The sequence below is a fragment of the Phlebotomus papatasi genome, chromosome 3 (assembly GCF_024763615.1).
Source record: "Phlebotomus papatasi isolate M1 chromosome 3, Ppap_2.1, whole genome shotgun sequence".
NCBI classification, from domain to species: domain Eukaryota; kingdom Metazoa; phylum Arthropoda; class Insecta; order Diptera; family Psychodidae; genus Phlebotomus; species Phlebotomus papatasi.
Window position 1 is genome coordinate 58,572,495 of NC_077224.1, and position 143,486 is coordinate 58,715,980.

Sequence of the window (143,486 nt, forward strand, 5' to 3'; positions counted from 1 at the left end):
AAATTTTTTTTGGACCCTTATAGCTGGGGTCAGGGGGGTCGGGGGACCTTAAGTTTGGTATTGATGGAAAGCTCTAAGGCCCAGCTATAACATACTAAAATTTGAGTCCGCTGAATGCCATAGGGGCGGAGCTATTGAGAAAACAAAAAAAGGGGGGTCTTCAAAATGGCGGAAGGAGGGGTGGGGGGTGGGGGGTCTATGCACCAAGTTGTAATTTTCACCCGATATATAACCTTTGCCGAAAACCGCAAGTCGATATCTTTTTTAGTTTAGGAGCTATTAAGCTCCAAAGAGCGGCCGGCCGGCCGGGAACGTAAATTAGCCACATATATATTCGTGATCAGGAAGTGCTGAAACACATTTTGGCCAAATTTGAGGTCGATCGGACGACATGAAATTTTGTTAGGATTATAGTAGGTGAGATTGTTAAGAATCTCACCTAATACTACTAAGTAATCGAATAAATAATAAAATAAATAAATAATTAAAAAATTTATAAACAAATAAATAAATAAATAGTAAATGATTAAGGAATAAGGGTGTATATGGCTCTATTCACACATGTGACTGTGACATGCAACAATTAAAATTTCCTCTCAAAAAAGTAGGAAGACAGTTAACATGTATAAAAACAGTATTTATTGACTATTATTCCTGTAATAAACAACGAATTGTGTTTTTTATTTACGTTATATTAAATTGAGAATTTCGATATATTTCAACTTTCCAAAAAATTGAGGTTATCTTTATGAAACAATTTCGTATACAAGAAGAAAAAATAAATTTTATTAGTTAATTAAAGCCAATTAAATAAAACAAGGATTTTTATTTCACGTAGCTTTTGCATTCAAATCATATCGGAAATATTTTAGGTTAGGCCTAACATAACCTCAATTTCTATTAGAACTTTTTAATGAAAATGAACAAGTATGATTACAGTAAACTCTCTCTCAATCGGGCATATGGGGCAAAATGTCATCCGGTTTAGCGATAGAATTTAGCGTCAAGGCCTTTGTAAATTCCACAAAAAGCGCTCAATTATAAAGAATCACGATAAAATAGGAAGAACTACAGCGAATTTGAGCAAATTAGCTTCATAATAGATTGAAAACTGTCAACAAAATTTGTCGCCCGATTGAAAAAGAGCCGATTGAGTGAGAGTCTACTGTAGTTTTAAAGAAATTTACCTTATTGCAAATGGGACTAAAAACAAAGTTTATAGAAGAAATTACATACGATTTACAATCTTTAGAATTTATGAAGCAAAATAGTGAAAATTAAAAAATACGTAAAATGAAAATCGATCAGACAGAACAGTTCAACCTTTGGAAACTCCTTTAAAAATCATAGAAACCTGGGTGCTTTTTTCTTACTGCAATTTTTGCATAATAAAACAAAAAATTAAAAACTTTTTCTCCGCTTTTCCGGCCTGTTCTAAGTTTTCTTGCAGTCTTTCCAGAATAACAGTTTTTCATTTTAAAATTGAAAAATGCAACTGCCACGTACAGAGCCATCTATGGTGCAAATTATTGATATCCATCCACCAATATAAAATCCCATAAGCTGTCTATCTATCGAGTCACCGCATCTGAGACTCCGATTTTCTGTGAAAGTTCTTGAAAAATACATCTAAAATTATCAATTTCTGGTGAGTTTTGTGCAATTAAGTGTCCCTTTGAGTGAAATTCGGTGGAAATTCGTGAAAAAGTTCATGAATTGGGGTAGAAAAGACCTGAGAAAAAGTGACCCAAAGACGAAGCTCAGTGGAACAAAAGACACCTTTTTTCATTATAGAAAATTTTCCGCAATTCCCAGAATTTGGTGAATTTTCCGGGGTAAAGGTGTTGCGAGATACCTGAGAAAGTAATTTAGATAGAAAAAGTGATTTTTCCTCCGGAGGAAAGATTGATTTTGGGGCTGAAGTGTTGAGGTGAAATGTCCCGAGTCAAAATGGCCGCTTGTCTCCCTTTTTTTAAATTGATGAGTAGGCTTTTGTGGTTTGGTGGAAAGCTTGTTTTAGCAGGATTTTCGCTGGATTATTGCAAAATTGGGGCTGAAATGGGATTCTGGGTGGCTAAGGCTGAAGGGCATGTTGAAATTTGCATGGGTTCCCATATTGGAATCTTAAGAAAATTGAGGGCGAAAGTAGTCCTCTCTCACACACAAACTCTCATCCAGACACTCAAAAGAAAAAAAAAATCAGGGAATGGCCACCAAATGTCTCCGTGTTGCAACAAAGAATCCGAAATTTACGGAAATGCCCCGATTACTCGGGGATCATTCACCCCTGGGGCTCTCATTTGGCCCCCAAATTATTCCCCCAAATATTCCCGGTTTCAGCTCAATTCTCTCACTTCCGCAATCCGGACACTAAACACTGTTCTCTACAGAAAGATGGCCTTTAAAAATTTCAGGAATTTCTATTCTATGTCCTTGATAATTTTATTCTAATACGTGCAATAAATCCTTCAGGTTAAAACCCAGTTGGCTTTGCACTTAAGGCGTCCACAGACCAGTGGTTTAGCCGCTAGGTTTACCTTTAATAATTTCAAAACAGAGGTAATATTCTTAGAGAAATTCAGTCACAGAATGATAGAAAGAGGACAAATAATCCTTCAGGCTTTTAAAATTACGTGGTCATACTTGCTCTTTAGAAATTGGGAACTTTCAGGAACTTTAGTTTGAAAACTCCGTAGAGTCTCGATAGATCTATGACTTAAGCCGAGACTCACAAAACATTATATTTACTAAAGTTGATGTCTGATATTTGTGATGAGAGTACCTTACCGGTCCTTTGCACTAACCCACAGGGCTCTACTTAAGTCCATTATGAGTCCCCAATCAGAAACCACTTTTTCATAAAGCCCTTTCTTTTGGGCACACTCCATTGAACGACGGCTTAGGGGAAACTGGGGCAGTAGTAAACACGGGGTGGTTACAAACAGTGATTTTTTAATGTCTACATCACTTGGACTTATGTGGACCATTTTTTAAACAGACAAGGACCCCTATGTACTAGAAGGGGTATCTGATGGCCGGACTATTCCCGAAGTCACGCACTCAGTTGGTCTTGTCCTAATGAATGCATACTAGAGCCTATAACATGGCAGTGTCACGGTCCGAAATCAGCTCATAGAGCTTATGACCTGCGGATTCTGGAGGGAAAGGAAAAGGAGTCCTATGCCTATAGCAATCTATGAATTCATATACAGTGCCCGGCAAAAGTGACCCAATGTTTTGCAGTTCTGTATAAAAATTAAATATTTCATGTTCTAATTCCTACACTGAGAAAAAAAGAGGGTGCGATTAACTTTTTTTCCTCAAAACTATAACACTTTTTAGCTGTAAAAATATATCAACATTTTTTAATGTTAATTTTACACCTTTTAAGGGTAAAATTAACATGAAAAAAGGGTAACTTTAACCCCAAATACACCTAAAAAGGGTAATATTTACACTGATTTCGGATCAATAATGCAGGGTAAAATTAACATTTCCGGAATGTTATCTTAACTTTTTCGGATTTCTCTCAGTGTACATCTTCAACTTTTTTTTTCCTTGAAAGCTCTATTCTAAAGCTATTAAATGTGCCTTATAAGGACTTTTTGAGGAAATAAGAAGTATTTTTTTAGAGCCTTTATAAAAGAAGATGCATTGGGTTACATTTGCCGGTATTGTTCAAATGCCACTTTTTGAACAATTTCCGGTGTTTTCCCATATATAACCACAATAAAGACAATTTTCAACCCAAAAGCATGTATAGAGAAAGTAAACAAAAAATACATTTTGCTTTACAAAATAAAATGGCTACAAACATGGCGTAGGCCATATAACCAGTGACTAGACTGCACATCCGTGCTTCATCTTGCTATAAACTTAAGCAATTGAGAAATTATTCCAAGTTCATTACTAAGTATAACGGCGTTATCACACTTGCACATTAAAATTTTAATGTGATTCACATTAATTGTCGCTTGTGAGCGTTCAAATATGTTATTTGTGTCTTTGAGTCACTTAATATTTGGGGTTTTTCTATTTTTTGATAAATAAGTGGACTTGGCCTGAAAAAATAAGTTTAAATTTACCTAAAGCATAAATATTTTTCACATTAAAAACTTAATGAGAAAATCACATTAATTTTTCGCATTAATGCTATAAATCAATTTATATCAAATTTTGCGGGCCAAGTCTACCTTTTATCAACAAATAGATCAAATTTTGAATGTAAAATGATTCAAAAACACAAATTACACATTTGGACTCTCACCAGCGACAATTAATGTGAATCATATTAAAATTTTAATGTGCAAGTGTGATAACACAGTAAGTTGAGTCTGGTCGAAAAATTGACTATTAGCGAGGTATACACAGTTGCTTAACCTATGAAATCGCTCAAAACCGGTTTTATATCTTATTTTAAAAAAGAATGGTAATGTTTACAACTACCCAATATTTACTACTGCTCCAGTTCCCCCTATCCCTTAATCGGGGGGGGGGGGGGTCATCTCTATCACCCGTAGAGAAAGAAATGTTTTCTGACTTATCTAAAGGTTTTTCCCTCAAAATATTTTAAAAAATCTTTTTGGGTCACCGGTGACTCGGGGTTATGCTCTAGACACACTTACAACATAAGTCGAGAGACGACTTAACCCTTTAAGGACGAGAGGGTCAAAAATCGGGGGTCAGTAAAAATCACCATTTTTGATTTTTTCGAGCAATACACAACTTTAGATGATCGTAGGAAAAAAATCATTTTTGGGTCACAGGTGACCCAATCGTCCTTAAAGGGTTAATGGAAAATGATAGAAATGAAGTTTAACCATTATGTTGAATAAAATCATGCTAAGCCGTCTCTCGGCTAATCCTTAGGTCTGTCAAGGCCCTTAGACTTGACAAGTTCTCATTATACAACATCCTTTATCAGCTGCACTTTTTGTTGCTACATGAACTAGGGCTATGTAACATGAGCGACTGCCTTAGTTTCACTCCATCCTTTGCACATTTATATTGCATATTCAATATTTGATATTCAAATTAATTCGCTATATATCATTGTACTAGAAGTCTTATCTTGACGAAAATTTTGATCCGAAATAAATCTTATGTAAATTTTACCAACAAAAAAAATTGAAACTTATAATCCCAAATATAATAATAATTTCTTCCCTGAACTTACTCAAAACCTATTTTTTCGAACGCAGGGAAAACTTTTATAAAATTTTAAAACCCATTAAATTTCTTATAATTTTTATGCCTGGGCATCATCATTTAAATAAAATAATGCAAATAATTATTTTTATCATTAGATTTTAGTAAAAAAAATCGTACCCTCCCGTCTCCCTTTGGTCTCGACGGCGAAATTCGCGTCACAGAAAACGGGCAGTAACCAGTCAAAATTTTGACTGGATACTTTCGTGAATTGCCCCTCAGAGAGTTTACTTCTCAGTCGATTACGTTATGATTAGGGTGGAATCACCACTTCTCGCCAGTGCCCCACCTTTCGCCATTTGTATTGAAATCGCGATTTTTCCATTATTTGTGAAATAAATTAGCCATAAAACTATTTGTATCTATACTGCTGTTATTTATAGAGTCGAAAAACACTATTTTTTTGTTTTGAATTTAAATGTTTGAGCACTTTTAGAGGAATATTTTAAGCAAATGCATCGAATCCAATATTTCTTACCAAATATAGTAAGTGTCATGAAACTTTTATCGAACAAAATTTACGATTTTGAATAAATAATTTGTCTATTGAACATTTAATTACATTCGGCGAATACATAAAATTTATATTTAGTTAATGTTTCATTTTATATTATTTTTATGTAAAAATGAACCATGGCGGAAAGTGGCAATATTCTAAAATTGATTCACCACCTGTCGCCATTGCTTTTCAATAGGCGACGCTAACTTCACTTCACTTCATAGATTCTCAGTTGTCAAATCTGAGGGCAAATTATTGAAATAAAAATAATTAGTTTAATAATTGAAACAAAAATATTTAGTTTTAGTTGAAATTTTAGTTGAAAGGTATTGAAATTTCCAAAATAACTAGACTGATCCCAATCGGTAATGAATCGGTAAAATTCTTATAATACCTTTTTTAATGTAACTCAGTATCATCCAGAGGTGGATTTTTCCTCTACTTCTTGTGAGCTCGAGCATTCTGTAAAGCTTTTATGCTTTTCCACATAAAATTTACAAATATTTTCTACAAAGTCTGCTAGTCATTAATTGGCCCACTGTGATTCTTAGGAGTATTTCTTTGTCTTTATTGGCAGAGTAGAGGCCACAATTTGTTTAAGTTTCCGGGAATCTTGTCCGAGAGAATAAAGCCCAAGATTATGTCCACAACGGCTGGATCAAGCAGCGGCGGAGGTGCCGGAGGTGGACGTGGCCGTAGCGGAGCAGCTAGTAGCAATGGAGCAGCACCAGCTGCAGATCCCCGAAATGATGCCAAGGATGCCAAACCTAATCCTAAGATCTCCAAGGCACTCGGCACTTCGGCCAAACGCATCCAGAAGGAACTGGCTGAGATCACACTCGATCCGCCGCCCAATTGCAGTGCTGGACCTAAAGGAGATAATCTCTATGAATGGGTATCGACAATTCTAGGACCTCCGGGATCGGTCTATGAAGGTGGTGTCTTCTTCCTGGATATTCACTTCTCTCCCGAGTACCCCTTCAAACCTCCCAAGGTAAGCAAATGACCCCCAATTGATAATCCCAGGGCAGAGTGATTGAAGGAAAATTGTGATTGTCTGTCCAGGTGACCTTCCGCACTAGGATATACCACTGTAACATCAATAGCCAAGGTGTCATCTGCCTGGACATCCTGAAAGACAACTGGTCGCCAGCACTGACTATATCAAAAGTCCTACTATCAATTTGTTCACTACTGACAGACTGCAATCCGGGTAAGTCTAATTAATTTCTGCTTCACTTCCGAAAGGGTTTTTTTTTCCTTGGAAATTTTTCTTGTCAATAAAAAATCGAAAAGCTAAATTCAGCCCACATTTTATTGCTGTAACAATTTAGTTGCACGAGCAGATGCTGAAATAAATTAAGAAGAAGTGCGATAACATTTATTACAGGATTCTATCGCATTGAGATTCTACGTTTTGTCACTTGAATTTATCAAGAAAATTGAGTCAGAATGTATTTTAGACGTCATTAGTAATATAGGGGAATGGGAGATTATTTCAGTTACTTGCAAAAATATAAATTTTAGATGAGAGTGAAATAAACATTTTTTCGAATTGAATATAGGGGAATCTGGGGCAAATTGGGCGAGCTAAATATTTTAAGATTCAATATTGAATTGAATATCTTAAAAAATAAAAAGAAAAATTACTAGTAAAATTTACTATGACCAGCTATTAGAAAATAACTTGAAAAGCACTTTTCCTTTTTTTTCCTTTTTAATGGCCTCTGTACCGTCAAAAATTTTTGTCTCAATGGCACATTTTGACGCATTTTGATACAATTTACTTCACAATGTTCCATTTTGACAAAAAATACTTACAACGTGTAGATATCCTAAAAGAATAACTTTCAACTTAACAGATTATTTTTTTATTTATGAAAATTCACGGTAATAGAAGCAAATCAAAGTATTTATATTAGCCATTGCATTTTTAAACTCTTCACAAACAAAAACAGTTGTAAGAAACTGTGACAAATTATTTTTGAGTGGAAATTTACTACAAGAGTGAGCTGAATTTGGTCTTTCGACAGCTTAAAAAATATTCTTTTTGCAACATTTTGCCCGATGATTCCCTCCCGAATAATACATTAAGTACTTATTAAGTAATAAGATCTGATTTAAAATTAAGGAGTTGTTTTAAAAAAAGGCTTCTTCACACACTAATCTTCTTGCAATAAATCAATACATTGCTCTAAACTCGGTTGAACCGGACTTACACCATGTTTGAGGTAGCTTTCACTGGTGCCGGATGAGCTCTTGAAATACCTCTGCAGAAATTTCAGTCGTGTCTGGAAGAAGAATTGGCTGAGAAAAAATTTAAAACAAAATTTAAAGACACTTGTGAGCAAATTTCTGCTAGAAATGCAAACAAAAATTCTGCTAGAATTAAATGGTGGGCTATCAGATAAACTTACCAAATCAAAATTGACTTCGTATATTCCACAAATTTTCACTTTTAATGCAAATACAATTAAGGAATATCTGCCAATATTTGACATATTGAAGAAATTATCACCGTTAGAAATTTTCTTCTTCAATACGCCAAAGATTGAAGAAAACTTCTTAGTGTGTGGAAACATTTGGAACAATTTTCATCAAAAATTCTTTTTTTTTTTTAAATAAATTGTCTGCTGCAGGAAATGTCAAAATTCTGTCAAAATGAAGCATTTTGAAGTAAATCGCGTCAAAATGCTCCATTTTGACAAAAAAAATCACAAGTTGTTGAAGCTATAATACAGATAGTACATTAGCATTAAAATATAAATTGGTTTCTAAATTATGAAACATTTTTAAGTCAAGCAGTATGTTTTATTTTTAATGTTTCTTACTGAAGGTAATATGATACAGTCGAGTCCCTCAAATTTGAGTGACGGTTGCATTCAAAGTTTGCATGGAGTCTGAATTAGAAATATTTTTCTCTGGTGTTTCCTAAATATTGTCGTATGTATTATATTAAGTTCCTCAACAAATTTCACCTATTTAACAAAAAAAATCAATTGATAAAATTCTCTAAAGATATTTTCCTTAATTTAGGAAAGGTGAATTTTACATGAATTCCGTTACGTTTTTGACAATACTGTTCAAATTTGAGGAGTAAGAAATGTCATCTATAGGGTAGAGTAAGCCCTTTTCGCCACCTTAAGGTTTTGTACTCTTGTAATTCTTACAATTTTTGTCGAAATAAAAAGAAATTTTCTGTACAAGTGCTTTGAAGCATTGTCTCTCTAATGAACCAGGAGACTTTCCGGGAATTTTTGGGCATCTAGTTGAAAAAATACATTTCCTGCAACAATACATGTTTCAGTACTTTTCGCCACTTTGTAAACACTTTTTCGCCACTGTGTAAGCACTTTTTCGCCACTTGTTTTCAATCGATTTTTAAGAAACAGCACCTTTCGAAAACCCGCAAAAGTACATTGCATAGTACTTTTCTTATTTAACACCTATATTAGACAATTATTAGAGTATTTCGAATGATTTTTTGTACATTTTTTGTTTGCGACAAAAATCAATTGACAATTACGTCTGTTTCAACTGAATTCCGCGAGGTGCGCCACTTGTAAAATGCTTGGAAAAATGAGTGGCGAAAAGTACTTACACAACCGAAAAAAGTAAGCCCTATTTCACCACATCCGTATTTCTTTATTTTTTTGGAAAACATTATTAAATAATTATATTAGAGCGAAGCTTAGTTAATAACAAAGTGACTTTCAGTGAAAAAATATCAAATACTGTACTGCAAAAACATAAAATATTGCAAGACAATTTGTCTGAGCGTTGACAAGTTTATTAAGAACTCCATATTTTTTTGGTGACTGTTCACCTTGTCGACAATTTCTTCAATTAACTTGCAAATAATCTAGTCGGTGGAGCACCAGTTAATGGTTTTCTGATCCGTTGGACTAGAGGTTACGAAGTAATAGTCATTTCGTAGTTTCATGAGCTCATAATTCCCTGAAAAAGTGATTTTATTTGTAGGTGGCGAAAAAGTGCTTACTGGCGAAAAAGTACTGACTCTACCCTACCCCCCAAATGTTCAAATTTGAGGAACTCTACTGTATATAGGTAATATCGATCGCTCATAATAAGAAACGAATAACTCGTGGTTGGCAAATTGTACAGGAAAGCGATTTGAAGCTGAGATATTACATGTAGAGTATAGGATTTTTCAGATTTAAAATCTCTATAACTTTGAAGATAATTAACTTTCAAATTCACGGGGAAAATAGATAGAATTATCCAAAAAGCGAATAAAACGAATTTTGTAAAAAATCGAATTGTTCGACTTATATTCTGAGTCTTCTGAGTATATGATGAGAGTAATTGGATGACAGGAATTTTTATGGCGTTAAAGGTGTTCAAATTGCATCCAGTGAGTTTCACTGCACTTGATTCCACGGGGCATGGGACTGACAACCCCATCTCTGTGTAAGAAAAAAATTATAATGGATGTCCCGAACCCCCCTTTGCGAGAAGCCCTAAGTTCCTCTATGGAATACAGTAGACTCTCTCTCAATTCGGCATTTGAGACGAAATGTCATCCGGTTTATCGATAGATTTGGGTGTCAAAGACTTTGTAAATTCTACAAAAAGCGCTCAATTATAAAGAATCACGATAAAATAGGAAGAACTACAGCGAATTTGAGCAAATTAGCTTCATAATTGAACTAACAATTGTCAACAAAATTTTTCGTCCGATTGAGCGAAAGTATACTGTATTGCCATTATTATTATTTATTTATTTATATATATTTTTTAATTCAATTGATCCTGATAATGTCTTTATTTGTGTTTAATTTATGTCTTTAATTAATATTATGTTCGTTTTACATAAAACGTTCTCATATGTCAAATTCATTTTTGTAAATATTTAAGTTTCTTTTTAACTAAAACTCAATAGCTTACTGCAAAAACTCTTATAAACTTTAAATTTTCGTTCAAAATTGTTCAAATTAATATTCCAAGAAAACATATAGTTAGTAACCCCGCTCTCCCCTAATAGATTTCATTACTGTTTACAGTGTACAAAATTAGGTTACAAAGATGTAATTACGCATTGAGGTATTACTTCTTTTAATAATTTTGTCGACCTTCTGAAATATATTGAAAATATTGTTAATATAGTTCCTCAGATTTGTTGAATGCATTGCGCGACATCAATAATATTAACATGTTTAGCACTTATATACGTCCGTGGTATTGCAAAATATTTGAGGCATTCGAAGAAATTATTATCAATAGTCACCAATAAATCATATTTGAAACACACCTTCTATTCTAGGATATAAAAACCAGTGATTAAGGTTATAAATTGGGATTCTTGACGGGTATGACCTTGAATGTTTCAAGGTCAAATTTTATTCAGAAAAACGTATTTCTTAATCGATTTGAACAGAAACGGATTCCATTGAAAGGTTTTTGAATCCCAAATCACTTTTTGTTTTACATTTTTTATATCATTGTTAAGAATAACAATTTTCAGTAATCTTATTCTTAATATCTAAATTGAGGTCAATCGATCAACTATTTAAAATCTTTTTTGAAGTATTTTATTGAAAGCGCTTTATTCCATTAAGGTGTCTACACATTGAGCACAATTTTCGTCAAAAATTGCTTTTTTGAAGGAAATTGGCTGCAGTGCTGTAGGCAGAAACGTCAAAATTCTGTCAAAAATGCAATTTTTGACAAAAATTGCTCCCAATGTGTAGAGGCCTTTACTGAAGATTTTCCTTGACAAGAATTAGACTGAAGAGAGTTGGGTTGTTTACTTTCAGCTGATCCACTTGTGGGAAGTATTGCTACGCAATATCTGCAAAATAGAGAAGAGCACGACAGAATTGCCAGACTGTGGACTAAGCGGTGAGTTTAAATTATTCCTCTTTTTTTTTTCAAATTACAGTGAAGTTTTTTTTTCATTGCCGTGGTACTTTTTGCAGATATGCTACGTGATTTCCCCGTCTTCGATGCATGTATTTTATATTTTTATTGACAAAATTGTCGTACTAATCATAGCAAAACCTCTTAGTAGTTAAAAAATATGGAGCTAAAGAAAAAGATTAAAAAAAATGACGGTAAAAAAAGCGAGAGGAATTATTATTAAAAAAAAAAAGAAAAGAAAATCCCATTGAGATGGCACGACTGGTTGTGTGTGTAAGAAGAAAAAAAAGGGATGAGAAGATAGATAAGTGAGAAATCCTACTGGATATAATTGTGAAAAAAATAATTTCCATAATCAATTGTTGTAACTACCCTTGTGAAGAAACCCCGCCCCATATACACACACACATAAGCAAAATTTAAAGTCAAAATCAATTTTGAAAACGCTGTCCAATTTAATGCAGTTGCTTTTTTTAAGAAGGTTTTTCATATATTTTTTTAATTTATTTATTTTCATCGTGTGTGGCCAATGGAAATAAAGCGTTATTGCGATTTTTGGAATAAAATAATTTTTATGAGCATATTGACTCAGGTTTCAATTTTTTTTAGTAGATTGACAGCTCTACAGAAGTTTCGGGTTTGAATCATTCTTTAGTCACCAGGAATTTTTATTGTATTAAAGGTATACTCGGAATTGCAGAGTTTGTTCACTGAGAAAAAAAGAGGGCGCGATTAACTTTTTTTCCTCAAAACTTTAACACTTTTAAGGTGTAAAAATATATCAACATTTTTTAATGTTAATTTTACACCTTTTTAAGGGTAAAATTAACATGAAAAAGGGTAACTTTAACCCCCAATACACCTAAAAAGGGTAATATTTACACTGATTTCGAATCAATAATGCAGGGTAAAATTAACATTTCCGGAATGTTATTTTAACTTTTTCGGATTTCTCTCAGTGTTAGGTCAAACGGTTTAAATTTCCATTTACAATTTTTGCAGGGGATAGGATTTCTAATGCGGTATATAACTGAGGTTCCGGAATTACAACTATTAATCCTGATTAAAGTTCTCATTAAGATGGGGGATCTTGGGATCCTGAAATACTAAAGTCCCTAAATATCGGAATCTCACTCAGGTTTTTGGTGATTCGAAAGATCTGAGATCTCAAGATATTCGGTATTCCAAGATTATGGAATTCAAGGATTTTGAGACCTTAGGATATTCGGAACCTTGGGATTTCAAGATCGCAGAATATCTGGAGTCCCGGAATATTCGGTCCCAAGATTTGGTGTCTCGAGATATTCAGGATTTCAAGATTTTTGGATCATGGGATTTTGAGATCTCAGCGAATTCGCGGGATTACAGGACTCTGAGATTCTCGAAGCTCCGAAATTTTCAGGGTACCCTTTTTTTATTCCAGGGATTTTGAAGGTCCCTGAAAGAATGCAAAAGGAAACTATCAAATCTTAAAAAATAAGCTAACTCCGTACCCAAAATTTTTAATGAGGGACAGTGAAAGACGGTATTTACCTTTGGCTCCTTTCTCCTTTTAATTTCTCAAGCCGACGTTTCGGAGGGGTTTTCCTCCTTCTTTAGGTATATAGAAATTTTGGGGAAAAAATTGGGAAACAAAGTCTTTGTTGGATGTTGATGGAGAAATTGTCTCTCGTGCAAAGTCCGAATTGTGCTCTCAATGTAACGATTTTTGTGACAATTTTTCCCCAAAATTTCTATACCTGAAGAAGGAGGAAAACCCCTGCGAAACGTCGGCTTGAGAAATTAAAAGGAGAAAGGAGCCAAAGCTAGTAGGGGAATTCTGTAATTTTCGTGGCATTGTCACGTGTGAGTTCGTTCGAAACTTGACAATGTCATTCGAGCTTTTTTCGTCATATCTTATGAGTTCGAAAATCCAATTCATTGAATTTTTAATGAAATCCCTTTAGTTAATGATTTTATGAAAATACAGTAAATCTTGGTTGATTTATTTAACAACATTCATTGTCATTTGAATTGCCAGAAATCTCAAATATGTGACTTCTGACAATGCCACGTGAGCTGAAATGGCAATGTCACGGCTACAGAATCGCATTTTCGAAAAAGCTCTTCTAAGATTCGAACTCAATTTGTCATATGGCATTGCCAGAGCATTACAGAATTCCCCTCCAGGCCACAAGTAACTGGAATGTCCGGTCACATTCATTGTGGCCGCAGAACATAGAGTACCTCCCATTAAGCGAGAGAGTCTCGTACGACATTTAAATTGCAACCGAATTGTCCAATTTTTGATATTCCACACAATATTGGAATGTCTGGACTCTTTCCGTACAGAAGTAGATCTTGAAAAATTCGAAAATCTATTTGAAGATCCAAAAAAGAGACTTTCTTACTTCATGATGATTCCACAAGGTGGCTGAGGTACATCCTGTTCGAATTTCGAAGTGCTCAAGTGTCAAAATGTGACGGTCTTCACATTGTTGTGAGGAAAAGAGAAAAACGACGTTTACTGTTCTTGTCCGATTACTTAATCACTCCATTATCACTGAGTAATTCTTTTGCCAGCTTTTTAGTGTGATATTTGATAAATTTTTCCACCTTTTTCGAAAATTTTGTATGAAAATTCGAAATTGAACTTGAATTTTTCGAATTTCAACGACTTTTTGTGCAAATAGAGTTCCATTTACATTTTACCCAAGACACTATTGGAGAATCAAAATCTACTTCTGTTTGGGCTCACTGTGGAACATTTCCAATACTTTGACTGTTGAGAGCCAAGTGTATATGGAACACAGTTGATCGTGTCCGATATCATCGGTTTTACTTAGATAGTTTACAAGTACACTCGATTTGCAATATTCCACATCACAATCTAATGTCCTACGGGAGTGCTTCGTTTGTGGAACTTTGTCAATCCTTCGGCCCTTGTGGACTAGGTTTTGGACATTTTCTAAGCGAGAAAATTTGACTTCCTATTTTGATTCTTGACGAAAAACACACAATTTTTAATATACAACAAAACGGTATAGGTTCCAACGGGTGTGTCATGTCTGTGGAACTTATTTAAAACTTAGATTCCTGAGGGTCCATTATAGAGCACCCATTAAATGATTCTGAGAGAATCCGCCAGTTAGATTGTAACGAGATTCCTCGATTTTATTGTCCTTTATCATGGGCTAAATTCTGACGAGAGTGTGGAACTTATTTATCATTTGGGCCCCAGTCCTGAGGATCAAGTTTAGAGTATCCACTAAATGAATCCGAGAGAAACCAGTAAATAGATTGTTACAAGACTTCTCGATTTTAAGCCTTCCGCGGTCGTTCCAAGTTTCGACTGTGGAACTTATTCAATACTTGAACCGTGGTAGCATAGACAGAAAACCTACGTGCATTTTTTTGACAAAAAATAATTAATGTGAAAATACTCTGTAAGGAAAGGTTCTTTCGTGAATTTGACAAAACTTTTTTCGTATTTTATGTGGCAGAACATTCTTTTGACAAACTTTTAACAAACAACGCCGTAGATCTTGTTTAAAATACTAATAAATATTGGTCACACATGGATAATTTTTTTTAATTTTGGAATTCTGACTTAAAAATTGTATTTAAAATTGTAATATCAAATTAAAAAGAAGTATAGAATGGCAGATGGTGTAAAAGGAATTTAATTAACGCGTAGAGAGATAATAGATATGGAGCAAGGAAACGGAACCACGGAAAAATATGAAGGCACATTTAGACACTTTTCTTGAGATAAAATAGAATATTTTGTGGGGTGATTTGTAAGCTTTTGAGATAATTAATAAGGACTTTAAAATGCAAAAGGGTCTAAAATTGTGTCACAACTGTTCTGTGGTTAAAAAAAAATAATAATAATTAAAGAAATGAAATGAAATCAGCAACATAAATATCGCCCTTTTCTCATTTTTAAATTAATGGAAGAAACAAAAAAAAATATAATAATAAAAGATAAAGATGTAATAAGATGTGATAGATAATTTTTACTATATTTAACATGGAGCAGAAAATGAAGGAAAGAGAAAAAAATGTGTGTGACTTGAGTTCTTTTGATCATTTGTACTGACAGTTTATTTCTTTCGCCTTTTTTTCTCTATAAGTTTTTTTTTTTATTAAATTAATTTTAGGCAGAAATTCTACATGTAATTTAATTTGTCATCATCACACTGCGTAGTTTCTAAGGAACTTAGGAGAGATATTCTAATTTATGTAAATTCGACTTATTATATTCCAAAATTTCTATAATAGATGATATTTTTGCTCATTTTAGGTGAAATTTTTGAATTTTTATTTTTCATTAAATAAATGGACTTTTTTAATGAAATTTTTTATCTTACGGATAAAATAAAGGTTGATTGTGTAATTTTTACACTTCATGACATTGATGATATTCTTCATCAATTTCTTCATTGGCGTGAAATGTAGCTTTATTTTCTTTTCTTTTAAAATAATAAATAGCAAAAAAAAGAAACTGACGAAATTGGCTTTATGCCCAACGCACAATAACTTTTGTTTGTAAACATGTTTTCAAAATTTTCTATAAGTGTGAGAGAGATGACTAGATCTAGATCTCACTCACTCTTATTGAAATGTCAAAAACATGTTTACTAAACAAAAGTTATTGTGCGTTGGGCATTGCTCAAACGCTTTCTTGCGGATGAGAAACTGGCCACAAAAGCACACAAATATTAGTTAGATTTCCATCGAGCGATTAAGCAAAGAAAAAAAATTAAAAAAAGACCATAAATAAATTTAAAGAAAAACTTGCATTGACTTTTGTGTAACGAAAATTCCAATGTGAATATTTAAAAAAAAAAAACGAATTTGTCTTTAAATTGATGATGAGTAAACATGAAGAACAAACATATAAACAATAATATCCCTTACATAGAAACTCTTTTAATATTTAAGCCAGATGATGAAGTCGATTGAATCGCATATAATTAAACTACCTTTATAAAAATACACAATTAATAAAAAAAAAAGAAGAAAAAATACTACAGAAAAATGTGGAATCAATGATATGAAAGAAGATGAAAAAGATTGATGAAAAAAAAATGTGAAAATCTACCAATTTTATCAGACATATTTTTTCGTATATTTCGGATTTAGAGAGAGAGAGAAAAAAATTTAGAAAATAGAGGAAAAGATGAATTACATAAAAAAATGATATATGTAATAATTAAATAGCTATTCTTAAGTTTATAGAGCGTATTTGAGAGTAAAAGAAAATATTTTAGTTGTACAATAATGATAAAGAAATTTCCCCTTTTTTTTAAATGAAAGAAAAAACAATTATTATAAAAATTGTGACGAAAGAGGATGAGAAAGAATAATTACAATAAATGTGTACTATCAAAACAGGATGAGAAATAGTTTAAATCGACAAATTTGAGTATTTTTAACAGATTTTCATTGGGGATAGCTAAAAATAGCAATGCTTCACACCAAGTGTTGGAACTTGAATCAGGGGGGCTTCGAGGTAGCGTGGCCGAGCGGTCTAAGGCGCTGGTTTAAGGCACCAGTCTCTTCGGGGGCGTGGGTTCGAATCCCACCGCTGCCACACTCTTTTGACTTTTTTTTCTGCTAAGGAATCCTCCATCAATCGTCTCGTAAAGGTTAGTTATAAAAAAAAACTTCAAATTAATTTTAATATATTCAAAAAATGTCGCTCTATCATTCTCTACTAACTTAATAAAAGAATGACTTACAAAACAGTATTGAAGCTTTTAAAGCTCGAAAACAAACACGCTGCATTATCTGATTTAGCAATTTTGTTTTTGTTTGCTGTATTTAGCATGCTTATGAAAATTGTTATTCAAAAATTATCAAAAAACTTGGTAGCTCTATCTATCAACGAAAGAATGCATTAAATTGCACATATTGCACAGAAAACCTTTCAACAGCTAAACTTTGCATTGAATTGGGTTTTCTATTACGACAATAAACCAAGTCAGTTTATAGAAGATGAGATTCTCATGCTTACCCCTCGAAAACACATTATGTAACGAATAAATAAAATAAAGTGGATAATAAATTAGCATTTTAGGCAATAGATTTTTCGTAAACCTATGGTCAGCCGCAGGCATGATTATTTTTGAATTCCCATGAAAAGTTTTTTTCAGAAGTTGTAAATATCAAGCCAGTGATAAGCCTAGATCAGCTTATAGAGGTGCGATTCCTTCATTGCAAATTTGGATTGTGGCAAACTCGAACGATATTTATACATAAATAATGCAAATTTCGTTTAATAATGCCCAACGTACAATAACTTTTGTTTGTAAACATGTTTTCAAAATTTTCCATGAGAATGAGCGAGATGACTAGATCTAGATCTCACTCACTCTCATTAAAATGTCAAAAACATGTTTACTAAACAAAAGTTATTGTGCGCTGGGCATAATTCTTAAACTGTATGTAACATTATTATCGTTATTAATAAGGAAAATTGGTTGAGAAATGCATGAAAGTGTCTGAAAATCTTTAAAGTCGATTATCTCGGAAACTATGAGAGATAGTGGCCTCAAACTTTACGTCCATTTAGAGCCCCTTTCAGGCTTGATATGTGCAAAATTTCACTTGAAAATGAAAAAAATTGGATGAGAAATGCATAAAAGTGTATGAAAATCTATATAGTCGATTATCTCGGAAACTATGAGAGATAGAGGCCTCAACTTTACATTCATTGATATATATAAAATACGCGACCCGCGAAAAATTACGCGCCCCGTGAAAATTCGCGAAAAAATTCGCGTCCCGCGAAAATTCGTGAAAAAATACTCGACCCGCGAAAAATTTCACGCCCTGCGAAAATCCTCGAAAAAATTCGCGCCCAGCGAAAATGCGCGAAAAAATTCGTGCCCCGCGAAAATTCGCGAAAAAATACGCGACCCGCGAAAATCTGCGAAAAACAAAACCTAATTCGGTGTTTTTTCTTACCTCTTTCAATTTGAACCTCTTTAATATCTGATAAATTCGTTAAAAAATAGAAAAAAAACAAATTGTGTGCAAATTGTTCACAAAAAATCATTTAGGGTTATTTATACCAAAATTTTATCAAAAACAGATTTATGTTCCCTATACTCTACCTACACATTATATAAAAATTATAAAGCATATAGCCTAAGGCATCCTACACACTATTATTTAAATTTATGTCTATATTTGGCATTATTGAAGAAATTTTGATAGTTTTGTTTAACGTACGTAGGCGTAAGCAATTCGCTTCAATTAAAGAAAGTTACTTTACAGTGTGTAGTGTACCTAAAATCACTCTATTTTTTACTCTCTCTTCTTCTTTTATTTTAAACATCACAACAAATTCACTTAATCGAATTTGTAGTGCGAAAAAAAATAGATAGCCATATGCAAAACGTGTGGGAAAGAAAAGGATATGAATTTTTATTCTAGAAATTTGCTTGATTTAAAAGGTGTTCCATGAGCCAACATAAATATTTGCAAAAAATGGGTTTAGTTTGGTTTTAATAATAAAATGTGGTTACAAGGGTTACAAGGTAAATGAAAAACATTCCCCCTCTTGGCAAAACTTGCTTGAAAATTTCACAACTAATTCTGTACGATTTGGAATATAAAATTATTTGAAGACTTTTTCAGAAAAAGGTAGATTGATGAAAAAAGCTCTTATTATTTGGATTTATTATACAATAAAGAAATTTTAATATTTTGACGAAAATGCCAACAAGAGTTTCCTGCCGAACAAGTGTTCCTTCGACTCTAATGCCGCTGGCGTGGCGCACACCTTTTCAATTGAGTGAAAATTCAATCGATTGAAATTTTACCTTTTACCTCTCACTCTTTCAAATTGAAATCAGATATAGCTGTTTCTTACTGCCAATTTGAAATTTAAAATGAAACTGAAATTTGAATTTTCATTTGACAGCAAGAAACAATTATATTATTTCAGTTTGAATGAAAGAGCAAAAGGTAAAAATTTCATTCGATTGAATTTCACTCAATTAAAAAGTGTGCCAACGGTATAATAATTAAATTTTGTTACTGGGCATTTTTGTAATGGCTTTAATTTAGAAAATTTGGGTTTTGACAACATCGGTGATTTAACGAACGTCTGTTGTTCGAAGAAGAAACACCATTTCACGATCCCTTTTATTATTGTCCAGGATGATAGAATTCTGAACAATTAGAAGAGGTTCCTGGGAGGGAATTCTGTAACTCGATGAACGCTTGACTAGTAAACGATTCTCTAGTGAAAGGTTCATGAGCTTCCCTTCACGACTGCTAGAAAAGTTATTCTGTACCTTTGCGTGAAGCAGAGAGGGGAAGTGTTTTGAAATTTTCATTAAATTTAAGATTTTCATCAATATTTGAACTAAATAACTATAGAAAAGACTAGAATTGAGTATTAGAAATGATATGGTCTTGTTTTTCAAGCTGAGTATGGAAAAAAATTTTACTGGCTTCACCGAGTGATAACATCATCTTCACCGAAAAATTGACAAGTGAAACACATAAACCTCAAAGTGATCCTTTCACGCCTTTCACGTGAAGCTATCGCCAGTTACAGAATCTCTTTTGCTATCACTTCAGTGAAGCGTTCACCATTTTTGACAGGTGATCACTTCACCAGAGTTACAGAATTCTCCCCCTGGTCATTTGAAGAGACCCTTAGGGCTTAAATAGACTCAGGCTGATCCTCGAGAATATTTAGCCTGTAAAATTGGCAGTAATTGATTAGGTATTAATTTAAGTAAAGGAAATTCATGCAAAGGACTTCAAATCGATGATCCTAAGTTTACAGTTTGGGATAAGTTTACTACCAAAATTTACAAGCTATATTTTCGAGGATCAGTAGCCTGAGTCTATTTGAGCACTTGAACTGGAAACACATTTCTCTTTTCTCTTAATTTGATAAAGTTTGAGCCAGATCAGAGAACATGAAAATTCGTGAGCATTACAGTAGGTGATATTATAGAAAATTCCTTTGAATACAAAATAAATAAATATCCAAATAATGTATTTTGCACATATTCTTTATTATTTAAGGATTTTGTTGCAATTTGTAAAATATATTTTGACTTGATTTAGGTGTACCGTGTACATCAAACTTTCAATTTTTGGAAAGCAATTGGTACAGTAGAGTCTCGCTATAGGCCATCGCTCTATAGTCCACAATTTATCGACCGTTGATTTCAAAACACTGATTTTAAGTTAGGTTATGTTTTTTAGTACGCGACATGCAATGTTGTCATCATTATTTTAATATTTTTGGCAAACTTAATTGAGTAGTTGTGATAATTGTGATCCACAATGAAGAGAGCAAGGACAAGTACCACAATCGCAAAGAAAGTGGAAGCCGTCGAGCAACTTCAATACTAAAAATCGTTGATCATTTTAAAAATTGACATGGACTGTGCGACCCAAGTGTCAAATTTGAAACCAAATACAGTAGACTCTCTCAAATTCGGGCATATGGGACCGAAATGTCAGCCGAATTAGACAGAAATTCGGGCGACAAAGTTTTTGAAATGCAACGATTTTTTTATTCATGTGCATATAGATATTGAGTTTACATACTCATATATAACGTAAATTGCATGAAAATTCCTTAATAATGCAAAATCACATCAAAACTAAGACAAACCATACCAAATTTGAGCATATTTGATTCATTTGATAATCATAATCAAACTTGAAAAATGACAACAAACTTTTTTCAAATGTAACCGCTGACCGAATTAAAAAGTAGCCCGATTTTAAAAGAGCCGAATTTGCGAGAGTCTACTGTATGGACTATAGCGAGACTCTACTGTATTCATAAACACTTTCTTTCGATAGGTTTATAGAGAATAACTTGATGAATTTCCGCTTATAGGGTAAGTGTGCCTAATTCCGGCCAGCTTGCAATTTCGGCCACCTCTTTTGTTCCTCGAATTTATATGAACTTTTAGATTTTACGTACTCTAAAGATTATACAATGCAAAAGAATAACAAAAAATGTAGCTACGACAAAAGAGATGACGTGAAAGACATTTGAAGAATTCCCGAAGGGCAAGGAACTATGAGAATGAAGGTGGCCGAAATAGGGCACCAAAGTTATGTCTATATTTTTATTCATTTTAAAATGTATTAAGAATGATTTTAGAGTACTTAAATAAAGACGGTAAACACTTTACAAGGTTCCATGCAACACTCTTACAAAAGAAAGAATAAAAAAATCATTTTGTATTAAAAATATTACATTTCAAACTTGAGACTTTGGCGCTTGCATGCAACTATGCCGAAATTTGGCACATTTACCCTAATTATTTATTCATACTACTGAAATTAAAATTATTGGGTATAGAAAAATAAACAAAAAGATGTGGCAGCGGTGGGATTCGAACCCACGCCCCCGAAGAGACTGGTGCCTTAAACCAGCGCCTTAGACCGCTCGGCCACGCTACCTTGTACCTCACATGGACAAAAAACCCTCGTCTCCCACCACAACTTTTGGGTCACTTATCACTCGGGTCGTGTCGCTTGCATTCGCCCGGCAATCGTGCCAAGAAAAGGTTGCACAACCCTGCGAGTTTTGGTTGGTGACAGCGTAAAAATGGCACTCAAAAACATGTCATTCGATCCGTGAAAAATACGCATTTTCTCCCTCAAATCATTGTGCAAGTGCGAAGAAAATCTCTGTGGAAATGCAGTGAAAGTGCCAAGGTGGATTGTTTAGGTGGAAATTGTGTAAAACCTTGCCATCTGTTTAGTTTTACGTTGAGAGTGCTTTGAGGCCCTGAGGGCAGTTTTCTGTGGGTGTTTTTTTTTGTCTGACCAGAGTGGCCACGACAAGTGACTTCCAGAGTGGATGATTAATGTGATAAGAAGGCTATTTGGCCAGTGAAAAGGTGTTTTTTTTTATCAGAGTTTGAGAATGGCAGGAAGGGGATGGTGGCATTTGACCTTTGCAGTGTTTGTGGGAGTTTTGCTGGTCAATCAGTGCTCCTCCCTCGTTGTTAGTGATGAGAACTGTCCACAGATTCTCAATTTCGTCTTCAAGGGTTACACGCCAATCGGTGAGTCATAGGTTAAGAATTTGGTGTTGGGAGCAGGAAAAAAAAGCAGCCACCTTTCTCCTCTCAGGGCTCAAGGCGGGAAACTTCAGTGAGCATTTGGGCGAGAAAACCTTGGATTCGTGTGTCCAAGCATGTTGTGATCATGGGGCAGGATGCAATAGTGCTTTTATGTTCAATGGGACATGCTACCATGTCAAATGCGCCAGTGATCAGCTGTGTCTGCCACTGAGACGCTACCCTAATAACACCAAGCTCTACATGGTTCTGGTGAATCCTGTGAGTGATGATCAGACATGGATGGATTTGCTGAAGCAGGCCAATCCTCAGGAATTTCAATTTCCTGCCGATGTCATTGACGATGCCAAGGTGCATCCGTACTTTCCGGACAAGTACGAACTTGTCGATAGTATCTTCAACAATGCGTATGGGGATGATGGAGGGAGTTATGGGCTAGAGAGGTATATGGGGGATGAGTCCCAGATGGACAAGGTTAAAGTGGCAATTTGTGAAGTTGGAGTGGACAGTCTCTGTGCGAAGAATGAACGTTGTCGGGTGGTTTCTCCAAAATCCAGGCAAGGATTCTGCGATTGCCTAGAGAATTTCGAGAGGAATGAGGATGGGCATTGTATTCCAATGAGGGTGGCTGCTGACAGGCAGTACTACGACAAATACTGGAATATCATGAATACTGAGGCTGGGAAGGTCACTTCTGCTGGACCAAGTGCTCCAAATGCAAAGCCTGTTACCTCTGAGGATACTACAGATGGCACTACAAAGCAAATCACAGTGTCTGTAGTGTCGAAGGATGTGAGGCTGCCAGAGAAGGAAGTAACTCTGTCTGCCTTTACCATTCCCGATGAACAATCCAGTGGGGACAAATACAAGTACCTCTGGACTCTGGTTTCCCGCCCAAGTGGCGATGACAATGGCACGATAACTGATCAGACAAAGGACAAAGTGAAGCTATCGAATCTGTCCACAGGACTCTATCAGTTCAAGGTCACAGTCACGGGGAATGCATCCTATGGGGAAGCCTATGCAAATGTCACAGTTCTCCCGGCTAAGAGGATCAATAAGGCTCCCGTGGTGGTAATAACACCCATTCAGCAGACAGTCAAACTGCCAAATAGTGGAGCAATCCTAGATGGCAGCACAAGCAAAGACGATGATGCTATAGTTTCTTGGCATTGGGACTTGGTTGAGGGCCCTATTGGGTATCAGCCCAAACTTCCGGATACAGCAACTCTTCAGCTGACTGATCTCACTGCCCCTGGGAATTATACCTTCAAGCTGACGGTCAGTGACTCCAATGGTGTTCAGAATTTCACCACAGCCAACATAACCGTTCTCAAGGGGATTGATTATCCGCCAGAAGCAAATGCAGGCCCTGACGTCATCCTCTATCTCCCCCATAACAATATCACACTCAACGGTTCCCTCAGTACCGATGACCGTGAAATTGTGGCATGGGAATGGACCAAAGATTCAACAGATGAATCCAAAGCCGTGGATATGCAGAACACCCGTACGCCCTTCCTGCAGCTCTCAAATCTCGAAGAGGGCATCTACAAATTCGTCCTCAAGGTCACCGATGCAAGTGGCCAGAGTAGTTCGGCAACAGTTCATGTCTTCGTGAAACCTCCCACAAATCTTCCGCCCATTGCAAATGCCGGGAAGAACATCACAATCAATCTCCCACAGAACTGGGCCGTCCTCAATGCCTCAGAATCCACGGATGACGTCAAGATCTCTTCGTACAGTTGGAAACAGATTTCGGGGCCCTCAACAGCCTCCATTGTTAATGCAAATGCAACGGTAAGCTCCCAAATACGATTCATTTAATTCCTCCGTCAATCGATATGAAACTTCTACTGGATTTTTGCACATTCTGCACTTTCACTTCAGCTCTCAATGGCGCATTTTATTGCTGAAGGACATGAGCTTTTTTTTTAGTTACTTCGAATTTAGTGGGACTGACAAAACCAATTTAGGGTTTAACTTTAGTAGCTGGCTATTTGAACAGCTGTTTGCTCATTTGGTGGAAAAATTTTCGTGTCTCACAGCATTTTGATGCTATTTTTTTTATAAAAAAATACAAGACGCACTTGACCTGGAATATTTTCTTGCAATTCTAAAAACAATTAATCCCAAATTTTTAATGTAATTTGTAGAAAAAAAGAGCAAAAAAAACATGTGTGAATTGATACCGTTTAATTAAAATATTTGCAGATGATAGAGGCAATTTTTATGCTGCACTGAAAAGTTTTACACACGAATTTGCTTATCTTTCGTGTTCTGGAATATTTTTTTTTGATAAGCCTCTAAAGAAACGATGAAGACCATGAAGGTGGTAAATTAAATGTGGTTTTCCCCACTTTATCACAAAGGATGTGGTTGTAAAATGAATCGTGTATAGTAAATCCCACAATTCACAAACGAGTTGTTTTTGCAAAATTCCATAATTAAGTGGTTAGGGGAGAGAAGTAGAAAAAATCAGAAATATAAAATTTGACATTATGGGCTTTGCACAGATTTTTCGGTTAACCATTTACCGCAAAGAATTTCTAAAGTGAGTTACTGAAAAGACGATCCTTTCCTGTTGCGTTCTGTTGTAAAGCAAAAGAAAAAGATAATTTCTTACAGAATAATTATCTCTAAAAATTAATTATAGGTCAAAATCTCCTCTTTATAATACAGGTTTCAGACTGAAAGTTTAATCCCATTTTGAACGTTTTCTAAACAACAATCAGGACAACTGAATTTTAAGAGTTCTTGTAGGATTAATTGTATTTTTTCTACTTTCCTAAGTAAATATTTCTCCAAGATTTAAAATTTAAAATTTAAATAAATATGCTGCTGGCATATATTTTTTGTAATTCAGTGAAATTCAAGCTATTGAAATTGTGCGTCTTGCTGTGTTGCCTCAACGAAAGGTTTGCTTATCTTGTTCTACACTGCTCGCAATAATCATAGCTCCACTTTTTCATACTGGAAAAACTTTGAAAAAAAATTTTTTTTGGAAAAAAATAAAAAAAATTATTTGAAGGTATTTTCAAACCGATATGAAAAATTTCCATTCAAATTTCATACCGTTAGAACTGTGAGTACTGTAATAGAATCTTTATCAAAATGGCGATTTTCGGGTGGCAATAATTATAGCTCCACTCAATAAATTTGTCTCCAGGGTATTTATTTTCAATCAGTGAAGGTCAGTATCTTTTAGTAATTTAATTAATAACTTTGTTAATCTAACTAGAATCATTTTTATAAAGTTTTTCATGAATTTTGCCGAAATTTTGTAAGGAAAATGTTTAATGAACAAAAATAAGGGATTAATAAAGTTCTTGAAAGAGATGGAAATTGACAACCAAAAAATTTTTATAAAAATGACAAGATCCTATCACCTTTCATCCGAATTTGTCCATATAGCCGACATATATGCATTTTACACCACTCTCCCAGGGCTAAAAATCTTCTTTTGTTAGAGGCAAAAGTGTGCAAATTTCCGTGTTACAGTTGAAAAAACAAGTTTTCTATCGAAATTTGATGTAAAACAATGCTGACTGCTCAGTCTTATCGTGTCCTGTTGATTCTGCCCCAAACCAGAATCCCAAGTGACTAAGGTGGTCTACAGAATACTGAAATAAAAAATTGTCAAAAAGAAGCTTATTGCAATTTGATGAATAGAAGGTGTTTTACGTCATTTAAGTGGTACAAATTTTTTTTTTAAATAAAAAAATTGATAGGTCTTGTCTTAACTTGTTTTCTGTCTGAAAAAAAATAATTTTAAATAATAATTGAATATTTAATAATATCACTTAAAAATATTGAGGAAAGATTGTTAGTAATTCACCACAGCTAAATAAGACTCAAGTAAACACGAAGTTCTGTCCGTAAGCAATTGCTTACACTGAATTTTCAACAAAGCAACTCAAATCATTCAAAATTTAACGTATTTAGTTTTAAAACCTTCTAAAAAGAACATATATTAAGATAGAATTCATTATTCATCAAATATTGGAATAAAAATCCATCATTTTAATCAATTTATTTTTAGTGTCCATTTTTACACTCAAAGTGTCCAAATTTAGAAACTGTCCAAAATTATGTGTCTTGCCCCTACGAGTTTCACTTGTTGAAATTCGCAAGCTTGAAAAAGAAGCATTAGTATTAAAATTAAAGATTTCTAATTCTGTTAAAGCTCATATTGTTTGTTTTAAAGTTCAAAAGTGCCTCTTGCTCAACCTTAAAATGAAAGGAAAATTTAACATATCCGTTTTAGCACGTTTGCCGACCAATTTGATGTTTTTCATACTGGAGGGTTAGCCCAGTTCCTGAATGTCTTGAAAATCTAATTAACCAGCCATTTTAATAGTTTTTCAAAGTCTAATGGATAATTTTGCTCTTAATATCTAATTTTAGGTAAAAATTTTTCCAAAAATCTTGTCTGCAACAGATTTGTAAAAGTAATCCATATGGTTAAACCTTAGGTCTGAAGCCTGTATAAGACATTTAATCTTAAAGAATGATTTAAAATTTAAAGATTTAACGCTCAAAAATTTATTTCGAAATTACGGGGTTTAACTATATGGCTTTAAAGCGGTCTTCAGACTAGAAGTTTAGCACACTTCTCGTACAACTCAAAATTCTAAATAGAAATTAAAATTATTGCATTTTCCGAAATTAATAAATCATTTGCTCTTCATAGTTCAGTTCTAAATTAAATTTTTCCATAAAATCTTGCCTAATAAGAAATTAATGAAATTAAACCATATAGCTGAAATTAAACCATATGGGCTTGACCATATAGGTCAAGCCCGTATAAAGTGGTCTTCAGACTAGAAGTTTAGCTCAGTTCCCGAATTTCTCCAAATCCTAAATAACAAGTAATTTCATAGGTTTTTTAGGCTTATTATCATCCAATCTTAAGTCAAAATTTGTCAAAAAATGTTGACTAATTAAAATTTAGAGATGTTTACCCATATGACTAAACCTCAGGTCTGAAGTAAGTCTTCATATAGTACCTTAAACTGTTTTTATACCTAAGATTTATTTTTATGACTCAATTTTTAGAATTTCACTAAAGACATTTATTTTTGGAAAATTTTGATTTAGGGTGAAAGGAACGTCTATTGACACTTTAAAAGAACTCGTGTCAGCACCTATTGACACCCTACTTTGTACCATTTGGGATATGAAATTTGAACATCTCTGTTTATAGTAAAAGGTATATTACAGAAAAAATGTTATATTACTTATATTTTACTAGATACTAGATACATTAAATAATTTTCAGCATTTTGACAAAAGTGTAAATTCCCTGTCGAACAGACGTTCCTCTGAATGAAGAGTAAAATATAACAGATTTCGAAAAAAGCCTTAATTGCTTTATTAATTTAAAAAACGATATTTTTGTGGAATAAATAGGTTTCTAATCTAATCTGAAGACCGCTTAAGCCTCTACACTGAGAAAAAAAATGAGGGTGCGATTAACTTTTTTTCCTCATAACTTTAACACCTTTTAGGAGTAAAAATATATCAACATTTTTTAATGTTAATTTTACACCTTTTTAACGGTAAAATTAACATGAAAAAGGATAACTTTAACCCCTAATACACCTAAAAAGCATAATATTTACACCGATTTTGGATCAATATTGCAGGGTAAAATTAACATTTTCGGAATGTTATTTTAACTTTTTCGGATTTCTCTCAGTGTAAATCATTAAATTATAAATAATAATTGCAAGAGCCTTCAAAGCCTTTCCAAAACCGCGACAAATTCGAAAATCGATTAAACCGTTTTCACTTTTTTTACTGCTCGAATTTATATCTCTCATCAGTACAAATTTTCCTTATACGTAGGTTTATTAAAAGTTTTGAAATAGGTGTGGCTTATTAAGTAGGCTATTGCGTTTTTTAGACCTCTTGTTGTATGTATGTGGTATTTTTTTCTCGCAGATTTTATCCATAGAGTACCGTTATCTTACTATAATTGCTCTTTTAAAATAAAAAAATCTGATATTGTTGATTGTATTTTTTGATAGTGATCTCAAAACCAAATCTGGGCGGAGCCTAATGTTTGTAACTTTCAAAAAGCATCATGTCTTTTTTAATAATCAGAAATTGGTTTTCTTTTGTATAATTTGTAAAATTATTCACATCGAACTTTTGTTCTTTTTTTTTTTTTGAAGATAAAAGAATTTATGTTTAAAAAACTCAAATATTGAAAAATTCCTCTCAATAACAGATTGCCAATGCGACTGTCCTGACTCTCGGATCCTACGTGTTTGAGGTGACGATTGTGGATGAGAATGGAAATAATGCCACTGACCAGGTGACTGTGAAGGTGATCCAGGAGAAAAATAGTGCTCCTGTAGCCAATGGAGGTGGAGATCAGAACTTGGTTCTACCACAAACTGTTCTAGTGCTCAATGGGAGCAAGTCAACGGATGATTTGGGAATTGTCAACTATACGTGGAACCGGGAAGGTTCAAGTGTGGCTGTGGGAACAATAATTGGGAATACAGATCATGAGCCGGTGTTGATGGTGACAGATCTCGTGGCAGGACGCTATGTGTTCCGCCTGACAGTTACTGATGAACAGGGATTGTCCTCCAGTGATACGGTTAGTGTTATTGTCAGACCGGATCCACTTCTGCTGAATCTCGTGGAAGTCACTCTGCTAACAGAGGCCACGGTCTTGACGGAGAATGAGGTGAATAAAGAGATGAATTTTCTGGGTGTTTGGACTTTTATTTGAATGAGAAAATTTTGTAGTTGACAACAATCCGGCAGAAGCTGGAACTTCTTCTGGGTGACAATAGAAAGTTGCATGTCAAGGAGTTGAAGAAGGAACAAAAAACAGGGCAGGCTATTATGACATTCTTCGTGGAGAATACTGAAAATCGCGAAGGGAAGGTGAGTATTGTTCCTGGACTGGAAGTTGAGAAGATTCTCAAGGAGAAATTCTGGCGAGATGCCAGTATTTTGGGAGATTCCTTGTCTGACATTCGCACGTCCGTGTGCCAAAATCCCTGCTCTGACCATGGAGTCTGCAATACAGAAACACGATCTTGCACCTGTGAGACCTTCTGGATGCCAGATGTCTTTTACTTCTGGGGCATCAGCGATGCCAATTGTGGTAGGTGTTCTTTTTTACCATCGGCGCCTGGGATTTCTAGTCTGAAAGATTTTAACTGACTGGGGAATTCTTGCAGATTGGTCAATTTTGTACGTGATCATTGGCATCTTTGTGCTCTTCTTGATCCTCTCGGGTATTTGCTGGGGCATCACTTGCATGTGCCGAAAGACAAGAAGTCATTCGAGAACCAGGAATAAACCTACAAAGTATTCCCTTCTGGGAACACACGATGACGAATTGCCTCCATGTGAGTATTTTTAGATTTTCATTTTTTTAAAGTGGTGTTGGAAATTTACTTCAATCGTTTCCAAGGTTCTTTTGTCTGACATTTACTTATCGCGAACTTTGTGAATTCTCGGACAGGTCTTAAAAAAAGAACTTTGTTTTCCTTCTCTGGCTCTGGGTCTTTATAATGCTTCTTGGTTCTTTTTTGTGTTTCCTTGTCGTGCAATTATTATGAAAGGCACTAACAGCCGTCTCTACGATGAAGTGACAAACCATCTCGAACCATGGTGATCCTTGGGAACTGTAGTGATCGACATTTGGTCAGTCGACCAAACTGACACTTAAGCAGTTTCTCAAAAACAATTAGGTGGAAAATTTTAACATTTCAATGTTATACTTCAGTCGAGGTATTTGCTAATAGGAATGAAAGTCATTCAAATGGTGAAGTGACCCACTCAGGCGGTCTGGAACTTCATCGTAGAAACGAGTATCGTAGGAGGCCTGTGCAATACTTCTACACAAAGGCTGGACGTAGAGAAAAGCGTCAGAGAGGCGGTAATTTGATGTACATGGATGGTGCAAGTAAAGAGTGCATAAATTTGCTACACTATAAGTGGTGTACAAACAGAGTGGTACAACGATTGATTGCTGTACAAAGTGGCACACGATATGCTGTGCAAATGTGTTGATATACAAGCGATGATGCTGTACAAAAATGACAAGCGATGATGCTGTGTCAAGATGACAAGCGATGATGCTGTGCAAAATAATAATGGTACTAGCGATGATGCTGTACAAAGGTTTTGGCACACGATGATGCTGTGCAAAATGATTACAGCGATGATGCTGTGCAAAATGGTACCAGCGATGATGCTGTACAAAGTGAGCGCCGATGCTGTGTGTGTACACAAAATTAACCGAACCACGCTTTGTGTCCGTGGAACAAAATCGAAAAAGATTTAAGATCTCGAAAAATGTAAGAGTAATGAGAAACTACGATTTGAAGTGACTTTCGACCGCCTTTTTTTCTTATTTTACTTTTGATTAAGTTACGTGTGTCAAGTTTTCTGAAATTATCTCCCAAATTGTAAGTCAGTTCCAATAATTGGACTCAGTTCCAGCTTAGGCAGATTTCTTAAATTTGAAAAATCCAGAGAACAATTCAGGATCATGCATGTTATTAAAGATCAACCAACCTCAAAGAACACTGAAGAATGAAAATGATTCAAACATCATTGTACTTATTCTTAATACGGTTTTGCATATCATTACCTTTTTCTTTAGCATCTATTCTGTGATTTTCTGCAACAATTCTTTGTGAAATTTAGAGTTCTGGAAATCAAAGAAATACTGTCACTGCCATTTAGAAGATTAGAAAATTTAATTGATCAAGATGCAAAAGAGTTTACCTTAACACTTGGAAGATTACTCTATCATTCTGATAAAGATGGAAACATCGAATGGTTAGAAATCTTTAGATACAGTAACCAAGGAGATGAAATTTCTAATTCAGACACCAGAAAAGAATTGACTAAAGCTCCGAATGTTAAAATACAAGTAAAAAGGGACAGATAATCCTAACCGGCTTATGTAGGTGAGATTCTTAACGTGAGCTAACTCGGAGTGCATGCAAATTCGATTTAGAGCTGAAGTTGGGAGACGCCATTCAGTTATCTTGAATCAAATTCGTGAAATTATACAAATTTTGTATTTAAACCAAAATATCAAGGATTTGGATGAACTGACAGAAAAGTGTTATATGGGTGAAATGTAGACCAGAATGTACTCTATAATTTTCCCATAGAACATGATCTCATCGATTACTCAGAAGCCAAGATAATCGAGGTTTTTTGTTTCTTAACTCGTTTTTTCATCCAGAGTGCGCCAAGTAGTTATTTGTTGAACTTCAACTATATCAAAGAATTGTTGTATTTTGCGGGACTTTCCATATAAACCCCTATTTTAAGTGTCTTGGTGGAGTAGAGGCAGTCAAATTGGCATCTGAGTGATTTCAAAGCGTTATTATTGGAAAAATCAATTTTTTCACACTTAAACGGCAAAATCGGAGTGATAGCGTAGTCTGAGTGGAAAATGATGTATGGACGAAATGTAGAGACAAATGTGCTCTACAATTATGTTGAAGTAATCATCAAAATCGGTTCAGCGACAGTCGAGATAATTGAGGTTATGTGATATTGAAATTGGTTTTTCGACTGTGGCGCCCCTGGTGTTGGTCCCACGAAGTTCAAATATTCTAGAAAGTTGTATCATTTGGTGAGATCTTTCGTTTAAGCCCTCATTCATCAAAATCGGTCACATAGAACCGGAGATATGATTTTTTGAATTTCGTGAATTTTGACCCCTCATATCTCCGGTTCTATTGAAACCACAGTGCGCATACGCACCATTTTGGAAACGTCCTAGACTGGACTACAACATACTAAAATTTCATTAACTTGCACAATGCCGTTTGTGAGAAAAGTGACTTTGAATTTCGATGAATTTTGACGCTATCACAGCGCCACCTATGGTGACTTTTTGAACTTCCATCTGAAAGTGCTCATCGAGACGAAACCAAAAAGGTAAAATTTAGGTCGCTATGTTAATTAGAACCGGAGATAGAGGCCGGTCAATGTTCGAACTTTGACCCCTTATAGCTCGGGTCAGGGGTTTTAGATCGACTTAAGGTTTTTTTTGTTTGATAGGTATAATCAACGGCTACAACATACTAAATTTTCAGCCCGATGCACAATGGAATTTTTGAGTTATTTAACTTTTAAGATTTAAAAATTTTCTTTTTAAAAAAAGCGCCCCTAGCGGTGGTTTTATGAACTTGCGATGTTAGAAGGGGAAGTGGCATTTCACGAGAGCTTTCCAAAAAGCCCTCACTTTTTAAATTCTGACAATTAGAACCGGAGTTATGGCCATTTTAAGAAATTTTTTTTGGACCCTTATAGCTCGGGTCAGGGGGGTCGGGGGACCTTAAGTTTGGTATTGATGGAAAGCTCTAAGGCCCAGCTATAACATACTAAAATTTGAGTCCGCTGAATGCCATAGGGGCGGAGCTATTGAGAAAACAAAAAAGGGGGTCTTCAAAATGGCGGAAGGAGGGGTGGGGGTGGGGGGTCTATGCACCAAGTTGCAATTTTCACCCGATATATAACCTTTGCCGAAAACCGCAAGTCGATATCTTTTTTAGTTTAGGAGCTATTAAGCTCCAAAGAGCGGCCGGCCGGGAACGTAACTTAGCCACATATTCGGAATCAGGAAGTGGCGAAACACATTTTGTTAGGATTGAAATTTTGTTAGGATTATAGTAGGTGAGATTGTTAAGAATCTCACCTAATAGGGTGAAAGGAACGTCTATTGACACTTTAACTCTTTCGTCTCTTTTGGGACTCTGAGTACCCAAAGCCACATATGAATGTTCTGTGAAAAACAATGTTTTTTAATTATTCAGAATTGATAAAAATTCTATTCTTGTGGATGATTACAAACTATAAGGATGTCCAAATGTAAGATATTTTTTGTAGAACCTCAATTTATTCCTGAGCTTAGACATTTTTGATTAAAAAATTGTAAAATTGGCTTGCAGCATATGCTGCGGTCCGGAAAGAGTTAAGAATTCGTGTCAGCACCTATTGACACCCTACTCTGTACCATTCCGGATATGAAATTTGAACATCTCTGTTTATATTAAAAGGTATATTACAGAAAAAACATCATATTACTTATATTTTACTAGATACATTAAATAATTTTCAACATTTTGACAAAAGTGGCAATAGGGGTTCCCTGTCGAACAGACGTTCCTCCGACCCTATCAAAATATATTATAAAATCCGATAAATGGCAGTGGCTGCCACTTGGTCCCTCTGTGATACTTTTAGTTAGGATTCTACGAAGTGCTAAATTATCATCTTTTCGGCTTAGCATTTAGTGTTTGCTTGGAGGTTTAAAATCGCTGATAATAATCATAATAGATTTTTCATATATTGGATTTTTGTCTTTGTAATTCAGCGATTTTTTTTAATTGACGTCAAAATGTTGGATTTCCCTCTGTTTGGTCGCTTTATTTGATTGGTTTTAGAGTTAGGGGCTAAACGTATAAAGACCAGAGCCAGCGGTTTGAAGTCCTTGGAAAACTCAACCTAGATGATCTTAACTTCTCTTCTCACGGTAAAAAATTTCGGCACGTATTTGTTCCAAAAATTAGCTCGTCCACGGACACCATAATTTTTGGCATAATCTCGTTCATTTTATAAGACTCAAAAAGATACCCAATATTAGTAACGAATTTGTTCCAAATTGTAGCTCGTTCACGGACACCATAATTTTTGGAACAAATTTGTACCTTCTAGGAGGAACAAAAAGATACCCAATATTAGTAATGAATTGGTTCCAATAAATAGCTCGTCTAGAATAAAAGCGTATCCCTCCTCTCACACTCAGTCAACCGTCACCGAAATGAAGAGGACGCCAAATCTGTGGCAATTTTCGTGCTACATGGTTTCACTTTTTTAATTCGAGATTCTCTTTCCCTCTTGCTGCCAGCACTCGCATATGATTTCGTCATGCACGCGTCTGTATAAAACACTCTTAAGTTGATTCTTATTTGATGTTCCTTGTGAACTTTCGTCACCGAAATCCATCTCGACTGAAGTATAGGCCGTAACTGTAAGACGAAATCACTTACACGGATTTGTTCCCGACAATGGGAACAAAAAGATTCCCTATATGAGAAACAATTTGGTTCCAAAAATTACCTTGTCCACGGACATCGAAAATTTTTGGAACAAACATGTTACAGATGTAGGAATAATATTGTTATGAAAAATATGTACCAATTTGTTCCTGACAGTGGGAACAAAACAGCCGAGTGCAACAAATTCTGTTCCAAATTTCAGGAACAAATTTGTATAAAACGAAATCAACTCAAATTTGTAGACATTCCACTGTATCAAAACGGTTCCAAAGGAAAACTCTAGCAAAATTGTAACTGTATTTTGTAACGAAACTGTAAAGAAAACTTTTTGGAACAAACAAATATCTTCTCTAGGTACAAATTGATTCCAAAAAAAATTGTTAAAAGGAAAACTTGTTCCAATATTTTGGTCAGTGTCCAAAAGTTTTTACCGTGAGGCGTAGGGGCTTGAATAGGAGCTTCTATCCCACCCGCCGAATTGTTCAGATTTGGCACCAAGCGATTATCACCTTTTCAAGTTTTTGAAAAATTTTCTTGAGGGTACAAAACTGGCCTCAAGAAAGGCTTATAAAAATACCTTAGTCAAGTTTTTTTTTACCAGTAGGGACGACAATTTCTTTGATCGTAGAATTATGGAAATTCCCTTCAAAACGGACCAAAGTTATCAAACAATCGAACAATCGGATAATCTTAACTATATGTTAATTTCATTTTCAAAATAAAGCTTGAAGGGGCTGTCAGACTTTTTACTTGACCTTACATACTTACTTTGAATTTGAAAATGCCCTTGAATAATTCCTAATAAAGATATACCAAGGTCAAAGGATAAAAATACCTAGATAGAATGGAAAACAAACTAAAATTTGAAACTTACCATAAAATTACAGATTTCCATTGGCTAGAAATTATCCCAATTGCTAAAGAATTTTCTTGTTGGAAATACTTAGGGGAAGTGCTTATAATTTTGGACAGTCTGCATATAAGCATCGATATCCTAAGTTTGAAGTGCCATATTTTCAATACTAATTGACTTTTCTTGTTACTCTCTTTTCAGAAGGATTGTTTAGAAACTTGGCAAGCTATTTATCATCTCATTTTTACTAAAATTAGTTTTAATACGTTTAAAAATGAATTGATATGTAGAGGTGAATTTGACTCTTATTTTGGACAACTTGGTTATTAATTTTTACAACTTGTCTGTAAATTTGGACAGATAATCCGCCTCAACAGGATGCCCATTGTTCTTCATTTGATGAACCAATCTTACCAAGTCCTCTTCCTGTTCATGTAAGGGAAACGTGGAATGTCACAAGAAGCCCAGAAACTTTCCATATCATTCATTAAAGTGAGTTGACTTCGGTACTCCAAGTACGTGCGGATTCGCTCATTCCCTGCCCTTTCCGGGAGCCTTTCAAGGCATTTCTCACTGCATCTCTTTCGTAGAGATGATGCTCCTTTATTTCTCCAGGCATTTGTCCAACCTAGTCATCACAAAAGCTAAAACTTCACGAAATTTCGTGAGAAAAACACCTGTCCAAAATAAGAATCATCACCTCACTGGTGAATGTCTTAAAAAATTTCCCATTTTTCACACGAAAAATATAATTCACAAGGCAAATCTCACTTCAGGTCAAATGTACAAATCATCAGTAACGTGAATCAACACAATATTCAATGAATATTCAATAATATCACTCAAAAACAGCGAACAAACTTTGTTAGTACTTCACCAAAACTAAATAAGACTGAAGTAAGCCACGAAGTTCTGTCATATTTCTCGTAAGCAATTGCTCACACTGAATTTTCAACAAAGCAATTTCAACTCAAATCATATTCAAATTTTAACGTATTTAGTGTTAAAATATTCCAAAAAGAACAAATATTTAGATAGAATTCATTATTCATCAAATATTGGAATAAAAATCCATCATTTTAATCAATTTATTTTTAGTGTCCAATGTTATCCTCAAAGTGTCCAAAATAAGAAACTGGACAAAATTAGAAGCATTTCCCCTACCAATAAATCTCATGCTAATGGCATCATTTTGTCATTCTGCAGAGAAATATTGCTGCCAGCGGAAATGAGAAAATAACTATGTCACATCATTTTCCATTTTCTTCCATTGCAGCCCGCCGTGGAACTGTTCTTTCTGAAACAGATACAGATTCTGATGTCCTCTTCGAGACGCGATCCAAGCAGAATGGTTCAGCTCGTGTCAATGGAGATGCCAGAAATTCCTCAAACAAGTATTCGGTTACGCGATTGGGCAGGAGGGTTAAGACATAAGGTGATTTTGCTAAAGAGGTAATTTTAAAAACAAATTCTATCTAAAATATTTGTCCCAAAGTGAGAAAAAAAATGCTTCAAATTCTTGATTCCGGTTCAATGTTGTGAAACATTAAGTGAGAAATTTCTTCTCATTCAAATTGGCCTTAACATCGAAGAATTGTGGCATTTTGCTGCTTTCTTCCTATCTCAATTGAAAAGACATTTTATTAATTGCGCTTGGATGGATTCAAGTGAATTATGGGAAAATTTCACCCCCGGAAAGGAGTTTGGTTGAAGAGATAAAAGAGAAAAGTGACAAAAAACGTTGGCTGTAGATGAATTAAAAACGAAACGATTTAGAATATTCTATTTAGTGGGAATAAAATTAAATGAATTTTCACACAATGCATTCGTAGGAAAAGGAAAACGACGAGTGAAATGTTAATTTTGTGATTTAATTGTGTTATAACACCTATTTTAAGCTTTATTTTAGCGTTTGACAAAAAAAATGAAAGAATTCTTAGGATGATTGAAGGAATACCGTGAGAAATATTGATGCACAAAGTAAAAGAGCGTGAAAATCCAAGTGAGAAAATGCAAGAGAGACATTTAGTAGATATAATAGTATACTTATTCTTATTTTTTTCATTTTATTGAATTAAGTGTCATTGTATTCTAGTCGGTATTACCCAGAAAAAAGGAAAATTTTCAATAGGATAATTTGATTAGTTTTTATCGCATGAAACTCAAATTACCTTAAATAAACCTTGTGGAACTTTTACTTTTAAACATTTTCAGGATCGCTCACTAACCGTTATTCCCTAGACACACTTAGGACCAAGCGCCTGGCCAGTTAACCTTTTTATATAGAGCTATTTGAAGCCAATTCCTAAATTGATCTCGGACTCAGCTCACAGTGCTCCGAGGAAAAAATTTATTTATATAAAAATTTAGTATATTTATCCCTCCATACGGAAAGGTATCTTATAATACGGAAAAACTTCTCACTTTTTAAATTTTTAGCACAACGATCACGAGTGCAGAAAAATTCCCATACGCATTTGTATGTGAAAGTAAGAAATTGGCTTCAACTTTGAAGGCCACTCGCCGGGGACTAGCTTAGGACTTAATCCAAGAGACGGCTTAACGTAATTATAATCAAAATATTGCTTTTAATTTATTTCGATCAGTTTCCGACTAACTGAGCCGTTTCTTGGCTTAAGCCAAGGGACAGATTAATCAGAAACTGATTGAAATGTAATCTTATAATTATTTTTTTCACAATTTCGTTAAGTCGTCTCTCGTCTTAAGACGTAAGTGTGTCTAGGGCATTACCTAACCTTTCAATGTTAACGATAAAAACCCTTTAAGTCTCATCTTTCGCTTATTTGTTCCTCTATGTACAATTTGAAAATATCAAAATTAAATTGGTACAGATAGGTCAACTGTGCCAAATTTCGGACAGATTACATATCGGACACTTGTTTTGTTCCTTCAAATAATAAAAATATTTTATTGTCACTTTCTCAAAGGAATAGCCTCTATGAATGAGGGTCAATAGAAAAAAACTCTCAAAGATTCCTAAAAAAAAACAAAAAAAAAGACTTTGAGAAATGTGTCCGGTATTGAACACAATGGGCACTCAATGGATCAAATGGTAGAGCACACGCTCTATGATGCAAGTGTCCCGGGTTCGAATCCCCTTTAGGTCACCAGGAATTTTTCTGGCGTTAAAAGTGTTCGGATTGCATCCAGTGAGCTTCACTGCACTTGATTCCACGGGCATGGGACTGACAACCTCATTCAGTACAAGAAATAATAATAATGCATGTCTAGAAATCCCCTTGTGAGAAGGCCTAGTTCCTCTATGGAATGTTGTGCCAGCATTATTATCATTATTGAACACAATTCAATAACTAGAAATAGACCATACAGCACTTTGCAATAAGATTCTCACTTAATATGCATACCGATTTATTGATCCTTCACTGAGGGAAATCCGAAAAAGTTAAAATAACATTCCGGAAATGTTAATTTTACCCTGCAGTATTGATCCGAAAACGGTGTAAATATTACCTTTTTAGGTGTATTGGGGGTTAAAGTTACATTTATTCATGTTAACTTTACCCTTAATAAGGTGTAAAATTAACATTAAAAAATGTTGATATATTTTTACACCTAAAAAGTGTTAAAGTTATGAGGAAAAAAAGTTAATCGCACCCTCTTTTTTTTCTCAGTGTTAATACTTAATATATACGAACTATACGAGTATATTAGGGTAAAATTTGGAATTTCGGACAAGCCTTAAGAATTCGAACTTAGGTAGTCTAGCAAGAAGTTAGTAATTTATGCAATACTACAGGACTTTGAAGATTATTTAATTTAATTTAGATCAAGTTTTAAGTCGTACTCCGAATTGATTTAATTGGATTTCTGCTTTGTCCGAAATTCCAAATTTTAACCTTACATCAAGGTCGAGATTCAACAGAAAATTTTCTATTTTAATGTTGGTTGTCCCTGGCGTTTCCCAGTGAAAGTGGTGTTCACTGAAAAAGGAAAACACTTTTTCGGTTTTGAGCTTTCAGTACTGATGCAATATACTTTCTTCAGTGATCGACTAAATTGTATTTTCACACTTTGTCTAAAGGGTAAGTGTACCAAATTCCGGCCAGCTTGCAATTCCGGCAACATTTTTATTCCTAAAATTTCCATGAATTTTAATTTTTTTGCATATTATATACATTATACATTATTATATATATTGCATATATACTATGCAATAAAATAACAAAAATGTAACTTCTATAAACGAGAAGATGTTAAAAAGACTTTGGAAGGATTCCGGAAGGGCAAGGAACTATAAGAATGAAGATGGCTGAAATAGGCCACCAAAGCTATGTCTACATTTTTATTCATTTTAAAATGGATTTAAAATGATTTTGGAGAAAATGAAGACGATAAATTGTCTACAAGGTTCCAAGTTCCAAGTAACACTCCTTAAGAAAAATTAACAAAAAAATCAATTTATATGAAAAATATTACATTTTGAACTAGTGACTTTGGCGCTTGCATGCAACTATGCCGAAATTTGACACACTTACCCTACACATTGGGAACAATTTTCGTCAAAAATTGCTTTTCTGAAGTAAATCGATTGCACTGCTGTAGGTGAAAACGTCAAAATTCTGTCAAAAATACATTTGACAGAGGCCCAAAAGGATTGTGATCGTATAGGTTTTATTAGGAGAAGTGTACCAAATTTCGTCCAGCTTGCAATTTCGGCCACTTCTTTTGTTCATCTAATTTCCAAGAATTTTTATTTTTTCCATACTCACTAGAGATTATACAATGCAAAAAAACAAAAAATATCGCTCCTACAAACGAGATGATATAAAAAAAGACTTTGAAAGCATTCCGGAAGGGCAAGGAACTATGAGAATAAAGGTGTCCGAAATATTACAGAAAGCTATGTTCACATTTTTATATACTTTTAGAGTGATAAACTATCTACAAGGATTCGAGCAACATTCCTTGTGAAGAAGTAACAAAAATAATTAATTTATATTAAAAATATTACATTTCAAACTAATAAAACATTTTTGGATTATAAATTTTCTGAAGCGCATTTTTGCGCAAAAAATTACTTTTATTATCGCGGTATAATAGCAAATTAACAAATTATTGTTTTTCTTAATACTGCACGTATTCTTTTTTAAATCAAAAACTTATTCGATTTGATAATTTATTTTTTAAATTAAAATGACACGTGTTAATATTTTTTAAAAGAGAGATTTTAAATACATTTAAAGTCAGAAAAATATGCCAATTAGTTGGAAATCATTTTGCGTCGACTGTACCATTAAATTAAAATCATATAGGCTCTAAATTTCATATGTTCTTAGTCTTTTAGTATTTAAATTAGTTTCCGAAGCTTTTTCAATAATTCTCGATTTTAGAATTCATGAAATGTTCAAATATCTTGAAAATTCCCAAGAATCTCTTTCTTCTGAAATAAGCGAACAAGAATTCTTGGCAATGCAATTTTAATTTTGGTGTGTTATATATATATTCTTAGTAAATGGATTCATAATATTTATTTATTTTATTTTTGATAAAATTAAACAATACAAAAATTAAAATATTATTTTTTAAATTTTTTGGGAAATTTTTTAATGTCAAATGTGGTTATTGTAAGAATCATGAAATTGTAATAATGGAAAGGGTTTACATTTAGCTTCTACTCAATCCAGGCAACCTTAGCAAAGACAAAAACCAAGTTCATTAAAGTCTCTCACTCGATTGGAGAAAAAGAATAACTTTGACTAATTGCCGCTGCAATCACTAGTATCACTTCAAGGTTAGCAGAATTCAGCTGAAAATATATATTTTTTCAGATGATTTGAAAAGACTTAGCATTTGGTGCTCGCTGGGGTGCCAAATTTCGGCATAATTGCATGCAAGCGACAAAGCCTCAAGTTTAAAATGTAATATTTTTAATAAAAATTGATTTTTTATTACTTCTGTGTTGCTTGGAACCTTGTAGACAGTTTATTGTCTTTATTTTCTCTAAAATCATTTCTTACACATTTTAAAATGAATAGAAATAATAGTTTTGGTGTCCTATTTCGGCCACCTTCATTCTCAAAAAGATAGCAAGTGTTTTGTCTTACCTCTCTCTTGTTTCTCGCTCGAAAACTGACCGAATCACAGTTGGCACGCATGGAAAATTGCTCGAGTTGCCTGTAATACGATTCAGAAAGCAATTAATACGCACAGAGTAATATCTTACTCATCGTATTACTCAACTAGAGTGTACTCTTTCTAACACACGTGATATTCCATTTGGAATTTTGCATACTATATATTTCTCTTTCCGGCTTTTCTTAATATTAATATTAATTTTATAATGTGACATCGCGGTCATAGTTTCTTGGCTTTCCGAAATTCTTCCAATGTCCTTTTCAAATAATCTTGTTTGTCGAAGTCACATATTTTGTTATTTTTTCGCATTGTATAATCTCTAGAGTATGAAAATCTAAAATTTGATGGAAATTGGAGGAACAAAAAAGTGGCCGAAATTGCAAGCTGGCCGGAATTTGGTACACTTACCGTAAATAGTTGATTTTAGTTTATATCCACAATTGAGAATTTGCAGAATGATTTTGAGTTTCATGCGATAACTTCTATCAATGTTCCATTAAATTTTCCTTTGAGAAAATTCCATATTTTAATAAAAATCAATAGAAAATAGTTTTCTTTTTTTAAGACATTCCTATTTTTCAATATTTATGTAATAACTTATCAACAAAGTGCGCAAATTAATGGGAATTTAAAAAAAATCACACAAAATAAATAGATGTAATGCTAAAGTAATGTAAACAAAAAAAAAACACGGGTTGATCAATCAACTTTTAAATGTCTTATTTTGTTTAAAGAAATAAAACAAAATCGAATTAAAAGTAAATTGTTTTAATTTTTCCCTGGAAGTAGAAACTGAGGCAGAGGAGCTTAATGCGATCCAAGAAGGAAAATCCAAAATTAGCGGCAGATCATCACAGAAAGGTTTTTATTATTAATCTCATCAATTTTTCTTTTTAAATTATGAATTAGTGTCAAATACTTTTTTCTATTCTTTTCTTCATCAAAAAAAAAATCAATATTCTCTGCATTATTTCCATCATTGCATTTTGTGATTCGTGAGATTTATTTTATATTTATTATATTTTTTTCTTATTATTTTTTTTATGAGACAAAAAACATTAAGTGTCCAAGCATGTTTTGTTGTTTTTTTCTGTTTCAAAGTGAAGCCTTTTCTTTTTTTTAAAAATTCATCAAATGTTTTTCTGTGTTTAAACATCACATAAATTTTTTTAATATCATTTTTTTCCTTCCTTTTGTTGAAGAATTAGTGTGTCTTTGAGGCACTACACAGTGTGAATTCGTTATGCTCAAAAAGTGATTTTAAAAGTCAAATGAGTTTATTTTTTCTATGTCTTAATTTCCTGTTTTTCTTTTTTACATCATTTGTCTTTTTTTTTACCTTAAATATTTCCATTTAGACATAACATTTTGCATTGAAAAAATGCTCTGAACGTGAAGAAATAACGTGCAATAGAATTTATTAATTTACCTTTTTTGCCATTTATATTTCTTTCATTTATTAATATTTTTTTTTACAAATTATTTATGTGATATGGTCAAAAAATAATTAATATTACTTCAACATATTTGCTTCTTGTTTCATCATTCGTGTCATTAATTACAGCATTTATTTTTTTTGTCTATTTATTCCATTTAATTGAAAAAAGCGTCTTCTCTTTTAAGGAACTTAGAATAATATGTTTTTAATAAAGATCTTTTCTTTATTTTTTAATTGGTAATATTTTTTTTGAACATTTCTTTTCCTTGGAGTATTTTTCATTATTTTTTCTCACTATATTTTACTTAATTTTTAATTAATATTAAAATACTTCTTTTTTTCTTTGTTGGTTTTAAGATAGAGACTCATTTTAAATACTATTTATAATTTTATATAATTTTTCATTCTGTTTTTTTTAATAGATTGAATTAGTTATCTTTTTTTTGTTCATGTAGTATTTCTCTCCACTAATTTTTTTTAAATATCTCTAGCAAGAAACAGCTAAAAATGTATCAGCATTCAAAGAGTAAATTGTTTTTTTTTAGTAAAATCTTACCATTCTTATTCCTTTTTTTTATAACCTTAAAATTGAGAATGAGCACGCAAAATATCAACTATATTTCATGCAATCCCAATTGAAATCTTCAGCCTAATGGTGAACGCACAATTACTTTTGCTCTGAAAACATGTTTTGGAAACTACTTGGGAATGAGCGAGACAGCTACAATTAGATAACGCTCTTTCTCATAACATTCTCAAATACATATTTACAAATCAAAAGTTATTCCGTTTAGCTCATAAAGTTTCTAAACACTTTTTCAAAAACCTTTAGCCGAGAATTCGAATTGAAGATATTCAGAAATAATTCAATTTTCGAGATTTTATTTTGGTTTCAATGTAAAATGTCAACACAAAACGCAAACGATCTGTTAATTCCATTTCTTTCGTATTTTTTTATTAGTGCTATTCCATTAAAAAATGGAAAGGGAAAATCTTTCTCCTGAACATTTTTTTTAGTACATGACTGTTCTCATGTGCTCCGACTTTTCTTTGTGTTGGTTCCTGTCACGACTGTCACGAACAGGACCAGTCAGACAGTCATAATGCAGTGTAGTACTAAAAATCGAGCTTGTTCTAAATCAGGCTAGATTTTAGTACAAGCCAAACTAGACACAATTGAATAATGATGCTATTCCAATAAAAATAGAAACAGGAAATCATTCTTCACAATATTTTTTAGTACATGACTGTTCTTCTGTATACTTCGACTTTTATTTGCGTTGGTTCTTATCACGAGTCGCGACTGTTTGGAGAATTTCGAAAACGACGAGAATCGGGGAAGACAATCGAGACAGGAACCAAAACAAAGAAAAGTCGATAATGTAGAAAACCCTAATTAAAGCGGAGGATTATTAATTAAATCGCGACCGAATCACCAACGTGTATTCTAAAACTCGCGGGAGAATTAGTTACCCATTGGAGGGCTAACCTCAGCCCAAACCCAAACGCACTTTTTGACGATCGGCGAGAGATTGAATAGAATAGACATGCGCATAGCCTTCCTCAAGACGTCACACTTAAAGTGACGACTTCTGTCTTCTGTCCCAGCGAGCATAGATACGAAGGTGACTAAGATACTACTCTAGAGGGGACTAAATTCAAATTCAATTAACTCTTTCGCGTCCCACTTTTATTCAGCAGATGAATTCATGTAAAATTGAGTTTTTCCTAATGCTTTATGATCAAATATAATAGTTAAGAGAGGAAAAAAAAATTTCCATTGCGTGAAAACTCGGAAAAACCCCGGGTCTTATATGACCCTATTGTCCTCAAGGGAAGTGTACAGTACATACCATTTTCAAAATCTATATCACGGGCTTTTTAAGAGTTTTTTTTGCTTGAAGTTACTAATTTGGCCAAAACCATGTCAAACTGGATTGTCTTGATGAACACTGTACTCCTGATGTTCAAGGAATCTTCCTAGTAATCTCTTGAACAGTAACTGTCGCAATATTTTGAGTGGTATTTGGCAAAAATAAACTTATCCACATATTTTTCACACACAATACAATTGCACGATATGAGACACTTGCAGAATACTCTAAAATATTGCAAAATATGTTATAATTCCTCAGATATAAGATGAAATGTCCAGGAGCAAGATGTCCCACCTGCACTTCACAGAGAAAAACAATGTCCCAACTACATTTCGCTATAGGTTTGGGACGAAAACACTGTTACCCTTGGGGACAATAGGGTCATATATGACCCGGAAAATTCTACACGCTTTTCTGGAAAATTGAGAGTAGTTTATTATATCCAAATATGCAATATACAATCTTTAGATATTCTATTTTGTGTTTCTAAAGAACTGTGCTGAAAAAAAATTTTTATAAAAAATTTTGAAAAAGAAAAGTCATTTCACAAAGTTCGAAATTAGTGATTTCTGATCTCAAATATTTAATTTTCCTGAATATCTGGAGTCTTGAGGAAATTAGCCAAGAATCTTACATCCTTCTATTATGATGTCGTGCACAAACCGATAGATTTCAATTAATGTAAATAGTCAAAAAAATTGTTTTTCCCCGGGTCATATATGACCCTAATGACGCGAAAGAGTTAAATCCATTGAGCGCTGTTCTACATTAACGCGTAAGCTCATGAGAACAGTCATGTACTAAAAGTTCTCAGGAAAAAAATTTCCCCTGTTAATTTTACATTCGAATACACTCAGCTATTCGTTATCTCTTTCCGGACCACAACATATCCAGCGAACGAATTTCAGTAAAACTCACTTTATTCTAAGCTTAGTGGTCAAATATGATACTTTTGTAGAGAAAGAATTTTCTCCGCCTCTGGGAAATTGGAAAACTCATGGGTACTCTCGTCCCCAAAAGAACGAAAAGGAGACAAACTTCAATTTTCCAAAAGTCAATAATATCAATTTTGTGAATTATTTTTGCGTGTCAAATGACTCCTTTACAAGGTTGATCACTAAAACAAGAATTATTGACCAGGTAGGATGTCCAGGAAGTGGTCAAGAAGACACCAAATTTCTGCTTGTCAACAGATTCCTCAAAATATTTCACACAATAACACTTTAACACACATTTCTCTCAACACGATGTTATTGCAGACACATTAAGCTTTCTCAAGAGCCAAAGAAACACTTCCTGGACAATCAGAATTCACCAAAATCTGGAAGAATAGGAAAAACTTCCTCGAAAGCAATCTCCCTCGCTGCCAAATGTCAAAATTATCGGCCATATTGGCAAAAATTTCGCTCCCGCTTGGAATTTTCTTACAAGGTTGGTGTCAAAAAACAAATGGCGGGCATTGGAGGGATAACCTTACATTTGACCTCTAGATTTTTGGGGACGAAAGTACCCATAAAGTTTGAACAAGTTTTTTGAAAATTTAAGAAAATTTATTTTTCGAATTTATGTAATCTGTAATGGTTAGTTATCATACTTATTGGCCCCGAGAGGTTTTTCCTTATTCTTATCTAGAAATATCAAAAAAGTCACAATATCTACAAGGAAGCAGAAAATCGAAAATTCATGATTTTTGATCAAAAATATCTTAGCTCAGGAGTTAATTAGGATCCTGCAAAAAATATCCTAGATTTGGACATCCTTATAGTTTAGATAGTCTAAAAAAATTGTTGTTTCCATGGGTACCCAGAGTCCCAAAGGAGACGAAAGAGTTAAGGAGATTTACGATCATATTTTTGTTTTTTTACTGATCAAAATTACATGATTTTCTGTTTAAGGGCAGAATCACATTGACAGTAAAATGTTCACCGTATTTCGTTCGTATTTCCCAAAGTGAAAATAATAAAAGAAAATTGAAGAAACAAAACGAAAATTCGATAAACTGTGAGCAAAAAAGTTTATCGAATTTTCGTTTTATTTCTTCAATTTTCTTATATTATGTTCACCTAGTTTCAATGACTATGAGATAAGGTAATATGGTAATGGAAAATTTGCGTGAGAATTGCAATGAAAATGCGTAAATTAACGAAATACGGTGAGGCTACGGCGAGCATATTATTGTCAATGTGATTCTGCCCTAAAGCGAAACATTTTTTGCCAATTTATTTTGATTTTTCCACAGAAAAATATCGAGGTAAAAATAAAATTCAATACAATGGGGACGGTGAAATCATTCCAATACCTGCCGATTTTACTCGGAGGTTTTTTGAATTGTAACGGTATATTCTAGTACATTCAGAGAAAATCTGTAGATTTTCAGCAGAATATCTACGTAGAAAATCTGTAGATTTTCGGCAGAAATTCTTCCGAAAATCTAGAGATTCTCGGCAGAATATCTGCATTGGAAATCTGCATAGTCTCCATTGTCTCAACAAAAATATTGTTGATTTATCAAGAAACTGTAGAAGTTACAAAGAAAATAGTATGCTCTGCTTAACAAGCATTACCGATTAAACATTTTAGGTAAATAAAAAAATGCGAGCAAAAATACTAATTTCTTAAAAATCGCCAATCGAGTGATACGAAAACACGAAATTTTGGTCGACACTGTGTTTAAAGTTATCACTTTACTATTCTCTATTTATAACACGCCGTCGCAGAATTCTTTATTTTATATAAACACTGTGATATCCGTGATATCACCAAGAATAATTCTATTGAATTTTGCAAACTTCAGTGAAAAATATTCCATCTTTTCTGACACAACTGTCTGGAAAGTCTGGAATGTAGAAAAATCTACAGAAAATCGGCAAAATATCTACAGAAATTCGTCAGAAAATCTGCAAAAATTTCTGACAAATTTTGACCCAAGTCCAAATAAAATTCGAAGGAATATCTACAGATTTCTCGGCAGATTTTCTGCAAAGGTGTAGGTATTTTCTGCAGAAATCTTAAAGATATCTGACGAAATTATATGACGGGTCACCTTTCGAATCACAAAAAAATCATGAAATCAAAATTCACATCTCTTTCTTTCGCAGAAGTTTTGCATATGTCCATCTCACTCTCCGGCACTCTTCTTCTTCTCTTTACCATCACAACAAATTCAATTTCGTGCAGTCGAGTTTTAAGTGCGAAAGAGAGGGATATACGATTTACAAAACATTTGAAAAAGAAAGATATTGTGAATTTTGATTTCCAGAAATTCTGCTGATCTTGCATTTTGTTTAATTTTTCCTAAAATAAAATCTCGAAATTTGAAAGTACGTTATTACTAAATGAAATTAATTATAAATATTTATCTTATTTTTGTTTTTCAAATAGAAAATTCAACTCGATTTCTCACTCAATACATTTAATATAACTATATTGTTCTCACAAATATTAATAAATTGGGAAACGAGCAAAATAGGTGGCATAATTTTTACCATAAAAACTACATTATTTAAATTCTCTTACAAATATTAACGTAAAAGATCAAAACATTTTAATAAACACTGTGTAACTATGTAATTTGCAAAGGAACGTGACACTAAATCACAAAATATTGAATTAAAATCCTTTTAACAAATGGTCTTTAAAGCTTATTCATTTCATTTCATTGATTTATAGAGTAATGCTTTTCTCATTTTAATTTCTTAAAGTGTTCTTCTATAATTTCTTCTTTTTTTATATTCATGTAATTAGCACTTGAATTGGACTTTTCATCTTCTTAACATCACTCTTAAACATTTCCAGCTATTCCTCAATTGAATCTTTTGAAGGTTTTTTATCTCAACTTCAATCATTTTGTCAATTGAGATCATTTGAAACTCAAAAGTAAAATATTCTCTGAAAACTATTGAATTTAATGTATTTTTTCTTTAATTTTATTTTATGTCTATTTCTTTTTTTTCTCAAATACTATTTAGTATAACAGTTGATTTTTTTATCTCCAACATATCGTCATATTTTTAAGAATTTCTTTTTTTCTCTAAATAATTGAACTGCATTGTTTTTTTTCTATAAGAATTAAATGAGGATTCTCAATTGGAACTCAAGTCAACGATCTGGTGGTATTCGTATCGAACGCAATACTTTACTGGCCTAAAAGAATATTCAGAGAAAAAAGTTTTGGGATGCTACTTTGTAAAAAAAAATGCATCTACGAGACAGAAGAAGACAAAAGAAAAACTAGAAAAAGATGGAGAAAATGGCTCTTACCTGGTACTGTTCCTTGGTTTCGATTAAACCCATCACAGCGACTATTTGGTATCGTTGAGCCCTCATGGCGGTCGGACCTCGGCGAATCAGTCTCAGGGAATCCTGCGAAGAGCCCAGAGCTGCAACTTCTCGTGGCCCATGACTCGGATCCAGCACCAGGAGAGTCAGTCCTGAGGCTCTCTGCTCAATTCCAATGATGGTTCTCGAATGCCCTGATTGAAAACCATTTTAAATTTTCACTACATCACTGAGAGAAATCCGAAAAAAGTTAAAATAACATTCTGGAAATGTTAATTTTACCCTGCAATATTGATCCAAAATCGGTGTAAATTTTACTCTTTTTAGGTGTATTAAGGGTTAAAGTAACCCTTTTTCATGTTATTTTTACCCTTGAAAAGATGTAAAATTAACATTAAAAAATATTGATATATTTTTACACCTAAAAAGTGTTAAAGTTCTGAGGAAAAAAAGGTTAATCGCACCCTCTTTTCTTGCTCAGTGATAGAACCCAAGAAAACTTTTACATTTCTTCCATTTCTATTCAGAAATGTTGAATAAACCCCGCCCATGAAATATTTAAAACCACGCCCCTCAGTCTTCGTTAAGTAGCTCAGTGAAGTTATTTTGCGATCCAGATTATATTCATAGAGAAAAACTAAGTCACGCCCCCCTGTATAATGACTTCAATTAAATTCATTCTGATGGTTTTTAGAGCAATGCATGGTTTAAATTCATTTATTGTTTTCAGTAGCGGTTAGATTTTGGCATTTTGAATGCCATATTTTTGTCTTTCTATCCTCTGGCCCACCTTTTAGATCAGGAAAATTTCCTGTTATCGAAATTCACATCCCTTTCTTTCTCAAACAATGTGCATATGTCAATCTCACTCTCTCGAACTCTTCTTCTTCTTCTTTTGAACATCACACCAAATTAAATTTAGCTCAACTGAATTTAAAGTATGTAAGAATGAGATATAAATATGCAAAACGATTGAGAAAGAAAGGGATGGTAATTTTGATTTCATAAAATTTTCCCGATCTAAAAGGTGTGCCGCCGGAGACTTCAGTATCGAAATTACGATTTTTGAAGAGTTTAAAAAGCAGTTCCAACCGTTGCTTTTCGGTTATGTATTTTGCCGTAAATCTGCTTAAGTAAACAATGTACTTCAATTTTCCTTTCCAAGCTAAAGTAAAAAAAAAACGAAGCTTATGCTGTTTTTTCGGCATCAAACACGGTATTTTCCATGCAGTAAAAAACTTTAAAAAGAGAAGTTTACGTTACGGTGGAAATGACATAATGAGCCTAAACACAAGTAGATTTTGATTCTCCAATAGTGTCTTGGATAAAAGGTAAATTGAACTTTATTTGCACAAAAAGTCGTTGATGATCGAAGAATTCAAATTCAATTTCGAATTTTCGTACTAAATTTTCAAACAAAGTGGGGAAAATTTATCAAATATCACACTAAAAAGCTGGCAAAAGAGTTACTCAGTGATATTAAGTGATTAAATACTGGGACAAGAACAGTAAACGTCGTTGTCCTGTTTTTTTCCTCACAAAAATATGAAGATCGTCACATTTTGACACTTGAGCACTTCGAAATTCGAACAGGATGTAACTCGTCAGTTAAATCAGCATTTTTCGTAACTTCTTTTTGACAACTTTTCAGGAGACGAAATTTTCAGTTAAGCATTATTTTTCTTAACCCTCTAACGGGTAAGACCGCCTCCAGGAGGTCTTCACAAAAATCACATTTACAGTGACAATAAAGCTTTTATTTATTTAAAAGTGCTATAGGGGAGACTGGGGCACATGTAATCATTTTCGATACATGCGAATTTGAGGTGATTTTCCAAGGACACCGTGATTTTTTGGAAAATATTTCTTAGCTCATGTTTTACCCTTGGGTATAGGCAATTCGTCGAGGGTAATGCGGATGCTGGAAAACAATTGAGTTTTCCATAAAAATTAAATTTGTGTCCCTGTGCATTTTTCTCTTTTCACAAAATACCTGGGGTAGAAGTAACCACTTTCTGGGGAGGAAGTAAACACCTTTTTTCCCACCCTTGAAATTAACTTTGCACCACTTTCGATTATTTTAATTACTTAAGAGATATATAAAGACTGTATATTTTTCAAAAAATCCCGACACTTTTTACAAAGAATAATTAAAATAGCAAAAAAACTAAAAGCATGCATATCAAAGACATTTTTCAATGGATTTTCCCCATATTTTGACATCATGTGACTTTTTATTGAACACAGCGCCACCAATTTTTTTCGTAATCTATGAATTATAGATATTTCGCATGAAGGTCAATTTCCCGCTCTTTTACCTACTCATTTTGTGAAATTGAAATTGCTTGATTACATCTACCCCAAATGCTGTTTTCTGACCAATTATTAATTCTTTTGAAATAATGAGAATCTCAATTTCTCTAGTAAATGCATTAATATAATCCTAAAAGATGTAGGAAAGAACTGGTATTGCTACATTTCGATTATTTTACACAATTTTTAATTTCCAGGTGGAAATCCAAATGATCAAAATAATCGAAATATCAACATTTTCAGGAAAATGATTTTTATTTTTAAAGTATATTAGGATTTTATTGACCAATTTATCTGTGGACATACATCCCCATGGTATCTATGAATGCTTATGGGTTTTATCCTCTGGAGTCTTAAAATTAATGAAAAAAATCACAGTGGTTACAACTACCCCAGATTACTACTGCCCCAGTTCCCCCTAGTATCCTCGGTAATAGTCTTATAAACATCTCTTGAAAGTTTGAACTCATTTTGACTCTTCGTTTTGTTGCTATTCCCAGTTTTGTGTGGCAGATCAGAGAAATAGCAACAAAAAATATTAGTGCAAAAAAACTCATTTCCAATTTCCATAAAAATACCGATTTAAAGTTATCTGACTAAAATAAATTTATTTTTTACTGAAAGATATGTCATTCTACTTTGTATATTTTATTTAAAAAATTAAAAAAAAAAACTAAAAATGTGAATTTTAGAAGCAAAAAGAGTTTCAAAAAATTTTTATATTTTCTCACCTAGCGCCTAAACTAAAAGAGATAATGAAGAATGGATGGTTTTTTCGACTTTATTGGATCACAATTATCCTAGAAAACATTGTTTTAGAACTTTTTTCGCATATTAAAGAAAACACCGTTAAAGGGTTAAAAGTGAGCCCCGAATGCGATACTTTTGAGTCAAAATAATAAAAGTGGCACTAATAAACTGTAAGTTAACTCGAGGAAATCTTTATAAAATGATTTAAAAGCTGAGATATTGAGATATATGTCCGATGAAACACAATAAGATTTTATCGTAACTTCCATCGTTTATAAAGCCGTAATTTCCAATGTATGGAGATTTTGGAAGTTACGACAATTTTCAAAACTACATTTATATCAATTTCAATGACTCTAGTGAAAATAATCGCCTTTATTTGTCAATTAAACTCTTATCCCTGTCCCTAAAAGCTTTTATTTCGAAACATTTATTGAATAAATTTTGTGCGCCACGTCGCTTGTTTTGTTTTGAATTAATGACTGATGGGTAGGGATTTTTTATTACTTTTTTCTCACAAATATTGAATTAAAATGATTTAATATTGCATTATTCGCACTGTCTTTGGGTATTTGGAAGACTTTGTGAAAGTTTTAATGAGCAATATTATATTTTTGCTGCAAATTAAAAGCCACGCAAACGTGCAAAAGAAATTACGGAAAATGTTGATTAGAGAAAATGTATGAAAATTTATTCTGATAAATTTTTCTAAATTAATGGCCCTTACGATAATTTTTGTTTAAAATAATTTTTAATATGCTTATAAAAGTTTCTTTTCCTAAAGTGCGTTTAATAAACAAAATTGCACAGATTCCAAATAATCCCAAAATCGCAAAAATGGAGTTACGACAAATGCTGATTTAACTGACGAACTTCCGCCATATTGTGAAAGTATTAAGAAGTAAGAAAGTCTCTTTTTTGGATCTTCAAATAGATTTTCGATTTTTTCAAGATCTACTTTTGTACGGAAAGAGTGAGTTGAATTTCGAGGGTAAAGAATCGCGTGGAGCCAATTTGTATCCATTTCGACTGTCGAGAACGGTTTTCTCGAGCAATGCTTTATACTCCCAAAATTTGATTCAGAATTAAATTTTTCACGTATTATTTTTTCAACTTTATAGAGTTAAACCATTCTATAGGGCTTACTTCTCAACTGATTTTGTCAAAATTAGGCTTAATTGAAAGGTCTTGCAATTCTCAACACGACTTAATCGGTAGGTATGTTTCAAGACTAGAAGTAAAACGGTGAGAAATATCGACTTAAGGTTTTTAGCTCTTACACTCTGAGAAAAAAAGGTGGTGCTATTAACTCTTTTTGTCCATAACTTTAACACTTTTTAGGTGTAAAAATATATCAACATTTTTTATTGTTAATTTTACACATTTTTAAGTGTAAAATTAACATGAAAAAGGATAACTTTAACCCATAATACAAAAAAAGCATTATAGTTACACCTAAAAAGCATAATATTTACACCGATTTCGGATCAATAATGCAAGGTGAAATTAGTATTTCCGGAATATTATTTTAACCTTTTCGGATTTCTCTAAATGTACTTACCGATTCAACTCTCAAATTTTGTGCAAAAAATATTTAATAACAGGGAATCCTGCGAAGAGCCCAGAGCTGCAACTTCTCGTGGCCCATGACTCGGATCCAGCACCAGGAGAGTCAGTCCTGAGGCTCTCTGCTCAATTCCAATGATGGTTCTCGAATGCCCTGATTGAAAACCATTTTAAATTTTCACTACATCACTGAGAGAAATCCGAAAAAAGTTAAAATAACATTCTGGAAATGTTAATTTTACCCTGCAATATTGATCCAAAATCGGTGTAAATTTTACTCTTTTTAGGTGTATTAAGGGTTAAAGTAACCCTTTTTCATGTTATTTTTACCCTTGAAAAGATGTAAAATTAACATTAAAAAATATTGATATATTTTTACACCTAAAAAGTGTTAAAGTTCTGAGGAAAAAAAGGTTAATCGCACCCTCTTTTCTTGCTCAGTGATAGAACCCAAGAAAACTTTTACATTTCTTCCATTTCTATTCAGAAATGTTGAATAAACCCCGCCCATGAAATATTTAAAACCACGCCCCTCAGTCTTCGTTAAGTAGCTCAGTGAAGTTATTTTGCGATCCAGATTATATTCATAGAGAAAAACTAAGTCACGCCCCCCTGTATAATGACTTCAATTAAATTCATTCTGATGGTTTTTAGAGCAATGCATGGTTTAAATTCATTTATTGTTTTCAGTAGCGGTTAGATTTTGGCATTTTGAATGCCATATTTTTGTCTTTCTATCCTCTGGCCCACCTTTTAGATCAGGAAAATTTCCTGTTATCGAAATTCACATCCCTTTCTTTCTCAAACAATGTGCATATGTCAATCTCACTCTCTCGAACTCTTCTTCTTCTTCTTTTGAACATCACACCAAATTAAATTTAGCTCAACTGAATTTAAAGTATGTAAGAATGAGATATAAATATGCAAAACGATTGAGAAAGAAAGGGATGGTAATTTTGATTTCATAAAATTTTCCCGATCTAAAAGGTGTGCCGCCGGAGACTTCAGTATCGAAATTACGATTTTTGAAGAGTTTAAAAAGCAGTTCCAACCGTTGCTTTTCGGTTATGTATTTTGCCGTAAATCTGCTTAAGTAAACAATGTACTTCAATTTTCCTTTCCAAGCTAAAGTAAAAAAAAAACGAAGCTTATGCTGTTTTTTCGGCATCAAACACGGTATTTTCCATGCAGTAAAAAACTTTAAAAAGAGAAGTTTACGTTACGGTGGAAATGACATAATGAGCCTAAACACAAGTAGATTTTGATTCTCCAATAGTGTCTTGGATAAAAGGTAAATTGAACTTTATTTGCACAAAAAGTCGTTGATGATCGAAGAATTCAAATTCAATTTCGAATTTTCGTACTAAATTTTCAAACAAAGTGGGGAAAATTTATCAAATATCACACTAAAAAGCTGGCAAAAGAGTTACTCAGTGATATTAAGTGATTAAATACTGGGACAAGAACAGTAAACGTCGTTGTCCTGTTTTTTTCCTCACAAAAATATGAAGATCGTCACATTTTGACACTTGAGCACTTCGAAATTCGAACAGGATGTAACTCGTCAGTTAAATCAGCATTTTTCGTAACTTCTTTTTGACAACTTTTCAGGAGACGAAATTTTCAGTTAAGCATTATTTTTCTTAACCCTCTAACGGGTAAGACCGCCTCCAGGAGGTCTTCACAAAAATCACATTTACAGTGACAATAAAGCTTTTATTTATTTAAAAGTGCTATAGGGGAGACTGGGGCACATGTAATCATTTTCGATACATGCGAATTTGAGGTGATTTTCCAAGGACACCGTGATTTTTTGGAAAATATTTCTTAGCTCATGTTTTACCCTTGGGTATAGGCAATTCGTCGAGGGTAATGCGGATGCTGGAAAACAATTGAGTTTTCCATAAAAATTAAATTTGTGTCCCTGTGCATTTTTCTCTTTTCACAAAATACCTGGGGTAGAAGTAACCACTTTCTGGGGAGGAAGTAAACACCTTTTTTCCCACCCTTGAAATTAACTTTGCACCACTTTCGATTATTTTAATTACTTAAGAGATATATAAAGACTGTATATTTTTCAAAAAATCCCGACACTTTTTACAAAGAATAATTAAAATAGCAAAAAAACTAAAAGCATGCATATCAAAGACATTTTTCAATGGATTTTCCCCATATTTTGACATCATGTGACTTTTTATTGAACACAGCGCCACCAATTTTTTTCGTAATCTATGAATTATAGATATTTCGCATGAAGGTCAATTTCCCGCTCTTTTACCTACTCATTTTGTGAAATTGAAATTGCTTGATTACATCTACCCCAAATGCTGTTTTCTGACCAATTATTAATTCTTTTGAAATAATGAGAATCTCAATTTCTCTAGTAAATGCATTAATATAATCCTAAAAGATGTAGGAAAGAACTGGTATTGCTACATTTCGATTATTTTACACAATTTTTAATTTCCAGGTGGAAATCCAAATGATCAAAATAATCGAAATATCAACATTTTCAGGAAAATGATTTTTATTTTTAAAGTATATTAGGATTTTATTGACCAATTTATCTGTGGACATACATCCCCATGGTATCTATGAATGCTTATGGGTTTTATCCTCTGGAGTCTTAAAATTAATGAAAAAAATCACAGTGGTTACAACTACCCCAGATTACTACTGCCCCAGTTCCCCCTAGTATCCTCGGTAATAGTCTTATAAACATCTCTTGAAAGTTTGAACTCATTTTGACTCTTCGTTTTGTTGCTATTCCCAGTTTTGTGTGGCAGATCAGAGAAATAGCAACAAAAAATATTAGTGCAAAAAAACTCATTTCCAATTTCCATAAAAATACCGATTTAAAGTTATCTGACTAAAATAAATTTATTTTTTACTGAAAGATATGTCATTCTACTTTGTATATTTTATTTAAAAAATTAAAAAAAAAAACTAAAAATGTGAATTTTAGAAGCAAAAAGAGTTTCAAAAAATTTTTATATTTTCTCACCTAGCGCCTAAACTAAAAGAGATAATGAAGAATGGATGGTTTTTTCGACTTTATTGGATCACAATTATCCTAGAAAACATTGTTTTAGAACTTTTTTCGCATATTAAAGAAAACACCGTTAAAGGGTTAAAAGTGAGCCCCGAATGCGATACTTTTGAGTCAAAATAATAAAAGTGGCACTAATAAACTGTAAGTTAACTCGAGGAAATCTTTATAAAATGATTTAAAAGCTGAGATATTGAGATATATGTCCGATGAAACACAATAAGATTTTATCGTAACTTCCATCGTTTATAAAGCCGTAATTTCCAATGTATGGAGATTTTGGAAGTTACGACAATTTTCAAAACTACATTTATATCAATTTCAATGACTCTAGTGAAAATAATCGCCTTTATTTGTCAATTAAACTCTTATCCCTGTCCCTAAAAGCTTTTATTTCGAAACATTTATTGAATAAATTTTGTGCGCCACGTCGCTTGTTTTGTTTTGAATTAATGACTGATGGGTAGGGATTTTTTATTACTTTTTTCTCACAAATATTGAATTAAAATGATTTAATATTGCATTATTCGCACTGTCTTTGGGTATTTGGAAGACTTTGTGAAAGTTTTAATGAGCAATATTATATTTTTGCTGCAAATTAAAAGCCACGCAAACGTGCAAAAGAAATTACGGAAAATGTTGATTAGAGAAAATGTATGAAAATTTATTCTGATAAATTTTTCTAAATTAATGGCCCTTACGATAATTTTTGTTTAAAATAATTTTTAATATGCTTATAAAAGTTTCTTTTCCTAAAGTGCGTTTAATAAACAAAATTGCACAGATTCCAAATAATCCCAAAATCGCAAAAATGGAGTTACGACAAATGCTGATTTAACTGACGAACTTCCGCCATATTGTGAAAGTATTAAGAAGTAAGAAAGTCTCTTTTTTGGATCTTCAAATAGATTTTCGATTTTTTCAAGATCTACTTTTGTACGGAAAGAGTGAGTTGAATTTCGAGGGTAAAGAATCGCGTGGAGCCAATTTGTATCCATTTCGACTGTCGAGAACGGTTTTCTCGAGCAATGCTTTATACTCCCAAAATTTGATTCAGAATTAAATTTTTCACGTATTATTTTTTCAACTTTATAGAGTTAAACCATTCTATAGGGCTTACTTCTCAACTGATTTTGTCAAAATTAGGCTTAATTGAAAGGTCTTGCAATTCTCAACACGACTTAATCGGTAGGTATGTTTCAAGACTAGAAGTAAAACGGTGAGAAATATCGACTTAAGGTTTTTAGCTCTTACACTCTGAGAAAAAAAGGTGGTGCTATTAACTCTTTTTGTCCATAACTTTAACACTTTTTAGGTGTAAAAATATATCAACATTTTTTATTGTTAATTTTACACATTTTTAAGTGTAAAATTAACATGAAAAAGGATAACTTTAACCCATAATACAAAAAAAGCATTATAGTTACACCTAAAAAGCATAATATTTACACCGATTTCGGATCAATAATGCAAGGTGAAATTAGTATTTCCGGAATATTATTTTAACCTTTTCGGATTTCTCTAAATGTACTTACCGATTCAACTCTCAAATTTTGTGCAAAAAATATTTAATAAATGTGTAAACTTACCTTGATGCTGAAGGTAGAGCGGTGGTGTATGTACTCGTGGCTCTTCGAAGTACTTGAGCACCCAATTGAATAATTCGGGATGCCGTCCATCCGACGACGTTGGTCGATGGAAGTCCACAAAGTGGCAATTGATACGCAACCAAGACAACACTGTAAACACCTCCGTGGCCCCAATCCATTTTCTCGTATTCTGCAACTTGCATCCCAGTGATTCTGAGCCCTGCACATCAAATCCCTGATTCCAGGCTGCCTCCACCATTACCTGTAATCGTGAAATGCTAGGCATGGCCGTCCGGGAAGGTCCCTGATTACCCCATGCGGAGTATAAAGCTTCATTGTACGTTGTATTCTGCAAAAGGAAGTAGCTGAAAAAAAAGATGCAAAAAAAAGAAACCTCGGGCGGGGAATTACCTGAAGGAGTGACGAAAGGAGCATTTGAAGATTTCTATAGCCACATCCCCATCCCTTGTCCCCATAGCTCGAAGCATAGTGATCGACAGCTGAACACACGAGTGATTTTATGACGCCCGGAGACGATGATGAGAGCGAAAGAACTCTCGGAGCGACAGATTTCGTACAGGAAGTCCCATCGTCAATCCCATGAGATTCTGCTGCCCTCAATCCCACCTGCCTCTCATAGTAATCCGCTACGCTCATTTCACCAGCATAAACTGCCCTCTGCATCGCTGCGGCCGATTGCTCCCGGAAATTTCCCTGATCATCCATCCCATATTGTGCTCGTAGCATCTCAAATTCCCGCTGTTCCCGCAACTTCTGAGCCTGCTTCTCGAGATCCGACTCCGATGACGGAGCCAAAGGTGTCTTCACAAAGTGACTGTCAATGTGAACTTCCATCTCTTGTGTTTTCATATTTTCCAGGCTCATACTGCAGATGGGACAGAGATTTTCAGAATGACCATTACTTACGCCCTCCTTGGAGCCACAAGTCCCATTGGGATCAATCTTCCCAGGCGACAGGATATCCCTGTGCTCAATGTTGACATGAAGCTCAAGGTCAGACACCGATTGGAAGCTCCTGACGCATATTGGGCACTGCAGAGCACTCTGAGTGCTGCAATCAGTTCCACTGGAAGCTCCAGCCACGGCACTATTGACCGACGGACTGAGCGGATCGAAATGGGAGCGATTTATGTGCTCCTCCAGCACCGTGGAATTGTCTGAGGTGTAGGGACATAGAGGGCACTGCAGTGGACTGGCTTTGGTTGTGGCTGGAGTATGAGTTTTGAGCTTAAGACCAAGCTGAGATCTCAATGGAGATCCTTGGCCACCACCATTGGTCACATCGAGCCCATTGACCGCCTCTTTGGGCGCAACAGCACAAGCCCCATCTTCACTATCACAGTTCTTCCCTTTTCCACTCCCACCCTTCTCCCCAGAACTCCCCTTTGGCATAGCTCCATTCCCAGAATTCCTATTGTTATTCGTACCATTAGTCATATGATTCACCAGACCAGATTTTACAGAATTATTCCCTGAGGAACTGTAATTGCCAATGTGTCCACCATTTGACCATCGATTGGAGCCACCTGAAGTACTCCCAGACAGTCCATTTGTCGGAAGTTCAGCTGTTATCGACGGTGACAATCCCCGGCATTCAGACATAGAATCCGAATCCCCGTCGACACTGAAAAAGGAACTGTAGCAGCAATTTCTGGTGAAATCCCCCCGACAGAAACAAAAAAAAAACAACTGAGACATTTGGGAGGTTTCTAATCCTCACCTTGGACTCTGGTCATCAATGAAGCTCATGAGTTCATTTTCAGGAGTGAGGTAGTCCAGATGAGCCTGATTGACGTGTAGCAGCAATTCAGCTGCTGCAACACCACTCAGACCACAGAAAGGACACTGAGCACTGCCCTCCACGTGGCATGTTCTCGTGTGCTCCCTCATAACATCATCCGACAGTCCGCACATGCCGCAAATCTCACAGGAGTGCTCTTGCTGGGGATACAGCCCACGAGCCCCCTCCTTGTCTGTCATTCTTGCAGCAGCTCAAACTGCCGGTGAGGCCTTGAGCTAGATGTGGGGACCCCAAAGAAGAGAGCAAAAGGCATTGTCAGCAAAAAAATAAGAGCCTTGTTGCTAATGCTTCATATTTTCATGAAATTTAAACAATTGTGAAGAATACACTGAAAATCTCCGAATAGACCCAACGTCCTAATCTACTAGAGTAAGTGTGCCAAATTTCGGCCAGCTTCTAATTTCGGCCACTTTGAGTGTAATATCGGCCAAGCATACAAATTAATTAAAATTATGTAGGCAATTTTCGAATAATCATGACTTCATTTTGCTTTTGAATATTTATTCATTTTAGGATGTATTAACACAAAGACCGTTAAATTTTAGGTATAATTTGAATTTATATTGTGTTGTAAAAATTCAGTTTGGAAACAGTCTTAGGGCCCAAATAGACCCAGGCTGATCCTCGAGAATATTTAGCCTGTAAAATTTGACAGTAAAGATTTATCCCAAACTGTCATTCACTGAGGGCTTAGGAACATCTATTAGAAGCCCTCTGCACAAATTTCCTTTACCTAATCCTTTACCACCGCATTTTACAGGCTAAATATTCTCGAGGATCAGCTTAAGTCTATTTAGGGCTTTACAAAAAATGTGACAGATCACTTATGCTTCTAGCAGTCTTGTGATTTGTGGTGAAATGCAGAGGGTTTTCCTTCGATGTTTTTCATTAAAATTGATTAGTTTTCATTGAAGATTGTTTCTGCTTATATTAAAAGTGAATCAACCTTTAAATTTCAGGTAAAATTTCTTAGCTGGGTTCTGTATTTCGCGTAAAAACGTTGATACTGTAAGGCCACCTCTCCGGAGAGGTAATGTTGCTTATTCCGGCAACATCTTTTGCTTTCCTAAATTTCTTATTCATTTTATGTTTTTTTTTTCAATTTCTGAGTTCTACAATGTCCAGAGAAAAAAACCATCGCTTCTATTAAAAAGATGATGTAAGGCTTTGGAAGAGTTCAGGAAGGGCAAAATTGCTAAGGGAATTTGCGCGTAAATTTGAGATGTTACTCTTCAGGTCTTCAGGACAAATTACACGGAAGATCTCAGGGCTTGTAGGTCATATAAATGTATTAAACTAAATATTAAATTCGTTCCGTTTGACGTTTTGAAATTTTCAATCCGTTGCTTCACAAAAGGTGGTCACAAACAAGGTGGCCGGTATTTCATTCAAAGTGGCCGGAATACTACCCAAAGTAATGTCCACATATTTACTATTTTTTCAATATTTTAGGAACTGATTTAAAGAAAACAAAGATAATAAACTAGTTTTCAAGGTTCCACACAACCCTCCCGAAAAGGAAAAAACAAGAAATATCAATGTGTATTAAAAATATTGCATTTCAAACTTAGGACTTTAGTGCTTATTTGCAACTATGCCGAAATTTGACACACTTACCCTATATCTTATTTTTCAATGCTTAGATTTAAATACAAGTTTTAAAATAGAAACTATTACAGAATAACTTAAATTATGATTTATTAAATAATCATTCAAATATGAAAAATAATAAAAATTAAAATAAATATAACAAGAATATAATTCTAGTTTACCAAAAAATCTTGCGGTTTACTTGTGTTGGTTTCAGTTTTAATCGAGACAAATCTAGATTTTTTAAATACTTCTTTGACTGCTAAAAATATTTTCAGCGTAATTATTCTTGGAAAAATGCATAGATAGGTAGATACAATCCAAATGGTGTTTTTAAAATTTTGTTTATTGTAATTAAAATTTCAAATTTAGGAAATATTTTTGACTATTTTGTCTGTAAAAGGACAAAAATTTCTTTTATTTAACTAGAAAGAGCTAAAAATTTATTAAAGTATTTATTTTTCTCTGCCAAATCTGAATATTTTATTTTATTGCTTTCGCTTAGTATTTTATTATTGTTGACTGCTAAACACTTAGAAGCCTTATGCCCAACGCACAATAACTTTTGTTTATAAAAATGTTTTCAAAATGTCCTATGAGAGTAAGGGAGATGACTATATCTAAGTTTCATTCACTCCATTCACTCTCACTGAAATATCAAAATCACCTTTACAAAACAAAAGTTATTGTGTGCTGGGCATTATGCCCAGAGTACAATACATAACAGTTGTTTGTAAACATGTTTGTAAAATTTCTTATGAGAGTAAACGAAATAACTAGATCTATGTTTCATTCACTCTCATAGAAAAGTCAAAAACAAATTTACAAAACACATATTTAGCAAAAACAAACTTAAAACAACAGTTTTATTTTTAGCTTTTTGTTTCGCTGGGCTATTACATGTTTTGAAAAAATGTGAACCTTTATAAAAGAAGTTGAGTGCCAAATAGTCTCAAACTCAAATTTAGTGAATATTTAGCATGTAAAATTTAGCGGAAAAGGATCCGACCATACTATCCTAATTCTACACTCACAGCTGAAGGCTGAAACGAGGAAAAACTTCAGTTGTATCACAAATTAGCATTATTAAAGTGCTTTTTATATTATTCTAGTTCTTTACAAGAACTTGAAGAAATAAGAAAAGTGTAAGGACTTTTTACAATAATAGAATTACTCCGAGAGATATGTTGTTTCTGAGACCGAGATCTACAACTTTTGAAAATTTGGTGGTCGTCCGATGTTCGGGTAACGAGATATTGACATTTTTCGAAAAAACATTACACGGGCAGCATAGGAACTCGATTCTTGACATCTCTTTCTTGATTTCCTGGTGGACATGTCCTCTTTTCCAATATAATAGGGTGGGGGGGTAACTCATATAAGCAATCAAAGTTGCTCGAGTCCACGGGTACCCGAAATTTTATACGGGTTTCCCGAGGATTTCCTGAATTCTCTGGGTTCCCCTTAAGTTCCCTGTCCATTGGTTTAAATTCCCCGAAATGGGTTACCCCTTGACTTTAACATTTTCTTAGCGCTAAATTAGTCTGAGCCTATTTGGGCCTTTAGAAGACTTTACCCGTAAACGTGGACAGAAATAGTACTCGGTATACAGCAAGGGATAACTTTCGCGAAGCGTTTCTCAAACATTGACAAGGATTTTTCAATATGTGTTACGCTTTGGTATACAAAGTCAAATTTAAAAATTTGATATCAAATTTAATTTCTAATACCCTTCCAATGTACGAGTAATAATGTTAAATTTTTATAGGGGGTTATTGAGAATGTAAACAGAATATCTGAAAACTAATTGGGATTATAAATATAATTTCAGATTAACTAACTAAATGATCTGTTAAAATTCATATAATTTTGTTTTCACTCAATCTGTAAATTGTTTTATAAATTTTACAAAGTAATAATTCTTCAATAATTTAATGCAAAATGTCCTGAAACTTTCACTGAAATATCCATGAAATTTTGAAGGTTTTGGAACTCAAATCTCATGCTCAAAATACATCACATTTCACACTTACCTAATTTGTCCTGTTCTGCCCTGTTCTCCCAAATCTTCCTCCTCCAGCTTCATTAATTATTTCCATACACTTTCCATCACTCACAGATCCTTTTGCACAATTCACTAATGCAGGATTTTGCAGATTCAATCACTTTCGCGTGTTAATCGATAAATTCTTTTTGAGGAAATGCCTTTTTTTTTCAACTGGCAATTCACGCAACAGAAAACATCACACAATTGCTAAGATTTTGCACAAAATCACTCGCGCACTTCACGGACACCTGCCCAGGAGTATTTTGCGGGTGCTGATGGCAAAAAGGAAGAAATTCAGGAGATTTTACTAGGGTTTTTCAATCAAAATCCGCGGAGGCGAAATCACACACTGCCCCAAAACATGACAGGCGTCAGCTGGTATTGACAACCGAGTGAAGTTGGCGCAGTTTTCTAGCAGTTTTTTTTTTGTTTCCATCGGCGTGGAGTTTGATTTTTTCCAAGTAGTTTTCCAAAGTGTTTTTCTCCTTCAATTTGTAGGTGATTTTCCTTCTGTATATCAGTGTTTAGTAGCCAAAGCCATGGCCTTTCTCAGAAGATTCACTGCCGTAGCCCACAAGACTTTCTTCAGAGGTATTTTTACTGCGGAAAATATGTTTCTTCTGTCCGGGAAGGTTCAGTGAAATAATTCATTTTTCTCTTATTTTCCATGAATTCTCCGGTCAAAAGGCTTTTCATCCGCCGGAAGTAGAGGTAAGTGGAGGATCTGATCCATAGTATTCACATTAATTGAATTGCGTATTGCATTGATGGCATATTTCGCGGAGCGTGTGACGCACTGATAAGATAAGAATGGGATGAGGGGCTTGTTCAATCAATGAATTGCTGTTGCTATTCAAGAGATTACCATGATTGCTGGCTGGACTACTAAATTGCCGAGGATTCATAAAGCTATTAGCTAATAATTATTAAGATTTTTGTTATTGATAAAAGTTCTGAACTGTAATCATTGATTTGCATGAACAAAAACGAAATCTAATAATTATTTGAAAGTATTATTCTAAATAAATATTAAACAATCTATCATATCTATTGAGTTCATTTACGATTAATGTCTATTTAAACTATTCACATTTGAGGAAAAAGGCGATTAAATAAATATCAACAAATCACCATTTTTAGTTGCTTTCAACTGGGAAGATCCTCTAAATCTCGAGTCCCAGTTTACTGATGATGAAATTGCCATTAGAGATTCGTTTAGGGCGTACTGCCAAGAGAGTCTAATGCCTAGAATAGTCCTAGCGAATCGCAATGAAGTATTCCATCGGGAAATTTTAGAGGAGATTGGAAAACTAGGAGCTCTGGGATGCACAATAAAGGGTTACGGATGTGCAGGAGTGTCCAATGTTGCCTATGGTCTTCTGGCGAGAGAAATTGAACGTGTAGACTCTGCCTACAGATCTGCACTCAGTGTCCAGAGTTCTCTGGTAATGGGAGCCATTTATGATTATGGAACCGATCAGCAGAAGGAAAAGTACCTTCCAAAAATGGCTCGTGGAGAGTTAATTGGTGCTTTTGGGCTCACAGAACCAAATCATGGAAGTGATCCTGGTAGCTTAGAGACTCGTGCAAAATTCGATAGTGCCTCAAAAACTTATGTACTCTCCGGAAGCAAAACCTGGATCACAAATTCCCCAATCTCAGATGTGTTTATCGTTTGGGCGAAATGCGATGATGGGAAGATTCGAGGATTCATTGTTGATCGATCAGAGAGTTCCAAAGGACTCGATACTCCCAAGATTGAGGGAAAATTCTCACTGAGAGCTTCTACAACTGGCATGATTCTAATGGATGATGTTCGTGTTCCTGAGGAAAATCTTCTGCCGAAAGTTGAAGGGCTCAAAGGACCTTTTGGCTGTCTCAATAATGCTCGATATGGAATTGCTTGGGGTGCTCTTGGAGCTGCAGAATCGTGTCTTCACATCGCTCGTCAGTACACTTTGGACAGAAAACAGTTTGGACGCCCAATAGCTGCAAATCAAATCATCCAGCTCAAACTTGCAAATATGATCACGGATATATCCTTGGGTTTGCAAGCTTGTCTACAAGTTGGACGGCTTAAGGACCAAAAGAAACACACTCCCGAAATGATTTCACTGGTAATGATAGATTAATTAAATTGAATCTTTTTAGGAAATCCCAGTTTCGAATTAGAAATGTCACAATTTTGCAAAAACTGCTAGAATGCGTATTTGTTAGGTTTCTTATTGGATTTTTATTCAATCCTACTTTAGATCAAGAGGAATAATGCCGGAAAAGCGCTGGAAATTGCACGTGTTGCCAGGGACATGCTTGGAGGGAATGGAATAGCTGATGAGTATCATATAATTCGACATGCAATGAATCTAGAAGCAGTTAATACATATGAGGGTAAATTTTAATTCTAATGGTTCCGGTAGCATTTTGATCAGGAAAATTTCATGATATCAAATGACTCCGGCACATCTTTTAGATCAGGATGATTTCATAAAGTCAAAATTCCATTCACATCCTTTTTCTTTCTTAAAAACTTTTCGTTCGTATCCGTATGTCTATTCCACTCTTTCGCACTCTTCTTCATTTTTTGAAAGTCACACCAAATTTAATTTAGTTCAGTCCAATTTTGAGACCGACTTTTTAGGTATCATGTTTAAAAGACGAAGAAGAGACCGAAAGAATGGGATAGACTTATGCAAATCTTTTGAGAAAGAAAGGCACTCGAATTTCGGTTTCATGAAAAACTAGACTGAGCTAAAAGGTGTGGCGAAGACATTACATCTCTTTTTTTCTCAAATTTTTTGTATATGCCTGTCCCATTTTTTGACAGTCTTCTTTTGAACATTACAATTCAATTTAAATCAATCGAATTTTGAGTGTGGAAGAATGAGACAGAAATATACAATTGTTTGGGAAAAAGGGAATGTAAATTTCGATTCCGTTAAATTTTCTGATCTAAAATCTTAAAGAATGTGTATTTGGGATACTTAAAAAAATCCTTTTTTTTCAGGAACTCATGATATTCATGCGCTCATTCTTGGCAGAGCCATCACTTCAATTGCTTCTTTTTCCTAAATAGAGGAGATATTCTACAAAAAAAAAACACTCACATGAAGGTGCAATCCGAATCATCCCTGAAAGTTATTAGAGATTTGTAGACACTTTCGCAAAGTTTTAAATATATTTCTATTTTTGTTTTAAATTTGCTTCTCTATTTATTTTTTCTTTTATATCCACTGCGAATTCCACTTAAAGCAACTTAAACTCAAAAATTGCGTTTTAAAAAAAGGTATCATTTCTACACGCATAATGGTGGAAAAATCAGAATTCTGTCATTAATGAAATTTGTTGAGAAAATCCCATTGTGTAAAAGCTTCGAAGTGTTAAACTGGCTAAACTTGTACGTGAGTGAAGCTTCAGTATCGGGAGTAATTTGCTTAGTTCCTCCAAAGCAATTCGAAGGTAAGTGTTGTGTCAAGAAATCCCAGTTGGGATAACTTCATACAGATTTTCAACAAGACTGTATGGAAATCTTTTCATGAGCCCCCTTGCATACAACCCTTTCTTCTCGCTTCGGGGATTCTTTTGCATAACATATAAGTGAATTATAAGCGTACTATCAGACATTTTCCGAAATCATTCACAATCAAAAATCCCGCGGTGCTATTTAAAATTGAGCAAATTTCTAGCAAAATCTGTCCTGACAGAATTTTCATGTAAAATTCTAGAAATCTTATAATGATCAATTGGCTCAATTGAATTTAAAATAAAATTGTGAAAATCCTAGTGTGATAACACCGTAATTCCTTCATACAAAATCTTCCTGAATCATTGATAGTATTTTTTTCTAGAAATATTTGTTCTGTTCCTAATATTTTTGCAACCACTGTACTTTAAGGCCATCAACGGAAAAGAAAAAATAATTATTTAAATTTTAAACAGAGGTGATCAGTAATCAGCTGTTATCCCAGTTTATCTCATTAGAAATGCATGAGAATGAGATCATGTTTTCATTGAAGGTTTTTGTTTTGAGAAAGATGTGACAATTTTATTACACAAAAAAATATGCCAATTTTAAAAACAGTGCCTACTATACTCATAATTTTGATCTTACTCTTTTGCCTGATTATCGTATACTGCATTTTATGTTGTGATCAAAAGTCTGAGGATATTGCCAATACTGCCATTCCCGCCCAGGACTGTGAGTAGCTCCCCTTATCGCTAGATCTCAGGCCACAGATCTATATGGATCCTGCTTTTTTTTGCAGCCAGTGGGACATCTTCCAGTTCTAGTCAACCACCAATTCAAAGCATTTCGAGCCGAGTCAGTAATGATCTTGATCCGGGTGATCATGAGCCCCCAGAGCCTCCACCAACACCTATTCTAGAACAGGATCCGCCATCCTACGAAGAAGTCATGCAGAATGAGGCACTGTACCGCTATCCTCCAGCTAATAGATGATTCCTCTTCCTCTTCCAAAAGTATTAAAAATAATCTTAACCATTCCTTTTAAATTTTAAATTTAAGTTGTAAAAAATCAAATGAAATGTACCTGTAAAAAAATTCTAAAAAGCAATAGTTGCCGATTTGGTTATGAACGAGTTTAGTCGTCTCCGGACTTTAGTTGTAAGTATGCCCAGCACAGAACCAAGCTTTGAGAAGTCTTTAATTTAGAGCCCTCTAACCACACTTATGCCCTAGACACACTTACGACTTAAGCCGAGAGACGACTTAGTGGAAAATGATGTAAATGAAGTCTAACCATTATTTTGAATATAATTACACTAAGCCTTCTCTCAGCTAATCCTCAGGTCTGTCAAGGCCCTTACGATTTGAGCCGAGAAACGGCTTAACTTCATTACAATCAAAATAATGATATCCGATTATATTTCCATCAATTTCTGACTAATTCGTCTCTCGGTTTAAGCCAGGAAACCTCTAGTTAGTGAGAAACTGATGGGGAATTTAGTAAAATCATTATTTTGATTACTGAGTCGTCTTTCGGCTTAAAGTCGTGTGTCTAGGGCATAACCTTTAAAAGGCTTATAATGAGGACTTTGTGTTAAAATTCCTGTAGTAGATAGAAGTGATAGAAGCTGTAAAAGCCCTCTAGAGAGCGGACCACGTACACTGTACAGTTTCAGTCACGAAACTAAGAGCGCTATAAGCAGATTATAAGAATTTCGGTTATTTTAAGAAAAAATGCTTCTTAAGCCTTAGGTCTGGAAGCCCGTAATAGACAGTTATTTTTTTTAATCTGTTTCTCCAAGAGAAGCAAGAATTATTCTTAAAAAAAATATAACCTCATATTTTGAGGTTATATTTAAAATCTAACCTCAAAAAATTGTTATAACCCTTATAACCTTATAACAGCAAAGTTCCAAATTCAAATAAACGTGCAATTAACTTTCTTTAAGGCAAAACTCTAGATTAGTACTCAAAACAATTTAACAAATATTAAGTTACTGTTGTATTTTTGCCTTTTCAAGGCTATAAATTAAATTTATCTCAAATTTTATATGATTGTTTTTTGGATGAATAAATTATTTTTGATCAAAAATTCTTCTTGACAGAAATTTTTAACTAAAATTATTATTCAAATTACTTGAATTTTGCAATGTTTTAGAATACCAAACTGAAGAAAAAGGGGAGAGACAATAAAATTATATGCTTCTTCCTTCAACTTAAATCCGGCAATATCGCGACCTTACTTTTGGAAGTGAGGTCAATTTCAGTTTAATCTAAAAAATATCCCTGATATGTACAATTTTATTGAAATTTGAAAAAAAAAATTGGATTTCCACTGGTACACTTTTAATTTTTCTGAGAAATTACCAAATTAAAATTTGTGAATATGAATGAATTTTTGTTTTATTAGGTGCAAAATTAAGTAAATAATGAAACTGAGGTATAGAAAATATATAAATATAATAATTTAGTAGGGGAAAGTGCCCATGCTTGATATCATTGGAAGCTTCGTAACGACTAAATTTTCTATGTTTCACAATATGTATGTGACTCAACGAAACCATAGTTTAAAAACTATGGGAAAGTAGCCAATTTTTAAAATATATTTCGGAGTCATATTTATTGAAAAACATAGGAAAAACTTAGTCATTACGAAGCTTCCAATGGTATCAAGCATGGGCACTTTGCCCTACTGTATTTGTCATGAAAACAGTGATGTTTCCATTTGGAGTAGCGAAAAATTTCCATTTGAAGCATGTTTTGAATTAGCTTAATTTAAAATCATTATGCCCAGCGCACAATAACTTTTGTTTGTAAACATGTTTTCAGAGCTACCTGTGAGAAGGAGTGAGATCTAGATCTAGTCATCTCGCTCACTCTTATAGTCAGTTTCGAAAACATGTTTACAAAACAAAAGTTATTGTGCGTTAGGCATTATAAATAAACTGTGTGACTATTCTTTTTAAAGCCACTGTACATTTTTTGTTTAGCAAAATGAGCAAAACTATATTCAAAACAATAAATATTTTATTTAAAAGCACTTCCTACATCGCAGTTAAGTTTACAAAATATCTTTTATCAATAAAAAATACTTGAAGCATAAGAAAATTGCAATGTAAAGCATTGCATATGGCACAATTGGACGTAGGAATTTTGGAGATCCTGGAGTCCTTCACGAGGTAGATTGAGATCATTTACTGCTTTGATGGTAGAGAGCTTCATTCTCCATTACTTGTTCATAAGTAGGTGGATCTATTTCGTACACTGGGGCCTTGGAATCCCTGGTTAGCATTGGTGTGAGTATCGTCGTAAGATCTTCATCCTCTTGGATGGAAGCAGATGGAGCAAAAATGTCCAGAGATCTATTGTAAGTAGATAGATGTTGAGTCTCCCTCCTGAGGGGCTGATTCTCAGTTGAGTCACCTGCAGAAAATTGCAATGAACCTCAGAATTGACGAGGAATTACCAGAAAAAACTCACTCGAATGAGATTGTGATTCCTCCTGGAAGGAATTGCAGCAGATGATGCAGAGGATGATGATTGAACACATAAAGGGTATACAAACAAAGAGGGTTTCGTAGTAAAACATCCTGATGTACGAGAAATAGTAAAAAATTCTTGGAAAATGCAAATTTTCACATTTTCCGTAGATTAGGCGCCAATGCCCTTTAATTTGGATAAACCTGGATAACAGCTGATTTGATTTTTCCCCTTCAAATCGCTCTGAGATCCCCCTAGCGTGAAGTGAGTGAGAGAAGTAGTCAGTGAAAAAAGCTAAATAAAAATGGCTGCAGCGCGTCGCGGTGGAGTAAATACCGAAGATTTGAGCAATGTTGAGTTTGAAACAAGTGAGGATATTGAGGTGGTGCCCACCTTCAATTCCATGGGGCTCCGGGAGGAGCTGCTGCGTGGGATTTACGCCTACGGTGAGTGAATTTCCCAGCAACTGTCACTTTGGTTGCAACATAACCTCACAAAATGTTGTTTTCCTTCGGATTTTCATGGCTTTCTCTTGATTTTCTGGACAGGTTTCGAGAAACCATCGGCTATACAGCAGCGCAGCATCCTCCCAATAGTCAAAGGACGCGATGTGATTGCCCAGGCACAGTCTGGTACCGGGAAAACTGCCACGTTTTCCATTGCAATTCTGCAGAGTTTGGATACAACAATCCGGGAGACGCAGGTTCTCTGCCTATCGCCCACCCGGGAGCTTGCAGTTCAGATCCAGAAAGTCATCCTGGCTCTGGGGGATTTCATGAATGTGCAGTGTCATGCCTGCATTGGAGGCACGAATCTGGGAGAGGATATCCGAAAGCTGGACTACGGACAGCATATTGTGAGTGGAACACCGGGAAGGGTGTTTGACATGATCCGTCGGCGAGTGCTGAGGACACGCTCCATCAAGATGCTGGTGCTGGATGAAGCCGATGAGATGCTGAACAAGGGCTTCAAGGAGCAAATCTACGATGTGTACCGATATCTTCCTCCAGCAACTCAGGTATGCCTGATTTCAGCCACTCTGCCCCATGAGATCCTCGAGATGACATCCAAGTTCATGACTGACCCCATTCGGATCCTCGTGAAGCGCGATGAGTTGACGTTGGAGGGCATAAAGCAGTTTTTCGTGGCCGTGGAGCGAGAAGAGTGGAAGTTTGACACTCTGTGCGATCTCTATGACACTCTCACCATCACCCAGGCCGTGATCTTCTGCAACACCAAGAGGAAGGTGGACTGGCTGACGGAGAAGATGCGTGAGGCCAATTTCACCGTGAGCTCCATGCACGGAGACATGCCGCAGAAGGAAAGAGATGAAATCATGAAGGAGTTCCGGTCTGGACAGAGTCGTGTCCTCATCACCACGGACGTCTGGGCGCGTGGTATTGATGTCCAGCAGGTGTCTCTGGTCATTAACTACGATCTGCCCAACAATCGTGAGCTCTATATCCATCGAATTGGTCGATCCGGACGCTTTGGGCGCAAAGGTGTCGCCATCAATTTCGTCAAGAGCGACGACATCAGGATTCTCCGGGACATTGAACAGTACTATTCCACGCAGATTGACGAGATGCCCATGAATGTGGCAGATCTAATCTAATTGTAATTCAACACATTTTGTATTTAATTCGCTCATTTATCTCAAATTATTCATAATTTTTTGGTGGAATAAACTCTTAACACACAACAAACAATTTTTTTAACCCATTAGAGTCGCTTGATGTTTTTCAAAGGCTCCTACAGAAAGGTGCCTAATTTTTTTTTGCAGGGAAAAAATCTGAATTTTCTAAATAAGCCCCGCCCAGTGGCAATTTTAGGTCACGCCCCTTTACAATTTATGGACAAACAACTTTTGAAAAAAAAATTACAATTTTTTTTTGCCGTTCTTTGGTATTCGCAGGAGACCTTTAGCTGTGAAGGAGAAATCAAGGGCCATTTGACATTAAGCAAAAGGGTTGACAAGCGAATAGGCACTTGTTTTTTTTGTAATCTCCTATTATACAGAAGATTGCTGCGTTTTTGGATATTTTTTTTTGAAGGGAGGAACCTTTTAATTTCCTAAAGAAGCTCTACTTAGTGGCAATTTTAAGTCACGCCCATTTGTCAATTTATTGACGAATTTACAATTTTTGAAAAAAGCGGCCAAACTATTTTGTGGTTTTTTGGTACTTAAGAGATTTTAGCTCCGACAGACCTTTAAATAGCCTACAAATCTTTAAAACTGGACACGTTCACGAAACCGAAAACCGAAGCCGTTTTATAGTCAGTAATATGTAAAAAAAAAACAATATATAAAAAAATACTTTTTTATTGACAAAGATATCTCAAGAACTAAAATTATTTTACAATTTTGTAATCTAAATTTTGCGTACATAGAAAACTTATTTCTTGACTAAATAAAAATTCATTTTTGAAAATTATTATTAAGTAATTTATTTCCATAGATAAGAAGAATTAGAATAATAATAAAAAGAAATGTTTAAAAAAATATAATTTCGTATTTTTAACTTATCTTTTTTCTCAAATGAACAAATTAAAATACATAAATATGATTGTTTATAATTCTGAGAATTTTAAAGTTTCGCCATATTAAAAGTTTAAATAGGTCTGTGAAGGTTATGTTTAGCATAACCTCACATTGTAAGGTAACTGACTAAATAAGAAAATTAGGTAGAAGAGGTAGAAGCATAGCATTTTAGATTCATTAACCCTTTAACTCTTTCCGGACCACAACATATCCAGCGAACGAATTTCAGTAAAACTCACTTTATTGTAAGTCTTACTGGTCAAATATGATACTTTTGTAGAGAAAGAATTTTCTCCACCTCTGGGAAATTGGAAAACTCATGGGAACTCTCGTCCCCTAAAGAACGCAAAAGATAGAAACTTGGACAAACTTCAATTTTCCAAAAGCCAATAATATCAATTTTGTGAATTATTTTTGCATGTCAAATAACTCCTTTACAATGTTGATCACTAAAACAAGAAGAATTATTGACCAGTATCTTGTGGGATGTCCAGGAAGTGCTGAAAAGGACACTCAGCTCCTGCTTGCCAACAGATTCCTCAAAATATTTCACAGAATAACACTTTAACACACATTTCTCTCAACAGGATGTTATTGCAGACACATTAAGCTTTCTCAAGAGCCAAAAAAACACTTCCTGGACAATCAGAATTCACCAAAATCTGGAAGAATAGGAAAAACTTCCCCGAAAGCAATCTCTTTCGCTGCCAAATGTCAAAATTATCGGCCATATTGACAAAAATTTCGCTCCCGCTTGAATTTTCTTACAAGGTTGGTGTCAAAAAGCAAATGGCGGGCACTGGCGGGATAACCTTACATTTGACCTCTAGATTTTTGGGGACGAGAGTACCCATCAACTTTGAACAAGTTTTTTGAAAATTTATGAAAAAATTGTTTTTCGAATTTATGTAATCTGTAATTGATAGTTATCATACTTATTGGCCCCGAGAGGTTTTTCCTTATTCGGGTCTAGAAATATGAAAAAAGTCACAATATGTGCAAGGAAGCAGAAAATCGAAAATTCACGATTTTTGACCAAGAATATCTTAGCTCAGGAGTTAATTGGGATCCTGCAAAAAATATTCTAGATTTGGACATCCTTATAGTTTGTAATCATCCACAAGAATCGGAATTTTATCGATTCTAAATAGTCTAAAAAAATTATTTTTTCCATGGGTACCCAGAGTCCCAAAGGAGACGAAAGAGTTAAGGACGATTGGGTCACCGGTGACCCAAAAATGAAATTTTTCCTATGGTCTTCTAAAGTTGTGTTTTGCCCTAGAAAGTCAGAGAAAATAATTTTTTCTGACCTCCAATTTTTTACATTCTCGTCCTTAAAGGGTTAATCGCGAATGAGTTTTTATAAAAAATCGAAATTGGGAATGTAAAATTTTTCTTTAAAAAATCTTTTGGCACTTGTAGTTATTGATTTCTTCATAATTTTCTTTATAAAAAATTTTTATTATGCAAATGTAATTTTTAATAAAGAAGTTCCAAGGTTTTCTAATCCTCAACGTCATGGTTGCATTGCAATTCCACAAATTGTATTTTTAAAAGTGAGGTTCAGTTATGGTGGCGGCATTACTTGTGGCCTCTGTCTTTACTTATGGCCTGCGCGCAAAAAACTTGGTCATAAAATGATTTCGAAAAACCTTAAAATTAAGAATGATTTGATGTTATAATAGCATATCATTTTTTGTTTTCGGAAGTATTTTATTTGAAAAATTGCAACAAGGCCATAGGTAATCAATAAATTCCCCAATATGATGAAACTGAAAAACGATTTTAGAAAATTGATCTAAAATTACTTAACATTTTAAATTCATGAAATGTTAAACTTATAAAGACAACATATCATTTAAAATGCTTCTGGTGCGTTTTCTTTTTAATCACAAGAGAAAATAGCGTTTTGGAATAAACTTGGAATGGTACTGTAAGGAATTAACATAACCTTGATTTTTTGAGGTTAGATCATACATAACCTCAAATTCTAAAATAAATTCTTTATCAAATAAAGGCCCAATTCTTAATATAAATTATTAAATTCTCTACACGACAGATTAAGGGAAATATGAAATTGAATTAATCTTTAATGTTTTTATTTATTAAATGGGTGTTAAAAACAAAGAATTCTCTAATAATGTCTTTTGATTAACCTTTTTTAAATTCTAATCAAAAAACATTCAAAAAATCCACCGGAATAACGAAGCGGATATGATATTTTGTCTTCAATTATGAGGAGCTCAGAGAAAAAAAAACGCTGTTTTAATAGGGAAATGCATACGACTTAGTTTTTTTTTTGATCCGAGTGCCTCTTATTCAAATCAGAGAGCGGATGTATTTTGAATATTTTAGGTTAAGCCGCTTACCGTGTCAACATGACCTAAAAATTGAAAGCTTAAAATAGTCAAACTTTGCTTCAAAATGGAACTCATTGAATTTTAGCTCAGTGTCCTTAACATTCCTTCATCATAAATGTAAAGATTACTAATTTAAACTATGCTTCGGGTCATTAGAGGTTATGTTTTGCAAAATATGCACAAACTTACTTGTTTATGGTGTTGTAGTCCGAAACTCGGCCAACGTTAAATTCTCAATGTACACTTAAATCTTAGAAAGTTAACATAATTTCCTTAATGTTTTATTAGCACTAAAATAATCAAATCGATCAAATTTTAGATCGGTAAAATTTCTTCAAGTCAAAATCTACAACCCTTTCCTTCTTAAAAATTTTGCATGTGTCCATCATCTTTTGCACTCTTCTTCAAACATCAAATCAAATTTAGTTTTCAGCCTAATTCTGAGTTCTAAAGAAGGAGACACACTTATACAAATCTCATGAGAAAGAAAAGGCCCCTAATTTTGATTTCGTAAAATTTTACCGATCTAAAAGGTGTACCGGAGGCAATAGGGTTAAATTTGTAATTTAAAAACCAGTTGGAGTGGGACAAGTCAATTTGGATATGTTATTAGGATTTTTATAGATCTTAATGCAATTTTAGTGCATTTTGAAGGTTATTTCAATGTTTTTTTTTATATCGAATTTTAAGAATGGCGTCTGAATTTTTAAACCTAAATTGTTTTTACTGAGAATCTACATCAAATTTCAAGTTTATCCAGAATTTAATATTTTTTGAAAAAATACTTGAAAATTTATGGCACTGGCACACCTTTCCAATTGAGTGAATTTCAATCGAATGAAATTCTAACCTTTTACTCTTTCAAACTGAAATCAGATGTAGCTCTCCCTTTCTGTCAAATGCAAATTGAAATTGAAAATGAAATTCCAAAATTTTCATTTGACAGAAAGAGACAAATATAGCTTATTCTAGTTTGGAAGAGTAAGAAGTAAAATTTCAATCGATTGAATTTAACTTAATTGAAAATGTGTGCCAGTGCCATTAGAAATAAAAACATCTCGAAGTTAGTTCTGAAAAATTGCATCATTTCTCTAACTTAAACCTTTCATTTGATCCAATCATGATTAAATTTTGCAAATCGAGCCATATTAGAAAAAAGGAAGTTGATCAAATTTTATTATTTGACAGCCAATAGCTCCAGTCAGGAACATTAGAGAAAGGAGTTTGACCTATCCATGGAAAGGTCTTGGACTCAGCTAAGATATACTAAAAGTTCATCTCGATCCCTGCTGTAAATCCAGAGATACTGAGAAAAAATATAGAGGGCGGGGCTTCGACACTGCAAGGCCTTCAATGACCAAAAGGAAGAGTACGAAGAGTACGAGAACAAGGAGAACCAGAGAAACAAAAGTTATTCCGATATAGAAAATCTTATTAAATTCCTCTTTTAAATGCACAAATTTTCTGGGGATGGACTGCCAATTGGGATTTTTGATGGGAATTAGGAGTCTGACTTTCGGCTTCAAATTACTTGATATGTCCGCCTTCCTTCAGTTTTCCAATGAGAGTGTCCACGTCGGGCAGAATGGACCCAGCCTGACGAACTGGTGGATCCTCCACGGAGATTACCTCAATTCTGGGCGATGTATCAACTCCCAGATCTTTCGGTGTTACCTTCTTGATTGGCTTCTTTTTGGCTTTCTGCGGGAAAAATAATAATGTGGGAATGTGGAAAGGCTCGAAAAATGGTATAAACGCACCATAATATTGGGAAGAGTGGCATATCTGGGCGTGTTGAGCCGAAGATCAGCACTAATGACTGCTGGGGCTTTGCATTTGATGGTCTCGAGGCCACCATCGATCTCCCGGACGACTGTGAGGCCGTCAGAGGTCTGCTCCACCTTGGAGGCAAAAGTGGCTTGGGGCCAATCGAGCTGGGCAGCTGTCATCTGGGCAGTTTGATTGGCATCATCATCAATGGCTTGCTTCCCAAGAATCACAAGGTCTGCCTTCTCCTCCTGAGCCAACTTGGCTAGGATTTTGGACACATGCAGCGGCTGAAGGAGTTCATACTCTGCCCCTGCTACTTCCACATGAATCCCACGATCAACACCCATGGCCAGAGCCGTTCGGATTACTTCCTGTGACTGTGCAGGACCCACAGACACAGCAACAATCTCCGAAGCTAGCTTCTTTTCCTTCATTTTCACAGCCTCCTCCACGGCAATCTCATCGAAGGGGTTCATCGAGTGCTTAACACCCTCAGTCACCACTCCCATTTTGTCCGGCTTCACCCGAATCTGCCCAGACAATACATCTCAGTTAACTCAAACCCAAACAAAGCAATTTTTGTCTGTATCCACCGAGTCAGTTTAATCTAATTGTTACATAAATTGCTTCAAGCATAGGAAAATATAATGAGGAGCTTGAGGGAACGTGAGAGGAATGATTAGAAAGCCCCAGATTTCGTTCTGAAAGGTAAACAGCTTGACTTTTTGAACCCTCCTCGAGATGATTTGCAGTTTCGAGGGCCATTCAAGGCTGTGATTGCAGCATTTTTCTATCTGTCTGCCAATTCCCGAGATTGTGTAACACTTGAGACACTTTGAGTCTGCAAGGTTATCACTAATGCCCTAATCAGGGAAGCTCCCCTAACTGATGTCCATCTTTCTCAGCCAAATATCACTAGACTTACCTTGACAGCATAGTCAATAACACGCTTGACACCAACTAGAACTCTTGCCATTGTGCTTTAATTAAATAACAGGTGGAAAACTGGTCAGGAAGCTGCTCTAAATACCAGAGGAAAGTCCAAAGATCCCCGCACGTAAAAAACAACTTTATCCAAACTGGGGAAGACTTGTGACATTTGCTGCCAGCTGTTATCTCAAGTTATCCAGAAAGTTATTTCGCGCCAAATTTTAGAAGAATGTTTTTCTTTGATCTTTTCTTGATTTTCCAGATTTTATACCACAAGATAATGAGCTTGTGGTTATTTTCTTAGTAACTTCTCAAATTTGTATATTAAATGCGAGTTTTATATTTGTTTTCGCTTTTTGAGCCTTTTGTGTATTCTAGTACTTCACATTTTGATCGGTTTTCCGCGGGCCCCGTCGGGGAAATGTCAGCTGTGCATGGTAACATAACCTCACTAAAGTTCCTTTTGCCACGGAATCACGGTTCTTCTAATAAATACAGCACTATTTTTGTGAAGTAATAATGGAAAAACTTGAAAAAGAAGAAATCACTCAGGCTCTCATTGTAGCGGACAATTTCACGGACAATTTTGCACCATTCACAGATAGCAAACCTTTGGTAAGTGCTGGAATAAGGGAATGTTTTGAATTTCATAATTACAACCTGGGATTTCTCTTGTAGGCCCTCATGCCCATTGTTAATGTTCCTTTCCTGGACTATGCCATTGAGTTTCTCAACTTCAGTCGCATTGAGGAGACGTTTATTGTGGTTAGCAATGGGATTGACCAGGTCCGGAGCCATATAGAGTGAGTATTCTTAGTTTGAAGAATGCCTGTATCAAAACCAATCCTGGGTATTCGGCATCTTTTGCAGGCAGACACTGAAGGAGTATTATATTTGGTCAGTGAAGATGACAATTACAGTTATTGGCTCTGAGGGAAGTCATTCAGTGGGCGATGTCCTAAGAGATATTGATGCAAAAGGCTTGATCCGGGGGCACTTTATTCTCATGACTGCAGACACCATATCCAATGCAAATATGATCCCATTATTGGAGAAGCACAAGCAAAATGTAAAGTTTGACAAAGGAGCCTGCATGACAGTGCTGTATATGGAACTGCCCCCAAATATGTGCACAGGAGATGAGGTAACTGTGGCTGTGGATCGTTTCAACAATCGCCTACTAACGCATCAACGCCAGAGTACTCAGCGTGAGCGGAAATTCTCCTTTGGTCTCGAATACTTTCGTTTACCGTCATCGGCTGAGATTCGACATGACTACGGAGATCCACAGATAGCGATTTGTTCTCCTACTGTCCTACCTCTCTTTGCGGACAATTTTGATTTTGAGACTCGGGATGATTTTATTCGTGGACTCCTGATAAACGAGGAAATTCTCGACAGTCGGATCTACGTAGCTGAACTTCCGGCAGGAGAGTATGCCATGAAGGTGAGTAACTGGCAGAAGTATAAAATGGTCAGCAATGATATTATACATCGTTGGACGCATCCATTATCCCCGGATATGGGAATCGGCCTTATGAAGTTGCAGTATAACATCTCGAAGAACCTAGTTTACAAGAACAAAAGTGTTCAGCTGGCAAGGAGTAGTGTCCTCAAAGGCAGCCTTGTGATCCACGAAGGTAGTTTAGTGGGTGAAAAATCCTGGATTTCTCATTCGGTTGTTGGGAAATGCTGCAGAATTGGGAATAATTGCCGAATCAGTAATTCCTTCATCTTCGATGACGTCACAATTGAGGACAACTGCCAGTTGGATCACTGTGTCTTGGGTCAGGGTGTTGTTATCAAGAAAAATTCCACAGTATCTGGAGGCTCAGTTTGTGGAGAAAAAGTCACAATTCCTGAGAAATCTTCAATTGAAAAGTTAACCGTTCAGTCTACTCCTTCAGAATTTTTCGAATCAACGCAAAAACTCGGTGATTCAGCGTACATTGTTCCCGAAGGAGAGGAAGAAGCTGGAGATTCCGATGAGGAAGACAGGGACATCACCCAGATAAAAATTAAACGAATGACTCCAGCAGATCCAGCCGATCATGAGAGTGACTACAGTTCTAGTAGTGATGAAGATGAATCTCACAGAGCTTCACCAGTTCCTGAAGATGCCAATATCTTCTTATCTGAAGTAATTGACTCCCTAAAAAGGGGCTTTGAGGACAAATCCAATCCGGAATTTCTGGTTTTGGAAATCAATTCATCACGCTATGCCTACAACATGTCCCTGTCTGAAGTCAATTTTTACGTCGTTCAGGCTATTTTCCACCTCTCGCCACTTGCAGAGGCTACAGGAAATGTCTTGGCAGCTTTGAAGCAGATCTACGGACATTTAGGACCAGTTCTTAAGAACTATATTAAGGGTGAGGCAGCTATGGAAGACTGCCTAAAAGCTATTCAGGATCTTTGTCAGGAGAAAGACAATCTTAAGGCTAGAGTATCACAAATTGTTCACTTCTTCTACAACGTTGATCTTCTCAGTGAAGAAGCTATAGTATCGTGGTATAATGACCTCGGTGAGGACAGTAAGTGGCTCAAGGAAGGACTTAAGAAACTTATCGTCTGGTTCGAAGAGGCCAGCAGTGATGAAAGTAGCGAGTAAAATGTATTTTTTTGTAAGGAAATATACAAAAAAAAAAAACAAATGCTTTGTGAGATTTTTAAGATGATTTTCCTTCTGAAGGGCTTTCGTGGAAGTTTAGTCAAGGCAGCCTAGGGGTTGGTTTTGAAGGTTTTTACCTTGAGGAACGGAACCGTTTTACCTAGGCTTTCAAGGACTTTTCATAGCTTCTGCATCGTTGAAATTTCTCTCAATCCCCGGGACACTTCCTTTTTTATATTACGTGTCTTCAATTGACTTGCTATACTATACAACCCATCAATGATTAGAAATTATGGCTCACCTTGAGGGACGGATATCCCTTGGTATCCGCACAGGTATTTTCGAAACAGATTGAGTCCAGTTCCGGTAACACTGAATTTCACTTTTTCCCAGCTACGTGTTTAGAATTAGGAGAATTAGTAACATTCCAGGAATGGGCTTCACCCCTAATTCGAATATTATCACAGTAATTGCACAGAATACCGGCTCTTTGACCCACAAAAAGGTTCTTTTTAGACAAATTTTGCACACGACTACTCAGCACGACTTCTCAGTTGCAAATGAGAAAAGTTTTCGACATTTTGAAGAAGTCTCTTTGTGATGAGACTGCCATCTATCGGACAGCATTCACAATCATTTTGTTTTGAATCTCATTGGAACACGTCATACAGCCTGTTGAAGAAGAAGAAGAAGACATGTAAGGTCGCGTGAAAATTGTGAAAATCTTGAAAGAGAATCCCGTGAAGATGGTATACGTGTCACGAGGTAGGCAGAACAATTCTGGGATTATCATTATGTCCTGATAGTTTTGAGATATTGAGATTCTTTGTTATTTTCCAGATGGCACTGTCTATGATCGCCCTCCATGGAGCCTGGAGAGGCTGGTCTCTCTCTTCTGGGCAGTGTGCAATTTCATCTATGTTTTGTGAGTAATCCTCAAAATTCCCTCTTTCACGACAGAAAAAAATCATAATTCTATTTGTAGCTTCCTGACAATGTTCAACCTAGATCCGGATAATCCCCGAGGGGGCTTCTCTAGAAGTTCCTGGGGTGGAGGAAGCGGCGGTGGAGGTGGCGGAAAGTAAGTTTGTATGTCAAAATTAATCTTAGGTATTCAATTCATATTAGATTTTTATCCATCAGTCCACCAAGGCCACCAAACAGGCGAATGGGAGGCTTCCGGACCATATCGGATTGCTCTGTCCCTGGTGGTGGATGAGCACGGTAAAGTGTCTCCGGTGAGATTAAGTTCTCACCAGGAGGCACAGCCTTTTGGGGATCCGTAGGGTGCTTTCTAGTTAGGTTGTCTGAGCTCCAAATGCTCTCTGTGACGAGTAATCCATAAACCACGTGAAACTGGTGGGATTTCTCCGAAGTGACACCTACTAGGAATCATCTACGGATGGAGGGAATCCTCGAATAGTCAAAACTCAAAAAGATCAACTTAATTTTATAATCAGGCTAACCAGGCAAAGTTCCACAATTTATTTTTCCCATTTTTCCAGAACAATCCTCTGACATTTGTAAAGTTTTCTTGACCGTTAATATGATTATTTTGTGGCGGGAATAAATGGATTTCCGGGTGATGGTCTTTAATTCTTGTTTTTTGGTCATTGAAGCTCAAGAGGACGTTCCAAAGGCTAAAAGTCCTGAAAGTGATTAGACAGAGTCTGTGTCATATGTTTCTGACATGATCTTTAGTTTGCTTCTCGTGCACAAAATGCAAATCATCTCAATTGGGGCGAAAAGGATGCCTAAGCAATTCATCATTGGTCCTTCATTTGCGCAGGATGTGAATGTTGTGTGAATGTCCAAAGGCAAGGAATCATGTCTCGCAATGTGTACCGAAAAATAGGCATGAAAGATGGGGATAATTTCCAGTACACAGATTTAATATTTTGGGACTCTGAGTACCCAAAAAAGCATATGAATATTCTGTGAAAAACAATGTTTTTTATTTATTCAGAACTGAGAAAAATTCAATTCTTTTGGATGATTACAAACTATAAGGATGTCCAAATGTAAGATATTTTTTATAAGACCTCAATTAATTTCAGAGCTTAGGTATTTTTGATTAAAAAATGGTGAAATTGGCTTGCAGCATATGCTGCGGTCCGGAAAGAGTTAAACTTGGAAGAGTTTTTGGCTTTCAGGATCATAAAATTTAAAGTAGAATATTTCATGAGAGCACATTAAAGTCGGTAATCTCTAAGTTTGGAGGTTTTACTCAAGGTAGAAAACACAGATTTTTTGCTTCTAGCACTGCATGAACGACGTGACCGACACATTTTCCATATTAAGTTCTCTAAGTTCTGGACCAAAAAGTTCTACCTTTTCTGAAGAATATTTTTTACAACTTTGAAGAAAAACGAGAAAACACGTGGATTGTAAATAAACTACGCTAGGGACATTAGAATAAAATATCAAGGTATCTCAGCAAATGGGAAGGTCCCCGGGATACCAAGAACAAAATCGGTTACGAGGGCGCTAGGCCAGCTAGGCGCTACATAAATTGAGGTGCCCATTATTCAGGATTGATAAAGAGGCTCTTACACTCTTAGAAAAATTTAGTCCCAACTATCTCATATACAGTTATGGAAACTATACAATATAGTAAGGATAGACCCATCTATATGTTTAGCTAGGGTAACTAAATGAAATAGTTGACCAATATTAGTTACAGTATCTTTTTCATATTGTTATCATAACTAAATTAGATTAGTAACGGGTACTATAACATATTAGTTCCAATAACTAAATAAATGGGGTTGATACCCCATCTTATTGACTGTAATAACTATATCATATTAGTAGTGGTTTATATAAGGTAAAGTATTCTATGTCGACCACTTAAGGATAGATTTTATGAAAAAAAACAGTTATAATTTATGTTTTTTGATAGGATTTTTACCGAAAACTATAGAATAGATCCTTATCTAATTGTGAACTTCATTTAGTCATAATATAATTTTAAATTATAAAAAATTAAAATGTTTCAAAAATGCGAAGTGTTCCTCTACTCGACCACTTCAATATCAGTATACCTCTACTCGATCGATTGGGGTTCCTCTATTCGACCACCCATTTTTTCTTAAAATTATACAAATTACAAAACTAAAAAGTCACGGATTTAAAGTTGGCTGGTTTAACACATCATGAATAGCACTTAAAATTTAGTTAATCATTATAATAAATAGGGAAACTCACTTTTATAAACTCATTCAGAAGTAAAACAACATTCAAGTGAAAAAAGCTTCACATTCGTCGACCGGTCGAATTGAGGAATAATTTATCTGAAATGCACTAAAAAGTGCATCTGAAAAGTCATAAAGATTAAGTCCTCAACTTGCGATTAGACTCAAAATTTCAATTCTCAAGTAATCTCTGAGGGTAATAATTAAAGTAATTCCTTAAGAAAAAAGTCAAGAATATCAAAAAGTTATGCTATATAAATTTAATGAAAAATTGCAAATTTTTATTTAAGAAATACCTTAACGCTCCGTCTTTTTATAATTTTTCAGTGTTTTTTGGTCAATTTCTATGATATTTTCACTGATTTAAATTATTTATGAAATAATTGACCCTGTAATGTTAAACCATTCGCTAAATATTATTGTAAAATGTAAATAAATTGAATAAATATTTTAACCGGTCGACTTGAGGAACCCAGGGTGGTCGACTCGAGGATACCTTACCTTAGCTCGAAAAAGGTTCAACACGTAAGTAAAATGTCAAGAGATAAGCCCAGATAAGCTTATGGTAGCTGAGATTCTTTACAGGCGACCTCGAAATGCGTGTAACTCGGGGTGCTTGCAACTCGAAATATGTGAAAATTCGATTGTGAGTTGAATTTTGGGGCTAAAGAATTGCGTCGAGCAAACGCGGTTCTCGGCCACCAAAATGGATAAAATTGGCCGTTGGAAAGGTCTCGACCTCAGCTACAACATATCAAAATTCAAAGAAAAAGCATCGTCTAGTTTTCGAAATATTCGAGATCGATTATCGAAAATCGATTTTTCGATTAATCGGACCTTCGAATTAATCCTATGAAATTGGGTGTCAGAATAGTTGTAGTACTCAACGAGAGCTTTCCAAAACACTAAAATTTTTCGAATTCCGATAATTATAGAACCGGTGATATCGCCATTCGAAAATTCAATTTTTGACCCCTTCTAGCTTGGGTCAGGGGGGTCTATAGGGACCTTAGGTTTGGTATTAATCGAAAGCCGTTAAGCCCAGCTATAAACATACTAAAATTTGAGATCGATCGATGCCATAGGGGCTGAGTTATTGAGAAAACAAAATTTGGGGGTATTTTAAAATGGCGAAAGCGGGGTGGGGGGTGGGGGGTGGATCTGGCATCACCTACTTCTAGCCGCCCATCGACATTTAACCTTTGCCGAAAACCGCTTGTTGATTTCTCTTTCCGTTCTCTCCAGAAATGGGTTATACGACGGTCGGACAGACGGACGGGATGTTCACGAAAATTAATTTTTAGCACACATGATATTCGTGATCTATGAGTATCAAAACGTTGAGATTGAAAACTGAATTGGCAGCGGCTGCCACTAGGGTCCTTCCAAGTGTTAATAATAAATTTGTCGAAAGATCAACCATCAAATCCTTTAATTAAAAAGGTTCACGGTAATATTTTTACTTTAACGATTGATAGGGAATATTTCATTCTTTCAACTATTTCATTTTTCCCAAGTTTCTAATTTAAATAGATTAGATTTTTTTTCTGACAAGAGAAGGCGTCCTGTCCAATAAGCATCTTCTAGGAACTTTTGCTTAATCATGGATGAGGTTTGAGAGGCAGATGTATTTTCTACCTATCCCTCGATGACCGACTAATCGTTGCCACAGGTGGTATTTCTGTCTTATTTGTACAGCTTTTTAGCTAATTAGAGGCTGTAGGCAGAAGAGTCATGAGTCGTCTAATCAGGATTAGGCCAATTGCTCTGGGAGTTATTCGGAAGAGGGTAGGAAAAAGTACTCTCCCTTCGAACGTTCATGCTTTCGAATAATGTGAAATTCTCTTACTTTTCCTAAGAGATTTCTACATGATTGTTACAAATAATTATCAAATATGATAGTAAGCTAACTAATATTTAATAGAAATGTTTAAGTCTCTTAGGAAAACTTAAAGAAAATTCACATTATTTGAAGGTATGAACGTTCGAACTGAGTGTACTTTCCCCCATTCGGAATAATTTCCTTCTCTATACGGGAAAGCACTCTCCATTCGAAGGTTCATGCCTATAAATATTAATTAGCTTATTATCAATTATTGATAATTATGTGTAAGTCTCTTACGAAATATAAAATTAAATTCCCATTATTAGAAGGCATGAACGTTCGAAGGTATAGGGTAGTACTTACTCCGACTGAGCCTATTCGGAATTCGCCAATACGCACAGTATGAATTAAGGAATCTCGTACTCTTTTCGATTTTTCTGCACTTATTTCTTTGAAGGTAACTTCATACAGATATTAAAAGAGATTCTGTTCTTTAAAGGGAATCGGAACTTTTTTCTATCTGTACGTGCGGTCTGCCATTTGAAGGAAAATCGTCTGTCAGCTCTTTTAAACTTTTTCTCCAAGATTTTAGGAAACTGCCAATATTCACAAAAGCACGATGAGTAATTTATACGAAAGACAGGAAAGAAAAAAATTCTGTTTCAGGTAAATCAAAGAAATCAATCAATTTGTTTGAACTTTTAACAACCCCAGGGAATATTCAAGAGGATTGAAGTTCAGATTCATTTTGATGGATTGTGATTGAGAAGAGAAATAATAGACACTTTCAATTCTTCCACAGTACTTTTTATTCGCGATTACAAAACAAGAACTTCTACCAACTTTCAGTTGGTGATTTGAGGCTCCTTGTCGGAGCTGTAGATGTAGTTATCACGTCCTGGGACGCCCGTGCCCTCTGCATCCCCGAGCCAGGGATATTGATTGGGGCACTCTGTGCAGGTTTCCATGTAGCGCGTGTCAGTGATATTGCTGGGGGGCCTCTTGAAGGCCAGGGCGCATTTGTTGGAGATGTTGCATGGCTTTGGTGCTGCATTAACGTTATTCTTGCAGTCCCAGGCATCGAATTTGGCCAGAGACTTGAGTGGTTTGGGATCCGTGATCCACTGCAGAGCCTGTGTAGCCGTCACGAACCAGACATCGGGCCTGAGGGATATAAATTATTGCAGAAAATGAATTAAGTTTCTAAATTTCCATTGTTAAGTAGAGAGAAGTGTGGGGCAGTTTCAGGTAGCTGAATTTTTTTTCAAAAAATCATTTGTCAATTCTAAAAAATATAGATCAAAGCCAAATAAATCAAAGTATCTCTTGAATACTGGGCTATTAGGAAAAAAGAACGTTTCCCAATAATTTATCAAAATTTATATATTCGAACGTTATGGATACCTGAATTGCACTCTTTTCTTCATTAACCCATTCAGTCAATGTACCAGAAATACTTGAGATAGAATGTTCATATTTTGGGATTAGTTTCCTACAGATTAATAGATGAATTTTTTGAAAAGAATTTTTTTTTTTTATCTATTATGGGGGCGCGGGGATTCGCCCTCAAACACACGTCTTAACGCTCACTGAATTTAAATTCTGTGCATTAATTCATTACAAATTATTGCTTTAGATAGAGTAACTATCCAAGAAAACAAATTGCCAACCAGAATTTAAATCAGGAAAGAGGAAAGAGGCCAATTTTAATAAATTCGACGGAATGACGAATTTTCCGTCCGCCATTTTGAGCAGAAATTTTGCATGACCTTCCGCAAATTAAGAAAACAATAACACAATGTATTTTCATCACTGTCGGACTATTTTTCTCAAGTAATTGAAGAACTAAAGTTAATAAAAATCCATTCCCGACAGCAATTCGAGTATCAGTTGCCCAGGAATAAATCATCTAAAATCACTCAATTTGCGTATGATGTATAATACCATGGTAAGGAATGGGTTAATTACCATTAAGCAATTGCAACTTTATGCTTAGAGCTGGGAAAAGATTTCTGCATCCAATCAATTTGGTCAAAGGAAGGAGTTAAATCAGTTAAATATTATCTCTATAAAAGTTTTAAATTATTCCCAAACCTAATAGAGAACCTCCAGACGAAGAAGTTGTACAACATTTCAAATTGTTCGCTTCCTAATTCCCAAATGTTGGTCAGGAATTCTGATTTCTTATCTCTATGCTGGGAAAAGTTTTCAAAGACAATTTAAGGGAGATAATTGGGGACCAAATTCAATTCGCCCTCTACTCTAATTTCGACATTTATCTTCTGGTTTATTAAAGATTAATTTTTCAGAAGTTCATTGTGAAATTTTCATTGAACATTGTTGGGGAATTCTTGTTAAATTCCCGAAAGTGATCCCAATTTATTTCATAAAAGTACATTTTAGAAAATGATTGTAACGCTTAAGAACACCATTAGCAGATGGAATGATGAATGATGAGAGTTTTAATGAAGAATTAATGGATGCAATTAACTCATTTCCACTAGATGATTTGCGAGTGCAGAAGGCAGAACTTCGCATGAAACTAAAGATGAACACATTTGCCTACTCTTACTATACCTATATTCCGTGTTAGATGGGTGGAAAATCAATTCATATCCTACCTTTCAAGCATACATAGAATTATGACATTAAATTTTCACAAGAGTTTGCCTAGCAAGAACATTTTCCCCCGCTAAATCAATCAAAACGTGCAACTTTTGCGGAAACGACAGACAATTTTTGATGGGGAAAACCCATGGGGGAGTCTTCTTGGGAACTTAGAAGAAGAAATTGAATGGGGAAGCAGTTTTTCTATGTTGTTCAATTACTTATTGCCAAAGTTAAACATTTGAAAATGTTATTTAATTATTCTTTTTTATTATTTCTACAGTTTGAAAAGTTTTTTTTTGGATTATTAAATTAAATTCTCAAAATTCCTTTTGCAATCACAGGATCCCATTCAAAGTTTAAAGTAATTATTCTATTCTAAAACCGGATGAAGTTGGAAACATGTAGGGGAAGGCTTTCAGGCTTCGCACACACTCTGTCTTCGAACACTTTATATTTTTCTTATATTCCTTAAATAGATCTGACCTGTCTATATCATATTTTACTATCTTTTCTTAAGTTTCAGATTCAGACTCAGTTTCAGTATCACATTCATGACAGGAACATAAGTTTGAAACCAGACCAACATACTTTTTGCGATTTTGAGATTTTAATGCACTTAGAAAAAGAATTTAATAAATTTTCAGATGATATAAGTCACTAAATTTCGTTTTTAGAAACATTTTTCAAAATAGTACTCTTTTTGATTGCTTACGCAATTTGTTAGAATTAAAGTGGCACAAAATAGATTTCGCCAGATAAATCAGCAATTGTCGTAACTAAATTTTTGCGAATTTGGGATATACACATATTTGCGCGTGATTTTGTTTATTAAACTCCCTTGAGAAATAGGAAATTTTATAACCCTAGTAAAAAGCATTTTAAATAAAAAAAAGAGATGGCAAAGCGTCCCAGCTTTACGGAATGCTCGAACTTACAAGATAGAGCTCTCCGTGAATTAGTTTTTGTTTTTCCCATGATCTTTTAGTAAGCACCCAAAAGATTATGCGAAAAACTAATTCACGGTCTATACTAGAGATCAAATTGATTCATAAATCAAAAAGGCATTTGAAAATAACAAAGGGTATTTAACCGATTCATTACCGATCAAGACCGATGCAACCGGGTTCGAAATTTCAATAGGGGGAAGTGGAGCCACGTTGAGCTGTGGGGATACATTGTTATACGATTTTTTCACATATTTTTAAAGGAAACTGGATTTTAACATGATGTAATTTGAATAGATAAAACCGATAAAACAATTGTGGATTTAAATGAAATAATTGTAAGGATCAGCTTAATTTGGAAATAGGCGAAAAAGTCGTATAACAACCTAGCTCCACAGCTCAAAGTAGCCCCACCTTCCCCTACCTTTCCAAAAAATCCAAATTCAACTAAATCGGTTGAAAAATGAGCCCTCCAAAGTGGTTGACTTTTGACCTTCAATAATTTAAAATAGCGAATTTTCCGGTCATTGGTATGTTTGGACGAAATCCTCCTCCGGACTACCTCTAAAACATATCTAAAAATTATTGAAAAAGCTTGGGCCAATTTTGAGAAAAACAAAAAAACAGGAGGGTGGATGGAAAAGAAAAAAAAACTTCTGGAGATATTGTTTTTTATTGGGGGTCATCGAAGACCGGAAGTCGATATATTTTACCGTTTAAGCTCTAAGATGATGACAAGTTAAAAAAGACGATTATAATAACTGCTCTCTCTTTAAGTTTGACCAGCAATTATCCTAAGTGCCCTTAATCAATAAAAAAGTGCCAGTATTTGTCGTAACTTCTTTAGATTATTTGTTTTTCTATAATTTTCAGCAAAATTTTAATGTTTCTCAATAAAACGTTCAAATACTTTTCCAAATATTTAAGGACACTGTGAATAATACGAAATTAAATTATTTTAATAGAATATTTGTAAGAAAAAATGCGAAAATACTCTCTGCCTATCTGTTATTAATTCAAATAATTAATAATTAATATAAAATAAATCATTGAATAACTAATAATGTAAATCATTTGATAAATTGTCGTAGCTTTCAAAATCTCCATACATTGTAGTTACGGCTTTATATATGATGGATATTACGATAAAATTATTCTACGTCTGTTCTAACATACAGTGGCGGCCAAAATAATAGAATCACTTTGCAAATTTGTATTTTCTCCCAATTTGTTGATTTTATTCTGGAGTAGAAATCTTCAAATTATTAGAATCGTGGAATAAGGGTTGTTTTGGCCGCTAGAGGTCTCTATTTTACACAGAATACGTTGATAGTGAAATTCAATTCGGCCAAAAAAATTGGAAAACTGTCATTTATGGTTTCCAAATATGACTTTATTTAAACTCATTCGATTTATAGGCCACATTCCTTAATTTAAATTAAAGTGATCCTATCGTGTTGTTCAAACTAAATTTCACTATTGATCTATTCTGTGAAAAATAGAGACCTCTAGCGGCCAAAATAATACTTATTTGACGTAAGGTAATTATTTGAACATTTCTATGTTAAAATTATTTCAACGAATTGGAATAAACAAAAATGCTAAAGGTAAAATAGTGGTCTTTGCGGAACTGACTCTATTATTTTGGCCGCCACTGTATATCTCTATATCATTGCCTTTAAATAATTTTCTGGATAATTTTTCGAGTTGACATACAGTTTATTAGCGCCACTTTTATTATTTCGATTCAAAAGTATCACATTTATGGCTCATTTTTAAGATGAGTAAAGCTGAACTGAAAATTTAATGTCCTAAAAAGTTGTCCAAAGGAAGATACGACAGATGCTGATTTAACTTACAATTTATCGTTCATACTTTTGTGAAACAATGGTCTAACTTAAGCAAGTTGATCCCTTGTCATTCTAATTTCATGAAAATTTGCATATAATTTAGAATGAGAAAGAGCTAACTCAGAAGAAAACATTTTGGAAGGTAAACATATCGTCTCCTCAAAATGAAACTATCCTAAGTGCATTTAATTTGTATCAGCATTTGTTGTTAATGACGCATCATGAAACGTCGTTTGCTACGATTGCAGATACAAAGAAAATGCAGTTAGAACAGTTTCATTTTGAGGAGATGATATGTATATATATATTTCAGTGTTTATATAAATGCTCATATAAATAGAAAATAAATAAATATCTTTGTCCAGATATTGAATTGAGATAATTATTTACACAAAGTTGAATCTTTTATGCTATCTCCGCTATCTCCTAAAAAATGGCAGAAAATAAGTTGACCCTTTGTAATTTTCAAGGAGCGATGTCTTTTAGAGATTACCTAGGCGTTCGTCCATATACGAAAGTTTTTCTCTTTTAAATTTTTCCTTCTAATCAGGAAGCATTTGTCTTTTTATGATGCAGATGGCATATACAACCTGTGAAGGAGTTTTCCACCGTTTTACTCTGGAGGTTGGTCACCAACACTTAGACGGCGGTGGCCGCAAATTCTTGCTTCCGTTGCTTCCTGATTTTCGTTTCGCTTTGTTAACGGTTTTCTTTTTTTTCATTATATGCTTCCAAGAGCGCAAGCTCAAAAGCATTATTAATTTAAATAAAATAATAAAATAAAAATAAAGCAACAAGGCAAGCCACAAGGTCAATACGAAAATACAATTGAATCATTCCTTAAACGGGTTTTCAAGGTTAAAGGTTAAAAAGACCCTATGGAGTGTATTTCTCAGCCGAATGGCGTCTTATTTGTTCTCGTTGGAAAAGTCTTGAAATTCCTGACAAGCCTGAACCAATCCTAATCGGTTATGAACCGGTGCATAACCAATAACTGACTGGTACCTGAGTGGATCACTGGACAGAGTCTCTATGACTGTGAGATCTCAGGTTCGAGCCTAGGCAGCTGAAAGTTACCATGATTAGAATGAGTGCAAGGTTCTGGTTGTTCGAGCCAGAACAGGAATGGAATGGTAATAATAATAATAATGGTGGCACAACGTTCCATAGAGGAACTTAGGCCTTCCCGCAAGGGGATTTCTGAACATCCATTATTCTCTTTTCTTATACAGGGATGGGAATGTCAGACCCATGTCCCGTGGAATCAAGTGCAGTGAAGCTCACTGGATGCAATTCGAACACTAACGCCAGAAAAATTCCTGGTGACCTAAAGGGGATTCGAATTCGACCCCGGGACACTTGCATCATAGAGCGATTGCTTTATCAATTAACCCATTTAATTGCCCAGGAGTGGAATGGTATTGCAGTAAATTTTTAGATTAAGGGAGTATCACTTATTATTGGTATTTTCCGACGGTTAATTCAAGTATTATCAATTCCGGTAAGTGTCGGAGAATGGGGCAGCTAAAAAAAAGATTTTTCCCAAAGCTTTCGGCTTAGGCTCCAAGCTTTCCTCAGTGATCGAATCTATTCTCTTCTTGCTTTGTCATAGGTCTCCTTAGTTCACAGGGCATATGATCTGGGGCACTGCACTTGTCTCTTTTAGCTATTTTTACAATTTTTTTTTATTGATTTTTGTTCTGAACGTTTTTCTTGGAGATTTCTTTGTGAGACTATTTTTTTGTGAGACTAGACTTTGTGAGTAGTCTTACAAAGAAACCACTAAGAAAGACATTCAGAACAAAAATCAATAAGAAAATTGTAAAAATAGTTAAAAAAGACAAGTGCAGTGCCACAAATCCTATGCCCTGTGATCTAAGAAGACCTATGACAAAGCAAGAAGAGAAGAGATTTGACCATTGACTGAGGAAGGCTTGGAGTCTGAGCCGAAAGTTTTGGGAAAAATCAATTTTTTTTAGCTGCCCCATCCCCCGACGCTGAAAAATTTTTGTGATGAATTCGAATTAGAAAGAGCTCTGTGAATCTCTTAGTAGGGTAAAGTGGTACAAGTTGGACAGGGCTTTTTTCTTGATAAATTTAGTACTTCATTTTTATTTGTATATTTTTAATGCTTTAGTTTTATAATTTGGTTCCTTGTGCTTAAATATAATTTAGTACCGTATTTATCAAGAAAAATCCCTGTCCAACTTGTACCGGCGAATTGTCCAACTTGTAACACTATGTCCAACTTGTATCACTTTACCCTAATTGATATGAATCGGATATTCGATTAGTTCTTCCAAATTTACCACTTGTAAAAATTTAAATTTGTCATATGACATTGTCACACTGTTAGAGAATTCCTCAATAGTCCCGCTATTAAATTTTAAATTTTAAGTCTTAGCGGTACTTACAATGAATTTGCCCAGTCCAGGAATTTATGAAGTCCCTGCTCCAGTTCTTTGATCTGGAACCAGTTGGTGTGGAAAGCCATCATGTAGGGTGCTTTGTTTTGTTCATAGTGGCGAGCAAAGTCTTCCTGGAGCCACTCGAGAACATCGGTGGGATCGTGGTTGTGCAGAACGCACTGATCGAGGTAGGGACAGTGTCCACCCTCGTAACTCTCCACATAGTGAGCATTCAGGGGTAGTTCCCAGACTCCCGGGAAAGCCTTTGTAGGACATGTACCACTTTTGCACTCATGTGGTATCTTGTAGTCCAGTGTATAGGGCCAAACAGGGTGTGACTGAGGAGGAACAGTGACACTACTGTCATAGATGTAGCCAAAGTCCTCAATCACTTTGTACTGAGTATTGCGTCCGGGCTTGAGGAAGGGTGCTCTCATTCCCACGACACTGTTTGTCGAGACGTTGGCAAAGTGTCTGAGAATCTCTCGCATACCAATCATCTCGCCAACCCATTCCTCATAGCCCTTGTCTTGGAGACCTTGCTGTAGCGAGATAGTCTCGGTGGCCATCTCATGACCTTCAGACGCTAGTGTCTGGACTTGTTGGTAATTGCTGTATTCGTGGGAAATGAAGAAAGTACCTTTGATTGGACAACCATTTGGATTCTTTCGTTTGCCATTGAACACCTTCCTGTAGTGTTCGAAGTTATTGAGATTCACAGCACCGTCAAATGTCAGGATAATCATCTGGGGCGTATCATCGGGATCAAGCCCACCAGGGATTAATGTGCCATCTTTGGAACAATAGCAATAGGGCAAATCACATTCAGCTGGGTTACATTTCACCGCCAAATCCTGTGGAGTGTCTGTGACTGGTGCAGGAGCTACAAGATTTAAAAAGATCGTTAAAGGATTTAAATTAAAATGTTTGATTGATCGAACTGTTAAATAGTTTATTAAAAAATTTGACTTTAATTCTCATTATTGAAGTTTTTAACAATTTATTTGAGAGACTTTTTATTAATACTCTGATTTTTGTAAATCACGATATTGACGATATTCAATGATTTTTTTAATAAAATATGTTTTATGTAATAAATTAATTATCAGTGTGAAATTTAAGCTACAAATGAGCATGCTTTTTATTTGAAATGTTAACAAAGAGCAACACGAGTAATCTGTGTTATCAAATTTAATTTAAACAGAATAAAGCAATAATCATATCAATCGCTTTGAAATATCTGTTTATATTTGAATGCAATTTATTTACTAAAGAGGAAATATGAACATTTTTTCTTAAAGTTTTTAGCCATATATTAGTGTTTCTGAAAAATGGAATAATTAGGCAAACTAATTAAAAAGAATGCTAGAACATTAGAGCTTTCTTTTATAAGAAGATACTCACTCGTAGCAATTGGTCCACAGCGTGCCTCATCTTTGAAGGTGCAGTATTTGTTGATATCATCGAAGTAGAGGCCAGATGGACAGCGATTGAGGTAGGGGTAACCATCTACGCACTGATAGAACCTCTTGCAAGTCACTGGGTCAGCGTAGTTGCCATTGCCCACATCGATGGGGCATTTGTATTCCTCGTCGGGTTTCTGACCTACAAAAATCAGAGCATTAGAGTGCAAAATACAGCAATCAGTGGTGGGACGATGAACTGAAAACAAGCACAAATTCATTTAACTTTTCGGTGGATTTCTGTTTTTTTTCTCTCTTCTGCTCTCATGGTTTTTTTGCCGGTGAAATAAAATTTATTATGTGAGCTTTTTGAGTTTTTATAACAAACAACGCAGGGAATTCAGTCTTCAAATATTTTTTTTATTCCATCTTAAAAAATTACGATCATGCAAAATATTTTCTCATTTTTTAGCACTAAAAAAATTTGTGATAATAATAAATGTGGCAATATGAATTAATTCAAGAAATATATATAGCGATATGCATTAATAGTTCTTGGAGTTTCCTATACGAGTAGGTTAGCTAAGCCAATTCTTAACAATTGACGCATAGTGATGTAGGGTGGAGTCATCACTTATGAACGTTATACGCTTTTGGATAGCTTGCAAAAATCTTAAGTTCTTACAAATGTACAAACTCAATATTTACCTTTCAAATGACATAAACTCAAAATATAAACGGTTTGCATTGTTGGTTGCATGTTTTGACCATTTAGAATTACTTTTTCAAATGAGGCAACAAACTTTTGGCGCATCAAAAATGATCAACTTTTGGAAAACAATTATTTTATATATGAAATAAATTTATTTAACTTTTTGAAATATACAAATAAGATATACGGATTACAGGGAATTCATTTGCAAAAAGAAAAAAATTGAAAAAGTAATTTTTTCTATAATTTTTTCTACTTGGTTTCTCAAACATACATTAGGCAACAAACTATTGAGACTCGCTGAACTGTTTTGAATATATTGTGCGTAGAAGTATTTTATTTCGTTATATACCCATTAGGATGTATCTTAAAAAAAATAAAAAATTAAAAGAGATTTTCCTGAAAAATCCATAATAAATTCTTAGGGGGTTTTTGTTTAAGAAAAAGAAATGATCAAGCTTTTTGATTTTTTTGGTATATTTTTATACATAATTTAAAATACTTAAATATATTTCTTTAGTATCATAAATATGGCGAAGTAATCAGTTGTTCACTGGAGCGCTTTGCTTCAGCAGTTTAGAATTGACAGGAAATGTACATTTCATAATTTTTATTTTAAAGTAAAAATTAAAGAAAAATATATATTTATAGATAAGTGTTTAGGTTTTTAAAACGATATATTATTGCTCGAGCTCCAAAGAAAAAAAAACATAATCGTCTTATATTTTGATCAGCAACTGATAGAAATGTTAATGTAGGTAATCATTATTTTGATTACAATTAAGTTAAGCCGTCTCTCGGCTTAAGTCCTAGTGTGTCTATGGAATAAGAGGGATATATGGAAACTTCGTATTTTAAGTTTCGTATTTTACATGTTCGTATTGCACATTTCGTATTGCGGAAATTCGTATTCTAGTACATTTCGTATTTTACCATTTCGTATTTCACATTTCGTCTTTCATAAATTTTGTATAAAAATTGAATAGACGCTACTGATAACTTCCCAAAGTACAGAAAATTTCCCTTATTTTTGCAGAGGATGTGTTATTAATTTGTTGAACGGAATGTGCATTCGTTTTCATAACTCTTGAACTTTTGGGATTTCTCTATGCACAATTAAAAACTAATAAATAGTCAGAAAATATAATAGAACTAGATCAGACCACACGAAGAATTCAAAAATACTCATAAATTACTATTATTAATCGTATCGAGACACTTTATTTGCTATTACAATGTAATTATTACAATGTGCCCCGTGTTGGAAGAATATGCTGATCGTAGATCACATAGGAACACTTTCCCGTATTGAATACTTCTTCGGCACTTTGGCGGTGCATTTTATTACGTTTTATCACAGTGAAAATGTTTTTTCCTGACATTCGATTGCTTGCACTGGGCTGGACTCGAACTTACAACTGTGAGAGTCAAGTCAGAAATCTCATCCGCCCAAGAGCCAATGATCTTGCCTATTGCGCCACTGAGATCCCCCATAAATTATTTTAAAGAATATATGGTAATACAATGGATACATAAAAATCACTGATTACTTTTTCAAAATAATTTATGATTCTAAAGTTAGATTAAACACTTATTAATATTAATAAGTAACTTATTTAAATAAATTGGCTGGTGTCTGTGCATACCACCCTAAATTAAATTATGTCAAGTCAAGACCCTTCTTTAGAAATTATGACAAAATATCGTATATCAGTATAGCCTGAGCCTCACTTTTCCCTGTAAATCCAATGGTGCAGCGGAAAAGAACTTTGAGAAATGCTCTAACTCATTAAGATAATGTTTCTATGACTTGTATTAATTAAACAACTTTATTAATCCCAGCAGATACAAAGCGAAGCTACTTTAAATAAGTTCGAGCATGTCGCAAAGCTGGGATGCTTTGGTAATTTTAAATTATATTGTACCTCTCGTGGGAGATTGCAATAAATTGTTATTGTGTGTCCAACATTATCATTCAACTCTTGGCACAGACACAAGAAAATTCAGTGACTTAAAGTGATTATAGAAGTTCCTAGTGTCTGGTAAACAATTTCCAGAGAATTGCTGCTGCAACGAAGGACTTCTTGATGCAGAACATGAAGCGATTTTTTTTTCGTATTTATGGGTGTTTTTTTTTTTACAAAAACGCTGTTTCGTAGACGTAGAAAGTACATAAACAAAGCTTTTAAGGCGCGTCAAGAAAACTTTTACGAGTTCTCCTGAGATTTCAGTTGCAGAGAAGAGTTATTACGGATTGTCCAGAGTTGAAGAATGGTGAAATATGCGAAATATTTTAAGTAATCTCCCGATTGGCGTTAATATCCAATGTCAAAAGCAACAACGAGTTATATGTAAAACCTGTTCTTGAAATATCAAATTATAAAATGAGAAACTTTGTGGCAGAAAAAGTTGACTTTCTTGCTTTAATTTCGTGACCCGCTTTTTCGAGAATTTTGCTATACTAAATTTTTGTGGTAAATTTTCAAATCTCGCTTTGCAATTTTATATTTACAAAGTATTTTTTCTCACAATGCTCATTGACCCTGCCTCCGTGGCTCAAAGCTCTCGTGCTATTTTTTTTCTTGATTTCTTCTGCACTTATAGGTGGAAATTTGTGTTTGTGCACCGTGGAGTGTGAATATTACTTGAAAATTGTATTATTATTTATTTGTACACACTTAAATTGCACTTTCTGTTTATTCAAACGAATAGATTTTTTTTATACCTTAGTTGCCTTCCAACCAAGTCCGTCGAGAGATAAAATATTGACTCTTTTGGCTTGGAAAAATTTCTATAGCATGATTTTGAAGCTGCACAAATCTCATGAGAAATGCGTTAAGAGTTAAGGTATATTATATTTCCAACTTATATCTCAATTTTGCTATTTACTATTGGCCTTACGTAAGGAACACTATGCTCTTTTTTTCATCCATCAACACATTATTTAATAATGAAACCTGAATTTCAACCAATTGATGGCACAATGCCCATCGATATTCACAATATTTTGTTTCTCCTCTTTCACCATCGCGATCTTACCACGATATTGAGCATCTTGCAATTTTTTTTCTGCCGTTGACTCATTTGCCCATTGGATATATGAGCTGACTTTAGTGTCTCTTTCTCTCGTTTATGTTTTTTTTTTGTGTGAATAAAATTAATAAATTAGTGCTTTTCTTGAGTATTTTTAGTCTCAATGTGTTTTCGATGTAACCCCATAAATTTCAAATCTGCAGGTGGGGACAAAAGATAGGACAATTCCATGGAAGTCTCTTATTAGCTCTTCAGTTTATTCAGATTTTATACCGAATCCTGTTTTAAATAATTTCAGTGCAACTGGTAAAAAACAATCACCTTATTTGAGACAGAATTTAAAGCTCTTCTTCAGTTAATAATAATAATAATAATGCTGGCACAACATTCCATGAAGGAACTAGGCCTTCCCGCAGAGGAATTTCTAGACATAACATTATTATTTTTTATTATACAGGGATGGGGATGTCAGTCCCATTCCCGTGGAATCAAGTGCAGTGAAGCTCACTGGATACAATCTGAACACCTTTCACTCCTGAAAAATTACTGGTGACCTACAGGGGATTCGAACCTGGGACACTTGCATCATAGAGCGAGTACTCTACTTTGACCCATTGAGTGCCCTTATTCTTTAGTCATGAAGTTAAAAAAAAACTTATTGTAACTTAATTGAAATAAAAAAAAAAATACTGATATACACGATAAACTTGTAGAACATTTGTGAGAAGACAAAATTCAATTCATTGTATTTCAAACGTAGCATTAGGGGCTATTGTTTTTGACAAGGAATTAGTTTGGCCCTTTAACGACGAGACACTTTTTACGATCTGAAAATCAGCAATAAAAATTAAACTGAGAAACATAATCAATGATAAGTCTTACATCTAACCTTGGAAAGTCCAACAGATTCTGATTCGGTGTATTTTGTGCTTCTATGAACGATAGGGACAAAAATAGCCCAAAAAATTGAGTAATTTTTCTGAAAATATCAATGAATAATATTTTTGCTTTAATGAAAAATATTACGTATAAGTATTGTAGTTTGTAGTGCCAAAAGTGTTTTGTTTAAAAAAATTTGAAGTATAAAAAATAAATAAAATCAATGAGTATTTAATTAATTGAGTATTTAAAAATTCGCCATTTTTGAACTTAAATATTTACTACATAGCAAATAGATAGATTCTACTATACAATTATATACAGACATAAGAAAAAATAACTTTAAGTAGTCAGGAAAAATTATTTTCTTTATGGGACACCGGTGTTCAAATCGTCCTTAAAGGGTTAGAAGAATTCACTTATGGGAATATCGTACATTACATCCTTTAAACCTCTCTTCTACATATTCCAGTTACATAAGAAATCTTCAAAAATCTTAAAATTATCTGCACATATCATTACAGTTTCTAAGTTTTTTTTTTAAATTTCACTTATAAATATTTTTTCCATGTAGTAGAAAAATTAGAAGTAACCGCAAATTCAAGATTGCATTCGTCATTCTATAAGACCCTAGACACACTTACGACTTAAGCCGAGAGAGGGTTTAATGTAATTATAATTGAAATAATAATTGGATTACATTTCGATCAGTTTTTGACTAATTCGTCTCTCGGCTTAAGCCAATTAGCTTAGTTAGTGGGAAACTGATGAGAATTTAGTCAAATTATTATTTTGATTATAATTACGTTAAACCGTCTCTTGGATTAAGTTGCAAATGTGTGTAGGGTATAAGCCATTTTATTCAAGGACATGCAGCCAATTTTTGGTTAGTTTCAGTTAATGAAACATCTTCTCATAGCTCGAAAACTCAAAACAAAATTGACCGGGAAAAGTTCGTGCAAACAAGAATAAAGAGCTATTTATAAAAAAGATATTTTGCAAATATTAAAACTTTAGAAGTCTTTTTCCAATGTGAATCCTTCTAAAGGCCTCTACACATTGGGAGCAATTTTCGTCAAAAATTGCATTTTTGACAGAAATTTGACGTTTCCCCCTACACGCTGCATGGATTTTCCTTAAAAAAGCAATTTTTGACAAAAATTGCTCACAATGTGTAGAGGCCATAAGTGACATACGCTTTTTGACAATATCATTGTAGTTTCTCGCATATCCTTTGACAATTTCTTTTATAAATACCGCACCTCTTTAATTGAGCAGCCGTATCTTAATTTTCGTATATTGTTATTTTCTTCTATAAAAGGAAATTTAATTAAATATTAATATTTCCCCAAAAATATCTTACTTTTAGATTAAATTTAACAAGATTCACAAGAATGAATTTACTTTAATTTAAAGTACTTTCACATCATTTACTGTTTACCGGTTGGTAACCGATCTATACTGATTTATACTGAAAAGAGCGTGCAAAATATTTTTATGAATAATAAAATTGATTTTCTGACCAAAAATCGGTTCATAACCGGTTGATTACCGCCTTAGAACCGATTTATAAATCATTCAACACATTGCCCAAAAACACTTCAGGAGTAAAATAATTGAACTTCGAATAAAAATTAGTTATCAATTTTGAACCGGTTCATTACCGGTTCAGTTTTAACATAAATTCAAAGGCCTCATCTTTAGTTCTTTTTAGTCATCTTTAGACTTTTTCTTAAGATTCTAAAGAACATTAACCCATTAAGACAATGTACAAGAAATTAATGGAGATTATGTTCATATATTCTGCAATTAGTTCCTTTACAGATTAATACAAATAGTGTGAAGAGAAAAAGATATTTAGGGGCGCGAGGAGTTGCTATAAACACATTTTCTAACGGTTACTGAATTTAAATTATCTATACATTAAATTCTTTCAAAAATTATTTATTTATGTAGTGTAACTATTTGAGAAAAGAACTTTTCAATCAGAAGTCAAGTCAAGAAAGAGAATTGAGGAAAGTATTATCAAAACCAACGCGTTGTCAAACTTAAAGCACGCAGCTTTAAGCGAAAATTTTGCATTGCTTTCTGCGAAGCGAGAAAAGAGCAATAAAATGTATTTTAATCTCTGTTGGGCTTTTTATCTCATATAATTAAAGGACTAAAGATGTAAGATTGTCTGTTGGCCTATAAAGATCGTTAATGGTTTAACGCCGACGTTTTTATTTTAAATAGGTTTGGTTTAAAATGGTTGCATCTTAGCTTCATCTACTTTTAATATCACTTTACTGACTAACTCAAGACGGATAGTTTCTAACAAATATCCACAGATATTTCATAGGACTCACTCCTAGAGCATAGTTTTCGAGGTGTGCCCATCAAAAAGTTGCAAACAACGCCAGTTCAACATTCTCTCACGGAGCATTGCATCCAACGGTGTTTCGATGTCGCAGAAATAAGAAAGATTTTTCATATTTATTCAACAATTTTCCCTTTCCTCTCATCACTCCTTTTATTCCACTTTGCCACATTTACGTTTTTTTTTTCTCAATCTCTCGCTTCTTCATCTTCAGCCAAAGTGAAAATCATACCAAAATTCACTAAATTTCTTTCTTTCTCAATATAGTGCCAATTTTCTCTGCCTCGACGTACCCATTTCATCTGGGTGTGATAAAATCACAATGATTTTTTTCACAAGGTGGAAAATCATTCGATGAGGCCGATAAGGTTGGAATTTTCCTTGGAAAAAAAATGTGTGGTTGGGGAAATGGAAATACTTCCGAAAAATCTATAGGGGTAGATTTTTCGGTGAAGCTGAAGCTATTTTTGCTATGTACCCCGAAAAAAAGAAACGACGAAACTTACCGGAAGTTATGCGAAATGCAGTAAATATAAGCGCAATGGCATGCAACCAAAGACAGGCACCACTTTTCCACATAACTTGTCTGTGTACTTTTTTTCCCCGTGCAAAAATCGAATAAAGAGAAAGACGAATGGATCAGGGCAAAAAATGAAAATCACAAGAAATTACTGTGTCACATATAAATTGCATTTAAGATCCAATCGAGCCTGGCAATTTGCACCAAATCACTTTTTTTTCTTGCCACAGTTTTCTTCACTTTTTCTCCGCCACTCGACAAAATTTTCCACTTCTCTTTAAGGATTCGTCAATAGATCTTCTGATGGAAGGATCTCACGATTCCACCTCCCAGATGAACTTCTCAAGATTTGTTGAGAGAAGGGAGAATAGACACCAATTTGTGTGTCTTAACTCACTCACTCAATGCACAAGACTGGCTCCAAGAGAAATTTCTTCTCACCTCCCAACTGGGTTTCTCTGCAGGTGTGGTGAATGGCGAAGTGCTGGAGGCTCACGACGCACACCATCAGCCGGATTGAGTGATTAAAACAGACGTGACGTCGGGCTCCACATACACCTCAAGGTCATGGTGGTATGGAAGAAGTCTTGGACGTGGAGGAAGACAGAGTCATCAACAGTGGAAGACACTGAGTTGATACACTGATAAAAATCGAAGAAATTGGTTAGTGAACAGAACTATACTTCAGAAAGTTGCATTTGCTAATGAAAGAATAGCTATGTAAATAGGATTTGTCTGCCGACAATCTACAGAAAAATCTAGAAGTTTGGTTTGATTAAATTGAATTAACAAGAAAATTAATTGTATTTGATTAACAAGGACTCCGCCACGATACCTTTCGATTGTTGGAAATTGACAGCTTTCACTCTCCAGCATCGAAACATACGCAGTTCCTAACAGACATTATGTTTTACTCGTCTCACTATCTACTTCTAAAGTTCTAGACATTTCCCTATTCTGATTAAGTTGATACAGTTCTTTATTCACTAATTACGTTTTCGTTTCATTTTAATTTCTTTAGTGAACAAATTTTACATGAAAAATCTCAATTGGGATAAGAGTTGGATTTGTCTGGTGGAATTCTGAAGAAAAAATCTAAGAGTGTGAAGATATGAATTTTACTGCGGTTCGAAAGTACAGGAAAATATCTTAATAAGGAGGCAGCTACAATTAATATTTTATTTCAATATTTTGTCAATTTTTTTAGATCCGCTATTAAAAAAAATATTTTGCCTAATGTTCGATGAAATTATGTAAGTCTATGTTCCGGCTAATTAGTGTGTCTTTAGGATAAATTTAGCAAATATCTTAACTAAAATGAAAGACTTTGTCCGAAGGTGTGACATTAAAAAAATCATGGATTTCATGGATAAGTAAGTGCAATCTTAATAAAGGGTTTCAATTTTTTTTAAAATACTTTAAAAAGATAATCTGCAACATTTTAGCTAGATTTGACTTACTTACCCATGAAATCCAAGAAGTCACCTAATCATTCTTTAAGAATAAAAAAATACAAAAGAGGGAAGAGGATGTAAATGCCCTAGGCATGCTTACGACTTAAGCCGAGAGACAGCTTAACGTAGGGAGAAGTGGGGCACCCTTGAATGTGCGGCAACTTTGAAATTGGGATTTTTCACTTAATTTAGTATTAAAATTGAGCCTTATTATGATTTAATATAGCTGCACACACAGATTGACAGATTTAAATATAAGAGAAAAAATCCCAATTTCAAAGCTGCCCTACATTCAAAGATGTCCCACTTCCCCCTAATTATAATCAAAATAATTATTTGACTAAATTCCGATTAGTGTCCCATTAATTAAGCTGTTCCTTGGCTTAAGCAAAGAGATGAATTAGTTACACTGAGAAAAAAAAAGAGGTTACGATTAACTTTTTTTCGTCATAACTTTAACACTTTTCGGGTGTAAAAATATATCAATATTTTCAATGTTAATTTTACACATTTTGAGGGTAAAATCAACGTGAGAAAAGGGGAACTTTAACTCGTAATACACCTAAAAAGGGTAAAATTAACATTTTCGGAATGCTATTTTGACTTTTTCGGATTTCTCTCAGTGTAGAAACTGATGGAAATGTAATGTGATTATTATTTTGATGACAATTACACTAAGCCGTCTGTCGGCTTAAGTCGTAAGTGTGTCTAGGGCATAGTGGATCGTATAGGACGCCTGAATGCAGTGGAATCGTGGACTCCGAAATGGGAACCGCCCCACATGGGCAAATCTTGAATTCAATCCTGTACTATTGTGATATTCATTTTGTAAAGTTCAACTTAAGAAAAATTGGGATTATATTTATTACATGATGAATATTTTCAAAAAGTTAAGTTTTAGTACATATATTTTGAGACCGTCTCTTTATTTTATTTTTAATTCATGGTTTCCAATTTTAATATTTCTTTCTTTTGCATCATTTAAGCATCAGAATGTATAGAAAATAATTTTAATTTATAGACTTATAGAACTAACTAACAGTATATTCATAGTCTCACTTAAGAATATAAGGATTCCTTATCGTGTTATCAAAGTTAAATTATCAAATTTGTCCCTTGTCCTTTGTTTGGTCAGTGGAGTCCGATTTCTAATAGTGTAATGGTGAGTGTGCAAGAAAACGAAAGTGGCCACTCTTCCATGCGGCGCGTCTTTTAGCACACATTTTTGGAAATCGCACACTCTCGCTGGAATTTCTCTCCATATAACTTCCTCAACTCTTTACTGAGTATTTGGATTTTCATAGAGAGCAATTTTATATGCTTCCGCTATACTTTGCACTCCCGCACATTGATTGGATTGTAGAGAGGAGGAAGTCGACCAAATATCAATCCGAATTTCACCATTGTCCATGGAATTGATTCTCTTATGACGCATATGATTGGATTTTATCAATTCAAGTGTTTTTTTTTTTAAATTTTGAACTTACAAGTATTTTGAGTGGCACATAAAGCATATCGCACCTAGGAGATTTTAGTGGCATATTGAGGATTTTGGTGTTTTGCGATAAGGGCGTTAAATTATAGGTTATCTATTCAGGCTTCGTACCCATACTGGCTTCGAGAACTTCATATTTTCCCTTATTCCTTTAATTCATCTGACTATTTATGATAATATATTTTAATAGTTATACTGAGGAAAAAGAGGGTGCGATTAACATTTTTTCCTCATAACTTTAACACTTTTTGGGGGTAAAAATATAACAACATTTTTTATATGTTAATTTCACACCTTTTTAAGGGTAAAATTAACATGAAAAGGGTAACTTTAACCCCCAATACACTTAAAAACGGTAATATTTACACCGATTTTGGATCAATACTGCAGGGTAAAATTAACATTTCCGGAATGTTATTTTAACTTTTTCGGATTTCTCTCAGTGCAGTCTAATGTCACATATCTTTTGAAAAATTTAAGTTAGATTCAGTAAAGAAATATAGGAAAAATAGAGTAGGGGAAACTGGGGCACCACCAAACACGGGGTACCACCAAACACTGCGATTTTTTAATCAGATATTCGATTTCAGAGGATAAGACTTATAAGAATTTATAGGCACTATAGGGATGCTTGTCCACTGTAGGAATGGTCGAGATAGTCCAAGTAGTTTAGAAATAAAAATTAGTGTTTGGTGGTACCCCGTGTTTGGTGGTGCCCCAGTTTCCCCTATCTGTTTGTTAAAAATAAATCTGTTTGTTTCTGGTAAAAGAAGTGTTCGAGACGTGTTTTTTTTGGGATAATTCGGTATATCGGGACAATCTCATCCGGATTACGCTCTAAATCTTTTCAGCGTTCTTCCCAGAGGTGTTTCATCATGACGATACATCTTTCGAAAAACTTTGTGGTCTTCCAGGTGCTTTTTAATCTGCATAACAATTTTAAAGCTCGTTATACAACCCTCGCTGATAGAAAACTTTTCACAGCTGTTTTTTAAAAATATTTTGCCCACATTTGTACCACAAAAAAACACGTTAAAATTATTAATTTTGCTTAATAATATTTTTGTTGCTCTTGTTTTTACAGTAATGGCCTCTGCACACTTGAGAAATTTATGTCCATATTGAAGCAAATTCCATACGTTCGTCTAGGAAAATCTCTTCAATTTGGACATAAATTTCTATAGTGTGTAGAGGCCATAAGGGCAGAATCACATTGATAGTAAAATGCTCACCGTCACCGTAAAAGCCTCACCATATTTCGTTAATTTACGTATTTTCATTGCAATTCTTTCGCATCAATTACCATATCGACTTGTCAGAATAAGAAACGAACAACTCGCTTATTTTTCACAAAAATAGTTTTATTCGCTATTTGGATACTTCTTTATAGCCTCTACCTTTCCTGTGAATATTATACTTGAATAATAATTATTTTCAAAGTTATAGAGTTTTTAAATCTTAAAAATCCTATACTCTGCATGTAAAATCTCAGCTTCAAATCGCTCTCCTGTAAAATTTGCCTACTGTGAGTTATTCGATTTTTATTCTGAGCGGTCGATATTACCTTATCTTATACTCTGACGCTCTAGGTAAAAATAATATAAGAAAATTGAAGTAATAAAATGAAAATGCGATAAACGGGTGAGCAGAAAAAAACAGCACGGGAAATTAATCGTACAGTTTTTTTGCTCTCCGTTTATCATATTTTCGTTTTATGTTCTTTCAAGTGACCGAAATATCTTCGTATTCTATTCTTGGTACTTAAAACGTTTAAATAACAAATAACATAAGTAGAATAAATTATGAAAATATTTTCTTATGGCTCTGGAGCACATTTAGATGAAGAAAATTTCATAAAGTAAAAATTCGCTGTTCTTTCTTTCTTAAAAGATTTGAAGAAGTCTATCCCACTCTTTCGGTTTCAAAAATAGACTGAATTAATTTTAATTTCGTGTGATGTTCAAAAGAAAGAACAGTGCGAAAAAGTAGGATAATATTTGCAAAGCTTTTAAGAAAAAAGGGATATTAATTTTAAAAATTTTGTACAAATTTTTAATTTTAATAGTACAGAATAGTCTGCCAATAGGTGCTGACATTGACACAAGCTTTTAATGTACCAATAGGTATTACTTCGATTATATTTAACGCTTCTACTCAATAAAAAGAGAAAAACTGAAGCATAAAAAAAATTATAAATTGATCAATTTTTAGGAATGTATTGTAGAATTTGAAAAAAATTTAAGGTTATCATCTCTATGCTTTCAAAATTGAATTGAATTGAATTGAATTGAATTTTATTATCATCTCTGTTTTTCCCACCCCCCATGCGGCCATCGCCGTCTTAGTGTCGATAAATAATGATAAAAATCACTTCATCCGATTCTATCCCTGTTCTAAGATCTACAATCTTCTGTACACAAAATTTTCCCTATGGATGAAAAATCGAAAAAAATTCAAAACGCCACTAAAACATCCACGGTGCGATGTTATATCGCAATGGGCAGTGTGAACGGGATAACACATCACACTGTACTCAAAAAAACTTTGGTGAGGAGCGAATTACTAGCAGATTAGGAAATTAGGTAAACAATCCAAAAAGTATAGTTACATATGACACTGCTGCTTTGCAAATCTGTAAGATAAATCAAATTTTAGAGAGTGTGGATTTATAAATCGAGGTGAAAGATTCATTACCTGGACAAAGGTGTAGATAGAAATCGTGCCAAATGCGAAAGTTTCTACTTTGAACGGATATTTGAATCTCATCATGAGCATTAGTAAATCCTTCTGATCTGATACTTTCATTTCGTACCATTTGCTCATGTACAGAGCTTCAGCCATGATGTCTGAAGCATCTCTGACAATTTGTCCAAAGTAGCATAGGATAAAAGCTTCCTCGACCATCGAAACAGCACAGAGCAGAGCTACAACCAGGGATGAAATGACAGATTTCAAGGCAAAGAAAGTAAAACAAAGATATAGCACAATGGCCAAGAGTTTGTGAAAGTAGGTATGCCAGAATGAAAATGATATGTCATTGAACATTTCCATAACTCTCTTGTGCTCTTCATGAACCGTTTTGAGGATTGTTTTAGCTCGAGCCGAGACTTTATCTTCCTTCGCAAGTTTCAGAAGAAATTCTGTAATGACCAATAATTCTGCTTGAAAGTACATAATGATGATCATGATCACAGCATCAGAAACAATGATCATTTCCATAGTTGAAAAGTATAAGATCACTTGGAAAATTATGTTTGTGGGATAGAAGAAGATGCTGTCTTCTGGAATTCCAGGAATTAGGAACAACATTGGTGAGGTAAATCCAGTTCGATTGAGATCGTAACAGTTGACTATTACTCCTACTGAACTCAAAGCAGTCATGTACAATCTAGGAAAAAAGTCATTTGTCAACCCTACAGAGATCAACCCCAAATCCTCAGGACTTACTTAGAGAATATCAATGCGTTCTTAAGAACCCTCGTGAATATTTTATTCCTAATTTCGGAAATTTCAGAGTTCCTTTCTGCAACCAATTGGTCGAAGTAAACCAAAAGTTTAATAACGCCATCCTTGTTGAGGACGTGAATACTTATGTAAACCATTAAGACTTGATAGTATGAAATCACAAAAACGATGGTAAATCCCATATCAAGAAAATCACTGTAATCCTTCATCTGGTAGAAGAAATGCCAGTATGCACAGAACCATCCAAAAATAAGAATTGCTGGATAAACAGATAACTTTAAGATGTTAAATATTTTACAATTTGGTCCAGGGAGGAAGTCCAACCTCCATACTTTGAAGAATATCAGAATAATTTTTTTTAACTGAGAATGGTATTTTAATAGCATGCTTATGATTATCTTGGAATGTTAACTGGTGGAATTCACCATATATTTCACCCTTTAATACTGTTTGATGTTGTAAACAATTCAAGATATTTAGGCCTTGTGAACAAGAAAATTTCATGGATTTTGAAATATTTCAAAAACTTCATTCAGTAGATGTTTTTATTTGAAGTCCTTGCATCCTAAAACCTTTACGGCAAACTCAAATCCAATTGATCAGACTGAAGAAAAACTAATGACAGATGTAAGGTGCAGAGTAAGATTTTGAACATTTTTAGATTTTTACATAAATTAACGTAAAATTTTCCAAATTCGGTTATATATATGTCCTAAAAGTCTTTATCGTAATTTTAGATTTGGAGGATATTTTAGATTTTAAATTTTAGATTATCTTAATCCTTTGGGCGCGTTGAGTAGGTCCTCGAATGTCTGATAAGACTGAACCGACTCCAATTGGGTCTGAACCGGTAATAAATGGATTCTGGTTCTGAGAACCGATACGTAATTTTTATACAAAATTCTACTGGATTGCTTCCAAGCCATTTTCGGCGATCTTTTGAGTAATAAATCGGATCAAATCGGTTGTGAAATGGTAAACCATAAATGATACGAAAGTACTTTTGAGGTATAGGATCCAAGCCACGAGTTCGAGCTTTTCGCAAACCATGGGACGCTTTGCCACCCCTTTTTTATAAAAATTTTAAAGTCCTTCTTTGATATTCTTCAAATTCTTTTTCGTTCTGTTTCATAAAGTCTTTCATAATTTTTCCTCTATTTTTATACCAGAAAATGGAGAATAAATTAGTACAAGCTATCCAAAATTCCATATACTTTTTCACATCTTAAAAATAGTATTTCTCGATTTTTTATTAAACTGTACCTAGCAGAGCTCATGATATAAAGTTGTGATGCGATGAAGTATCGTAGAACTTTACGAAAGCTCCTATTGTTGCGTTTAATCTACCTATGATCAACTTCTAGTAATTTAAGCTAGGATTATGGATAATTTCAGATGTATTATTTTAGCCAAGTCAAGGGAGTTGTAAGTTTCAATAATAACATAATGATTTGAACTCCAATTTGGTTTTATTTTACAAATAAAATAAGCACTTAAATAATATTCTAAGTATGAATAGGGTAGAGTCAGCCCTTTTCCCCATGTAAGCACTTTTTCGTCACCTAATATAAAACAACTAATTTAAGGCATTTAAGAATAAGTAGCATTTTAACATTCATAATATGTTCTGTTCTAATATCCCAATACGCTATTACGTCTCTTAATTAATTGAAATTCGTTTTAAAACAGGTGGCGAAAAGTACTGAAACAAGCATAATTGGGGAAAATGCATATTTTGATCCTAGATATATAGGTCCTAGATATAGACGTATCCTAGATATATAGATAGATATTGCTTCAAAGTATCTTTATACAAAAATTCATTTTAGTCAGACAAAAATATCACACCTTACGAGGCCCCTAAAGGTTAATGGTGGCGAAAAATACTGACTCTACCCTACAAATATCGAATATATTTAACTTGCTTTATTTCCAACCAATTAAAGTATTTTTTCATATCCTCATTCATAGATTTCTTAATTGCGAAAAGTAAAAATAAATTTCATGAAATATTACACTAATACCTTATAGCTTTAAATTCTACCAAATCCAGAAAGACTTCTAAAAGGGACAGATAATCCTAATCGGCTTATGTAGGTGAGATTCTTAACGTGAGCTAACTCGGAGTGCATGCAAATTCGATTTGGAGCTGAAGTTGGGAGACGCCATTCAGTTATCTTGAATCAAATTCGTGAAATTATACAAATTTTGTATTTAAACCAAAATATCAAGGATTTGGATGAACTGACAGAAAAGTGTTATATGGGTGAAATGTAGACCAGAATGTTCTCTATAATTTTCCCATAGAACATGATCTCATCGATTACTCAGAAGCCAAGATAATCGAGGTTTTTTGTTTCTTAACTCGTTTTTTCATCCAGAGTGCCCCAAGTAGTCATTTGTTGAACTTCAACTATATCAAAGAATTGTTGTATTTTGTGGGACTTTCCATTTAAAACCCTATTTTAAGTGTCTTGGTGGAGTAGAGGCAGTCAAATTGGCATCTGAGTGATTTCAAAGCGTTATTATGGGAAAAATCAATTTTTTCACACTTAAACGGCAAAATCGGAGTGATAGCGAAGTCTGAGCGGAAAATGATGTATGGACGAAATGTAGAGACAAATGTCCTCTACAATTATGTCGAAGTAATCATCAAAATCGGTTCAGCGACAGTCGAGATAATTGAGGTTATGTGATATTGAAATTGGTTTTTCGACTGTGGCGCCCCTGGTGTTGGTCCCACGAAGTTCAAATATTCTAGAAAGTTATAGCATTTGGTGAGATCTTTCGTTTAAGCCCTCAATCATCAAAATCGGTCACATAGAACCGGAGATATGATTTTTTGAATTTCGTGAACTTTGACCCCTCATATCTCCGGTTCTATTGAAACCACAGCGCACATACGCACCATTTTGGAAACGTCCTAGACTGGACCACAACATACTAAAATTTGATTAACTTGCACAATGCCGTTTTTGAGAAAAATGATTTTGAATTTCGATGAATTTTGACGCTATCGCAGCGCCACCTGTGGTGACTTTTTGAACTTCCATCTGAAAGTGCTCATCGAGACGAAACCAAAAAGGTAAAATTTATGTCGATATGTTAATTAGAACCGGAGATAGAGGCCGGTCAATGTTCGAACTTTGACCCCTTATAGCTCGGGTCAGGGGTTATGGATCGACTTAAGATTTTTTTTGTTTGATAGGTATAATCAACGGCTACAACATACTAAAATTTCAGCCCGATTGCATAAGGAATTTTTGAGTTATTTAACTTTTAAGATTTAAAAATTTTCTTTTTAATAATAGCGCCCCTAGCGGTGGTTTTATGAACTTGCGATGTTAGAAGGAGAAGTGGCATTTCACGAGAGCTTTCCAAAAAGCCCTCATTTTTTAAATTCTGACAATTAGAACCGGAGTTATGGCCATTTTAAGAATTTTTTTTGGACCCTTATAGCTCGGGTCAGGGGGGTCGGGGGACCTTAAGTTTGGTATTTATGGAAAGCTCTAAGGCCCAGCTATGATATACTAAAATTTGAGCCCGATCGATGCCATAGGGGCGGAGCTATTGAGAAAACAAAAAAGGGGGGGTCTTCAAAATGGCGGAAGGAGGGGTGGGGGGTAGGGGTCAATGCACCAAGTTGCAATTTTCATGCGATATATAAACTTTGCCGAAAACCGCAAGTCGATATCTTTTTTAGTTTAGGAGCTATTAAGCTCCAAAGAGCGGCCGGCCGGCCGGCCGGGAACGGTTTTTAGCCCCCCATATATTCGTGATCAGGAAGTGGCGAAACACATTTTGGCCAATTTTGAGCGCGATCGGAGGACATGAAATTTTGTTAGGATTATAGTAGGTGAGATTGTTAAGAATCTCACCTAATTTTGGAAGTATCTTACCTTCTTTTCTCAGTCTACAAAATACCCGCGTTGACTTTGAACAATAATAACAATAATTACCAACTTACGTGGAAAGGTGAAAATTCTTAGGACAAAAAAACTTGTCAATTAATTCATTTTGGTTTGCATTTTTGAACTGATGTTTTTTTCCTCAAGAATTTCTGTGAGTTTCTAATTTTTGAAATTATTGTTCATCGTCAGCTGTTTTAATGAGTATGAGTTCTCATTCATTTTTTATCATTCATCTTGTAGACAAGGAGGAAAAATACTTCCAAAATGTTAGGAGTAAATTGAAGAGAAGAAGGTCAGAGATTATCCACGTGTATGTTAGTCTTCTGCATTGCCTAAAATAATATCGACTTGTTGGAATATAAGTTGAATAAGTCGACTTTTTGCAAAATTCGTTTTCTTCGCTTTTCATATACTACTTGACACCCTCTACCTTCCTTGTGAATATTATACCGGAAATTTAATTATTTCCAAAGTTATAGGGGTTTCAAATTTTAAAAATCTTATAGGGGAGACCGGGGCAGATTAGCCAGCAAATGAAATTTTTCATTGCGTATAATTTTTAAATAAATGTTTGTACCAGGCTGATAAATATTTCAATGAATAGAAATAGATATGATAACTCGTACTTCGAATAACTAGTGGTTTTCTCAATATTTCTTCTAAGGTAGGCTATAACATCAAACTATCTAATACCATACGTGGCTAATTCTGCCCCGGTCTCCCCTACTCAACACGTAAAATCTGAGCTTGAAACTTGAAATCGCTCTCCTGTAGGGTAAAGTGATACAAGTTGGACATAGTGTTACAAAGTTGGACAATTCGCTGGTACAAGTTGGACATGGCTTTTTTTCTTGATAAATATAGTACAAAATTTGTTTTTAAGCACTAAATTTATCAAGAAAGAAGGCCCTGTCCAAATTGTACCATTGACTGTCCAACTTGTACCATTGTCCAACTTGTATCACTTTACCCTAAAGTTGGCCATTCTCGACTTATTCGTCTTATATTCTGACCCGTCGATCTAATCTAAATCATCTGAAAGTTAATAATAAATAAACATTTTTCCACTTTAAAAGAAATGGTTGCAAGATTAATGAGGCTTAAAAGTCTTTTTTTTTTTAAATAATTTTTAAACAGATCAATACACAGTTCGTTGATTAGTTATGTATGCTGAATATTTCTATATTCCGATCCTATATTTGATCAAAATAATGTTAATTAATTCACACAAGTATTGAATGCGGATGTCGCATTTTGGTTAACCCCAACAACATATTCTATCCCCAGATATAGCCCCTCAAATCGTTTATCTTGCAATTCGTTTGCATTTAATTGTGCATATTTAAACTCGTCTGCGCATTAATTAAAGCACTTTTTTTCCTGATGCTGTGGCAAATGAAACGAGACTGAAAGGTTTGCAATTGCATTGAGCTAAAGCCACAAAATCAAATAAATTTACCACTTTGACCACATTTTGATATTTATGAGTTGTGCAAACTTTATGTTTAATTGCAGCTCATTTATGTCGTATTCAGTTTTGGAGCTTTAGGGTAACAATGGCGGATGCTCTTTCAACCTTGAAGTATCATCCAAAAGCATTAACTTTCCAAATTAAGAGCATATTGCCTAAAACAATGTTTTTGCTCTTCTTTCTTTCCCAGCACAAAATGATTTATTGACTAATGTGAACATGACCACCACAATTCTATTCCACAATTTGGTGAGAGTTTTTGAACAAAAACACGTACTTAAAATGTGAATTATTATTATTCTACTGGGGAGAATAACGTCTTCATTGGAGTTGTTGAATTTGCATTTTTTTAACGAGCTGAAAGAGGCACTATAGTTTTCTTGTTCTTGTTTTGCTCCTTGTTTTGCAAATGAAAATCACTTTCATATATATATATTTTTTCTTCCTTTTCCTCTTGCAGAAGAATTGTGTATTCTATGTATCCCGAAGGATTTCTCTTAGGCATCTTAACAAATGAATCTTAAAGTAGATTTCACATTCCGGTTTCGAAATTTATTCCTGGAGAAGAAAAAGTATTTTACTGCACATCAATTACGACGCTTTCTTTCCAAAAGTCGTTTATCTTAATGTCCTGTGTTTCTGAGTTTTTGGCTAAGGAAATATTAATGGTCTCCAATAATTGCTTTGGCAATTTAATAATAAACTTTGAGGTATAATCAATTGCATTAGCAATTATTCTAATTGATTTTATTTAATTTTTCAAGGATGGGAAATTTATTGCTCAAAGCCAGAGAAATATATATAAAATCCATTTCATATTTAAGTTATAACTATAGGGAGAAGTGGGGCACTTTTGAAAGTGGAGCACCTTTGAAATTGGGATTTTTCACCTATTTTTAAATAAAATTGAGCTTTATTGTAATCTAATTTAGCTGCACAGATTGAGAAGCTAAATTACATTATGATATGGTCCAGTTCCACTTAAACATAGGAGAAAAATTCCAATTTCAAAGATGCTCCGCTTGCAAAGGTGCCCCACTTCCCTCTACTTCAAGAAAAAATATATTAGCGATATTAGCAAAATTTTGGAGTAGGGGACACCGGAGCAGAATTTTCCAGCAAATGAAATTTTTCATTGCGTATATAATTTGTAAAAAAGATGATGTTTGTATCAGGCTGATAAATATTTCAATAAATAGGAAAGGAGATGTTTACTTTTAATAAATAAATATTACTTCAATATTCCTGCTGAGATAAAGTATAACATATCACTATCAACTAATGTCCGTGGCTAATTCTGCCAGGGATCAGTTCTTTTTAGAGATGTTCTTTTTAGAGATTACCCAGGCGGACATTTCGTCCTTAGACGAAAATAGCGTTGAATCATTCCTAATAACGGGTTTTCAAGGTCAAAGTTTAAAAAGACACTAGAGAGCGCATTTATCAAACGAATGGGGTCATGTTTTGGCTTGTTGGAAAGGTCTTGGAATTTCCTATAAAACTGAATTGGTTCCAATCGGTTTTGAACCGGTAATGAACCGGTTCATAGCCGATAACTAATTTTTATCCTAAAATCGATACTTTTAAAACAATTTTGGAGGATCTTATGAATGATATATGAATCAGTTCATATCGGTTGAGAACCGGTAAATGGTAAATGATGCGAAAGTACTTCTGAGGTATAATAGAATCTAAGTCGAGTTCGAGCATTTCGCAAAGCCTGGGACGCTTTGCCAACCCTTTTTCTGAACAATTGAGTGCAAGGATGTATTACAAGGGCTTCTTTAGTATAAGAATATAAAGCATTGTATTACAAAAGGAATATATTGAGAAAAAACCGATAAAATAAAGTTTTTCTACTGGAATTACTTCAAGTTTAAATTCTGAAATAAATTCAACTAGCAATTTAATTAACACGAGAGTTTACAAATAAATTTTCATTTGAATTTATTGAACAATTCTCTGAAGAGTTCCTTCAATTGGATTTTCTGGGCAACAATTGAAATAACGAACAATTTGCTGAAATGCTGAATCATGTTCAATTATAATTTTTAAGGGAAATTCAAATAAAACTACCAAATTGAACTGCAGTTATACTGAATTTCCTGCGAAAATCCCAAGTTTGTTGTTGAATTGGAATATTTGTTTATGGGAGAAATGAAAGAAATGCACGAGATTTGTATTGAATTAATTATTTAGCAATCCTGATTTGAAAGTGTGAATTTTTTTTTCTGAAAATGTAAATTTTTGAAGGATATTTTTTTTACATTCTTGGAAATGTTCTAAAAGAAATCGAAGAAAATTAATTGAAAATGTCAACAATGGGGACAAAAGGACAAATCAAATGTACTTGGATGTTAAATGAGATGGAATATGGAATAATTCGGAGGACAAGAAATCTCAAATGAATGCTTAGAATTTCAATGGGATTTCAGCATTAGGCGTCACCATCGATTTCACAGCCAAACAATAAGCTGACAATGTCTGTGTTTGTCCCATTGTCTTGAGAATGGGGTGGAAATTGAATGCTAAAGATGCCTGGAAAATCACCCACGATTTCATTTAAATTCTATTGTGATCTACCATCATTTTGGTGCTAAGTATTTTGGCGATGAAATAGCACATATAACATTGTCCGGAAAGATGCAGTTTGCGAAAAGATAGAAGACATTCTCATCGTCTTTTTGGTACACTCCACTGACTTCCTTGGACCCCAATGGCTGAAAATTATTTTTCCTTGTTGCTGATACCCGATAAATTATAAAATTTGTTGTTGGTGCTGAGAGTTTGACAGTAAAAGTTTTTCCCTTTCCTATATCCTTCCAAGTCTGTTATGTGAAACACTCTCAAGCCGGATATATTTAAATTGAAAGTTAAATACTATACTATAGTTAAGTGTAGTGGAACAAATTTAATTTTACATACTCTAAAAGTATTTGGTGTATTGCACTCGGAGAAAAATACTTTGGGAAAATAATTTAGAAATTCAATTTGTCGAGTTTCCTGTGGAAGAGCTTATAAAGAATGGTTGATCCTAGCATAAAAGGGAATAACCTGATTAAAAAGTGGTAGAGAAATAAATGAGATTTTGCAAATTGCTTGAATATGTGAGTTAGATGCTGTATCTTTTAACTTTTAGTATCACCAGACAGCTTGTTTGGGGTTTTCAAGAATGTTTTAAGTTGCTATCTTTAACCGTTTAGTGTTTGGATCCAGGGATTATAGAGGAAGGAGATGATAGGAGGAAAAAAAAGATTGTCCTAGATAATGTTGACTTATGGGGATGGGGGGGGGGTCATCGAAGACTTGAAGTCGATATCTCTTACCGTTTAGCCTCTAGCCATGTCACAAGCTTTCGAACAAATAAAAAAGATTTATTGGAAAAATATTTGAAAAAGACACATAAGTTACGGGGGTACTTTACGGATTAACTGTCAAATAAGTGCAATGCTGCCGGATTGGAAATTTCAAGATATTTAAAAAAAAAATCTAATTTTAAGTAAATCGGTTGAAAAACTGACGTTCGAAAATTCGAAAAATCTTGAGAATTGTGTGAAGATTCTTAAAATAGGACAATAAGTTACAAATTATTGTCAGTTTGCAATATGAATCACTTCTTTGGATTCTCAAAACTCTATAAACCTTTAGTTTTTATTTTTTATAGAGGTTATATGAGCAAAAGTTCCAGAAGGGCAATGGACTTCGAGAAACTTTGTGTCTGATAATTCACACAAAGCCATACCTGTATTTTTATTCAATTTTAAATGTATAAAAAATAATTTTAGAAAGAACAAATAATGTATGCTATTTTTTAGGGTTACAAATAATACTATTGGAAAAGAAGTAGCAAAAAGTTTCAATATGTTTTACATTATAAATTACATTTAAAACTTCAGACCTTGGGGCTTATTTGCAATATGTCCGGAATTTGGCAGGATTTCTCTAATCTAGATATTGAAAACTTTTTGTATTTGTTTTTTTGTTTAAAAATTTCAGGATTTCGAAAATTATACTGAATTATTATCCAGAAAAATTTACAGAATACGATCTTTCTTGTGTACAGAATATTCTGTTTTAACCAACTTAAGGGATTCTGAAAGTCGTCAGGAAAGTAACAATCACTCAGAGAAACACATCAACTATCTCCAGGGTTTTCGGCTCAATTTTCAGGTCTTCTTCAGTGGTCAAGTCTCTCAAATTTTTTCTCAGAGACTCGTTCAGGGTTCTGGTCAGGATTGCAACAGGGCGTAAATGGAACGGGGCACGTGATTGCATATCACGTCGGTTTATTTCTACAATCAATGATTCTGTTTTAACAGATAGTGGACGAAATAACAGACCTTTCTTGATTTTTCCTCTTTAATTCATCACGGCGTTTCGAGGATGGATGTCCTCTTCATCAGATTTCGAACTTGCAAAACTTCCATCTATCTGCTACAATTCATTAGACCGAAAATTCATTCAGGACATTCTGTTTTAGTAGGGGAGACTGGGGTAAAAAGTCACAAATTGAAAATTTGAAAATTCAATATCTTACAAGATAAAAGAGATAGCGGCTTAAAATTATTTCTATAGATGGCCACCATAAACCTTCTTCAAAGTCGTAAGTTTCGTAGAATTCGAACAAGGACTTCAGAAAATAAAAAAAAAATATTGAAATTTTTAGTCCTATTTTTGAAATATTTTCCTTACAACAGATATCAATTTTGACCTACTTATTTTCCAAAATTGATGCACTGGTAACTATTTCCTAAATTATTTGGATTCTTTGAATACGAAACCACTATCTGTTTTAAAATTATACAAAGATTCTTTTCTCCAGAAATCCTTTAATGAAAAATGACCACTTGGGGTAAAAAGTAACAAAAGATATGAAGCAAAAGGTAACAATGATCGAAGCAATTTATGATGTGTCACGGCGAGAAGAAACGTCATTTCCGCGTCTCACGCTCACCGCTTTTTGTTTGCATTTGTCAAACGATTAGCAATCTCTTCTGTGTTTTTTCTAAAATAGCTTGAAAAGCGCTTTTCTCGCTCAGATAGAGAAAACTGTGTTTTAAAAAGATGTAGAGGAATAAATTTTCTATGAAAATATGCCACCTAGCTATTTTTTTAAATTTACCAAAGCTCGTAATAAAGCAAATCAAATTGTGATAATATCCCATACCTGCTACTATTTGCCCCAGGATTTTTGAGAATGGTCACAAAATTACCTTTTAGAAAACAGCTCGATAAAAGGTATTTCCTTACAAAATAGAGGAAAATGACTTTCACAAAGTTGTAGAGCAGTAAATTTCCTATAAAACTGAACTAATTAGAAATTTCTGATGCGCTTGGGTAGCTTGTAAAAAAATAAAATATCCGTTTTGTTACATTTGCCCCAGTCTCCCCTATGACTTTCTTTCCCGAAGTATACGCTTAAGTGATGATTTTTTAATGAAAATATTGAATTGAGAGAGCTTTCCAAAAGTATCACTGCATCATTTAGGTATTTTATTAGATTACTAAAGTGATATTGAAATACTTTAATTAAAAGCATTCTTTTAAGGCCAAGATCCTTTATTGCAAAGATCTGTGATAATCTTTTTCTATGTAAAACGACTAATATATTATATAAAGAGATAGATTTTACCTCCGTCTTTTCGATTTTACCATTGACCTTTTGAGCAATATTTCTGAGTATATGATATTAGAACATTAGAAGTGGTTGAAGTTTGCATTTGGTGGAAATTGTGGAGGATGAAAGTGCAAATAGAAAACTTTTCTACTATCCTGTGCAGTTAATTTCATTAAATAATATACTTCAATTTTGTCAGAATACTGTGAAAGCAAACACTTTCTTCCACAAGACACAACTGTCTAAAGTCTAAATTTCTCTTACACAGGAAGGGGAAACTTTCTCTGTGTGACTTTCCTTAAGCTCCATTTGAGATGTCTTTCCGCCCGCAGTGAAATTCAGGAAAAGACTCTCTACCCCAAAAAGTCATAAGACATTGAGATAGACTGAGATGGTGAATGATGAAGGAGTGAAAATGTAAGACAAAGATACACAATTTTCTCATTTAATTTACGATTATATGAAGAAGCAAAATAATACGAAACGAAATTCTTGTTCTTCACTTCAGTAACTGCTATATTTATTTACCTCAACCCTAATCCCAAAACCCCTTTTAGTCATTCTATGAGCGTGGGTTAAATCACAGGGAATGAATGAAATTTGAGTTTCTGATGTCAACACACGGAAGAAGTGGGTGGAAGAGAATCATTTAATTGCTCAAAGAGCGACTCGTTGAGCTTCTGTGAGCTTTCACACTTTCAATGGATGAATTTTACTACTTCTGTGAGGAATTATCGTTGCAATTGTGGAAAAAAAAACACAAGAAAAAGGTGTAAAAAACTATTGAAAAATGTAACTAAAATGGGAATTCTATCAGCAATCAATTGTACAAAAATTTTCTTTGGTACTTATTTCAGTTCCTTAGTATTTAAACCTCAAGAACCATCGCTTAGTTTTCTATCCTGAATATTTTAAGAAAAAGGAGTTGTTAACTCCAAATTTTACAGTAGAATTTCCTCTCGAAGGAGAACATGTTTGTACCACACAATATTTGTATTTTGCATCAACAAGAAATCGTCTGGATTAATTCATGCTTAAATCACATGAATTGATCTCAAAGGTAGGATTTGACTTTCATACAAATTCACGAATTTACAAGAGCATACACATCCTGAAAATCTTGCAGAATGAATGGGAAAGGAAAATAAAATAATCCGTCCTCAAATTCCAAAGCCTCTACAATTTTATTCCATGTATGCTTACATTGAGAGGATTTTTGTGTATAAGTCACTTCGAAAATATGCCTCCCTTGTGATTACTGAACTGGAAAAATATTACAACTAGACCAAGTCTGAAGTGATACTTTTCCTTTTGAAATTTATTTTAAGTCTTTCGAGAAACTGTTTAAAGAATTTGGAATTATACTTTCGCCATTATTCTTTAAAGGATCACGTGAGTCATGAAGACTAGAAAATAGCATATTTTCTTTTTAGTGGAAGCCTTTAAGGCTACGCACATTTCTGGCTTCAAACGCTTCATATTTTTTCCATATTCCTTTAACTCTTTAAGAACGAGAAGGTAAAGAATTGGGAGTCAGCACAGAATTTGGAGTTTTAAAGCAAAGCACAACTTTAGATGGCCTTAGGAAAAATTTTATTTTTGGGTCACCAGTCCTTACCAACCGGTTTGGGTCACCGTCCTTAAAGGGTTAATGAATCTGGCTTATTTTTCCAGGTAATGCGTGATTTAAGACTAACCAATATATTACCACTAGGTCAAATTCATTAAAGAAACATGGGAAAAATACGAAGTGTTTAAAGCCAGAGCGTGTGCGAAGCCTGAAAGACTTCCTCTTAATATTTTTTCCACATTATACAAAAATATTTAAATCTTATTCTTATAAAAGTATAATATTTAAACTTTATATATTTTTTTAATTTTCATTCAAAAAAATCTAACATTTAACCCCCAAACCTCATTTTTGGAAACCTTTGGAAGAGGAGATACATCAGAAATAAAAAAAACAAATATTTCAGATATTTCAGATATATCAGTTGAGTTAACCCATTCCATACCATTGTATTATACATCATACGCAAATTGAGTGATTTTAGATAATTTATTCGAGGGCAATTGATATTCGAATTTCTGTCGGGAATGGATTTTTAGTTACTTTAGTCGTTCAATTAGTTGGAAAAAATAGTCCGACAGAGATGGAAATACATTTTGTTATTTTTTTCTTGCTTCGCGTAAAGTCATGCAAAAATTTTGCTCAAAATGGCAGACAGAAAATTCGACATCCCATCGAATTTGTTAAAATTGACCTTCATCCTCTTTCTTGATTTGAATTCTGGTTGCCAATGTGTTTTCTTAGATAGTTACTCTGTCTAAATCAATAGAGTTTGTAATGAATAAATGTACAGAATTTAAATTCAGTGACAGTTAAGACGCGTGTTTAAGGGCGACTCCCCGCGTCCCTATAATGGATAAAAAAAATTTCTTTTCAAAAAATTCATCTATTAATCTGTACGAAACTAATCCTAAAATATGAACATTCTATCTCAAGTATTTCTAGTACATTGACTGAATGGGTTAAGCTCGTATTTGAACGATGAATTTTATGCTCCCTTTATCACAATTTATTTCACAAGACGAAAAGTGAAGTAAATACGATGAAATTGGATTTTTTTGTAAAATTCTCTTAAAATAAAATCTTCAAATACTATTCTTATCGGAAACGTATAGGGGAATGCGCGCTACCTTCGGACGACTCAAGCTTCGGACAATTAAATTTTTCTCTATGTTCCTAATGGATTGCACTCTCATAGCTCCTTTCTGAAAATTTTATTCATTGAACTAGCTATTAAAATATAATATTATAATGAGCCAAATTAATTTGTAACATATCGAAAAAAATGATTTGTGCGAAGCATAAATCGTCCGATGGTAATGCGCTTTCCTCTACTGCATTAGATGGCTTTCAGTCTTGAGATTTAGCACAGTATCAGAATGTATGAAATTTTTAAACAGCAACTGCAATTACAGTAGGGGAAATGTGCCAAATTTCAGCCAGCTTCTAATTTCGGCCACTTTGAGTGTAATTTCGGCCATGAAAATAAATTAATTAAAATTATGTATGTAATCTTCGAATAGTCAATGAATTCATTTTGTTTTTAAATATTTATTCATTTTAGGATGTATTAACACAAAGACCGTTAAATTTTAGGTATAATTTGAATTTAAATTGCGTTGTAAAAATTCAGTGTGGAAAGAGTTTTACAGAAAATGTGACAGATCGATTGTGTTTCTAGCAGTCTTCTGATTTGTGGTGAAGTGCAAAAGATTTTCCTTCGGTGTTTTTTATAAAAACTGATTAGTTTTCATTATAGATTGTTTCTGTTTATGTTAATAATGAATCAATCTTTAAATTTCGGGTAAAATTCCCCAGCTGGATCCTGTTTTTCGCGTAAAAAGTATATACTTTGTGAGCGTCTCTCCGGTGAGGTAGTGTTGCCTATTACGGCAACATCTTTTGCTTTCCTAAATTTCTTATTAATTTTATGTTTTTTTTCAATTTCTGAGTTCTACGTTTGAGTTTGACATTTTTAAATTTTCTATCCGTTGCGTTACAAAAGGTGGCCGGAATTTCACTCAAAGTGGTCGGAATACTACCCGAAGCAATGCCCATATTTTTATTAATTTTCCAATATATATAATCTCTATATATATAGAATTGCTGATGAGTACCTTAAGGGGGAACGAAGCCACCTGTTCACCCTTTTCTTTTTTCTGCATGAGGGGCTCGGTAGAGATGAGGCTTTGATGGTACCAAGACCTTCTTCTGAGCGATTCAAAAGATCAGTGAACTTCTCAGCGCCCCTGATCATAAACAACCTTCTGCGCGAGATGCCTAACCTTAGCAGAGGTGCGTTGATTACGTGGTTTCTGGAGTCAAGCCCACTAGTTATTGACTCTGTAGTTTGTTCGAGATATGCATGCTCTTAGTGAGCTTTTCATCTTGTTTTCAACAGGAGCCAAACAGCCAATAGGCTAGGTCTCCTCTATAACTCTCCTTGACATGTATTATACTCATTGAGATAGAATAAAAACCATACATATTTTAATAACATAATCATAAGACGTAAATTTTTTATTCTTATACAAACATTTGTTCGTAAATATTTGAAAAAACCCAGAAGAATGTTTGTAAAATTTTGTCATTTGTTCGTAAAGTTTTGTCAAACAAAAATATACGAAAATATTTTGGTAAAAGAACAAAACACGCTCGTAAAGTGAACACGTTGCGACCAATGTTTGTGAAAAAGTAACAAACTTTTACGAACTTTTCAATAGGACGATTTACGAGCATTTTGTAAGATCCAGTAGAAATTCACTAACATTTACTAACAATTTGTTCTGTATACTAAAAATAGGCCTGTTTTTTTTTTAGTAAATGGTAGATGAAGCGGCTATTATATGAAAATAATGTGTTGGAAAGAAATGGTAGACGAAACCATTTTCAAATGGTATACACCCACTAATCCATTCATTGAAAGAGATCCGAAAAAGTTAAAATAACATTCCAGAAATGTTAATTTTACCCTGTAATATTGATCCGAAATCGGTGTAAATATTATGCTTTTTAGGTGTATTATGGGTTAAAGTTATCCTTTTTCATGTTAATTTTACGCTTAAAAATGTGTAAAATTAACATTAAAAAATGTTGATATATTTTTACACCTAAAAAGTGTTAAAGTTACGAGGAAAAAAAGGTTAATCGCACTCTCTTTTTTCTCAGTGTATGGATAAACATTATTGCTCAAATAAGCTCAGGTTAGTCCTGGAGAATATACTTAAACCCAGCATTGATGACGATATTTTCATATGTATGTATAATCTAAGCATAAGTAACATATCAGATATTTTGATTTCTCTTCACTGATTGTTTAGAATCTCAGTAGTAAATTATACAAAAACAATGATGATAAATCTTTATCTACAAATTAATTGTACGTTTCACGCAATAAAAAAAAAACTTTCGTGCAATTTTCCAGACACTTAATTTTTTAATAGTAGAACATGAATTCTCGCAACACCAACTTTTCCAAATAGTCCTAAATTACTGCTTATTCCTTCTCATAAATTCTTGGCGTAATTTACTAACATTGTTGTAAACTAATTGAACAACTTTGCTTTCTTTTTCCATGAATTGGGTGGAAAACAGGAAGAACATGGTACTATATTCACTTTTAGTAGTAACATTGCACCACTATTAAATTGGTTGACACATATACATTGTGTGAGAATTTTCCTCAGTTCCATGCGCAAAAATCCTTCTTTTGAATTTTCCCTGTTTATTGAAGTTTTGCGAGGTAATAAATTTTCTCAACCTCTGCATTAAGATTTTGTGCCAAAATGAAAGTCTCCATGGGATAGAAATTGCTCTTTGAAAACGCTTATACTTATTTTCGAAAGCACCAATCTTTCGGTCTTGTTTAACATGGAACCTTTGCCCATGGCCTAAGGACAGGAAACTTTTTAACCCAATATGTGAAAATGGAAAGTGCTTCAAAAATAAAGCTTTATGTAATGAGACTAAACTTGAGGCTAGTAACGACCTTCTGCAACTTTTAATTGGTATTACTCCTTCGAGAATAAAGAGTAAAGAAATAAGCTTATCGCCATAAAGGCCAATGAAATTTCAAAAATAAACCATAACATTACACTTTCTTTGTTCCCTCAACAAGAAGCCATGTCCAAGAAGATGCCCTAGGGTACGGAAAAAAAACTGATGATAAAATATCGACAAGCTTGATGTTGGGGGAAGAAATGGCAAAAAGGAGACAAGATGAGAATTTTATTGACAGTCAGTCAATTTTATCACAAGCGCACATAACTTTTTATTACGTTCACGAAAAAAAAACGAAACAAGAATTTCGATATAGACAAAAAAATGAATCGTAAATCAATCTTTCTGTTACGATTTATGTAAATTTCATCCCCCGGTAAATAAGCAATAAATTCAGCCATCTCAACGTACCAAATGAAATTGTAATATGTCGGAAGATAAATATCTATTGTCATATGGGTAAGTGTAGCCCAGTGCTTGTTCCTTTAGGGGATTCTTCTTGAGACATCAATTATTATAGTATGCAAGAGCAGAATAATAAAAATGGATTGTGTGATGGGGTAATATTTGTCAATTTGCACAACTTTTGTTGACAAACATTGGCATTTTAGCGTGATAAAAGAACCCATATTGCTGCAAAACTTTATTCGATCGAGATGAGCAAAAGTTTTGCAGATAATAGGCGTGTGCAACCCTAAAAGGCACAAAAGTAAAATATAATTGACTTGATGTGTATTGGGAAATCAAGAGAATTCGCTGGGAATGTAATTATGAACTGAGTTGGTAAAACATTTAGTTTAAAGATTAAAGATTTTGCAAAACTTGATTTATATCGCCCTATTTTAAATAAAAGAAAAGAACAATTCAAAAATCTCGAAATCGTGAATTTAAAATATATAATAGCAATGATAAAAAATTATTATAACGCGGAATGCTCAAAATTCCGAACAATTTGTGAGTCAATCAAGCCGGGGATCTATCCGTCCAAGACCCAAAGGTCTTGCCTATTGCATTACTGAGATCTTGGTGGTGCTTTAGAAACAATGAAAATAGGTTAAAATGAAATTGTCGTACAGCTGATTATTTAGATTAGCTTGGCAATCTTGCTCTTTTTTTTGACTGGACTAGCCCCAATGAAGTATTAAACATATTGTAAAATAGAAACATAGGGTGGTGTCACCACTTCTCGCCAGTGACCCACTTCTCGCCACCTATAGTTAAATTGAAGAAAAATCATATAATATGAGTAATAAAAAGGATATCAGTAAGAAAAAGCAACGCTGAATATATTTTTTTAATAATATTGTCCAAAATAATTGAGTTTGGACCTTTTCAAGTGGGTGGCGAAAAATGGTTATTTTTGAATTTTTAATAAAAATATATTTTTTTAAGTAATCCACCATTAAATTTAGGGACTATTAGTTTGATATATATATATAGACAACATATCTAAGTAACTTTGTGTCAAATTTAAGTTACTTTATAATAAGGGTTTAAAAATTATAATTAAATTAATTTCAGTTTTTCCTAAAAGTGGCGATAAGTGGTTACTCCACCCTACAACCAGAGAAGAAATATTTCCACCGTTTTGTTCTTAGAGTTGGAATCAATCCTGAGGCGGCGGTGGACGCATGCAGGGGGTGGGAAAGATAAAAAATGAGATGAAAAAAATTTAGAATCCCACTTTAAATTAAAGGCATATATAGGGGAGACTGGGGCAAAACTTGTCAAAACGCATACTTAATTCTTTCACGAGCTCTGAGAAAACTTAAACGTTTTATAATTTCCTGCTCTACAATATTGCAGAAGACTATTTTTCTCTATCTCGAAAGAAATGTGATTTTCGAATCATTTTCTAAAAGTCGATTTTGTGGAGATTCTCAAAATTTCTGGGGCAAATTTTGTCAGTCTTCGGATAATTTGTGACGTTAAAAATATCAAATAGACATATTTTTATAGGAAATTTATTCCTCTACAACTTTGTCGAATATAATTTTACTCTATACTAACGAGAAATGTGCTTAAATTGAGCTAATCAGTATTGATATTTTCTGTAATGGTCTCTACACACTATAGTAGCAATTTCTTTAAACAATGGCTTTTTAAAGAAAATTTCCCCTATCTTTGTAGGCAGAAGCGTCAATTTTTTTTAAAAAACCAATTTTTGACGAAAATTGCTTCTAATGTGTAGACACCATAAAGCTGTCTATACACTAGGAAAAAATTTCATCAATATTTGCAATAAATATGTGATATTGATGAAAATCGCCTACACATTAGTAAAATATATGGACATAAATTTTGATTATTAAAGGAAATTTGTGCAGTGTGTAGGCAATTTAAGCCAAATATTCCAAAAATAGGTCTCAAAATTTCATTATTTTTTATTTCACAAAATCCTTTCTCGAATCCCTTGAAATTTTATAAGTTTAAGAAGGTTCATGAAGGCTATCTATAATAAAAATTTCAAGCCTCAGTCTCTTTTATTTTAGAAAATAGTGATTCAAATTTTCGTTTTGACGATTTTTTGCCCCAGTCTCCCCTAAATTTTAATGTTTTAAAATATGACGATTGAAAAAGGGCGTGGTCAATTTTTGGTAAGTATTTTTTTCAAATTAAGTTTGGGAGAAGTGACTCATGGAAAGCCATAATAAAGCGTGTCCATGACAAGATTGTATCAAATGATTTGATATTTTTATAATCTAAAAGAGAAGGGAACTGATCGTGCACACGTATCTAAAAAATCCTGGAATTAATTACGTGGACCTTCGAAAACTCACAAATACCTCACGCCAGACCGTCCGGAGGGTGATTTTTTGATTTCTCGACAGTAAAGCCTCTGCCCGGAAACCTGGATGTGGAAAAAATCGCAGTATTGGAGATCGAGATTTGGAGAAAAAGGTGATCATGAGCTACAAGAATTATCCTTCGACATCTGTGAGGGATATGGCTAAAATATTTAAACGTTCTCCCAGTCTTGTGCACAAAATCAAACATAGGAATGGATTGAAGACTTTTAAGGCCCAAACAGCCCCTCATCGCACGGATGCGCAAAGTCAGTGAGCTAAAACACGAGCACGAAGGCTGCACGATAAGATGATGTCTGGCTTTAGTGGGTGCATCTTGATGGATGATGAAACATACGTAAAAGGAGACTTCAAACAATTACCAGGACTGCAATTTTTCACACAAAATTATGAAAAGTTTCCAAAAAATACATGGTTTGGATGGCGATCTGCTCATGTGGACGTCAGAGCAAGGCGTTTTTCATGCAGGGCAACATGAACTCGTCAATTTATATCACGGAGTGCCTACAAAAACTCCTGTTGCCTCTGTACAGATGCCATGACATACCCCCGATCTTCTGGCCAGATTTGGCGTCGTGCCATTACTCAAAAGCAACCAAAGAATGGTACGAGGTTAACGACGTTCGTTATGTACCCAAGGAGATGAATCCGCCAAACACTCCAAATCTCCGTCCAGTTAAAACATATTGTGCTATTATCAAATACGATCTGAAGAAGAAGGCTAAACGCGTCGAGAACATCGAGGACTTCAAGAAAAAATGGAATGAAATAACTAAGAACCGCGGTAATGATCTTTTACAGACCTTGATGGGAGGCTTCAAGAAGAAGATTCGAGAATACGTTAATCAAATACTTGAATAAAAATACTAATATATCTAATAAACCTACAATGAATTAAAGTTTCAAAAAATATTTTTCTTTTTTTAATATTAGGGGAAACTGGGTCACCACTAAACACGGGGTAGCACCAAACACTACGATTTTTTAAACAGATATTCGACTTCAGAGGACAAGACTTATAGAAATTTATAGGCATTATAGGGGTGCTTGTCCACTGAACAAATGGTCGAGATATTCCAAGTCGTTTAGAAGTAAAAATTAGTGTTTGGTGCTACGCCTTGTTTGGTGGTGCCCTAGTTTCCCCTATGTAGACTTCATTTATATAGCATTATTCTTGGGTGCAATCTTAACGTGCACACTGCACACGCTTTATGTTTTACAGATGACAGATGACTATTAACCATAAATAGTAAGATTCAGAGGCGATGCTTCCTGGGAAGAGAGCCAAGATTGATTTTTTTGGAATCTACTCAATAAATTAATTACTATACCTCCATTTGAAATATGAAAGAAACAAAATTAGTTATTTATTTTCACAAAAATAAATCAATCTTGAAGTGGCGAAGAATTGACAGGCGTAGGCTGCTACACTGGATATCCTGGGCCTGTAACCCCGATAGGGATAAGCAAAAGAAAATCGAGGATTGAAAAATCAATGCTAAATTAATTTCAATTTTTTTTATTATTTTCAATTTCAATTTCAATTTATTTATTTATTAATTATTATAATAACTTTCGCACTACTCATTAATTAGTAAAATTTAAGGTAGTTGTGCAAAAACTTGATTTTAAGCATCTTTTGCATGCTTTGCCCTCTTGTCACGGACTTTCAAGAGAACCATTGAGCCTAATCACCCAAAATTTTTATGTCATTTTACCAAACCCTCTTGAGGATTTTCTTTTTCCCACCCATTAGCCTTGTGTTCCAATTTCAAGAGACAAGTCAAACCCCCGGAGGGGTAAAGAGGCCCAACTCTTGGCGGTGGTTCAATTAGCTTCTTTCCGCGAAAATGCACGAAAGAGCTTTTCCCATCTGTGGCTGTGGCTTTGAGGTCTTTGGTGGCAATTTTCATGCCTCTTCCGCTCCACATAATCCCAATTCACCACAACTTTATCCCCATGAGCCATTGTGAGGATTAACACTGAAAATTTCGGTATTTTTAATTAAAGATTATCTCACTCGGCTCTTGTTTGCCACACAGAAAACTTCCTCTTTTCACTCACCAAGGATGTCTATAAAATCAAGCGGCAAACAAGAGGTTTCCAGATAATTCCGGGTTGAGATTTTTTCTCTTAATTGAAGTGATGGGCTTCCTAATGTTGAATAACATTTAAGTGACAAGCTCCATTTTAATCAACATCTTGTTACAGTAATTAAAGAGGATTAATTTAATTTCTCGTATAGGTATCGATGAACTGATTGAATATAAGTTCATAAGTAAATTAAGTAATGGAAAATTTATTTTTTTCTAGCAATATTCCTCAATTCTCAGATGATATATGAACCTTCAATTTTTTAAATCGGATTTTAAATGATATTTCATATTCATTTATAAAGATCTATAATTTTGAAGTGTAAAATGTCCTTGAGCCTGCTAAAATGTAAATATCAAACTAAGTAAATGGAGTAAATGGTATCAAACTTATTTAGGTTTTTTAAATTTTAATTTTGATCGGAAAACGTTTTAAATCTTAAGCTTTCTTTATTATAAGAATTGGAGGAATATTGTTGTTTTATAAAAGTGAGGTCTTTTTATTCAAACGATCATAAAATCAAATTTTAAACGATCATAAAATTAAGCTGAGCAAAACTGCCCCAATAACCCCTATATTTTTTTCTAATAACTCTTAGCTGACGATGACATCATTGATGGCTTGGCGTGTGTTTTTGCACGATATGGTTGAAAGAATTACTTCCTCATTGCTTCCTTATGCCCTTCGTAATATCAGAAAGAACAAAAGTGTCCGGAAATGGGAATTGACAGAATATGACAGTCAATTTTGGTTTAACTTTACTGACATGGAGAAGAAAAAGAGGGCGAATTAGGGTGGGCAGAAAGTGATTCCCATTCATTAAATTTGCTCTATTGCACTTTTTCTGGCTGAAAGGAAGGAAGGAAGGAAGTACCATTGTGTGTCTCCGATGTCCAAAAGAAATGTCATTCGAAGGATTTGAAAAACACTTTGAAAGAATTTTTACTTGCAGCTCTCAGTTTATCCTTTGGTGATTCCTTAGTGCAATTTTTTATTCTCTAAAAGAAAGATTTACGAGAGATTTTCTAGTTCTCTATTATTTACATTACTTTCTGATCCTTAGTAACAACATTAAAGAATTTCTGATTTTTCCTTTTTCTATTTCCAGATGGAAAAATATTCTGATATTGATTATTTAAGTGATTTAATTAAAAATATCACAAATAAAAAAAAATAGGGATTTTATGAAAATTTTTTTAAGGTTCAAAAAATTATTATAATAATTCTCGAAAACAATTTTTAATATTGTTTTGCTTTAAATGTCTTAATACGTAATCTAACAAAATTGTCAAGGGAGAACCTGCATGTTTGAGACATTTTTTATGTTTTGACTTTAAGTAATATTTCCAAAACTCAGGAAATTATCTTGAAATTTTGTATAACTCGATTAGTGTTTTTTTACATTTATTTAAATAATTAAAGAATAGTCTAACACGTTTCAAACTACCCACGTTTTAAATATGCAAGGCTTTTCCCTATATTAACGTTTCTTATAGCAGTTTTAAGTAAAATGAAAAGTGTGTATAAAATTAATAGAAAAATCAGATACTTTGCATACACCGAGAAAAATTTGGATGGTATTTTCTACAAATCGTGTCTTTAAATTCTACTGTCTCAAAAGATAGTAGAAAATACCATCCTCCATATACATTTTCCTTTAGAATCTACCATCTTGAGATTTTAAAATTTACTATCCTGTGGATATTGCATTCTAATAGCCGGATGGTAAAATCTACTATCCTCTTTTACATTTTACCTTGACGTCTCCTAGATTCTAATATCCGGATAGTAAATTTAACTAGCTGGATAGTAGATGTTAGAATTTAACTGGAAGATAGTAAAATTTAACGGGAGGATAGTAATTTGGGTGAAAATTACCATCCAAAGCTGTAAAATTTACCATCCTGCTTTTAGAATGCCCTCTTGGAATATCTTAGGTAATGATGCAACGGTTCAAGATATGCTTTGTAAGGAATTCGTGACGCAGCTGGAAGATGCTCGATCGTCATCATAAAGGTTCCGTATTCAATCTCGGTGTAATCACCAACGTTGGAAAAAGATTTGCACGCACCAAAATGGTTTGAAAAATAAAGAATATCAACCAGGAAGGGTGCCAAGCCCTCAAACAATGGCCTAAAATTAATTAAAAAAGGAAAAATTATATTTTTCAAAGATTTTTCATTCTAATATCTGGCTAGTAAAATTTATTATCCTGCCAATAAAATATACTATGCGGCTAGTAAAATCTACCATCCGGCCATTAAAATTTACTATCCGGGGATATTAGAATTTACCATCCGGCAATCTACGTGCTCGCCTTTAGAATTTACTATCCATAGGATAGTTTACTGGGTAGTTACTATCCATAGAATAGTAAATTCTAAAGGCGAGCACGTAGATTCTACAATTTTTGTCAGTCCGATCTAATATCGCGTTTGCTGGGTAACTTTTTTACTATCCGCCCATTAAAAATTTTGTATGGAGGATGGTAAATTTTACCATCCACATTTTTCTCGGTGTAATTTACGAATTTATGAATTTGTTGCAATGGACTTATTAAAAAAGTCAAAGAAAACAAATGCGCAAAAACAGTTGAATTTGTTTAGCACATTATTAAGTTTAATCGCTAAAAATTTAAATTTGACTATAGTAAAAATTTAAAGTTAGGCAGCAAAAAAAAATGATATTTGACAGTAAAAAATAAAATTTGGATAGTTAAAAACTGACTTTGGTATTTTTAAATTTAAATTTGGCCAGGAAAAAAATAAAATTGTTTGGTATAAAATTAAATTTGGTCAGTAAAAATTCCACAATCTTTACCAAGTCTTACAATTTCTTAGTTTATTTTAGCCCTTTACAACTCTTTAGCCTTTGATCATGAAAAATCATCACAAAGTAATGTTCAAAAAAAACCGCAAAAATGTCTTATTTTTTTGAGTAATTTTGTGATTTCATAAAAAAAATATTATTAGGAAAGGTGTATTAGTATTAGTGTATTAGTGTGAGGGTTGCGGGTAGATTCCAAACCTCTATCTGTAGGGGAAAGTGGTCTGCCTTTGAATGCGGCAGCCTTTGAATATTGTAATTTTTTCACTTTTCTTTAAAGCATAAATTCTTTTCTATTAACTATTAGATAGCTATTCATAATCCTCACAAGTCATCAAAAAATGCAGACCCTAGCTCTTATTTTCTAGGTACTAGGGCAAAAAAACGAATCTGAGCTCTAAACTGTAATTTTGATGTTCCACAATTCATGTGTTTTTTCATAATTAAAATAATTTTTCGAACAAATCTTCTATTGTGAGTCATAGAAGGTTATTCTTGGATGGTATTTCTCCAAATACATTTTGATTCAGATGAGACAAATTTTGTGAGTGATAAAAGTTTGCAAATATTGCTCTGCGGCAGCCTTTGAATCTTAATGTTGTGTGCCTTTGAATCCTCTCTTTCCATGTATTGAAACATCTGACAGCTTCCTGTCCGGGAGCAGAATAGAACTCCTACTTTGGTCTGACGAATGTCATACAAATACTTATAAAATGCTATCTTGCTCCGGCCGAGATGTTTCAAACTGACAATTGTCAACTTCAATGGCGTTTTATTACAAATTTTCAAGTGAAAAACAGTGCTTCAGAAAAATGTAAAAAATGTTGTTGTATAATGACTTTTGACTACAGTGGTGGTTTTATTGAGTGCATTAGGGTTCATGCTAATCAATTATAGGCCGTTTAATGTTACAGCCCTAATATTCTCAGTGAAAAATTAAGATTCAAAGGCTTCCCAAACACATTCAAAGGCAGACCATGCAGGCTGCCTTTGAATATATCGACATAACATTTTTAAGTTCCTCACCAGGAAAAACTGAGGACTTGCGAGTCCTGAATGGGGTAAGCATAGAAGCTTAATGAGCAAGAGAATATTTTGGTGTAGTGAAAAGTAAAACTCATGTTGTAGTTTACTCTGAAAAAAAATCTCAAATTTTGAACATCATTTTTCGTTCAAAGGCAGACCACTTTCCCCTAATCGTTTCGTTTCAAACCCAGGTATTTGCCAATCGCTGAGACACATTGACGGACATTCTGACATAATTTTTGGGAAATTGAATGCGATTATTCGAAAAATATCGATATAAAAAAATTTGAGGAAATTTTTGTGAATTCAAATAAAATGTTGAAGTTCGTGTGAAACAGAGAAAATAATGCCAGAGGATGCAATTTTTTTTAAAAGTAACGAATTTTTACTAAAGCCTGTTAAATTAAATTCAATCCATAGTTTTTTAATATTTGTTAATAATATGCAATATATGCTACAATATCTTGATACTTATAAATGTTGATATACATTTTAATATGTTGATAAATCAATAGATTTTAGTGGATATTCCAAATCACTAAAGCAAATCAATTAATCAAAATACTACCTATGTATAATACATATTGATAATTAATGTATCATCACACCACCTCATTGAATTAATTATTGTTCATATTGAATAACATAATTATGTGTTTTAATATTATTTAAAGTTTAATTTCTCAACAATATTAGGATTAATTATTGCAAAATTTGTCTAAACAATCTCCACAGCAACACATAATGACGCAATTTCATTTGGAACAAATGGTGTTATATTTATTATTAATTAAAATGAACAATTGTACCCATTAGGTTTTTATACTCACAATAAACAAGATTGAGTATATGGAGAAATTACCAATTTTAACTTAGATTGATTTGGTTTGGTTCACAGGAAATGAAGGAGGAAATTGCTGAGGATACATAAGTGTGTGAAATATCAACACTTGGTATCCCCCCAAATACACGTATACGTTTCAGTGAAGTATGAAAAATCTTATTGGAAGGATATCGGTGTGAAAACGTTCAAGGAACTGATTGATTCAATTTGTGGAGTTTTTCCTGGCATTCCCCATGCCACTTCACACGGTAAAAAATGATTCGACTTTAATGAGACCGTTCGAAGGGGCTACCCCCAAACAACTCACAATTATTTTAATGGAGCTTAAGCTATAGACATATTTTTTGCTGTCCGTTTGTTACGTGTGGAAAAGGCATGATGATAGCAAGAAAAAAAAGTGTTTATCTCTTGCACCTTTCGTCAAAGTGGCAGAGAGATTGCGCGATAAGACATTCAGAAAAGGAGACATCTCCATCAAGTTCCACTGGCATTGTCTGTCACATCATCAAAGGATTTATGGCATTCTTTCCCTTGTTACGACATTTTTCACACCTTACTTAACGTTTTCCGGATATATTCCAAGTTACTTCTAAGGTGCGAAAAAGCGAGTCACTGATGCGATTTACTATTTTGTTCTGCAATTTCTCAAACTTTCTTTATCTCGTTCTTTATATCATTCAAAATGTTTATACCATGAAAAAGAAAGCAAACAACTGAATGTGATGCAAATAATATTGGGAGCTGCGCAGTTAAGGAAAATATATTAAATTTCACTTTAGAAAATTAACCTACAGTGCAACTTTAATAGTTAAATGCTTAAACTATTGAATTATATAAAAAATGTAAAATTGCATGTTAATAGCCAGGCTTTTAAGTTACTATCACAAACTGAGAACTTTGTAGAACTCTTAATAAATACGGGAATGTGGCGTTACAATAAATGGATGAAGAACTGCAGTAATATAAACCTTAAATCGTTTTTAAACTATTGGAATTGTATTCATTATGGTTTCTTCCTCTACTAATTTGATTTAAAATGTGTCACCGATTTGCCAAGAATGACATACATTTTCCATGTGCTCTTTAATCACTTGATTTGTTGTATGATATAAAAGTCATTTTAGAGTAAGAGCTATTTGAAATATAGAAAAATACAAACGATCACTATGAGATCGAGGAGAAATTAGGGACTTCGATTCACTAGATTTTAGTAAATGAAAAACCTATCCAGTATCCAGATACATTTTATTAAAAAAAATAATTAGTTTTATATTTTATCGAACACGGTTTTCCTCTATCTTAACGAGAAATGTGCTTTTTAAATTAGTTTCTAGAAGCAATTTTTACCATAAGAAAAGTTTAATCTCTGATTAACCTTTTGAGAACGAGTGGGACACCAGTGTCCTAAAATAAAAGAAAAACATTTTTTCTTATTATTTGGAGGACATGATAACTCAAAGAAAAAGTTTTTGTTTTTGGGGTACCGGTGTTCCATTCATCCTTAAACGGTTAAGGGGTTCCGTGAATCACAGAGATATAGAAAAAAAACAACACCTTTCTTATACATAGTTTTTAATATAATAAGAAAAACATTTAATTCCAGCTCTTAAGCATGTTAAAATATAACATTAAACATTTTAACTATTTTCTGAAATTTTCATTTCAAAATCTTGAAAATTCAGCCATTGGGATTTAGAACTTGATTTTTGGAGACGGTTTTTAAAAAATATATACAGTACGACTCCGATAGAGTCAACTCCTAAAAATTTTAAACATCGCGAAAAAATCTGTAAAATTCCAGGTTTAATGTTAAACTTTTAAACTAATTTTGTTAAATAAGAACTTGAGAAAATTTTTAACGAGTGAAATAGTATCAACTATAGTCATTCGAGGAGAGATGGAACACCTTTTTTATATTCAATATTGCGGATACGTTTTGAATGCGAGACAAAGACGAATCTCACTGGTTTATCATTTGAAGACTCTAAATTTAAGATATCAAAATTAGAAATGCCTAGATGAAAATAGTCACTTCGAAAAAATGGATTTAAAAAAAGTTGCATTTTGAAGCACTCAAAAAAAGTAAGGGTGAGATGGAACATGGAACACCCCTAATTTTAGTAAAATATTTATAGTTTAGTTAATTAATTTAGAATAGGAGGGAAGTGATTTTAGACATGAACACTATTTCATTGAATTTATTGGAGTTTATTATATTTTTTTTTCAGTATAAATGATTTATTTTGTGGAATTATGTGGCTCATATACTTCGATGGCAATTTCGCTGACTGTATCAAGTCAGTCTTATCAGAAATTAGGGAAAATATTTTCTAAGATTTACTTAAAAAGATTTTGAAGAGAACATTGACCAAAATTCACACCGGAAGTGTTGCCAAAACTATTAAGTTCCATATCTCCTCAACCCCCAAATACACGTATCCTTATGGCGAAATAAAATTTTTTTGCCATTTTTCGGACATCCAAAAAATTCAATTTCAATTTTCTCGTACAATTCTAAAGGTAGAAAGCTGTAACTTGGGGGTTTTCACTAGAATGTTAAATGGCATAAATAGACTAAATGTGGTGGAGATCGTGAATAGAGTGTAGGCAGGAGGCGAAGTGGACCATCTCTCCCACTGTTCCAACTCTCCTCGAATGACTATATACTATTAATAACTTAGAATATTTCAGATATACAAGAATCAAATGCATTGACTCTATCGGAGTCGTACTGTATATACTTTTCGGTGGACAAGATTTCTCAGAGTATATACATTTAACGTCAAAAAACTAAATATTTTGTACTTGAACGGTAATTTTTTAACCTGTGTCACAACTTATTATACAAGAGAAAGGCCAGTGATGAGCCTAGATCAGCTTATAGAGGTGCGACTCCTTCATTGAAAATTTGGATTTTGGCAAACTCGAACGTTATTTATACATAAATAATGCTACTCGAGACAATCCGCGAAAAATTTCGCGAGCCACGAAAATCCACATAAAATTTCGCGAGCAGAGAAAATCCGCGAAAAATTTCCCTACCCGAGAAAATCCGCGAAAAATTTCCCTACCCGAGAAAATCCGCGAAATATTTTGCTACCCAAGAAAATCCGCAAAAAATTTCCTTACCCGAGAAAATCCGCGAAATATTTCGCTACCCGAGAAAATCCGCGAAAAATTTCGCGAGCCTCGAAAAATTTCGCGGCTCGTGAAAATCAGCGAAATTTTTCGCGACCCACGAAAATCCGCGAAAAAGTTCACGACCCGCGAAATATAATATTTGGTCTCAGATTTCTTTATATTATGCTGAAACGTTAAAATATTTAATACCGTAGATGTGGATTATTTTAGCTTCCGGAGGTGACTTTGAACCCCTGTTTTTCGTAAGCTTTTCTTAAATTTTCTAAAATTCTAGTGCTTAAAATTGGTTTTTACTGATCGGACGTTACTGATCGGATCGATGACGCCATCCTTAAGTGCTAGAATTAAAGGAAAGTTTACGATAAGCAGGGGTGTAAAGTCATCCACATCAATGGTATAATAAAATTAAAGAAATGAGTTGAATTTATGAGAAATAATCAGCAAATTTGATTGTGGATAAACTATGATTAATATACTTTGTTAAGTGTTTTTATGCATCGTTTATTGTAGTTTTTCATATTATTAAATTCAAGATGATAGAAAATTTTAAATTTTAAATAAATTCTTTATTTTAAAACTAAAGCGGTTCACTAGGCAATTATTTTCTTATGAAAGTCCGAATTTATTAATAAATTAATACTTATTTTCAATCACATGCTTACCTTTCTTATTTAATTTAATTAGAAATTAATTATTTTAATCTAAACATTTTTGACACTTAACTAAATGAATTTAAATTTCACTTGGGACATTCAAATTCTACTTTCTTTTGAATTCTTAGCTATATTCTTTAATAAACAAGGATGTCAGATACTATAATTGCATATTGTGCATCGTCTGCTAAAAATAAGAGATTAATTAAGCAAATAACTGTTGAGATTTTTTTGTAATCTTTTAAAATTTTACTCACAAAAAAAGTATTTGATATTAACTTTGGACTAAAAAATAATTTTAAGCATGAAAACCTATGTGTTTCAAGCTTGTGTCCCAAAAAATAGGTCAGATTGGGCTTTAGCTTGACTTGTAGCTATAGGTATATTTATTATAAAATGTACTGCTCTCTGCAAGCGATATCCTTACAATTTCCAGCATAAAATATTATTTTACTCGCCTTGAGTCCATTAAATGAAAATATATCCAACCCCAATTGAATGGAATTTGTTTGAAGAAGTTTTTCTTTTCACAACGTGCTCAAGGAGGTGAGCATAAGAACAATGGTGAATTTGTTTCTGCAGCTTCATCTGATATTTTTTTCCAAAGGAAAATGGGATGTGCAAATAAAAATGATGTGCGTAGGAAAGAGTTTTACCTGGTTCAATGAGTTTATTATGCAGTGAGACGTAGCTTAAGTTGATCCAAGCAGTTGAACTACCCAAAATCCCCCATATCTACTCATCGTCTTGGATTTCACGTGCTACTACAATGTCTATTCAATACTGCTGAGAAATGTTTTATTCATATTCATTCAACATCCTGCCCATTCCACCAATTGCTAAAAAGGTGAGGAACATTTCATATGATACTCCAGAGTGCAGGAATGGATCTGGAGCATTTAGTGTACGGAGGTAGAAGCATGAGAACTGTGAGTGAAAATCAGACAAACTGCTACAAGAATCGTAAACGCAGTTGGAATAGATTAAATTATACACATTATACACTTGGTGTGCTCCCACAGAAGATAAATGTTTACTCTAAGGATTGTTGTTTGGTTAAATAAAAAAAAAAAGAAGGATATGAAAGTAAGGAGAGAGCGTACACCTTGTGATTGTTATTGCCTTTCTTGCCAAGAAAAGTATCTGATAGTGTGAAACAACAGTGTGAGAAAACTACAGAGAAAGTCTTGTTATTTAATCGAGAAGGAAAACTCTACTTCGTGAAGAATGTGTATTGTATAGTAATTATTACAAAAAACCTTTGTTTCAACTTAAGCAATTTATATCTAGTACATTTATCTATATACTAAGATGCTATTAAAGGACATGGTATTACTGATAGTTAATCGGAAGTAAAGATATAAGTTATATAAGTAATTGTGTGCGATCTAGTTTCTTGGAAAGGAAGGTGAACAAACTAAATTATTCCAATTTCCTTGAACCGTTGGAGAAAAGTTACTTTTGCAATTTTGTGAAGTTAACAAAGGATTATAGTAAGTAGGTATAAAACTTGCATCAAAAGGAAAATTATTCACAAACGAGTAGTTGGTACATATTACAGGAGAACGGAGCAGTTTGAAGATAGACCTGTTTCATCTTTCACGAATTTTCTTGCCCTTGTGATAGAACTGGATTGAAATCTATGTTTCTAAAAGCAGTACATAGGGTAAAGGATCATAATTTTGTCCTGTTTCTTATTTTGGACACTTTCAGGATAAAATTGGACACTAAAAATAAATTGATTAAAATTATGGATTTTTATTCCAATATTTGATGAATAATGAATTCTATCTAAATATTTGTTCTCTTTGGAAGATTTTAACACTAAATACGTTAAATTTTGAATATGATTTGAGTTGAAATTGCTTTGTTGCAAATTCAGTGTGAGCAATTTGTTACGAGAAATATGACAGAACTTTGTGTTCACTTCAGTCTTATTTAGCTGTGGTGAATTACTACCAATGTTTCTTCGTTTTTTTTTTTGAGTGATATTAATTCATTGAATATTGTGTTGATTTACATTAATGGTCATTTGTACATTTGACCTGAAGTGAGATTCACTTTATGAATTACGTTTTTCGTGTAAAAAATGGGCAATTTCATGGGCAATTTGCTATCTCTAACCATTTGGTCTCTAGTTGAGATCTCGACTTTACGAATAGGGCCAAACGAACAACGCGACGAAATTTTTCAGGAAACATTAGAAAAATAAAAAACACAATGGATTATACTACTCTCTTTATGCAAGTTTCAGCAATGAAAAAAGTAACATAATCCATAGCTTTTCATATGGAATCGCTTTTTTTGTGGCAGAAAAAATGTCTGTTGATCCATCCACATCAATAAATTCATTTCAATTTGCCGAAAAAAAGTTGTTTGCTTCACTCAAATCACCTTTAACGACAATCAACTCCATGTCAAAGACTGTGGTAGAACTTTTCCTCATTGACATACTCATGAACTTTTCCGCTAGAGTCTCTCGACATTTAGACACATTCGAAACTTTTCTTTGGTGTTTGACATGCTTCAAGTCTGAAATATTGAGTTTTAATAGTTTTCATGAGGTAAAACTTTCTTCTTTTTTTCCTTTTTACGTGTTACAACGTCAAGAGTGCTCATTTTATGAATTATTTGTGGAAATTTTCTATAGGGTAAGTGAGAGATTCTCGTATATAACTTAATAGATGAATGATGCAGAGTCACCTTTCAACCTTATGAAAAGACTTTTAGTGCTTTGAAGGGTTTGGCTATTTCCATAAATTAAAGAAAAGTAGGAATGATGAGAAATTTTTACACCAGGTGGTCAAGAGCACAGATTGTGCCATTAATGTATGGTTCTTTATCATTCACTTCCTTACCACATTTTGAAGGGAGAATTTATTTTTTAATGAAAATATATTGCTCTTTAATTTCCAGACCATTTAATATCCTGCAGGGAAAACAGGCGCTGACACAAATTAAATATCAGTTAACTTATTACCAATTATTAATAATTATGTGTAAGTCTAATAGGTTCTAACGTTTAATAAATAACTAACCAAGTAATTATATATAATCCTACGTATTTTTGAGCCCATATTTTTTCATTCCTTACTCCTGAAAGGTCAACTTTAACATAATTAATATGTGGAAAAATGACTGTGTGGTAGTTACTGAGAGGCTAAACGGTAATAGATATCGAATTCTGGTTTTAAATGCCCCGCCCCCCTTATAAAGTGAACATTATATAAAGTGTAGAACAGCGCTCAACGGCTCTATTTGAATTTAAAAATAGTCCCCTATAAAGTAGTATTATAGTCACCTTCGTATCTATGCTCGCTGGGATAGAAGTTGTTACTTTAGGTGTAACGTCTTGAGGAGGGCTATGCGCATGTCTATTCCTTTCAGTCTCTCGCCGATCGTCAAAGAGTGCGTTTGGGGTTGCGCTGGGGTTAGCCCTCCAATGGGTTACTATAATTCTCCCGCGAGTTCTAGAATACACGTTGGTGACTCGGTCGCGATTTAATTAATAATCATCCGGTTTAGTTGGGTTTTCTACAAAAGGAGTTTTTTTTCTCTATCCTCTCACGCCAAACCATCTTCACCAAAATCGTGTTTTACAGTTTATAAAAATTAAATTATTTTAATTTTATTTATTTTGATGTAGTCGACCATGTTGGTCGTTTTGTAGATTATTTTCAATTTTCCAACGTTTTAATTAAATATATGGGAGTGCTTATATAAATAATTTGATAAAAATTCTCTAGTTTAAAATTAAATTAAATTGATTTTTTTAAAGCCATGTTTCTAGGTATTACTTTGTCGGATTACTTGTCTCTCTAAAGAGTTCAGGCATCACAAGAATTTGAAAAAAAAAAGAATAAGGTGAACTTGTGAAGTATCTAAAAATGGAATTTACAGAATGTTCTACTTAACTTTATATGAGTGCGATAAATTGTTTTTGCACGGAAAGAAGCTTGGGAGAACTGTACTCTATTATAAACTCAAACAATAAAGCTCTGAAAATAACATAATATATTGTATTACTTCTTAATACTCATCAAACCCTCAAACATTGATTTTCATTTCTAAATATTCCCTCTTGATTTGGTATTTGTGCAAAGGTCAAAGGTAAGCCATCAAAGAGTGCAATATTAAAGCATACTTCAAAGCTTTCAAAGGTTTGCTTTTAATTTAAAGCAAATCTGGTCTCGCAGAGGTCAGAGGCTTTGATATTTTGTCG

At 34.0% G+C, this 143,486-nt stretch overlaps 12 protein-coding genes and 2 non-coding genes across 15 annotated transcripts; 8 read left to right on the top strand and 6 right to left on the bottom strand.

The window, feature by feature from the left end:
• The first annotated feature begins 1,537 nt into the window (after positions 1-1,537).
• LOC129807013 (ubiquitin-conjugating enzyme E2-24 kDa) lies at positions 1,538-12,170 on the top strand. Of its 2 annotated transcripts, none has more exons than XM_055855958.1 (5): positions 1,538-1,648; positions 6,290-6,701; positions 6,773-6,920; positions 11,485-11,569; positions 11,647-12,170. In XM_055855958.1, exons 2-5 carry the CDS (start codon positions 6,348-6,350, stop codon positions 11,657-11,659), a joined length of 600 nt encoding a protein of 199 aa, XP_055711933.1. In that variant the 5' UTR covers positions 1,538-1,648; positions 6,290-6,347; the 3' UTR covers positions 11,660-12,170. The 2 variants fall into 2 exon arrangements, with proteins under 2 accessions (XP_055711933.1, XP_055711932.1); XM_055855957.1 differs by having other exon boundaries at positions 1,558-1,648; positions 6,285-6,701.
• Positions 12,171-17,083: 4,913 nt separating this feature from the next.
• On the top strand, positions 17,084-17,165 carry Trnal-aag (transfer RNA leucine (anticodon AAG)). Its single transcript has one exon. It is a non-coding gene; the product is annotated as a tRNA-Leu (tRNA).
• Positions 17,166-21,942: 4,777 nt separating this feature from the next.
• Positions 21,943-22,024, bottom strand: Trnal-aag (transfer RNA leucine (anticodon AAG)). Its single transcript has one exon. It is a non-coding gene; the product is annotated as a tRNA-Leu (tRNA).
• A 77-nt stretch (positions 22,025-22,101) lies between these two features.
• Positions 22,102-37,378, top strand: LOC129807015 (dyslexia-associated protein KIAA0319-like protein). Its single transcript, XM_055855959.1, has 6 exons — positions 22,102-22,635; positions 22,703-24,450; positions 28,886-29,353; positions 29,416-29,779; positions 29,856-30,026; positions 36,839-37,378. Exons 1-6 carry the CDS (start codon positions 22,494-22,496, stop codon positions 36,994-36,996), a joined length of 3,051 nt encoding a protein of 1,016 aa, XP_055711934.1. The 5' UTR covers positions 22,102-22,493; the 3' UTR covers positions 36,997-37,378.
• Positions 37,379-48,897: 11,519 nt separating this feature from the next.
• Positions 48,898-64,051, bottom strand: LOC129807017 (zinc finger-containing ubiquitin peptidase 1-like). Its single transcript, XM_055855962.1, has 6 exons — positions 63,985-64,051; positions 60,281-60,576; positions 58,951-60,184; positions 58,540-58,888; positions 49,255-49,466; positions 48,898-49,137 (listed from the first exon to the last, which is right to left on the bottom strand). The coding sequence occupies exons 2-6, from the start codon at positions 60,538-60,540 to the stop codon at positions 49,093-49,095; spliced, it is 2,100 nt and encodes a 699-aa protein (XP_055711937.1). The 5' UTR covers positions 60,541-60,576; positions 63,985-64,051; the 3' UTR covers positions 48,898-49,092.
• A 326-nt stretch (positions 64,052-64,377) lies between these two features.
• On the top strand, positions 64,378-67,194 carry LOC129807016 (glutaryl-CoA dehydrogenase, mitochondrial). The gene is made up of 5 exons (XM_055855960.1): positions 64,378-64,589; positions 64,686-64,709; positions 65,139-66,115; positions 66,251-66,386; positions 67,003-67,194. Exons 1-5 carry the CDS (start codon positions 64,538-64,540, stop codon positions 67,065-67,067), a joined length of 1,254 nt encoding a protein of 417 aa, XP_055711935.1. The 5' UTR covers positions 64,378-64,537; the 3' UTR covers positions 67,068-67,194.
• A 754-nt stretch (positions 67,195-67,948) lies between these two features.
• On the top strand, positions 67,949-69,553 carry LOC129807018 (uncharacterized). Its single transcript, XM_055855963.1, has 2 exons — positions 67,949-68,193; positions 68,261-69,553. Exons 1-2 carry the CDS (start codon positions 68,058-68,060, stop codon positions 68,452-68,454), a joined length of 330 nt encoding a protein of 109 aa, XP_055711938.1. The 5' UTR covers positions 67,949-68,057; the 3' UTR covers positions 68,455-69,553.
• Positions 69,554-70,651: 1,098 nt separating this feature from the next.
• Positions 70,652-71,050, bottom strand: LOC129806733 (uncharacterized). Its single transcript, XM_055855505.1, has 2 exons — positions 70,942-71,050; positions 70,652-70,884 (listed from the first exon to the last, which is right to left on the bottom strand). Exons 1-2 carry the CDS (start codon positions 71,048-71,050, stop codon positions 70,652-70,654), a joined length of 342 nt encoding a protein of 113 aa, XP_055711480.1.
• On the top strand, positions 70,705-72,647 carry LOC129807019 (eukaryotic initiation factor 4A-III). Its single transcript, XM_055855964.1, has 2 exons — positions 70,705-71,387; positions 71,490-72,647. Exons 1-2 carry the CDS (start codon positions 71,246-71,248, stop codon positions 72,554-72,556), a joined length of 1,209 nt encoding a protein of 402 aa, XP_055711939.1. The 5' UTR covers positions 70,705-71,245; the 3' UTR covers positions 72,557-72,647.
• Positions 72,648-77,257: 4,610 nt separating this feature from the next.
• On the bottom strand, positions 77,258-78,756 carry LOC129807020 (electron transfer flavoprotein subunit beta). The gene is made up of 3 exons (XM_055855965.1): positions 78,539-78,756; positions 77,604-78,143; positions 77,258-77,544 (listed from the first exon to the last, which is right to left on the bottom strand). The coding sequence occupies exons 1-3, from the start codon at positions 78,587-78,589 to the stop codon at positions 77,371-77,373; spliced, it is 765 nt and encodes a 254-aa protein (XP_055711940.1). The 5' UTR covers positions 78,590-78,756; the 3' UTR covers positions 77,258-77,370.
• A 199-nt stretch (positions 78,757-78,955) lies between these two features.
• LOC129807021 (translation initiation factor eIF-2B subunit epsilon) lies at positions 78,956-81,197 on the top strand. The gene is made up of 3 exons (XM_055855966.1): positions 78,956-79,158; positions 79,222-79,346; positions 79,414-81,197. Exons 1-3 carry the CDS (start codon positions 79,063-79,065, stop codon positions 81,152-81,154), a joined length of 1,962 nt encoding a protein of 653 aa, XP_055711941.1. The 5' UTR covers positions 78,956-79,062; the 3' UTR covers positions 81,155-81,197.
• Positions 81,198-81,806: 609 nt separating this feature from the next.
• LOC129807022 (glycine-rich selenoprotein-like) lies at positions 81,807-82,750 on the top strand. The gene is made up of 4 exons (XM_055855967.1): positions 81,807-81,919; positions 81,995-82,079; positions 82,140-82,235; positions 82,298-82,750. Exons 1-4 carry the CDS (start codon positions 81,901-81,903, stop codon positions 82,371-82,373), a joined length of 276 nt encoding a protein of 91 aa, XP_055711942.1. The 5' UTR covers positions 81,807-81,900; the 3' UTR covers positions 82,374-82,750.
• Positions 82,751-86,964: 4,214 nt separating this feature from the next.
• LOC129807023 (chitin deacetylase 1) lies at positions 86,965-103,542 on the bottom strand. The gene is made up of 4 exons (XM_055855968.1): positions 102,878-103,542; positions 95,390-95,590; positions 93,992-94,868; positions 86,965-87,337 (listed from the first exon to the last, which is right to left on the bottom strand). The coding sequence occupies exons 1-4, from the start codon at positions 102,948-102,950 to the stop codon at positions 87,019-87,021; spliced, it is 1,470 nt and encodes a 489-aa protein (XP_055711943.1). The 5' UTR covers positions 102,951-103,542; the 3' UTR covers positions 86,965-87,018.
• A 4,876-nt stretch (positions 103,543-108,418) lies between these two features.
• On the bottom strand, positions 108,419-109,059 carry LOC129806734 (odorant receptor 4-like). The gene is made up of 2 exons (XM_055855506.1): positions 108,535-109,059; positions 108,419-108,472 (listed from the first exon to the last, which is right to left on the bottom strand). Exons 1-2 carry the CDS (start codon positions 109,057-109,059, stop codon positions 108,419-108,421), a joined length of 579 nt encoding a protein of 192 aa, XP_055711481.1.
• Positions 109,060-143,486: the final 34,427 nt, after the last annotated feature.

Excerpts from the sequence above, each read along its gene's own strand:
- LOC129807018 (XM_055855963.1), top strand. The coding sequence starts at position 68,058 with ATGCCAATTTTAAAAACAGTGCCTACTATACTCATAATTTTGATCTTA. Across the intron at positions 68,194-68,260 it reads TGCCATTCCCGCCCAGGACT|CCAGTGGGACATCTTCCAGT; the intron begins GTGAGTAGCTCC and ends TTTTTTTTGCAG.
- LOC129807019 (XM_055855964.1), top strand. The coding sequence starts at position 71,246 with ATGGCTGCAGCGCGTCGCGGTGGAGTAAATACCGAAGATTTGAGCAAT. Across the intron at positions 71,388-71,489 it reads GCGTGGGATTTACGCCTACG|GTTTCGAGAAACCATCGGCT; the intron begins GTGAGTGAATTT and ends TTTTCTGGACAG.
- LOC129807023 (XM_055855968.1), bottom strand. The coding sequence starts at position 102,950 with ATGTGGAAAAGTGGTGCCTGTCTTTGGTTGCATGCCATTGCGCTTATA. Across the intron at positions 95,591-102,877 it reads TGCATTTCGCATAACTTCCG|GTCAGAAACCCGACGAGGAA; the intron begins GTAAGTTTCGTC and ends TGATTTTTGTAG. Across the intron at positions 94,869-95,389 it reads CTGTGGACCAATTGCTACGA|CTCCTGCACCAGTCACAGAC; the intron begins GTGAGTATCTTC and ends TAAATCTTGTAG.
- LOC129807016 (XM_055855960.1), top strand. The coding sequence starts at position 64,538 with ATGGCCTTTCTCAGAAGATTCACTGCCGTAGCCCACAAGACTTTCTTC. Across the intron at positions 64,590-64,685 it reads CCACAAGACTTTCTTCAGAG|GCTTTTCATCCGCCGGAAGT; the intron begins GTATTTTTACTG and ends TCCGGTCAAAAG. Across the intron at positions 66,116-66,250 it reads CTCCCGAAATGATTTCACTG|ATCAAGAGGAATAATGCCGG; the intron begins GTAATGATAGAT and ends ATCCTACTTTAG.
- LOC129806733 (XM_055855505.1), bottom strand. The coding sequence starts at position 71,050 with ATGTTTTACTACGAAACCCTCTTTGTTTGTATACCCTTTATGTGTTCA. Across the intron at positions 70,885-70,941 it reads GGAATCACAATCTCATTCGA|GTGACTCAACTGAGAATCAG; the intron begins GTGAGTTTTTTC and ends AATTTTCTGCAG.
- LOC129807021 (XM_055855966.1), top strand. The coding sequence starts at position 79,063 with ATGGAAAAACTTGAAAAAGAAGAAATCACTCAGGCTCTCATTGTAGCG. Across the intron at positions 79,159-79,221 it reads TCACAGATAGCAAACCTTTG|GCCCTCATGCCCATTGTTAA; the intron begins GTAAGTGCTGGA and ends TTTCTCTTGTAG. Across the intron at positions 79,347-79,413 it reads CAGGTCCGGAGCCATATAGA|GCAGACACTGAAGGAGTATT; the intron begins GTGAGTATTCTT and ends CATCTTTTGCAG.
- LOC129807020 (XM_055855965.1), bottom strand. The coding sequence starts at position 78,589 with ATGGCAAGAGTTCTAGTTGGTGTCAAGCGTGTTATTGACTATGCTGTC. Across the intron at positions 78,144-78,538 it reads TTATTGACTATGCTGTCAAG|ATTCGGGTGAAGCCGGACAA; the intron begins GTAAGTCTAGTG and ends TTGTCTGGGCAG. Across the intron at positions 77,545-77,603 it reads CCACTCTTCCCAATATTATG|AAAGCCAAAAAGAAGCCAAT; the intron begins GTGCGTTTATAC and ends TTTTTCCCGCAG.
- LOC129807013 (XM_055855958.1), top strand. The coding sequence starts at position 6,348 with ATGTCCACAACGGCTGGATCAAGCAGCGGCGGAGGTGCCGGAGGTGGA. Across the intron at positions 6,702-6,772 it reads ACCCCTTCAAACCTCCCAAG|GTGACCTTCCGCACTAGGAT; the intron begins GTAAGCAAATGA and ends TTGTCTGTCCAG. Across the intron at positions 6,921-11,484 it reads ACTGACAGACTGCAATCCGG|CTGATCCACTTGTGGGAAGT; the intron begins GTAAGTCTAATT and ends GTTTACTTTCAG.
- LOC129807015 (XM_055855959.1), top strand. The coding sequence starts at position 22,494 with ATGGCAGGAAGGGGATGGTGGCATTTGACCTTTGCAGTGTTTGTGGGA. Across the intron at positions 24,451-28,885 it reads TTGTTAATGCAAATGCAACG|ATTGCCAATGCGACTGTCCT; the intron begins GTAAGCTCCCAA and ends TCTCAATAACAG. Across the intron at positions 30,027-36,838 it reads CGATGACGAATTGCCTCCAT|CCCGCCGTGGAACTGTTCTT; the intron begins GTGAGTATTTTT and ends CTTCCATTGCAG.
- LOC129807017 (XM_055855962.1), bottom strand. The coding sequence starts at position 60,540 with ATGACAGACAAGGAGGGGGCTCGTGGGCTGTATCCCCAGCAAGAGCAC. Across the intron at positions 60,185-60,280 it reads ATTGATGACCAGAGTCCAAG|TGTCGACGGGGATTCGGATT; the intron begins GTGAGGATTAGA and ends TTCCTTTTTCAG. Across the intron at positions 49,138-49,254 it reads AAACCAAGGAACAGTACCAG|GCCAGTAAAGTATTGCGTTC; the intron begins GTAAGAGCCATT and ends ATATTCTTTTAG.
- LOC129807022 (XM_055855967.1), top strand. Across the intron at positions 82,080-82,139 it reads TGCAATTTCATCTATGTTTT|CTTCCTGACAATGTTCAACC; the intron begins GTGAGTAATCCT and ends TTCTATTTGTAG. Across the intron at positions 82,236-82,297 it reads GGCGGTGGAGGTGGCGGAAA|TCCACCAAGGCCACCAAACA; the intron begins GTAAGTTTGTAT and ends TTTATCCATCAG.
- LOC129806734 (XM_055855506.1), bottom strand. The coding sequence starts at position 109,059 with ATGGAAATGATCATTGTTTCTGATGCTGTGATCATGATCATCATTATG. Across the intron at positions 108,473-108,534 it reads CTATCTACACCTTTGTCCAG|ATTTGCAAAGCAGCAGTGTC; the intron begins GTAATGAATCTT and ends TTTATCTTACAG.